Below are 144179 nucleotides of genomic sequence, written 5' to 3' on the forward strand. Positions count from 1 at the left end.
ATGAACCTACTCGGTCACATCCCCGCCATAGATTTGCCTTTCTAGATACGACGGCCATCGCGCGATATGACGTGGATTCCCTTCTAATCGTTATCGGGATGAGGGCACGCAATATGGGCGGTTTCCCCGTGCTACATGTTGGTTAAGGAGGCTAATCGCGGAAAATTCTACAAAACCATTTACGACTTTGAGGGTGCGCGAGATACAACTTACCGCCCTCCAAACTCATTTGTCATTTCTGCACATTTCTTTTTGTACTTCAATCTCCACCGTCAATCTACCCTGCTAGATCTAACGACTGTTGCATCACCCGATCGCTTTATTGCCTTGAACTCTCCATCATAGATCTGTCTCTTGATCCGACGATTGTCGCTTCACACGATCGCCAAATGGCTTGGCTGATCTCTGTTGTTTATCTGTCGATCACCTCTGTGATATAATCCTAGCCGTCCATCCTGTTAGTCTACCATGTCCACCCATTTGCCTATGTACCCTCCTACTTTCCGATCTCAACTATTCATTTTCCCTTCACCCACCTGATCCAACAGTCCTCATGTGATGTTTCTCATTACGTCCTCTTTTCACCATTTTGACCTCTGATCACTTCTTTCGCTTATACACGGACTTAGCTTAGTTCCATTTTTGACCCCTTAGTCTATTTTTGCTACTTTACCACTGCAACTTAGATAGTTAGCATTAGATTAGTAATGTTTAGAGATTATGCCTAGTTTAGTTGTTTTCATGATTAATTAGGTTATGGTGATTGAGGTTTGCATGTTGTTTTCTTCATTTTTGCAGTAGAATAGCTCTCTCGTAGAACAAGTTTGCTCTCCTTCCATCAAAATCAAGCTTCTTCTATCCCTATAGAATTCTGGCTTGGAACCCTTGGCACCTCTTTCCAGATGAGCAATGACAATAGGCGGTACCTTCACTTCTACTTGTGTATATAGCACAATCACCTCCAAGTTTGTACAAACCCTGGGTTGATAAGTAAAGTTGGTAGCCCTGAGAGTTGCAGCATTCTTGCTGCAATACCTAGGCTCATCACATTTTGGCGCTATTGTCGGGGAGGTGTCAGAGTAGTAGTGATTACTTCTCTTTTCTTATATTTTATAGTTTCCAACTTTCTTCCATTAATTTATTTCTGCAAAAGTAATCTAGTTTCTTTCTTTCATTTTGTCATTTATTTGCTTTCCTTTCCATTCTGCAAGTTAATCTAGTTTCATCCAACAATTTCAATTGAGAAAGTAGTTTCCTTTTATTAGTAGTTTTTGTTCAATTAAGCAATTTCATTCTGCAAGTAGTTTCCATTCTGTTGTTGTCTTTCATTTAATAAGCAATTTCCTTTCTGCAATTAATTCCCAACTTTCAAGAAAAATCTCACAAAAACCCAAAAACATTTCCTTTCATGCCCGTAGGATTAGGGATACTTCACGAAAATTCTTGCCAAATACCCCCACCTCATCCAATAGTCAACCTTCTTTCTTCTTCACTGACAGTGAATTGGAAGCCCCTTTAGGTGAGAAACCTGACATATTTGAGGAACCTATAGGGGAAGAAGAAGAAGAGGAAGAACCCATTCCTACTGAACGAATGGCTGAACACTTAAATAATAGAGGAGATAGAGGGAGAATTGAGAGTGCCTTACCCATCAGGGAAACCAATGGTGACACTAAAATTAAGAACATAAGCCCCTCTGCTCTACCTCATTTCCATGGTTTGACCACAGAGGACCCTGACACTTTCCTATTTGAGTTTTCTATTGTCTGCCGAACCTATGACTACACATATGATGATCAGAAGTTGAAACAGTTTCCATCTACCCTCAAGGAGGTAGCCTTGTCCTGGTTCATGGGTTTACCTGGAGATAGCATAACAACTTGGGCTCAGATGCAGCAGGCCTTTAACAAAAAATATAGGGACTACTATAGGTCAAAAGACACTAAGGATGAGATTTTCAGGATGACCATAGGCCATGATGAATCCCTAGAAGACTATGAAGAAAGATTCCAGCTCAGTTACAAAAGGGCTAGGTGCGCACTTTACCCTGAGTCACTAAAGTTGGTCCTACTTAGAGGAGTAAGGGAGGATATCCTAGACACCTTACACATGTTATCAGGAGGAGATATCTACCAACTACCCTATGAGGACGTCAAGACTATCTTTAGAAACCATTCTAGGGCAACCAAAAACAAGGGTAGAAGTAGTCAACCTATGGCCAATAGCTCATCTTCCAACTCATCCATCAAGGGCGAAATTGGAAATATGTTGGAGGACTTCAAAAGTGAGATGATGCAAACCCTTGCCTTGCAATTAGATACCATGAATATCAGAAGGAATCAAGAGGAAGCAGAGAGAGCCTTGGCCATCTTCTATCCTAGGTGCACTAGAAGGCATCCTAGGAATGAATGCCCATTAAAATATATTAAGGTTTACTCAGTCTGTGAAGAAATCCACTCCATAGACAAGTGCCCTTCCTTACCTAGACTCAAAGTTGTATACCAAGGAGCTGGACGGGTCGCTGAGCAGCTCTGATACATTAACCAAAGGAGTCCTCTTGGGCCTAGACCATTCCAGCAAGGTATGCAAGTATCATCCCGTGCTTATTAAAACCCCAATCAAAATATTGCTACACCTTCTTGGGGGCCCCCTACCAATCCTTCTCGGCCTACACCCCCTCCTTGGGCCTATGCATCTCAATATCATTCCCAGCCAACCAACCAATCATTTCAAACCTCCAATCAGCCACAACATCAGTGGAATCCCCCACCCCAGGGGTGGAGGTCCCAATTCAACAATTTTCCAGATCTATTTCCTCCATCACCTACCCAACCGCAACTCCTACACTCTGCTCCACCTAGGCAACCCCAAATGCCTGCCCAGCCAAATCCAAACCCAAACAATAGGCAGGCCCAACAAACATACGGTGGAGAGACATCATACCCAACTTATGCTGTTGAAATTCAGGAGATCAACCTGAGATCTGGGAGAATTCTCCCAGATAACCAACCTCCCTCTCCACATAAGGAGGTTGAGGAAAAAAGAGAGGAAATCAACCTTAAAGCAAATCCACCCTTTCCTGAAAGATTAGCCCAACCACACCAACCTACCCCAGAAGAAACTGAACTTCTAGGAGAATTGGAAAACCTATGTGTAAAGATTCCCCTTCTCCAGGCAATAAAAGATGTGCCTATTTACAATAAATTAATTAAGGAGAAGTGCTTTAAGCATCAAGGAAGAAGAAAAAGGGATGCCCCTACCATTAATGTCATTGGGAAGTTATATGACATAATGTTGGGGTAGGAAATATGTCCAAAATACTTACACCTTAGAAGCTCAGTAGTCGATGTCCACATCAATGGCACCATTGTCCCACACACTTTGATTGATCTTGGGGCTGTTATTAATGTGATGACAAAGGACACCATGTTCAAGCTTAACCTCCAAGGGTCATTAAGGAAGACCACAATAGTGCTGCAACATGCAGACCATTCCACAGTCACCCCTGAGGGAATTTTGGAGGATGTGATGGTCTCCATTGATTCGTGGGAGTACCCTACAGATTTCCTAGTTTTCCAGTCCAAGGCTAAGCTTACTGGTTACCCTCTCATCCTTGGGAGGCCATGGATGGCCACAACTAATGCCTACATTAGCTACAGAGCTAGGAATATGACCATTAAGAATGGGCATATGTCCAAATGATTAATCCTATATGCTTCTGCTCAACCCTCCCTAGAACAGGACTTACCTTTATGGTTGGAGGAGGAAGAAGAAGATGAGCTTTATTCTGCCAAACTATATACTTTGGAAGCCATCATCGGAGGAGGGCAGCAAAATGAGGATGATTTAATTGAACACCTGCTCCAAAGTCCAACTCCTAGTTCATTACCGCTAGAAGAAGAAGTAAAAGAAACACTAAACAGTCATCCAATTGACTTATTCTTGGCTGATTCCAACCTAATCTGAGTCAAAACCATAGAATTTGGCCCAGAAATAACCTTAAAGATTAATCCATTTCTTTCTACTTCAAAGGAGGAACAACTATGCAACTTGTTGAAAGAGAACCTAGAAGCCTTTGCTTGGAGCTACAAGGAAATGAAGGGAGTACACCCCTCGGTGTGTACTCACCACATATACATCAAGGAAGGTTGCAACCCATTTAGGAAACCCCAAAGGAGGATGAATCCAGCCCTCAAAGACATAGTCAAGGAAGAACTGCAGAAACGTTTAGATGCAGGGTTCATTTACCCTATCTCTGACAGTGAGTGGGTCTCCCCTTTGGTGTTAGTTCCCAAGAAAAATGGGAAGTGGAGGATTTGTGTTGATTATAGGGAATTGAACAAAGCCACAAAGAAGGATCACTTTCCCTTACCCTTCATTGACCAAGTGCTAGATGGCCTAGCGGGGAAGAAGTTATTTTCTTTCCTAGATGGATTCAGTGGGTACAACCGAATCCAAATCTACCCAGAAGACCAAGATAAGACCACTTTCACCTATCCATGGGGTAATTTTTCCTATAGAGTCCTTCCTTTCAACCTATGCAATGCTCCTACCACTTTCCAAAGAGCAATCCTAAGCATTTTTGCTGAATTAGTTCATGACGCTGTGGAGATCTACATGGATGATTTTACACCTTATGGATGTGATTTCCAAGAGGCCTTGACTAACTTAGGCAAATTATTACGCAAATGCATTGAGATGAACCTATCCCTCAGTCCAAAAAAATGTGAATTCTTAATGACTGAAGGGACTGTGCTAGGTCACTCAATATCTCAGCAAGGACTGCAAGTGGACCCAAACAAAGTAGCAATCATTCAAAGGGTCTCTCCTCCACAAAAGAAGAGAGATGTTATGAGTTTCTTAGGACTAGCTGGATATTACAGAATATTCATAAAAGACTTTAGCAAGCTAGCCTCTCCTTTGTTTAGATTACTGGCCAAAGATTTTGAATTTATATGGTCAAAGAGCTATCAAGATGCCTTGGAAATTTCAAAGGATAAGGTAACCACTGCACCAATCCTTAGAGGCCCAAAATAGGCCCTCCCTTTTTACATTCATGTTGATTCCTCACATAGAGCCATAGGAGCAGCCTTGGGAAAGGTAGAAGAGAAATTGCCTTATGCCATCTACTTTACCAGTAAAATCCTGTCAAAGGCTGAACTAAACTATACTGTGACAAAATAAGAACTCTTAGCTATTGTGCATTCATTGAACAAGTTTATGCATTACATTATAAAATATCAGACATTTGTGCATACTGATCATGCTGCAATTAAATATTTAATGAACAAACCAGATGTAAATGCTAGAATCATCAAATGGTTACTTTTATTGTAGCAGTTTGATTTAACTATTGTTGATAAGCCTGGTAAATAAAATGTTGTTGCTGACTTTCTATCTAGAATGAATTTGCCTGCAGGTGAAGAAGGAATGGTGGATGATTAGTTCCCAAATGAGGATTTTTTTTCTATTTCAGTGCTCTCCCCATGGTTTGCTAATATAGCAAACTATCTGGTGTCAGCACGGTTCCCACCAAACCTGCCCTCTAGAGAAAAAAACAAGATAATCAGGAAAAGTGCCCCCTTCACTTGGATTGTGGGCAATTTTTTCAAACTTGGCCCAGATCAAATCTTGAGAAGATGTGTAAAGGAAGAGGAGGTCTTTGACATCCTTCTGACATGTCACAATGGGCCTTGTGGAGGTCAATTTGCAGCAGAAAGGACAACATTCAAGGTGTTGCAAGCAGGTTATTATTGGCGTACCCTTAATCAAGATGTGAAGAAATATGTTTGTTAGTGTGATCAGTGCCAGAGGATGGGAAAGCCAACTCCAAGGGATGAATTTCCCCTACAGCCTCAAGTGACTTTCAAGCCATTTGACAAGTGGGGAATTGACTTCATTGGGCCTATCAACCCTCTTTCAAAGAAAAAATAGCACATCATTGTGTGCACTGATTATCTAACTAAGTAGGCAGAAACCAAAGCAATCAAGGCAACAACAAAAGAAAAGGTTGATGAGTTCCTAAGGGAGAACATATTCTACAAATTTGGGTACCTTAGAGAAGTATTCATAGACCAAGACAGCCAGTTCACCTCTAGCATGATCGAAGAATTGCTCAAGCATCACAAGATCAAACATAGGACCTCCACTCCTTATCATCCACGAGCTAATGGGAAAATGGAGGTGACTAACTGAGCACTGGAGAATATCTTGACCAAGGTAGTGAACAATAGCAAAAAGGATTGGGCTGAGAGACTAGTTGAGGCCACCTGCACCTATAATACAACATGGAAGACCACCACTGGGTTTACACCCTATGAACTGGTCTATGGGAAAAATTCTTTATTGTCCATTGAATTTGAATATAAAACATTAAGGATGGTAGCCCAACTAGATCTAGATCTTAGTCATGCACAAAAAGAAAGGTTGTTCCATTTGAATGGCCTAGATGAATTCAAAATGCAGACCCTCCTTCATACAGAGATAATTCAGCTTCAGAGGAAGATCTGGCATGACAAGCACATTAAGGAGAAGCTATTTCAAGTAGGAGATTGGGCCTTATTATATGATTCAAGGTACAAGGACTTCAAGGGCAAGCTAAGAACAAGATGGCTCAGACCATATGTGGTGGAAAGATGCCATTACAATGGTTTAGTGCGAATTAGGACTATAGATGAAGAAGCCATTCCATTGCTAGTTAATGGACACAGATTGAAAGTATAAAAGAGGCCTTCAACTAAACAAGAGTTCATTGATAGAATCAATAAGACAGTGATGATGTTGGAGCAAGTTTCAGCTCCTCCCTCATCAGGTCACTGAAAAAGAAATAAAAAACATAATAAGGATTCAGGTGAAAGCCTCCATGAGGTTCCTAAGTCCCATGTTTGGGTTGAAAACCTCCATGAGGCAGCCAAAGGATGAGAAAAAAAAAGAAATAAAAAGAAGATCCCTAGGTGAAAACCTTCCTTGAGGCACCCAGGTTCGATACCTAGGGTGAAAACCTCTCTGAGGCAACATAGGTATTTTTCAAAAAAATATAATGATAAAAGAAAAAAAAGACATAATTGCTCTTTCAGGAGGATGAGAAAGACAATCAAGGAGCAAAGAGAAGATCCAAAGGGGTCCATGCCTCACATATGTTCATCTCCCCCACTCCTTACCATGCATCCCTCCATAAATTCCATTGTTTTTTTCACTTCACTACTTCAATTCAGGAGAATATTATGTTTTCCATAGCATCACCTCATCCATTACCATCATCCCTACCTTCAAACACACTCCTACTCCCTCTGTACAATAAACAACAGATGAGGCAGAAATATGACCATATAGAAGCAACAACAACATCATATCTACAGTCAAGAAACCATTAGCAGACAACAGAAGAGGTAGAAAGATGACCATACAGCAGCACCTTTGATATTTGACACTTGCAGTGTGGCATTAAGGCCACAGGTAAGTATCCTACTCACTCACTCATCTGCATCATTTGATTAAAAGTTGTAAAGGTTAAGAGGTAGTTGGTTTGTAAGTAAAGAGGTGGCTAGTTTCCTCTAAAAAGGCAATGCCCTCCAAAACCTCAAGATCCCTATCACATGGACATTCTTCAATAACTTACTAGCAAAGGACGACATCAAAACCTTCATCTATGGTGTTAGTCCTTTTGTCAGTAAGGAGGAGACAAAACAAGAAACAATAGATATAGAGCTAGATGGGGATGAGATGGATAAAGAAGATAGTAATACAAAGGAGCATGATGTTGAAACAGAAGAAGAAGAAGGCATTGAAACAAAGAAGAACAAGCAGCAAGAAACAAAAGAGCTAAGCGGCTTCAGGGATAGAGAAGCAACTAAACAATCAAAATCCCATGGCCTTAATTAGCACCCATAATTTAATTACAAATAATTGTTAGCTGGCACTCAGATATCTTGCTGCCCAAGGGCAAGCAAGTACACATTTTGAGGATATGTTTAGGATGATAAGAAATGATAATATACATGCCTGCTAAAAGAGATGAAACACTGCCACGTAGCTTGAAGATCAGAGAATATCAGTGGGAACAAGAATAAAGGAAAGCAGATTGCTATAAACAAGAAGAAAAGACCACAACAGAAGCATGAGATGTCAGAGAGGCTACCAGAGCCACTAAATTGCTCAGAGGATGAGCAACACTCTCATTAGGGGGGTGATGATGAGTCTCATCATTGAGTAATTATATGGGCCTTAATTGGCCTTAATTCACCTCCTAGCGTAGTCAAACCAAATATTCTCACAACTTATTACATACTTTTGATTATATTTTGCTTATGAGTTGAGTTAGAGTTGGATATTTTGCTTTGTGGTCTAATGTGCATGTAATGCAAGAATAAAGGATAAAAGCAAGGGAAATGTAAGGATAAAATGTAAAAACAAGGAACTATGATAAAAGACCTTGGTAAAAACCTGTATGAGACAAGGGAGAGGAATTACAGGAGGTAAATCCTCCTCATTCACTGCCCATCCAATCGAATATCCCTCCATCAGCTAAAAGTACACACAAGCAAATCACGAGTACTAAAAGACAGCCAAGCAAGTGGAAGTACAAGCAACCTCCCTACTAGAAGGCAGTCGAGCTAGTGAAAGTGAAAGGACAAGTTACCATTAAGTTTGGAGCTATACCTCCCTAATTTTGAGGGAAGTCGTTGAGACTTCAAATGTATAAATAAAGAGGCTTAGGACCTCAGTTCTTTTAGCTAGTTACCAGTTAGCTAGATAGTCAGTCAGTCAGTTAGTAAGGATTCAAACTTCTACTTTGTAATAATTTTGATGTAATACAATGTTCTTTGATAATGAAGATGAGTTTTGATTTGAGCCAGCACTGAGTTAACTCAGAGGGCTGAAGCTCTTGGGTTAGGGCCCGACCCTAGCAGCCAAAGCTCCTCTTTATTGTATTGTTAAGTAGCATAGCTTCCTGCTTCTTGTCCATTTGTTTAATCAAATGCATTCTCATTATAGCAACAGTATAGATTCATGCTTTTTGTGCATTTTCTCAAGAAGTTCATTTCCATTACAACAGTAGTATAGATGCATGGTTTGATTGTTCATTTGATTAAGTAGATGAATTTTCATTACAGTGATTCAGCACAGATTCATGGCTTTCCTTCTCATTGACTTAAGTAGTTCCCTGTTTTCTGTTCATTTGCTTGAATAGTTACAGTTTCATTACAGTGATGTAGAGCAGATTAGTTGTGTTCTAGTTTTCTTCATTTGTGCTTTCAATTAGCCTAATAGAAAAGAAAAGATTCACAAGGTTTCTCATAGGCTTCTCAACCTCACCTCCTCCCTCTGGGACCATGATGTGAGGAAGAAACCCTATAGCAACCCCAAAAACACAGGGTTTTGTTTTTCATATAGGGTTTTTCATTTAACATAGTCACATGGTTTGTCACATCGTTACTTGGTTCATTTCATGGTCATTCACGCATTTCCTGGTCATCTGTTCCTTCACCCTCTGCCTAAGACCTCACTCATACTGTCATTCTCCTTCAACCTGAAACACTCAGCAAGAGCTGTTAATTCACGTTCAAATAGTTTCTAACCATCGATCACCTTTCACACACAAAACCAACCAATTGCAGTCCAATCAACTCTTCAGGTTGACTTTTTTCCCTTTAAATCGCCACCGTCAATCTTCCTTGTCAGATCCAACAGTTATCGTGCACCCGCACACTAGCTTGCTAGGTCACATCCCCACCGTAGATGTTCCTTGCTAGATCCGATGGCCATCGCGTGATATTGTGTGGATTTACTTCCGACCATTATTGGGCTGAGGGCACGCGATATGGATGGTTTCCCTATACTACGTGTCAGCAGGGGAGGCTAATTGCATAAAGTTATACAAAACCATTTACGGCTTTGAGGGTGCACGAGATATAGCTTATAGCCCTCCAAAGCCACTCGTCATTTCCACACGTTTCTTTTCACGCTCCAATCTCCACCATTGATCTACCCTACCAGATCTAATGGTTGTTGCATCACTCGATCGCTTTATTGCCTTGAACTCTCCACCGTTAATCTGTCTCTTGATCCAATGGTTGTCGCTTCACCCGATTGCCAACTAGCTTGGCTGATCTCCACTGTTCATCTGCCGATCACCTCCATGATATAATCCTAGTCATCCATCCTATTAGTCCACCATGTCCGCCCATTTGCCTATGTAACCTCCTACTGTTTGATCTCAACCATGCATTTACCCTTCACCCACCTAATCCAATGGTCCTCATGTGATGTTGCTCATTATGTCTTCTTTTCACCATTTTGACCTCTGACCGCTTCTTCTGCTTATACACAGACTTAGCCTAGTTCCATTTTTTACCCCTTAGTCTAGTTTTCCTGCTTTGCCCCTACAACTTAGATAGTTAGCATTAGATTAGTGTTGTTTAGAGATTCTGCCTAGTTTAGCTATTTTCATGATTAATTAGGCTATGCTGATTCAGGTTTGCATGTTGTCTTCTTCATTTCTGTAATAGAATAGCTCTCCCCTAGAAGAGGTTTGCTCTCCTTCCATCAAAATCAAGCTTCTTCTGACCCTATAGAAGTCTGGCTTGGAACCCCTGGGGTCTCTTTCCAGATGAGCGATGACAACAGGTAGTACCTTCACTTCTACTTGTGTATATAGCACAGTCACCTTCAAGTTTGTATGAACCCCAGGTTGATAAGTAAATTTGGTAGCCCTAGGAGTTGCAACATTCTTGCTACAATACCTAGGCTCATCAGCGGCTATGGCCTAAGAGGTTGAGAACAACAGTGGGACCTAGGGATAGACTGTCTGAGTGGCTTGTTTTTCTCCTGAGGATTTCGTTGATGATGTTGGATGACTATGTGTGATTTTCCATTGATTCCACTTCCTTAAGGTCACATAGGAGGTTGAATCTAATCATAATATCATGTCGTATCATGTTTACCTCATTTGGCATGGTTACTTGGGTGGATGTGGGATGAGGGTATTATAGAGTCATATCAGAGCATGGTTGTGGTCTCCTTGGGCTATGTGCTGATCATGCTTTCATGTTGGTTGCATATGTGTTCCTTATGCATGTAGTCCATTTATTTGTTGCATTGCTTGATGCTTGAGTATGGTTGTAGTATGGTTATCATGAAGAATTTGATATTGATTTCTTGAAATTAATTTTCATAAGTATGTGACTGATTGTGTATGGATTATATGTCACTTACATGTTTATTTTATGGCACCTACTTACATCCTTGTATGTTAGGTTACATTCTTGAATATTTTGATTAGATGTATCAGTCTTGTAGGTCGATTACAAGATTTGATCGCTTATGTTCGACTACATGCATTTATGCATAGGTGTAGTTGATTTGGCATTGCATATGCATATTGTTGGTTGCATGTGGAAATATGTACAATGTATTAATGGTTGTTTTCATGCATGAGGTCATTGTTTGTGTACTTGATATGGTCATTCATTGATGACTGGACTCTAGCTAGAATAATGTGTGTATGGTTTGGTACTAATTTTTTATATGTATATATGCAGTTGTTGTGCATGTATGGTCTTGATGATAGTTTGAAGAGTAGGTAAAACATGCCTTCTCAAGTAATTGTATGCAATTTAGGTGATCGTGGTGCTATTAGTATCTTATAATACTAATTTTTTGAATGAGGTAAAGCAGAAGATGCATACCATCAAAGTGAATTTGCAGCATTGGACCTCGACGTGAGAGCATGTCGTCATACAAGTTTGTATGTTTGGCGTGCAGGTATGTAAGTTAAGGATTTTTATACGCATTAGGGTTATATACATTAGGTTGTGTACATGTCTTTTCATGTTATGGTTATGTACTTGATAGATGATAATTTATTAGCATAGTCATATGCACATGAGTTGGATAGTCAAGAATGATAGTAACATGTGGTTGTAAGCATTGCTATTGTTGGTTAGGTTAGATAACTTGATGATTATGTTATATGATATGTTGTTGATGAGTATGTTATAGGTTAACTTCTTGTTTCTATATGACAATTAGCTTGACAATTAGGTTTTATGTTGTTGATGAACATGATATATAACTTATTGCTATTATATGTTAGTTAACTTGATAATTAGGGTTATTCCATTGAGATCTTGACGTTGTAATTTGGGTTGGTCATATGAGTGATGGTTATGTTCATTGCATTGAAGATATTGATGTTATATGTATTTTTTTAACCTCGTTTGACCTATGCAGATGGTTATGGTTGCGATATTCAGGTATGAGCTGACATATTTGTGATATGGTGTCGTACTAATCTATATTGATCGTACATATGTGATTGTTATGCATGAATGAAAAATGCTTATGAGCTTATGATGTGAAAATGTTCGTTAGTTACTACTATGGATATCACGATTTAGGTTTGAGTTGATATGTTGTGAAGTTTTATCGTGCTAACCTAGATTGATTGTGTAGACAAGATAGCCTCCCTTGAAATACACTAAGGTATGAGTTTTCTTATGTTGCATATTTGGTTCTTTATTGTTTGAATATGTCATCTATTTGGTGTTCGAATATTTGGTGTCTATTATGTCATCAGGTTGATTCATTTAACATGGTATGTTTGTAAGTTGGGTGAATGTTTGATGAATTTCATAATATGAGTATGCATTCCTATGATCTTGTTTTAACATGATTGTGGCAATACATATGTGTTGAGACAATTGATAGGTAATTGAGTGTAGTAGGTGATATTTGTAGCATTATGTCTAATGACTGTGAGTTGACTATGAATTATGACATGTTTGTTAGTCTTGGTAAAGGTTGATTTCAATTGATAGATATGTTTGTCTTGATATTTGGAACACGTGGTTGACATGTGTGGGAAGTTGCAGGAAGCATGTTGGTATTAACCTAACAAGGTAATAGTTGATGTGTTTATATCACTAATAGTTGGGCGATGTGACAATGCATAGTAAGCCTGTAATTTTAGCAACGTAAAAAGGTAAAAAGAAGGAGTTGGACAAGAATTCCTTTGCCTATGTCAAGAAACCCTAATTCCAAACAAATGAGTTCTTTTCCTACAGGAAGTATTCTTAGCCTTAATCATGTTTGAGATTATGTGGATACATTCTATATTCATGAACATGTAGTTGGAAAGTATATTAGTTAGTCTTTAGTTATAGGTGGATCTGTCAAAGGATTGGAGTCCCTTGGGAGATGAATTGGATGTGTTCAGTTGCAAGCAACATGCTTGGCACAACCAAATGAGGTAATTGGTGTATTGTTATGTTTATTTATGCACCAAGAGTATGTGTTTATGGCAGTATGATATAGGGAGTTTCATGGCAAGAGAGGTTTCCATGAAACCTTGAAGAAAGCTTGGGTTGAGCTTTCCATGTGAACCATGGGGATTGAGTCATGGTGTCTATTGTTAGTCTTGTGATTTAGTATTGTGCAATTGTTGTGATTGATTTGCGATTTTGATTGTCTTTGTTGCATATCTATGGCACTTTGTTGTGGTGTCGTATTTATTTTGGTTTTCATGGTCTTCTTGTTGTTATTTTCGTTCTTTCCTTTTATTGTTTTAAGTCTTGGGAATTGGTTGGGAAAGAGGAAAGTTATTGGAGCTCAGGGAGAGTTATGTGGTACCCAACAAGCAATAAGACATGGATGAAGCTCGGTGCATGAGTAAGTGCAATGAAAGGAAAGACTATGACATTTGGTTGGAATGGTTGGGTCCATAGTTGTAAATAGACGGTTGCAATACAAACATGTGAAAGGTAAAGTAAATGGACCTGAGGTGTCGGATGCCTTAGCTATACTAGGAACTAATGTTCTCAATGTTTTGCATGTTGTGCATGAATAAAGGGAGTTCTCTTAACCTTGATGTTGATATCTGGTAATTATTTTATGATCATGATTATGTGGATGTTTATATATGCATACATGTACGTGTATGCATGTCATGTCTGTCAGGGTGATCATGGCTCATGATTATTTTATGCTAATGTTTATATCTACATATGTATGTATGTACGAAGTTAACTTACGAGAAAATTATTACTTTATAATGTATGTATTTTTACATGTATATATATCATTGTCTGACAGGGTCATCATAAATCATTCGTTTGGAGGAATGATTTCTTCCATAGGAAAACGACATGAAGAGGATCCTGGTCTATGAGGAATCAAGTGGGAAGAGTAGTCATGACATATGAGGTATGTATCATGTGAATATGAATTTATATTGTATGATTGTGTTATGCCTATGCTTATGTTATGGACAAGTTATACGAAGGGATACATAAGCAAAGTGAAAGAGGTGTGGTCTATGGCATGCTAGGACAAGCATGTATAAGACACTAGAAGCAAGGTTGCTTGCTAAAGAGTCAGTGTTGTTTCAGATGTGTGGCACGAGTGTTGTGCATATGTCATATATGTTGTACTTGTTGCACCTATGATGTTATGTGCATGCGGTGTAGTGTATATCTAGTTCGTGTACATGTTGATTATGTAATATTATGTACATGGTGTGGTACAGATAGTGTTGTATGAATGTTTCATATTCAGTGTTGGGTATAGATGGTGCTATGTACACGATGGATATGCGATATTATGTACATATTGTATTGTGTGAATGATGGATATGAGGTGTTGTGTGCATATGGTGCTATGTACATGTTGGAAATGCAGTGCTATGTACAAGTGGTGTTGTGTGGATGTTGTACATGTGGTGCTATGTACATATGGTGTTGTGTGCATGGTTGTACAAGTGGTTCTATGTGCTTCTGGTGTTGTGCACATGTTGTAAAAATAGTGTTGTGTGCAGCTGGTGATGTGTACATGTCTTACATGTGGTACTGTGTACATGTGGTGTTCCATACATGTCATGCATGTGGTACTGTGTACATGTGGTATTTTGTACACGTTGTATAGTGGTGCAGTGTACATATGGTGGTGTGTACATGTTGTACATGTGGTGCTGTGTATATGTGATGCTGTGCACACGTTATATAGGTGGTGATTTGTACATGTGGTATTGGTGTACATTTGGGATTGAGTGCATGTCATACATGCTTTGTTGCGGGCATGCAGTACTATGCATGTGCATTGCATAGTCATGGTATTGTGACATGTGTATTCATTGTGTTGTACTCTATTTGGGTACACGTATTATGTGGCGTTGTACATCAGGTATATATGTGTGATTTGTGTTGTATGCCAGGGGTACATGTATACATTTTGTGGTGTCACACATTGTGTGTGGATGAATGTACATTGTGCACATATACGTACATATGGGCATCGTATCCTTGTTGATTGATATGGGCATCGTATCCTGTATTTTCTGGTTTAGCATATGTGTATATGTGATTATTGTAAATATTGTAATGATCTATGTTATAAAGCTCCACTATGTGGTATGTTGTCATGTTGTCACGATGTTTTGTTTTAGCAGATGGTCATTCTAAATAGTGGAACGATTTATGTTATAAAGCTCCATCGACAATATGTTTTGTTTTTAGTGGTTTTGTTGGTTATATGTTGTGTTGAACACCGAGGACAGTGTTCCCCTAAGGGGGATGGTTTTGTAATAGCCCTAGTGAAAATTCCATGTAAAGTTATATAAATACCATCGATGAAGGGATACGTATTCCAAGATGAATGTTAGGAAAGACATCCTAGGGGGTGTTCATTTGGTTGTTTATAGCTAAGGAATTTCGCAAAGGAAATGGCTAAGGCTTGGGAAAGGCAAAATGGCATTTTTGGCACATTTATTTATGAAAATAATGGAAATTAGCATAAAAGAAAGGTGAAAGGTCACAGCTTGCATGTCAGGAGGAAATTGAAGGAAAATAATGGAAATGAAGAAAATAGAGGCCTCATTAATAAAAGGGCTTCTAAGAATCAGTGGGAAAGACATGGTTAGTTCAGTGTTGGATGTCTATCTTATTATTCTCTCTCCCTGTCATACTCCTGGATACTTAAAAATTTTCTTGGATCACTCTTGGAGGGTGTGGCATATTTGGATTCTTCGATCAAGAAGGAAAAGGAAGAGAAGGAAAGCACAAGAGGGTATTGGGATTGGCAACGACATCATATTTTCTTACAGGTACCAAGTTGAATGCATGTTTCCTTCACTAGTTTTGGCATGCATGAAATATGCAAGTGGATTTTAGGATGCGATCTGTCATTTTCATGGGGGATGGTGGGGATTGACATGGGATTTCCTACCCTTGCCATTTTCTCGATAGCCATGGTGATTGTGGGTTTACTTTCATTGTTTTCTTTTGGTTGGTTCTCATGTTTCCTTGGCTTGGGTTGAGTTACTAGTCCTAGAAGCCCTGGTTGGATAAACACTATGGAAGCCTTGTAATAGCTTGGGTTGAGTTACTAGTTGTTATAGAAATATTTGGGAAACGCAACCCCAATCTTATACGTCGATAAACCAAGCAGTATTTAACCCCTAAAAGTCTTGTTTCAAACCCTAAAGGATCATGGTCAACTGGTTACATCATTCCCCAAAGGTTCCACCTAAAAAACCACTCAGAATTGGCCAAAACTAGACCATACTGACTGCTCCACTGTTAAGGTATGATGCATACTGACTCCTACACTAGCCAGGTGCGATGCATACTGAAGAAACCTTCTGTGGGGTGTGATGAGCGAGAATGGACAAATGTCTGAGATAGTTTGCTAAGTGGATGCTCATGGAATCTTCTAGAAACTTCTCCTATGACACTTGCCTCTCTGAATTCGCCTAGGGATGAGTAAGAGATCCAAGAAATCTCCAAGTGGAACCAAGAACAACAAGTGGAATGACACTAATCAAAAACCTAGAGATGACTCACACCCTTGCATACATCTATAAATGGATCCCTCATCTGAGAGATCTGGGGGCTGGAATTTTGTAATTTGTAAGGAAGTGCTGATAGTTTGTATATGAGAAAGAGCATTGTATTGTTGGGTGATCTTGCTTTTCATGAGGTGAAGAGGGCTTTGATGCTGGGAGGATGAGGCTAGATCAGACAACTGGGTTGTAATTCTCCCTTCTATTTTAATGAAGTTCCTTGAGTTTTCCTCCATACAATCATGTATCTGTGAATGTTGTTATTTGTGAATGCCATTGTATGTTCAATGTATTTCTGATTCTGCATTGCTTATGATATAATATATCAAGATGCTTTGATGGTGTTTTGTTACTTTGTTTCTACAGGTATTCTCTAAGCGGGATAAGTAGGAGAGGAGTTGCAAGCTCTATCAAGGGGGAGAGAAATCAAGCAAGGAGTCAAGCAGAAGATCTAGGTTGGTTCCTTTGCTTCTCTCTTATCTATCATACATAGAGGAAATCCCAAATTGCTTTGATTGTTTGTTTGCTAGGATAGCTGCCAATCCTAGAGGGCTAGCAGATTGAAAAGACACTAGTTTTCCTAGAAACAAAATGGCGACTCCACTGGGGATCGAATAGTTTGTTTGTTTGTTGTTGATTGTTTGTTTTATAAGCTATAGATGGAGCCTAAAGTTAGCTAGATAGCCTTCGAACTGCTCTTTCTCTGCACTTGCAAAGTACATGAATGCTGCTTCAGTCAATATCTGGTTTAGTTTATGATTTGAACATCTAGCTTACAAGAATTTTAGATGCCCTTTTGGTAGCTCAGTAACCTCTCAAGATCATTCCTCTATACTTTCTCTTTACTATCCATAATAGCTCAGCTTAAGTAATTGAATTCAGCTGCAAATTTGAACCAAAACCCACCTTAATTGTGCTCCCTGGCCCATCGCATTGTCTGTCACTTTCAACCAGTATGCATCGCACTTCTCGAGTGTAGAAGGTGTGATTCGTACTTGTTTCCATGAACCATAGGTGCGATGACTGACTGAACCTATTTCTATCCTTGAAATTTGGGGTTTTTGTCCTTGTTTTCAGCTCTGTTTAGTTGTTTTGCTGCTCATGAAAAGTGTCCCGTTACTGAAGCTTACTTGCATTACATAGACCAACCTCCATTGATTAGGATTAGTAAATGTTTTTATGTATTTTTCCATCATTTACGATCCTTTGTCAAAAAGTTGTTTAAATCGATCTGTCGTTTTGGTAAAAAAAGTGTCGTAACTGTCGTTTTGTGTCAAAAAGAGAAGTGTCGTTGAGTCTTCCTTCCCTGAATAAGTCGATTGAACTTTTCTTCATGTATTTGATTTGATTTGTTGATATTTGAAGTGTTGAAAGAATTTTCTATTCGAGATTGAAAAGTGTCGTTTAGTCTTCCTTTCTATTTTGAAAAAGAAATTGTCGAAATGTCACTTTGAGTAAAAATATTTCAGATCTTTACTACATTCAGTTTTTTTTTTTTGGCATTTTCACATTAAAGAGAATGAAAACAAATACATGCATTTGCATTTGCATTTAGAATATGTGTGAAAAATGATTTAGGAAAAGTGCATTTAGTGTGTGATGTTTGCTCTTTGTTTGAAAGAATCGTAGTCTTCTTTCCTTAGTAGCTAGGATTTTCATTGCTCAAAATAAACAACGATTGTTTATCATTGTAGATTGCATATTTAGGAATTTTAAATCTACATCATGTGGTGAACCATTGAAAGGAAAATTTTTAAACAAGATCAACTCTAAAATAAATTTCAATGAACTTAGCAATGCTTTGTAACCTAATGCAACACATTTAGAGGTCTAGGCTAAAGACGTGTTCCGGTGTCGTAAAATCTAGTAACTATCATTTTCATCGAAGGTTGGGTGATTTCTCCTCTTTGATACGACAAGTGCTAGCACGAGCTTGTGCTCCCCGTACCATCACGTATATATTGGGAGACCACAATAGGCTTATATCCTTTATCTATAGGAAACCGTGTATGCCGCCCTATCGATCACAATGCACTGAACACAACATTCAGGAAGATTGACTGTCGTACATAAGTCCTTGGTAATTTATCTTTAATTTATTACCAAGGTGTATTTTATAGTTTTGCAATTGGTTTGCTAATCCCTCTGTCTAGATTTCCAGAGTAGTCACTTTCGTTCCTTTTTGACTCCTTAAAAGAAAAGGTCCATCTGAGCACTTGTCACTTCAGGCTCATTAAAAATCGAAGGGGACTAGAGTCATCTTTAGCTTTTTCTCGACTCTTAAAAATTGAAAAAGCAAAGTTGTGTGAAAGCGTCATTAAAATTTATTAAAATTTAGAATAACATTATCATCCCCTTAATTTTGAGTTGATCAAGTAATCCACAATCATGGAAGAAAGTCAATCAAAACCCCGTCGTTCATGGAGACTAGCGAGTCAACCGTCTTTGAATCCAGAAATGAAACCATTCCAGGCAAAATGGTCTCATTTAACTTAGTCCAATTCACCTGATTTATTTGAAACTTGTGTTTCAACGTCGTCAGAGACTACAGTTACTCTGATCATTTATGGTACATTTGCCTTTAGAGAAGAAATTCCACAGTTGCAAGAGGACATTAGAACTAATCCTAGTGTAACGGTAGACACTTCTATACCTGAAACAACTCCATCTAGAGTTGATCCAGAGACTGAAGTTCACTTACCTGAACATCTGGAAGTTGAGTTCCAGAATTTAGAAGGTGTCACCCCTCTGGTGTCTGTCACTACAGAAGCAATACCTTCTTCGGCTCTAGAAATATTTTACGGAACTGACGGTCTACCTCTTCCACTTGGACTGATTGCTATAGAGGAGATAGTAGAGGATCTTCCATCCAGTACCCCATTACATTTTGGAACTGGGATCCACTTATATCCTTCTACTCCTGAAGTTAGTTCTTTTAATCATCCTTCATCGCAAGTTCCTGTCGAATCGCTAGAAAATCTTTTGGATAGACTAAATATGTCTGAGCAACCATCAACATCTAGGACTGTATCATTTGATACAACTACAGTAGAGCTTCCTGCTGCCATTCCTACAATGTTTGCTGGTATACCATCTATCCCGGCTAGTTACCAATCACTAGCTGGAGTCCATTCAGGGGTTGTTTCGATGACATGGTCTGTTCCTATTTGTTCATCCGGAGTCCCATCTGGTATTTCTTATGTTGAAACTCAGCAAGTTGATCCAGCATGCCAGTATCAATTTGGGTAGACTAGTCTTCAAAGACCGATATATCCTTTGAACACTGGACTGCTGCCATATGGAGGGTAGTATGCTTTTTCATTGTTCGCTCCTCGAGAACAACCATATGAGAGTTCACAACAAAATTCAAGTCAAACTAGAATTACATCCAATGGTTGGGTAACAATGCTGCCTCAACAACCAAGGGTTGTATATTAAATGAAACTGACCCAACCTGTGTCGAATATTCCCACTACACCTGCTATTGTGACTGTGTCACAAGTACAAGCACTGCCTGTTGTGTGTCAACCTCAAGTCTCTCAGGTTGCAATACAATAGCCTCTTGTCTCTATGGCTCAATCACAACCTCAGGTTAGTGTTTCCTTATCTGAAACGACTCAGGCTCAAACGGGTATAATCACTCCGCATCTTGGTCAAACTTCCAGTATTGGGCAATAGCAAATGGTCCAATAACCATGGCTGGTACAATATCAAAAACTGCAATTCCAGCAAACCTACCGAGGACCTGAGCAACAAGGCTTTGTAGGCAATGAACAACTGTATTTTCAAAATGGTTATCAACAACCATACTATAATGGTTATGTCTAGCAACCTTATCATAGTTACCAGCATCAAATACATTATGCCGGTATGCAAAGACCTACTGCTCAGGCGATTCCATATTATCCTGGGTATGCTTCACCTAACCTGAATCAATAATTGCCTTTTGTAGTGATTCTAAAATTACCGGATTTGAACCGACTGACTAATGATCCAATTGCATACACCCCTTTGTGGCCAGCGATTCCTTATAAACTTCCCTCCAATATTCCTAAATTCAATGGAAATCTAGGTGAAGATCCATCAAATCACGTAATGAATTTCCATTTGTGGTGCTCATCTAACACTCTTAATGATGATTTGATTAGGCTTCGCCTTTTTCAGAGAATGCTTACTGGTTCGGCATTGAAATGGTATATTAAATTGCCTAAAGCTTCGTTTGATAACTTCAACACCCTTGCCACAACGTTTCTAACCCACTTTTAGTTACCCATAAGGTACGAAACAGGAACAGAACTCCTTACCAACTTTAAACAGACCACGGCCACTCACATATCTGATCATATTCATGAGTGGCAACATCGTCGTCGAATGGTAAAGACATATGTTCCTGATCATATTTTAGTTAAGTGGTTTATTAAGTCCTTATTGCCTTCTATAACTGAGGATGTGGCAAAAGGAGGAGTTGTCAGTGAAGAGCAAGTCATTGCTCGTGCCCAATATTTAGACTTGATCTATACTCAGTCTAGCACACTCTACGACAAAATTCCTGACGCTCCTAGACCAGAATTTTCTATTCCACCCCCTCCTAAATCAAACAGAGACTCTTGCACCGGTGTTGGTGTCGTCGGTGTCTCAAGGACACAAACCACAGAGGCTCCATCAAAAAAAGCCCTTGCAGTTTCTAGTCAAAAATCAAATGACAAACCTCTTGCCTTGGAGATTAATGTCATGTCATCTGACAAGGGAAAGAATCCAAAGCAACCAGGGGGAAAGAAGAAAGGGAAAAATAATAAGAAGAAACAGGAGAATGCAACTCCTGAAAAATCTTCTCAAAACCCTACTGGGCAAAAGAAACCTCGTTATCCATGTTTCATATGCAACGACGAGCATTTCACGAAATATTGTCCACATCGAGTTGAGGTTGCAAAATTTTTAAAGACTTCAAATACCTCAGCAGTGTTGATTGATCCATTTCTGAGCCCAGAAACCAATCTGGTTGCTACCAATCAAGCTTCCCCATCCCAAGTGCTAATGCTATCCATCTCAAATTAACAAAATGATGTGTTGATATCAACAAGGAATAAATATTATGGGAATCCACCATCATCGAACAACAAGGCTACAGATCAACCCAGTAGTTCGACAATGACTTTGCCTGAAGTTGTTACACCCATCATTCCTAAATTAACAATAAAGCCAACAAATGGAGTCATACATAAATCAACATTTAATCCTTGTGCACGAGCTGCACAGAATTATAATATAGTGGAGGATTTGGCTCAATCGCCATCCGCTATGTCGACACTTGAAGTACTACAAAATTGCCAATCCCAAAAGAAGGCTTTGTTATCAACAATATGTGGGATTGACCTAGTGGATTCCAATCTTGTGGCCTTTAACCATAAAGGATATACACCTCAGTTACCAGCCCAACTCGCTTTCCTTATATAGGTAAAATCCCTCAATAAAACTGTTCATCGAACAATCATTGATGAGGGGGCATCTACCTGTATTATGTCAATGAGTTGCTGGAAAACTTTAGGTTCACCACCCTTGTCGTGATCATCAATGACATTAAAGGCATTCGATGGAAGAACATACACACCGTATGGGATTTTAAGTAACTTGCAAGTTGAACTGGGGGGCAAGACAGTAGAAATTGAAGTCAAGGTCATTGATGGAAACCTTGATTACAATATCTTACAAGGAAGGCCTTGGATTTATGCTATGGTTGCCATTGTGTCTAGATATTTTAGAAAGATTGCATTTCCCTTCCAAGGTGGAATTACAATCATTGATCAACTAGCCTTTTTTCCCAACAGTTCACAAGCTACTAGAAGCATTCCATTGATCCATGGAAACTCTCAATCACTTCAAAATGTCGGAGTAGGTCTCCTAAAAGACCCTTCATTAATGGGTACTTTTGCCCTCCTGCCTCCACCTGGACTTGCGAAAGTGGCCATAGTGGAAACCTATCATATGATCTCTTCTACATCATCTAAGATTAAGAAGAAATTTGACCATTTTGATAGTGTGGATCACTGCGAGGTTTTTCCCCCAAGCCCCATAGAATCTTTGTAGCAATCAATATTCTGGGCCTGGGCAACGAACCCAAAATAGCACTCAATGAGTGTTTGGATAGATAGGTCTCTAGAGTATGGTACCTCTTTCGATCCTTGGTCTCGTGTACATTCTACAGATAAAGAAATCATCCGTTCAATGATGATAGGAGAGATTTTGTGGGATGATTACCACCATCGTTCCCACCTTCAAGATAACAATGAAGATTATTCAAGCGACCTTAACCATCTGTCAGTTTTTTATTTTCTATCAAATACTGTAGATACAGTGGATTTCGAGCGAAATCTGTCCAATATTGAAGAAAATATCACCATTAATATCTCGACCAAAACTAATGTTGTAGAGAATATTCATGTTGGCAATCATGTTCTTCATCAAAACTAGAAATTTACTGCGCTCTCTTTCGCGAATTCAGATATGTCTTTGTATGGTCATATGAAGAAATGCCAGGCATTGACTCGAGAATCGTTGAACATGAAATCAAGATGTATCCAGATGTCAAACCGGTATGACAACGGCTTCGACCTATTCACCCGAAGAAAGCTACTGACATTAAGGCAGAAGTTGAAAAACTTTTGCATGGTGGTTTCATTTACCCTATTCCTCTCACTGATTGGGTATCGAACATTTTTCCTGTAACGAAAAAAAAAGGAACAATTAGAGTGTGCGTCGATTATAGGGATGTAAATAAAGCTTTTCCAAAGGACAACTATCCTACACCCTTCATCGACCAGATAATTGATGAATGTGCCAGATGCGAAATTTTTTCATTTATGGATGGATTTTCCAGATACAATCAAATCAATATCCACCCACAAGACCAGTCAAAGACTGCATTTATATTTCTGTGGGGTACGTTCACATATCGTAAATTACCTTTCAGTTTGGAGAACATAGGGGCAACTTTTCAGAGGGCAATGAACTATGCCTTCCATGACATCAAGCACATCATTCAACCGTATCTCGACGATTTACCGGCTCATTTGCGAAAGCGGACTGATCATCTGCAGCATTTGAGAGCCATATTTCTACGTTGCCGACACTACAAGATATGACTCAATCCACACAAGTGTGTGTTTTGTGTTGGTTTTGGTCGACTACTTGGTTTTGTAGTTTCTAAGGACGGAATTCGACTCGATCCATTTAAGGTTCAGGCAATCCTTGATATTCCTCCACCTTCAAATTTGCTTCAGATTCAGAAACTCCAAGGGAAATCTAACTTTCTGAGGAGGTTCATTCCACATTATGCCGAACTTGCTAAAGGTTATATGCATCTTTTGAAAGAAGAAGTACCCTTCAAGTAGGATCAGGTTGCGCAAGCTTCCTTTGATGCTTTAAAAGGTTCCTTGATAAAAGCATGATTAATGTATGCTCATGACTATCCAAAAGACTTTAACCTGTATCTCGCCACTGCAGATACAACCATCACTATGGTTTTAGTGCAAGAAAATGATGGAATAGAACATCCTATATATTATTTAAGTCGAAACTTAAATGATATAGAAAGCAAATACTCCTACGTTGAAAAGCTAGCTTTAGCAGTTGTTCAAGCAGTATAGAGATTTCGACACTATATACTCTTTCACAAAACTACCATTGTGTCAGATTGCAACCCTATGACCTACACTCTGTCGCGTCAATTACTGGGGGGCAAATATTCCAAATGGATAGCCATTTTGCAAGAATTTGATTTGGAATTCACTAAATCCAAATCAAAGAAGTCTTTCATCTTTGCATAGTTACTTTGTGACCTTCCATCATCATCCAACGATTTAACATCTAAAGCATCAATCATGGATGAAACTCTATTTTTGATATCGTCAAGCGATTTGTGGTATAGAGATATACTGATCTATCTCCAAACCCAAAATTTTAGGCCAAACACCTCTCACTCGGAACGACAGAGTATTTGATACCAAGCCAAAGACTACATGATCGTTGGTGTTACACTTTACCATCATGGTATCGATACAGTTCTGCGAAGGTGCCTCACGCATGAGGAGGCCGAAAAGGTTTTGAATGACTGTCATTCAGGTGCATGTTGAAGGCATCTATCTGGTTACGCTACTACACAAAAGATCTTACGAGCTGGTTACTTCTAGCCCATTATATTCAAAGATTGCATAATTGCAGTCAGAAGTTGCCATGCTTGTCAAATTTTTGATCACAAAACTAGATTACAACATGCACCACTGCATCTAGTAGCTACTGTTGGGCCCTTCGCTAAATGGGGCATTAATTTCATGACATGTAACCCCACCTCAGCCAGGGGGCATGGGTATATTATAGTCGTTGTCGACTATTTTACAAAATGGGCCGAGGTGATGCCTACATTAAACAACAGTGGTGAAACGACTGCTCTTTTCTTTTTTAATCATGTAGTCTCTAGATTTGGTGTTCCACAGGCTATAGTCACAGATCATGGGTCGCATTTTTGCAATCACATGATGGTTGAATTGACTGCCAAATTAGGACTGTCCCATGATAGTTCTACTCCATATTATCCACAGGCTAATGGACAGGTTGAGGTGATCAACAAAGTCCTTAAGTGCATGCTGCAGAGAATGATTGGAGTCCACAAACGGAATTGGCATTTAATCCTGTACTCAGCTCTGTGGGCATATAGGACTTCGGTGAGAAATGTGATCGGATTTACGCCTTTTCAGTTGGTGTATGGTCTAGAAGCTGTCTTGCCAATTCAATGTGAAATTTCGTCTCTTAAGCTCGCAATTGATCTGCTTCCTGAAACTTTGGAGGAAGAGGCTTGTTTCTTTGAACTAATCCACTTGTATGAAACCCATAATGATGTCGTGCTGGCTAACGAAGCTCATAAGAAATGTGTCAAGGCAAAATTTGACCAAAGTGTCAAACCTCGTGTCTTCTCAGAAGGTGACCTGGTCTTGCTTTACGATCAGGACTCTGACAAATTGGGAGCAGGAAAATTTGAACCATTATGGATGGGCCCCTACATTGTTAAATGAGTATTGACAAAAGGAGCCTACGAGCTGTCGATTATGATGGAATTCCACTGGCACAGCCCCAAAACGGGTTGTATCTTAAGCGTTACTATGCTTGATTAAGTGTAGTACACTCTTTGTATATATACTTTTGTTACATTTTTTTTTTCTTTTAGAGTTGTCATTTTGGTTAGGTAATCCACTTTGCATTTGTTGCAGATGTTAGACTTTTTGGAACAATTTTTTGGGTATGCCGACAGAGCTGGTCGTAGTATGCGGAATCTATCTTTTGCAGCCTGGGCCATTTTCACTCCAAGCGGTGAGTTAGTGAGTTTCAGGGGGATATGTATTGGTCAGTCGACGAACAACATAGTTGAGTATAGTGCATTGATTGAAATTCTCTCTGATGCCATTTCACATGGCATATGCCGACTCGTTGTCAGGCTAGATTCACAACTCATCATTCTACAACTTACTGGCGTTTATTCCGTTCGGAACCCGGCTATTTATCGTATGTTCCTAAGAGTCAGGATTTTGGAAAGATAGTTTGATTCCATTCAATATCAACACATTTCCATAAACTTAAACACATTAACTGATTCATTAGCAAACTATGTGTTAGATAGACATTTGCAGCATTTGTAAAGAAAGCATTTTACATTAACATTTGCATTAGGATTGCATAACTTAACCAAAATAAAACTCTGAAAATCAAAAATATATAACTGTTTATATTTTTTACAAAATGTTTTGTGTCCAAGACAAAATCGGTCACATGACCAAGAAACTCAAAAATGAATGCAGAAAAGCATCCTAGACTAATGATGTTGGTGATAACATGTCACCGCCTATGCGATCATGCGCAAGAGTCAGGTCCATCAACTCGGCACACCAGTAGTGTGGCGCTGTAACCTCAAGGGTAACTCATTAGTCCTGACATCTTGAATATAGAGATTGAGGCCCTCGATCTGATCCTGCATCACCTCCAGGGTCTTTGATGTCCAGATCTCGAAGGACGACCCTCCCTACAACCTCTCCTACTAGAGCGTTAGCTGCCGCCCGTGGGCGTGCCACTGGTCGCACTGGCCCAATATCTGCACACATGTATGAGTTCGATTAGTCTTTATAACATTTAAAAAACACAAAAACATTATAAAACTGATAAACAAAGATGTGGTCGAATCATTTTACCTATCACACTCCACTGCTCGCCAGCTGGTAACGCCAAATCCGGGTCACCTCGGAAATCCGTCCTGACGTATGGATATTCCGTGAAGACCATCTCCTGATGGTCAAACCACTCAAATAAGGCATTAGAGAAGGAAATCTATGATTGACCAGCATGTCTGGCCATAAGATCGACCCATCTCAGCATCCGTGGGTCCCTCGGTGCTCGCAACCCCAGTGAAATGTTCTGAGGCTGCATCAGTGGAATCCTCTCCAAGGCAAAAGCAGTCACTATGGAACCATAGCCAAAATTCATGGATCTCCAAGTCTTTACTTTGGAGAGTTGTTCTTTTATGACAGGAAGCACCGCTTCGCACCAGTTGAACACCTTTTGTTCCAGGAATTCCACGGCATACAGCATGTAAGATCTGTTCGCTAAATGAAGAGCCGCGCTGCAAACTAATCTAGCAAAGGTAAATAAAATGGTACTCAACGGCCGATCAGTGACATCCTAGATATTGATCTTGCCATCTCTACTAGGCTGAGATCCATCTCTATAGAATTGATGAATATAATCTCTCATGGATTCACCTCCACGGGCGGATCCTGATAGTGAAAGAGGGGCACCACGCCTTGATAACCCCGTCAGAAAGTAAATATCCTTGACTGTCAATGGAATAGATTTTCCTCTGATCTGGAATACCTGGTCGATTGAATCCCAAGCATCAAGAAAATACTGCAACAAACTAATTTGTTGCCTCATGCTGGATATGTGGAAGAACTTTAGCAAACCACAGTTACGTAATGCAGCAACTGTACCCTGGTCATGTAAGGCAATCATGTCCTCTTCTTCATGTTCGTGTTCATGCCATGTGACGACCATCTTGATCCAACAAATATCTGAAACACAAACAAAAGATGAGTTAGGATCCAAATTTGAGCAAAAACAGGCAAAAATTACATGAAAAATCATTGTATAAAGTTTCCCTTCTACGCCCATCGCACCCTGCCTTTGAGCAAGGTGAGATGCATACTGACTGGCCAGTGTACAGCTCAATATGCATCGCTCCTTTCGATATAGGCTAGGTGCAATGGATGGAGAATGAATTCTTCAAACCCCAGGGGCCCAGAAAAATGGGAAAACTTGCTCAAAATCAAGAAAAGATGGAACGAAAATGAAGAACTCAGGGTTAGCTCCTACCTAGTTCTAATGGTGCAGAGAATAGTCCACCAAATCTCTTGAAATCAACTGATGAAATTTGAGGGGGAAAACCACTCCAGAGCTCCAAAATCCCAAATTTGAAATGAAATAATGAAAATGAAAGGTGAAGCTACATTTTATGTTTGTTGTTCATGTACTTCAAGTAAAATGTTAGTTTTCATTCATTTTTCATACATTTATATGTATTTCTAATCAATTTGATGGAGTGATTGAGCAGGTTAAACAACCGTCGAAATAATCTCATGTGCTAAACAATAAATTGACCATCTTTGACCACTTCACTGAGCATAGTTTTCGTAAGGTTCAAGCTCATTAAAAAATGAACCCACATCCCACTAAGCATATGTTCCCCCAAATTTCAAGCTCATTAAAAAAATGAACCCACCTTCGGTAAATAACCTCTATGATTGCCATGCCATCAGCCTTTTGAACCTTGGTTTTGTTCCTTCTATTACCTCCATCCTTTTGGCCGATCATACGCTTCCACTTGATTGTTTACCATTTTGAGGAACAGCTACAATGAGTGGTCCTATTAGCCAACCTCTTCACATCACCATGTTTTGAGAAGTTCCAAGCTCACCCGGAACCAGTTGCTACCCTAAACACCACTCGTTCCTCAAAAACGAGTCCTCTTTAAACCCCTTTTGGACTCTCTAAATATGAAAAGATTGTCGAGCTATTGGCCTTTCCAGCTCGCTAAAGTAATCAAAAGTGCCATCCCTCCTATATATTTTAATCTTTTTCAGACGTGAGGGATTATCTCATGAAAAAGTTCGAGCGTTTGTCTTTTTTGGCTTGCTAAAGTGATCGAAAACTCATCCCTTTCGTATTATTTTATCCATTTTCGGACTTAAGGGATTCTGCTATGAAAAAGAACTACTGGAGTTTCCTTTTCATCCATTTTCAAACTCTCTAAACATGAAAAGGACCGAGTTATCCTTGTCATTAAACTCATTAAAACAATAGCGACAAACTTGTCCACCCAGACAAGAACGAGTTTCACTGTGGCTAGGCTCACTAAAACATAGTGATAGGTTTTCCCGAAGGGAAAATTTTACAACAAGCATATGCTATCCTCCTGAAGCTTGAAAAAATAAAGAGGTACTGATCAGCAATGACTGGGGAAAAAGGGAAGAAAACTTGAAGAATTTTATTGGTAGCAGGTCGCTCTTGAACATGACACTTTCAATCCATCGCCATGATTGAGTCAGGTTGGGTTATTCCGTTCACCGGTCATATCACCATTGGTCCTCCACACCATCCATTTTTGGGCTTAATGCTACCAATCCATCTCAGTTTCACCGATATGTTCAAGAGAAGTCATTCAGAGAATTCACCATCCAACTAATGCCTCATCCACTCCAATACCTTCACACTCCATTTTTCATGACCGCCTTGTCGTCAGATCGTTTTCACCTCCAGAAAATCATTTGCTTCATTTCGTGTCGTAGATGTGGGACACATTAAGGCCCTCTTATGATGGGTCACTTCTTGCCAACATTAGCTCATTATCCAAGAATTTGACTTAGAAACAACCCTTTCAATACTTTGAAGCTTGCATGCCTTAATGGCAAGTTTCTCACTTCTAGTGACAGGTTGACATCAATAGCCTTCCACCGAAAGAATTTGCGTGGTGTTCGACATCAGATCATATATTCACACCACGTGAATTGTACTATAGTACCTTGAGGGTCATCATCATTGTCGGTGATTCCTCTTGCCCCTGTTAATAGCTTACATTATTGGTTGGTAATCAGACGATTTCTTTCCATGTTCGACTTCAGGACATGTTTTCACATGGATAGGCTTGTACATCAGGTGAAGATTGAATGAGTTTGAAGACCCCAGATCTAGTTTCATCCATCTAGGCTGCGATATATTCAGCAATATAAAGACATCAAATGTACACAGAAGTTGCACAGATAATCATCCAAGCTAGGGATGATGACTCTACATATAAAGAATCACTAGTCTACAACTGCAGACGATTATTTGTCCTATGTACAAGAAAATGAATTTATAAAGCTGAGCATGGGAATGCCTGCCTCAGATAGATCATGAAAATAATATGATGATGATGTGTTGTATTTTATCTTATACAGGTCACCTTCCAGTTCGAATACCTTGGATCCTCATGATAAAGCATTTCACCCAACATCAAAAGATTTACGACTTCATGCTTTAAGGGGCAACTGTTATATACATATTTGGGAACTGTAACCCCAATCTTATATGTCAATAAACCAAGGGCTCTTTAACCCCTAAAAGTGTTGTTTCATAGCCTAAAGGATCATAGTCAACTGATTACATCATTCCCCAAAGGTTCCACCTGAAAAACCACTCAGAACTTGCCAAAACTGGACCATACTGACTGCTCCACTGTCAAGGTGCGATGCATACTGACTCCTACACTAGCTAGGTGTGATGCATACTGAAGAATCCTTCTGTGGGGTGCGATGAGTGAGAATGGACAAATGTCCGAGACAGTTTGCTAAGTGGATGCTCATGGAATCTTCTAGAAACTTCTCCTATGACACTTGCCTCTCTGAATTCGCCCATGGATGAGTAAGAGACCCAAGAAATCTCCAAGTAGAACCAAGAACAACAAGTGGAATGACACTAATAAAAAACCCAGAGATGACTCACATCCTTGCATACATCTATAAATGGATCCCTCATCTGAGAGATCTGGGGGATGGAATTTTGTAATTTGTAAGGAAGTGCTGATAGTTTGTATCTAAGAAAGAGCATTGTATTGTTAGGTGATCTTGCTTTCCATGAGGAGAAGAGGGCTTTGATGCTGGGAGGATGATGCTGGATCAGACAGCTGGGTGGTATTTCTCCCTTCTGTTTTAATGAAGTTCTTTGAGTATTCCTCCATAAAATCGTGTATTTGTGAATGTTGTTATTTGTGAATGCCATTGTATGTTCAATGTATTTCTGATTCTGCATTGCTTATGATATAATAGATTGAGATGCTTTGATGGTGTTTTGTTACTTTGTTTCTACAGGTATTCTCTAAGCGGGACAAGTAGGAGAGGAGTTGCAAGATCTATCAAGGGGGGAGAGAAATCAAGCAAGGAGTCAAGCAGAAGATCCAGGTTGGTTCCTTTGCTTCTCTCTTATCTATCATACATAGAGGAAATCCAAAATTTCTTTGATTTTTTGTTTGCTAGGATAGCTGCCAATCCTAGAGGGCTAGCAGATCGAAAAGACACTAGTTTTCCCAGAAGCACTAGTCCTGGAAGCCTTGGTTGGACAAACACTCTGGAAGTACTAGGTGGGTTGCGTTACAAGCCCTGGAATCCCTAGCTAGACAAATGCTCTTGAAGCCCTATATATGTTGTGGGTTGAGTTACAAGTCCTATAACCCTTGATTGGAAAAATTCTCTGGAAGCCTTGGAAGGCCTTGATGGAGACCAATTTGATGATGGTTTTGTGATTTCCATCCGTGAGGTGGATTCATTGTTTGATGGGTGAACATGGATGGCCTATTGAATACCTGGATGAGTTTTGATTGATGTAAAGTCCCTATAACACCATTGTATTCCCTTATTATTATTAGTGTAGCTCCCTTATTGTTATTTTTGTGCCCATGTAGTCCCCATATTGTTACTGTTTTGCCTCATAAAATCCCACTATTGTTATTATTGCGCCCTTACATTATTATTATTATGTTGCCTCTGATTATATTGTGACCCCTCTGAATCCTATATATAAAAATGAGGTTTTGTCATTTGAATCATCAGAGAATTGTTCATTTGTGTAATGTAGAGAAGGTTTCCCCCTTGAAGAGGCTTATTTTGAAGTCATTTATCTATCTCTTCTTCTATTTTTTGAGTTGGTTTCATAACAATTGATGTGTTATATGATATCCCACATTCATGCTTGGAATATGGCATGGGGGTGAATGGCTGAAGAGAGATTTGGCTCAAGAATTCTACAGTCTAGTGGAATGTGGAAGTCCCATCCTGGGTTTGATTTTGCATCAGTAATGAAAAGTTATTTCTCCTTGTATCTCTATGATAAATAAGATGGATTATATGTGGTTTATATAGCTATGATTTCATTGGTATTTATGTCACTACTTTGTTGGTTATATATGTATTTTATGACAATAGTTATGTATGGCTCTCACCATGTTATTACTTTTGATTGGATGATCAATGTATCTATGAACTAATGGATGAAATGATAACTAATGTGATAAGGAGACAATAATTCATACTGAATCTCAGATAAGTAAGAGACCCCTATGCTCAAATATGTTATTTACACCTGTAGGTTACATGTTCACGATATGTTTGATGAAATTATTGTCATGGCTCGTAGAGTATGGTTAAGGTCTTGATAAAATGATTTATTTTTCATAATTTTTTCCTTGTACATCTCTTGATTCTAAGCCATCATTCCATTTTGTGTGGTTGCCTAGGCTCTGAGCCTGAAAAAGTGGCTTAAATCCTAGAGTTGTTGGCACAGAACTGGCAATTCTGGTCCACATTCACTGGCAGGTAGGCCTATAGGAGTGACTTTGGGTTTCTACTCACTCCCTTTCCCATAGCATGAGAGAAACTATGGCCTAGGAGGTCCAGAACAAAAGTTGAACCCAGGGACGGACTGCCTAAGTGGCTCATTTTTCCCTTGAGGGTTCTGTTGATGATGTTAGATGATTGTGTGGGATGTTCCATCGATTCCACTTCCTTGATATCACATAGGAGGTTGAATTTGATCATAGTAGCCTAGCGTCTCATGTTTACCACGGTCGGCATGGTTACTTGGGTGGATGTGGGAGGAGTCTATTACAAAGGCAATGGCTAAGGTTTTGGAAAGCCAAGAGCCATTAATTGGCATTTTTATTTATGAAAATACTGGAAATAAGGAGAAAAGTAAGGTGAAAGGTCACAAGTTTCATGTGAGGAGGAAAATGAAGGAAAATAATGGAAATTGAAGAAAATAGAGGCTTCATTCATAAAAAGGCTTATGAGGATCAGTTGGTAAGATTTTGACAGGTTTTAGTGGAGCTCTCTTCTACTCTATTCTCTCTCTCATACTCTTGGATACTCAGAGTTTTCTTGGAGCACTCTTGGAGGGTGTGCCATGCTTAGATTTTTGGAGCAAGAAGGCAAAGGAAGAGTAGGAAAGTGCAAGAGGTCATCAGTATCAACAGTTGCAATATATTTTTTTTGCAGGTATCAGGTTGCATGTATGTTTTCCTCACTACTTTTGGCATGCACGACACATGCATGTGGTTTCTTGGTCACGATCTATCACTAGCATGGAGGATTGCTTGGATTGACAATGGATTTTCCTAACCTTGACATTTTCTAGATAGCCATGGTGTTGTGGGTGTTGGCTTGAGGGGCCTGAACCAAGTCCAGCGTTAATTAGCCAAACAAATCCATACACTACTGGCCCTTTTGGCATCAACACGTGGAGCGCGGACCGAAGTCTCACCCAAAGCAGTATGGGGGGATGCTAGAACCAAGTTTCCACACCCTGAGATGGTAGTGATGTCAGTTTATTCCATCTATTCTTGTCTTCGCACAAGTCACTTCTTTCTATGGGTTTCCAGATGAGCCCTCTATTTTGTCCTTCAATACCTTTGCGAAAGGGTTCGGTTGTCCTTCGCACAACCCTAACCCTTGATCTAAACACTTTTTCATTGCCAAGTCAGTGTACTGTGAAGATTCCTAAACTAGTCTAAGTGTCTTACTTATCTTATTAGTTACTCACAATTAGCATCACGTAACAGGTATTCTTATATGCGTTTAGTTATCCAACATAATCATACACATTCACGCATCATATAAGCATTACAAAAGAAATTCATACATAAAATGATAAGATGCATTAATTGAAACAAAGACACAAAAATTGCAGAATACTTCTCTTTATTGATATCTTCTAAGCGATTAGAGACTCTAGTCACCCTGTGCACACAGCTGCAGGGGTCCACGCACTCAGTTGTGGACTTCTACCCTAGGCCTTTGTGCACTCAGTTATAGAGCCTCTACCTACGCTACGACCCAAAACTTAGCCTTCTTACTTCAAAGCTATCACTCTCTTCTCTTTTGTGTGTCTAAAACTACTTAGAGCTTATCTCTTTTTATACAATCCCATGGTCTGCGGACCATGGGTACATCTCTTACAGCCAATTTTTCTTTACAAAACTAAGGGTGGACAACCCTTTATGACTTATAACACCTATGCGCTCCGCGAACGCAAAATGCAGAGTCTTTACAATTTTCTTACAAAATTTGACCAAAATTTTGGCTTTTATCCCCAAAACTATCCTTTCGGGGATCTCGTTCTGAACAAGCCCCCAACACAAACATCGTGACTCACCCTTGAGTCACTCGGTAGGTGTGGAGATCTTTGTGCGAAGCCCTTCCAGCTCAACTTGTATGACCGCAACCTCAGCCGTGCACTGAGCTGCCACCTGCTTCACGTCTTCCACTGTCTTCATGATCACTACTCCTGCGCTGTCAGCCTGAAGCTTTTGTTGCTTTGCCTTTAGAGTTGCATGATTGCCTTCAATATTTCCTTCCACTACGTAAGACTCATCCAGCCAGGGCTTTTATCTCACCTTAAGCACTGCTTCCTTGTGCAGGGCTGCATCCACCTCTTCCTTCATCTGCTTGGCCTCCTGCAGCTTGGCTAGTCTCTATGTTAGCGCAAAAATTCACGTTGTGCCCTTAACCTCATCGTAGCGCTGTTGTAGCTCGTGCACTTCCATCTCTACCCTCTGTACATTGGGGTCCTCATGCAAGCTTGTCAAGACCTCAAATGATTGTTCAAACTGCTACGTGCAATCTACTACTACACTGTCCACTGCTGCTATTGCTTCTGTGACAGTGGTCGCCTACTGTTCCTTCACTTCTGGCAGAGTTGAAGGCTGGGCCCTCAACTATAACTCTGTAATTTGTAGGTTCAACTCCAACTGAACCCGCACCATCTCAATTTGGGTGTTGCGCACCCCTGTGGCCAACTTGCAGATGCATACCTCGACTGGCTCTTCCTCCAGAATGGCCAATTCTGGGACCATTCGGCAGGCCTCCTCAACGACCTGCAGAATCCATTTTCTTTGATTGGTCACCTCGGTCTCAGCGGCGATGGCAACATTTCTCTGTAGGCCCATCTGCTCATTGTTGATCCATTGTTCACTAATGACTTGGAGGGTGTTGTGATCTCGGGCCCTTAGCTCTGCAATTACTCCATCCTGCAAGAGGTGGAGTGCTTCTCGCGGGAGCACTGCCAGGTTCAATCTGACTCCCTTTAAGGCATTGACAGTGGGCCTATCAGCCTCATTCTCTATGGTCAATGCTCCATCTGGTAGCACTATCACACTGGAAGTCTTCATGCGTAGCATATCGATAGCCTCTAAAGTGTCAATAGCCAGGCTGGTAGACATAGTACCAGCTTGCAACGTGCGGGTCTATAGCTCATGCAACCCTGTCTGGATGGCCCCTAAGATGATCTGCTTCTCCTGTTCAAATTGTTGCAACGCCTCTGCGGTGACATCCCTTACTGTGTCACTGATATCATGTAGATCACCCTCTGTTAGTGTGATGGGGTCCAACGAGGTCTTGGTCGCCTTTGATTTCTTCCCGGGCCCTCCTTTCTCCAACTCTCTTGGGTGCTTAATGCACGCAGACGTCTCCTGAGGGTCTGTGTCGTGCTATTCATCTGTTTCTTCCTCAATCTTAGATGAAGGTGACCTCGCACCTTTGTCAGAGCGTCACTCTATGCATCTTGTCTGCTTCCCTATCTTCTCCATGGCCTCGCGCTCCGCCTGAGCCTTATCAGCAGCCTCCTTCTTCCTCTTTTCAACCAGCTGTGTTATCTTCAACTTGACCTCCTCCTTTTTCTTCTACGTAAGGGATTTTCTTTCACCCACTGCCAAATCTATTTTAGAGTGCCACTCTGCTGACCATTGAGCAAGCACCGCATCAATGGCATCATCCGTTGCCAGATATGACAAGTCGTACCATTTCTGCGCAAGGTCCTTCCTTGACCTGATGGATACTCGATGGAAGTTTGCCTTAAATTCAGCGTAGCCCTGCAGGTTGGTGTACACCATAGGTGAAAATCATGGCTTGCGATTGATAGCCATCTAAATGTTCATTTCCATCAATATCCAAAATATCTTACTGCCCCTGAATCGCTGCGTGTCCTTCATCTCCCACAGCGAAGCGTACTTTGCTGCTTCAGGGAGGTCTGGTGCGACTGAAGGGAATTGGTTGTCCTTTGGTAGCTCCCATGCTACAACACAATTGAAAATAAGAACCATGCATAGTGGAACATCTTGCTGATCTCTTGTGCTTCGTGGGAGTTTTCCAGGAAGTCTCCACATAGGTAGTACAGCCAATTGAACTGGACTCCTTCAGCGCATTATGCTACGAGCACAATGAGAGGCGCTGACACCTCATCGGCATGAAACTTCCTCATCACCTTCCTTGCTAGTATTTGTGTAGCTACCTTCACAGCAGGATCGCAGATACTAGATATAGAGTATCTGCGCAGCTTCTTCACTAGTTTAAACTTTTCCTTCATTGATTCTGTGAGACCCTGTTTGCCACCTTTTTCGCCAAAGATGTTGGTCGAACTCTCTCCTGTATATGGCAGTCGCGTTATCCAGTGAATCAACCTATCTGTGATGGGTATCAACTCCTCTAGCCATAGACATCCATCATGCAACAAGCACAGTAGTTGGTTGATGACCAAAACTCTCACCGGGGTGCAGTTGTAGTGCGGCACCCAGAGCAAGTTGAGAATCCCTGACTTTTCTACTCCCTTGAGCCACCGTCGTGGTTCCAATGCGGTCATTCCCAAAATCATACCAATGATGCGGCACATCAGCTGCTTGGTCTCAAGGTGTGGGAACTTCTCGTGGTCTGCCAAGTCCCATTCTTCAAGTTTCAGTAGTGGCACTCGTGCCAAGCGCGGACTGTCGAAAATAATTTCGTCCGACAGTAAAGGGGTTTGCAGGGGAGTCTTACTCTCATAAATGTCCTTCAACACCTTGGACTTAGGCTTGCACACAGCGACATTCTCCGACAACCGAGTAATAGGGTCTACGCCCTGGGTCTCAACTTCCTCTACTTTGACTCCCACATCCTCATCATCCATCGGGATGTCTTCAATGTCATCCTCCTCTAGTTCCAAATTTATGGCCTTGCCTTCCTCTTGTGCGGTGGGTTTTGGTGGGTTTCTCCTTGGCGATGCGTGCACTGGTATGGTAGGTTTCTTTCCCTTCTTGTCCTTCATGGCTTCCTTGGTTGGGGTTAGCTTTGGTCTTAGCATCCTTGGTGATTTAGGGATATCCGCAAACACTTCGACCACTTCCGAAGCAGCTACTTCTACCTCTATTTCCATTTCCTGTGCCAGCTCCTCTACTACTTCCTTGGTATTTATAATTTTTGCACGTGCTGACATATCGCTTTCTAACAGTTCTCGCGTCATCTCTGGAAAGTTTGCAAATGCGGGGGTCTCTTTGAAAGTCTCAAAGAATTCTTGGTTCATGGGTGCCTTAGAGCTCAACAACTCAATTCTCAAAATTCCAAGTGTTTTTCGCTAGACAACCACTTGTAATTTAGAGGGCATTCTGAATTCAAATCTGAACGTTCCCCTCAAATTCATTCCATTAATGCCGGATTGGCATAAGATTTTCAAGGATATGAGCCATAAATTTCATCTTAAATGTCAGACGCCCGCTCCATTTGGCTGTATTTCAACCGTAAAATCATTAACCCCCCGATCTGCGTGATTTCTCCCTAGGTAGCGCAGCTCCCTCTGTGTTGCCGCGGACCCTGTGACACTTCCTTGCTTCGCACAATCCTCCAATCGCGCAGCTCCCCAACATGGGTAGTGTAGTTTATAGTCCTGCACCTCCTTTTAGCTGCCTAGAGCATTAAGATTGTGCTACCTTCATCTAGTCACATGGTCAAACCGATGGTGTATGGCTTCAATCAACTGCCATTCACCTTTCCTGGGAAGGGATCTCCATTCAATTTGACCAGTTATACCACTCCTCCATCGGTAATCTCCTTAATGACATAAGGCCCTAACCAGTGCATCCTGAACTTCCCTAGAAATTTATCAAACTTACTATCATATAACAAAACTAGGTTATTTACCTTAAAGTTGCACAGCTTAATATGTTGATCATGCCATGCCTTTTCACGCTGCTTTTGGACCTGTTGGTGAAATCCAACTAGAAATATCTCTTCCTTAAGCTCATCCAACTATGCGAGCCTCTCCTCCAAGGCTCCACGATCTGTCATACCTGTGAGCACTGCTATGTGCACACTAGGCATAATATATTCCATAGGCATTACCACTTCAACACCATAGACAAGCCTAAAGGGGGTTTGTCTAGTCAACTTCTTGCATGTCGTTCGATAAGCCCATAGTACTTTAGGTATGCGTAGGTCTGAATCACTTCACTAAGCATTGAAGACCTTGTTCATCACGTTTTCGAGCACTTTATTGAACACTTCCACCGTCTCATTAGCCTGCAGGAAATAAGGTGTGCTCTTATGGTGATATACCTAAAATTCCTCTATTAGTGCACTAATCATCTCATTTAGAAAGTGCGTATTGTGATCACTCATTAAGATCTTTGGATAGACAAATCGTGTTAGTACATGCTCAAAGAGGAACTTTGCAGTGGTTGCACCTGTGAAATCCTTCATAGGCTATGCCTCCACCCAACGAGTCAAATACTTCGTCCCGGTGATAATGTATCTTTCTCCTGTCTTTCCTTGGGGCTGAATGGATCCCATAAAATATATTACCCATTTCTCAAAGTGTTGCAATGTCATCTATGGAATCAAAGGCATCTCATCCCTCCGCGATGGCCTTCTAGTCCTTTGACACACATCACATGCTTTGCAATACACTTTTGAGTCCTGATGGAGGGTTGGCCACCACAACCCTCAGCGTAGAATCTTCTGTGTGGTCGCTCTCCCTGCATAATGTCTCCCACGATGCACCCATGAGCATCCACGAGGATGTTTCTTCTTTCAAAGTAAGGTACATATCATCATAATATCTCATCAGACCCCATTTTATACAGATGCCTAGCAATGACCAAAAAATCTGCCACGCGTAATACCATCATCAGGATATGTATTATATCTTAAAAATTACCATCGACGATGCGCACTGCAAATAGCTATGCATCAGGCAATCCTTCCTCCAAATTAGTGGGCTCTTCCCCTATTTTGATGCGCGATAGGTGGTCTGGTCCTGCGTTCAGTTGTCCAGGCTTCATAATAACTTTGAAATCATGCTCCTGGAACAACAACATGCATCTACAAATTCTCCCCCCCAACACAGGCTTATTGACCAGGTACATCAGTGCGGAATGATCTGTATACATCTAAAAATGACCTCCCAACAAATAATGTCTAAACTTCTGGAGCACATATACCATGGCTAACCCTTCACGCTTGGTAGTGGAATAATTCTTCTCTACTTTAGATAACCTTCTACTTGCAAACGCGATAAGTTGGTCTAGGGATTCTCCACCGGCCTGTGTCAGTACTGCTCCCAACGCTATACATGATGCACCGACATGTACGTGAAACTCCTTCTTCCAATCTGGGAAGACTAGGATTGGTGCAGTGACCATATTTTCTTTCAATACATCCAGGCTCTTCTTACACTCTTCATTCCAGTAGAACGTGACATCCTTCTTCAACAATTTCTCCATAGGCACGGTGATCTAGGCATAGCCTTTCATAAAATTTCTATAATGTCTCGTATGTCCTAGGGAAGCACGCAGTTGTTTCACACTCCTTGGCACTTCCAAGTTCAGTATCACCACGATCTTCATGAGATCTACCATCAGTCCTTGTCTACAAACCACATGACCCAGCAAGGTCCCAAAGGGAACACAAAACAAACATTTCTTTAGGTTGAGCGCAATTTGGTGTCTTCAACAGGTATCCAACATCAGGCATAGGCTTCCTACATGGCATTTCACCAGCTCGAACATAATCCAATCATCAAAGTACACTTCCAGGAACTTATGAATAAATTCCTTGAATGTTGCAACAACTACGCGCGAGAATATTGCAGGCGCATTATTCAATCCAAATAGAATTACAGTGTTTTGAAAACAACTCCACTTAGTTCTGAAGGTTGTCTTTCTCCTATCCTCCAGTGCGATTTTGATCTGGTGGTATCTCAACAACTCATTAGTGAAGGAATATGCTTCCTGGCCACCTACATTGTCCAACACTTCATCAGTGAACAGAGTTGGGAAAGGATCATGTACACAAGCGTCATTCATCTTCCTAAGATCCATGCATATCCTTATTTCACCCTTCTTCCTCTTCTCTTGTACCACCATAGGGCTTACCCAATCAGATTCTTCCATAAGCTCAATGATATCTTCTACGAGCATATTTTCTAGCTCTAAGCGTACCTTTTCCTTATATTTTGGATTGAGATGGTAAGGACATTGCTTGACCGCACTTTGCGTTGGGCTTCAACATGATTTTCATAATGCCTAGGTCCCCGATTATCCCTTTTAGATCCGTAAACTTGGTAGGGAATAAATCTTGGTATTCATGGAGAAATTCAGTGACCTTATCCATCGTCACGTCATCCCATTAATCTCCAATCTTCTCGAATTTGGTCTTTGCCTCCATACCAATGTTCACTTGTTTCATTTTCAGTGGCATGGTTATATTTGGATTCTCAACCTACGGTCCTTCAACCTCACAATGACCTTCTGTTTCAGGGATGTTAATGTTTCGTCTATCCTCGTCCTCTTCTTCAACAGTTACTTTATAACATTCTAGCACATGACTCAGCTGAGTAGCCCATTCAAGCTGAATCAATTCTAAATGATCCTGCGGTATCCTAAAGAATGTTGCTTTTACCTCTTGTAGTGCTTCATCAATACTGTCAAACCTGTCTTCAAAACTGAATGTCATCATGAATCCTTCACGCAGAATATCCCATTCACCTGTCCCATGGCAGAGCTCTGTTTCTGCATACAAGTTCATTGGGAAAATATCCAGTGTGTGACAGAACAAGTGCACCCATTCAGGTTGGGGCTTCTCTCCATAAGCCTAGACCCATTCAGCCAAGTGTGCATGTTGATCATCCTGCTTGTCGTACTTTCCTGTCATTCGCATCTTTGGCTTCCTAAAGCAAGTTATCACCATTCTCCTACATTCACGCTAATCTTCAAATCTTCCCTTATGCATACCCTACCACCTTGTGGGCATAGCGCACATTGCCGAGTCCATCACCTGGAAGTGCTGCTTTTCTGGTACTTCCCTCTCAAATGCATCCAGAAAAATATCTACATCATTCAGGCTATCATAAGTAGGAAGATTTCTAACCTCTGATGACACACAGTGCAGCGACTGGGTCATCATGTTACAACTCAGCGTAGTTACTTCATGTAACTAATTTTTCCAGCACTCTAGTTCTTCATTAGAGTCTGAAGTGCATGAACTCTCGCAATCCCATGTAATTCATCCATCCACTATTGGATTCACCAAGTCTTGGTCTCGCATTGTTATCTTATAGATACAGTCCAGATCGTCATTTCTCTCATAATCGCAGACGGGTTCAGTATAACTCGATCCCTTAGCAGGGTGTAGGGGTACTATTACGCATAGAGATTTCTTCTCAAATATCATCTTTCGCTTCTTTAGGTTGATTACCCCATTCATATCAGTAACCCAATCAATTCCAAGGAGCGCAGGATAGGGGTTGTTATCATCCACTATCTCTATCACTTCAAAGTTAGCTAGTGCGCTCGTACCCTCAATATCTATAGTCACCCCCTGCAGCCACCCCATGGGGATGATCTTCTGTTGATTCACCATAGTTAGCTTAATCGGAAACCACTGTAGTGTGGGTCTCGCCATCTTCTCCCACATCTGTTTAGGTAGGATGTTCGCATCTGACCCTAGGTCCAAAATAACCCGATCCATTTCATACTCTCCTAGCTGGATAGTCAGTCTCATCTCTCATCCTGTCCATTTTTTATGCTTACCTATCTTCTACACTTTGTGCGGCTCAGCAGGAGTGTTTCCAGTGCATCTATTTATGAGCTCCTGCAGCCCCTTCACAATCTTGCTATCGTGTAGTAGCTTCATGCAAGTCTCCAGGAATGTTGTTAGCATAGAAGGATCCACCTCTTGATCAGGCTTATGCTTGCTTCTTGAGGTGGAGGCCTCAGCAAAGCTCTTGTTCGCTTCCATGAAGGTTTCACATGCGCGCTCCAAATCAAACTCAGTTTTCTTTGCTGGAGCTTTGTGAACCAATGTACCATCTTCTGGATGTTTCCCCTTGTCATCTCCTATTTTGATTCTGCTTCAGAGCACTATATTCATGTTTGTATCCTCTTCATGCGGCTCAAACCTCATCACCTACAGGTTCTAACTTGGCAGAGGTGGTAGCACCCCTTTGCCACATATCCTAGCTATCAGTGTACGATAGTCTTTTGTTTCATGATCAAACAGAGTGCAAAACTTGCATGACGAATGTGTTGGGTTAGTGCAATCGTGGGCATAGTGTCCGATCCCTCCGCAATTGTAGCAGATCAACTGTCCCTAACCTCTGCTAGGTCCTCCTCTGCCTCGGCCTCGTCCGCGCCACTGAAACCCTGTCTGCGTCATCCCTGCGCTATAGTCATGGGGCCTCTTTTCGACCTAAACCCTATAGGTGGGAGTTCTATCCATCATCAACTCATAGCTTCTACAGTTGTGCTCATCATGCCCTACCAATCTACAAAAATTGTAGAACAGTTGTTGCGATGTCTCTAAAAAATTCTGCAACAAATGACAGTTATTCACGACATGTTTTCCTACTACCTGACATATAGTGCACCACAATGCAGGCCCTGTGCTTGGTCTTGATTGAGCTTACGGCCTTAAAGGAATCGGTCCTCCTCTTATAAGGTAATTCACAAAGACCGGACAATGGTCTTTGTCATGCCCCTAACCCTTGCATTTTAGACACCATACCTCTTCTCACACCTCTGGTTGAATTGTCCTATCCTGCTTCAAGATTTGCATCTCAACACAAATATTTTTCAACTGCACATGGATTTGTTGAACCCCTAGATTTGGATCTTGCATCGGTGTTTCATGCAGCCTCATTGCTATCTCGAAGGCCTCTACCTAAGTCATTATATTCTGTTATGACAGTGCAACCCTCAAGTGTGGTAGGAGTGAAGCCACAAACCATTCTCGATGTTGTCCCTTTGTCAGGTTCATGTTAGCTTCACGGATTGTAAATTTCAATCTCTGATCAAGTTCCCAAGGTGTCTCACCTGGTTGCATTGTGATTTCTTTGAACCCTATAATAGATTGTGCTTCAGATTTAGGCCTAGTGAATTTAGTGTTGTCTAGATGGTTGCCAACCCAACATTTGGGTTATCATTAGCGTACTTGATATACCAGGATAGTGCATGATCCTGCAGAGCACTAACCAATGTTTCCTTCTTCATGTTATCATCTGTAACGCCCTGAGCTTCCCATACAACTTTTACAATGAACCAGAATTGGCCTAGGTCCTCATTCCCCAAGCCTTTGAGCAAGGGCAACTTCAATGAATTTTCCATACTGAACTGCGGTGGAGGTGGAGGTGGTATGGGTGAAGTCGTAGGTGATGGTGGTGAAGTTGGAGGTGGTGTGGGTGGAGGTGGTATTCGTGGGAATCCTTGCCTTATTAACTGAATATCACTTCGTAGAGAAACCTGCTTTGTTCCCTCTTCATCACCTCACGGAGGTGAAATCAACGGATTATATTCAGGTCCCTTTTTTCCTTCATTTCTGTAAGATTTTCCTCTTCGTGTAGCCCTGAACATCAAGGTAGTTGCATAAACTATTTTTTGTACAATAGCATTTTAATCCAGGTATTCAAAGATTTCACGTACTTACCTCGCAGTCCTTTGAAAAAGCGTCGCTCCACGTCACTATAGTTGACCGAGGTGTCAACTGAAAATTCAGTTACAAATCCTCCCATGACACAATTGAGACATTGATTGACACCACGGTGATCTTATCCTCCGATGCTTCGTACCTTCGCACTAGCTCCGAGGTCCACATAATAGGATCATCAAGTTTCCACCTTCCTTGGCTATCTGCTAGCTTCGCGATCCACTCGTATAGCTCAATAGGAAAGGAGTAGAAAAAGATCTCATGGATCTCTATATACAGGTACCTCTCCAGCCATTGTTCCTTTGTCAGCCGTGGGTTTCTGTTCTCTTGCACTGTAAATTTGTGGATCTTCCTATCTAACCAGTCTCCAATCTCTTTCTTGGTCAGATTCCAGTGATATGACATCACACATATCTTATGCATATTTTGGTCTCGGCAACGGAAAAAATTGTTGGCTTGAGGGGGTGTGAGCTAGGTTCAATGTTAATTATCCAAAGAAATCCCTACACTACTGGCCCTTTTGGCATCAGCCCGTGGAGCGCAGGTCGAAGTCTCAACTGAAGCAGTATGGGGGGAATCTAGAACCAAGTTTTTGCACCCTAAGATAGTAGTGATGTCGGTTTATTCCGTCTATTCATGCCTTTGGGAAGCTCACTTCATTCTATGGGTTGCCAAATGAGCTCTTTATTCCATCCTTCAATACCTCTGTGAAAGGGTTCGGCTGTCCTTCGCGTAGCCCTAACCCTTGATCTAGACCCTTTCACACTGCAAAGGCAACGTACCGTGCAGATTCCTAAACTAGTCTAAGTGTCATACTTATCTTATTAGTTACTCACAGTTAGCACCGTGTAATAGATATTCTTATATGTGTTCAGTTATCTGACATAGTCATACACATTCGCGTATCACATAAGCATTACAAAGGAAATTCATACATAAAATGATAAGATGCATTAATTGGAACAAAGACACAGAAATTGTTGAATACTTCTCTTTATTGATATCTTCCAAGTAATTACAAACTCTATTCACCCTGCGCACACAGTTGCAGGGGTCCATGCACTTAGCTATGGACTTCTGCCCTAGGCCTCTGCACATTAAGCTGCAGAGCCTCTACCTACGCTACAACTCAAAACTTAGACTTCTTACTTCGTAGCTATCACTCTCTTCTCTTCTGTGTGTCTAAAACTACTTAGAGCTTAGCTCTTTTTATACAATCCCATGGTCCGCGGACCATGGGTAGATCTCTTACAGCCGACTTTTCTTTACAAAACTAAGGGTGAACAACCCTTTATGACTTATAAAACCTACATGCTCCGCGACCACAAAATGCACAGTCTTTACATGTTTCTTACAAAATTTGACCAAAATATGGGCTTTTAGCTCTAAAACTGTCCTTTGATGGATCACGTTCCCAAAAGTGGGTTTATTTTCTTTATTTTATAGTTGGTTCTCAGGTTTCCTTATCTTGAGTTGAGCTACTAGTTCCTGGAAGCCTTGGTTGGACAAATGCTCTGGAGCCCTGTAAAGACTTGGGTTGAGTTACTAGTCTTGTAGCCTTGGTTAGAAAAACATTCTAGAGCTCTGTAACATCTTGCGTTGAGTTACTAGTCCTGTAGCCTTGGTTGGAAAAATAATCTGGAGCCCTTCGTGGGTTGATTTAGTAGTCTCGTAGCCCTAGTTGGACAAACTCTCTGGAGCCCGGTAAAAATTATGGGTTGAGTTACTAGTCCTGGAGCCTTGGTTGGAAAAACACTCTAGAGCCCGGTGTAAGTTGTGGTTGAGTTATGTTGTGGCCAGCAACAACCCCCCCCCTTTTTTTATTTAGTATCAGCCGTGATACTGAATGAATGGGGACCCTTAGATAAATTTTTAGGAAAAGCTAGACTTTCTTTTTTTTGAAGTTACAAATCATAATTTAGAAAAAGCGTCTTAGATATTTTAAAAAGCCTAAGTCTATGGTAGAGGATAAGTCTTTAAGGTCGCGTTTGCAAAAAAGATAGGAAACATCTCGATTACTCTTCTAAAAAATCAATATGTACGCGCCATCCTCATGATTAATAATGGCATTGCATTGCAGCATACTAATGACCGTAGCGAAAAGCTAAGAAATACGCCGATCTGCGATATTTCGATCGTTAGATCGCATATCGCAAAAGCAAGCCAAGCAAGGTTTGACAGACACTAAGTTTTGCGATCTGCGATATTGCGATCGCTGCGACGCCACATCTTTGCGATTTTTCATTCATAGGATTTGCGATGGTGCGATCTTGCGATTATGCGACATGTGAGAGTACGTCAGCAAATCACAAATCACCTTAGTACGAATCCTTCGGGCACGCCATTCAAAGAAAAAACCACTTACTATAACCTGACCTGAAATCATGCGCTTTTAATGATAGTTAATGAATTAGTTGTTAGTTATTAAATGGATTAAAGACGCGTGCCTTGCTGGATACTTGCTTCATGTAAGGTGGCATATTTGATGTATCTCTTGCATTTAAAACTCTCCCATCACCTTTCTGATCAGTCATTTCTATTTTGCTCGTAATCTACAGATACAAAGTGCCAAGACGACTCAGACAGAAACGCAAAGCAAATATGGGAAAGAAGAACAAAGCTCAAAGCTCTGAAGCAAGAGAGAAGACCAAGGAGATGGCGCCCCTATACACAGATACAGCCTGCAACCGAGATGCAGGGATCTCAACATGGGAAGGCATGTACAGGCTATTAGAAGAAGAGAAGCCGAGAATAATGAAGGTGACTGCTGTTGCGGGTGCACCACGTTCTTCGGAGGCGTCCCTAGAGGACTTAGCATGTTCATTCCTTCATAGAATAGTGGCAAGGCCTAAGATTATACCATACACAGATATGATCAAGTGGATTCTTGATGATGCGGAATTAAACAACAGACAATTCAAAATTCAGGGACATGGGCTCGTGGGATCTTTCGCCGCCCAAGATCTGAAGCTGATGTACCATCTTCCCGAACCGCAAGCGACCTATAATGCTCAATTTGTTAAGAAGTTTGCGGTGGAAAATCCAGATCTATCGGACACCACTAAGGAATGGTCTAGAAGAGACGAGCCGTTAAAAAAGGATAAGAACGGTATGTACAGCACTGGTTCCCTTACTTCTCCATATTGTTTTACTGCAGCCATGCTATGTAGGTTATTTGGTATGCCCGATATCAACAAGTTTTCATCTAAATGGCTGCCATTAATTGACACTGCCACAAACGCCAATATAGTAGATTGGGCCAAAATTCTTTCCGATACTCTATACACGGCTGTGGTTAGTTACAGGTCCAAAAGATCCTTTTCTCAAAGGGTCTATCCTCCTTTTTATTTGGCTGCCTATGTTATGGATTCTGTTTGCCTTGTATCTAATTTCCCCACTATGGGATGGAAATGGACTACCCAAGACCCGTTGCCCATCCACGTCTATCACAAAGTCTTGTGGGATTCCCAATTTGCCCCTCATTTTTACTAGATTTGCCATGGGCTTATATTGCCCATATATAGAATGATATATGATAAGGACCCCCCAAGGTGCTCTCCCGAGGCCCAAATGGACATCATCCCCATCGCAAGATGGTTTGGGGAAGAATGGTTTACTTACATTCAAGTTTTTGGAAGCACTGTACCTCCACATGTCCTACCCTTGTATGTCCCTGATAAGCTTTTGGCTCGAGAAATCGCTTATCAAACCTGTTCTGAAGGCAGCCTAACCAAGGAATTAAAAGATAAGAAAAAGGCCATTTAGCCTCAATTTCCTGTCAATTGTGGGGCCTTCTCTTTGTTCGATGTAGGACACGCTTTTGGTGAGGTGGAAAATGTGACGTGCCTTCAATTATATAAGTTCCCAGCGAGGCCATTCGACCCAAATAAAGTGGCCCAACAGTTCACTATGAATGTCAAGATAAGAATATTCTTTGGACACAAAGATTTGTTTGATGATCTCTTTCAGAGTAAGAGCTCGCTCAAAGAAATTTTGTGAGAAGCTCAGTCGAGGTTATCTCCAAGTGACCTCCAGAAATTCACGTCATACAGAGATAGAAGGCTGGCCAGCATTCCACTAGAAAGGCTGCGAATACCTACTAGAGAGCCAACTCCGAGCATCAGCCTCAGTGAAAACTCCATCACTTCTAGATCTAAGTCCAATGCCGCGCAAGAAGTATCTGAACATCCTGAAGAGTCTGTGCATGACAAAGGAAATAACGAAGAAACAGTCAAAGATACAGCTCAGTCAACTGTAATGTCTCAGCAGCAAGTTATCACCTCACCACCAAGAGATGTCCCCCCTCCGGTTATCGAAGCCCCCCTTGTCACAACAGAGCTAGATAAAGAGTGGGAGACCTTCAATGAACTAATCAACCTCGAAGGGCAAGTCCCAAAGACGCCTGTGAACAATACACAGGTGGTGCAAGAGGTCGCTTCAACCATAGTCAGCGTTGCCACAGAAGCAGAAAATCTCTCCATTGCCCCATCCTCAGAACTTCTACTTAACATAGAGGAAATTCCCCCACTGGATGTGTTCTACAGTCCTCAGCACAAAGCAGTTGTGAGAAGACAGAGAAAGAAAAGAAAGCTCGAAAATACACTGTCTCAAGACGCTGAACATTTGGACGTCTTGTGGAAAGACCCAAATAATAATCCGACAGAAAATCTTATGAAGTTGTCTCAAATTGCGGGAGCGTATGCTTCTGCAACTATCGACAAGGCCTCTGAAGTTCAACAACTCTTAAAGGAACAAGAGAATCACATACAAATGCTACAACAACAGTTGCAACAAGCCAATGCAAACAATGAAGCTTCCAGACAGCTCGATAATCTTAAGGAAGACTTTCAACAGATGCAGATAGGCTACCAAAAGAGTCTTGAAGAAAAAGAAAAACAACTGCAGACGGTGCAAGAAATGCACAAAGATGAGCCTAAGCTGGCAGAGTTTATTTCAGAGTCTATCGGCTTGAACGAGCAACTGCTGCAGCAACAGGAAGAGTTGGAGCGTAAAATATCATAGTGGAGGCACTTCTGTGAGCTAAGCGACAAAATCACCAGTCAGGTGGTGGAATTGCGAAGCGAATATGATCAGAGCGACAAGAGGGTGACAGGATATCTGACTTGGCAAAATAATGAGGAGGGAAAAAGAGCAGGAGAACCCAGAATAAATGAAAGTCATAAAGAGCTGCTCTTTAATAAATGGGATGAGCAAATCACACGGGCAGAGCAAGCAGCAGAGACAGCGGAAACACAGGCAAGTATTCTCATCGACTGTGTAAATGAAAATTTACACAGGGCCAATTTGATCTCAGAGACCACCCCGGGATACCTACCAAACAAGTTGCAACTGGAGACAGAATGGAGGCAGAAGGCGCAGGAAAAAGGGAAAGTTATCCAAGCACTTGCTAGGCTGAATTGGGAAAGTTACTGGATGTACCTGTTCAAACCACACAGCCAATGGATGACGGTAAAGTGTATCATGAACGCAGCCGAGAAGGTAGCGCCAGCTCTCATAGATGTCATTTTCGCAGCCCAGCTCAGAACAGAAATAAGCCAACCGACTCTTCTCAAGCCTATGTTGGACACTTGCAACTTCAAAGACCAAGTCCACAAGTAGTTTCATTTAGAATGTTGTCTTTTTGTTTTAACTAGATTAGAAAAAGGACGGTCATTTGAAAACCGAATCCTTAATTTTGTAATAATACTATTATTAGAATTAGGACATAGTATTTTAACCCTTCTCATGCATTTGGAGAAGGGTCCAGAAATTTGTCAAAAACCTGTCCTCGGAACATGCACTTCTGCACCTCAGAGGAGGTTTTGATGAATGGAAGGATCGGATTTATTTATGTTTGCATCTTAATGTCTGCTACTGATGTTGCACTTCTGTACTCTTAGTAGGCGTTAGAAGTAAGTAGAGGTAAATCGTTATTACTTGAAGTTTGTGAGTAAAAATTAGTCATAAATGGTACTTTTATCTCTTGATGAATTTCTGCTCATATGCTTAGAGTGATATACAGCTGATGTTATTTATATTGTAATGTATAAATGTGTGGTTACCATTTGGCACTTTTGTACGGTGGAGTCATTTATTCATGCTTGACATATGAATGATTTATTATGCGATATGCAGTTCACAACTGTTCTGTTTAACTTCTTATGCAGAATGGTTCATCTTAAATGGTTTATATTCTTATGGTAGCTGAATAATCTATATTACCAGTTATTATATGAAATCTTTTTAGATCGCATAATGGAAAAGATATACCCCAGGTTAGCGTAGATTGTATATGTTGTTTTCATTAGATTACAACAGTTTAGAGTCGGTTCATGGATTAGATTTAAATTAGCTCTCAAATGTTCTCTAGAATCAGCATAATCAAACCCTACACACATACATACCCCTTGCATTGGGAAACTGGTCCCGTTATCCCCAGTCGGACCCGCTACTCCAAACGGGCAAGGAGCCGCCAACCAGGTTCCGGACCGGGTGGGTATCCCCCTTGTTGTTGACCCGATTTCAGGGCCCTCAACATATTTGGCGCTAGAAGGAGGGCCTGAGCATAGTGTCTGTTGGAATGTTTTTCAAATTATAAATCTTGAAACAGGATGGCTACTCATGAAATTCCTATTTGGAGTTGCGTCTATGTTCATACCTCTTCCAACATTCCACCGGATGTGGTAAGGCTCTTGTCTCAGGTAAAATTCAACGGTAAGAATAACTCTTCCGCATTCAATCACGCCCTTCAGTTCATACAAAAAGTTTCAAGTTCTGATATTCAGAGAATTGATGAAGGCGTTTTGTGCAGGATTTTTACTCTTACCTTCACAGCAGAAGCTAGAAAATGGTGCAGAACCCTCCCAGTTGCATCAATTCACAACTGGGACCAATTCGTCAAGATTTTCATCTTGGAATTTGATTGTTATGACTACGACCAGATATATGATGAAATTGATTATCTAAGAAAACAAGATGAACCCGTAAGGGATTTCAATATGCAATTTCATCTTAAATGTCTACAGTATGATCTCGAGAATGAGCTCACAGACGAAGAATCTTCAGATTATGATGAGTATTTCCTACCTCCTATGTCTGACCAGGCAGAAATTAGTTCGAACTTTACTTCATTTTCTTCTAATACGAATGACCATTTCAAGTCAAATACACAAAGCATCCATAATGAAGAAAATCTACAAAGCCTGGGAGTCATGCATGCTCTAATACCAGAAAATAGAGATGAAGATGCTAAAAGGAAAATTACCTTGGAACCAGGAGATGACTCTGACACAAATCCAGACAATATCATTTCAAGTCAACGAATGCAGATGCCAAGGTTAGATCAATCAACTGTTTCTCTTTCAAAAAGTATCAGCGCACAAAGGTATGATCTAAAGCCCGACGTTTATGATGGATCTGATGAACAAAGTTTTTTTCATGATGTTTTTAAATGCATTGTTCCAGATTCACATTTTTCTCTTTATCCCGATGTTTTTAGTAATGACAATCTTTCCCCTCTTAATATTCGAGATATCTCAAAAAACACAGAGGGTTACTTAAATGACTCATCATTAGGTTGTCAAGTTAAAGAGATCACTTTAACACAGCTTTCGATCAATGACAAAAAAGAATTGCCTGACCTCCCTTGTCAGAAAACATACAATGAAAAGGAGGAACCTAGGGAAATCTGTAGAGTCTTTTGTGATAGTTACTTTGACAATGATGATGTTGTTGAGTTTTCTCAAATAACTCAACTAGGGTCAGATGATAAAGGACATCTTAAATCAGAAATCATATCAGTCCACCCACATCTCGAAGTAGAAGATCACTTGAATGATTTTACTATCCCAGGCAATACCCCGATCTATGATTCATATCATGAGGAAAGCTCCATCCCTGTTTGTAATCATGACCTAGTTCCCGATTCACAAAACCTGGCCAGTTCTTGTGAGGAGCAAGATGTTACAAGTAAATCCCAGTCGTGCTGTAACGCTATTTGTATAGATTCCCAATCATTTCTTTCTCACTTACACTCATTGTGTACAAAATCGGATTTCTTTTCAAATTTTCAAACTTTTGATAGATTATGTTTTAGCGATTTACATATGAGAATTTTCCTTTCAAACAAAATCACAAAAAACTCGAATTTAACAAATAAAAGGTTACAAGCCATTGAAATCAAAAAATCTTGTCCACAACTTGACTTGTTATCCTTCCTATTGCGAGATCATCAATTCATAACTGAAATTCATTCTGATTTTTATGATCCAATAGGTACCCAGTTGGAAACAACTTCGCGTAAGAAAGGAAAATCAGACAGAATTCCAATTGAGGTTATATGTTTTTATTTCTTAGCCAACAATTACGATCCAAGAAAAATTCGATTCTTTTTACTAATGCTTGGAAGATTCATACGGCTAGAGATAAAAATGAATAGATGGTTCCATTGGAAATATCATTTCACATAGTTATTTCCTGTATATAGTAGGAGTAGGAGTAGGAGTAATTTAGTTAGGTTTTTGTTTTTAATAACTGATAGGCAAAGCTATACATATTCTCTTCATAAACTCAGAAAATATTTGCCTATCATTCCGAGAAAATTCTTCTCCATAATAATGTTTGTTCTGGTTCAACAACATTTGACATTTACTAAAGATACCTTGTCTCTGTTGAAAATTTTGAACTTCTGCTACTATGAACAACGAATCTTTTAAATTTTTGATCTTTATTATCATTAGAACTTTAACTCAGATATGATGATAGTTTCAAACTCCAAAAAATTAAAAGAAAGCTATCTCAGTATAGGATTTGTTTTAAATCAGTCCAATGAAAAGTATCAATTTTAAAATAAATATTCTCTGTCAAAACAGCCTTTATCAAAAAACGGCCCCATCATTGTCGTCCAGAACTTTCTTAAGGAAAGAAAATTTGACTTCCTCCCTGCCAAAGGAAAACGCAGCATTCAGAGGAATAACCTAAAAGGCACTATATCTCAAAGAATAAGAGGTCTCATCACGAGCCGACTTATCATGATCACAGATCTTATAGATTGCTGACTTTGCCAAAACTGTCTACCAAAACAGGGCAATGACTCAAGATTGTTGCAATCAAAAGACAAGGGGTCTCATCACGAGCCAGCTTGTTCAGCAAAATGTAAATCAAGTGAATGACTGTGTCATAATTTGGCCACCAAACCAAGACATTGTTCTTTAAGAGAATAAAAAAGGAAAAAAGTGTCAAAAAAGGGATTTCCTCTGAAAAAGTTGTTAACAGCCTTAAGCAGGATAAAGGATCATTGCTGGATAATAGGTAACCCTGTCGAGGCTATGGACGCCTGCTGGCAGCAGAGGCTCTACCTGCGACTAAGGAGCATATTTAAAAAAGGACTGATACACAGAGAAGACTTTATTTTATGTTTTACAAAGACCAAGTAATAGCTGATTTAGATGCAAAGACGAACTGAGTGTGCAAGTAATTAAAACGGAAAGAGGTTGAAACGAAACATCATAGACAGTTCGAAGTCTCATTTGTTTTATCTTTTTATAATAAAGTTCAAATTTTTTTTAAATTTTTTCAGAAGTTTTGAAAGCGTCAATAGAAATACAGAGATAACTGGTTCTCCCAAGTGAATCGCCAATTGTTGTGGCCAGCAACAACCCCCCCCCTTTTTTTTATTTAGTATCAGCCGTGATACTGAATGAATGGGGACCCTTAGATAAATTTTTAGGAAAAGCTAGACTTTCTTTTTTTTGAAGTTACAAATCATAATTTAGAAAAAGCGTCTTAGATATTTTAAAAAGCCTAAGTCTATGGTAGAGGATAAGTCTTTAAGGTCGCGTTTGCAAAAAAGATAGGAAACATCTCCATTACTCTTCTAAAAAATCAATATGTACGCGCCATCCTCATGATTAATAATGGCATCGCATCGCAGCATACTAATGACCGTAGCGAAAAGCTAAGAAATTCGCCGATCTGCGATATTGCGATCGTTAGATCGCATATCGCAAAAGCAAGCCAAGCAAGGTTTGACAAACACTAAGTTTTGCGATCTGCGATATTGCGATCGCTGCGATGCCACATCTTTGCGATTTTGCATTCATAGGATTTGCGATGGTGCGATCTTGCGATTATGCGACATGCGAGAGTACGTCAGCAAATCACAAATCACCTTAGTACGAATCCTTCGGGCACGCCATTCAAAGAAAAAACCACTTACTATAACCTGACCTGAAATCATGCGCTTTTAATGATAGTTAATGAATTAGTTGTCAGTTATTAAATGGATTAAAGACGCGTGCCTTGCTGGATACTTGCTTCACGTAAGGTGGCATATTTGATGTATCTCTTGCATTTAAAACTCTCCCATCACCTTTCTGATCAGTCATTTCTATTTTGCTCGTAATCTACAGATACAAAGTGCCAAGACGACTCAGATAGAAACACAAAGAAAATATGGGAAAGAAGAACAAAGCTCAAAGCTCTGAAGCAAGAGAGAAGACGAAGGAGATGGCGACCCTATACACAGATACAGCCTACAACCGAGATGCAGGGATCTCAACATGGGAAGGCATGTACAGGCTATTAGAAGAAGAGAAGCCGAGAATAATGAAGGTGACTGCTGTTGCGGGTGCACCACGTTCTTCGGAGGCGTCCCTAGAGGACCTAGCATGTTCATTCCTTCATAGAATAGCGGCAAGGCCTAAGATTCTACCATACACAGATATGATCAAGTGGATTCTGGATGATGCGGAATTAAACAACAGACAATTCAAAATTCAAGGACATGGGCTCGTGGGATCTTTCGCCGCCCAAGATCTGAAGCTGATGTACCATCTTCCCGAACCGCAAGCGACCTATAATGCTCAATTTGTTAAGAAGTTCGCGGTGGAAAATCCAGATCTATCGGACACCACTAAGGAATGGTCTAGAAGAGACGAGCCGTTAAAAAAGGATAAGAACGGTATGTACAGCACTGGTTCCCTTACTTCTCCATATTGTTTTGCTGCAGCCATGCTATGTAGGTTATTTGGTATGCCCGATATCAACAAGTTTTCATCTGAATGGCTGCCATTAATTGACGCTGCCACAAACGCCGATATAGTAGATTGGGCCAAAATTCTTTCCGATACTCTATACACGGCTGTGGTTAGTTACAGGTCCAAAAGATCCTTTTCTCAAAGGGTCTATCCTCCTTTTTATTTGGCTGCCTATGTTATGGATTCTGTTTGCCTTGTATCTAATTTCCCCACTATGGGATGGAAATGGACTACCCAAGACCCGTTGCCCATCCACGTCTATCACAAAGTCTTGTGGGATTCCCAATTTGCCCCTCATTTTTACCAGATTTGCCATGGGCTTATATTGCCCATATATAGAATGATATATGATAAGGACCCCCCAAGGTGCTCTCCCAAGCCCCAAATGGACATCATCCCCATCGCAAGATGGTTTGGGGAAGAATGGTTTACTTACATTCGAGTTTTTGGAAGCACTGTACCTCCACATGTCCTACCCTTGTATGTCCCTGATAAGCTTTTGGCTCGAGAAATCGCTTATCAAACTTGTTCTGAAGGCGGCCTAACCAAGGAATTAAAAGATAAGAAAAAGGCCATTTGGCCTCAATTTCCCATCAATTGTGGGGCCTTCTCTTTGTTCGATGTAGGACATGCTTTTGGTGAGGTGGAAAATGTGATGTGCCTTCAATTATATAAGTTCCCAGCGAGGCCATTCGACCCAAATAAAGTGGCCCAAGAGTTCACTACGAATGTCAAGATAAGAATATTCTTTGGACACAAAGATTTGTTTGATGATCTCTTTCAGAGTAAGAGCTCGCTCAAAGAAATTTTGCGAGAAGCTCAGTCGAGGTTATCTCCAGGTGACCTCCAGAAATTCACGTCATACAGAGATAGAAGGCTGGCCAGCATTCCACTAGAAAGGCTGCGAATACCTACTAGAGAGCCAACTCCGAGCATCAGCCTCAGTGAAAACTCCAGCACTTCCAGATCTAAGTCCAACGCCGCGCAAGAAGTATCCGAACATCCTGAAGAGTCTGTGCATGACAAAGGAAATAACGAAGAAACAGTCAAAGATACAGCTCAGTCAAGTGTAATGTCTCAGCAACAAGTTATCACCTCACCACCAAGAGATGTCCCCCCTCCGGTTATCGAAGCCTCCCTTGTCACAACAGAGCTAGATAAAGAGTGGGAGACCTTCAATGAACTAATCAACCTCGAAGGGAAAGTCCCAAAGACGCCTGTGAACAATACACAGGTGGTGCAAGAGGTCACTTCGACCATAGTCAGCGTTGCCGCAGAAGCAGAAAATCTCTCCATCGCCCCATCCTCAGAACTTCTACTTAACGTAGAGGAAATTCCCCCACTGGATGTGTTCTACAGTCCTCAGCACAAAGCAGTTGTGAGAAGACAGAGAAAGAAAAGAAAGCTCGAAAATACACTGTCTCAAGACGCTGAACATTTGGACGTCTTGTGGAAAGACCCAAATAATAATCCGACAGAAAATCTTACGAAGTTGTCTCAAATTGCGGGAGCGTATGCTTCTGCAACTATCGACAAGGCCTCTGAAGTTCAGCAACTCTTAAAGGAACAAGAGAATCACATACAACTTCTACAACAACAGTTGCAACAAGCCAACGCAAACAATGAAGCTTCCAGACAGCTCGATAAGCTTCAGGAAGACTTTCAACAGATGCAGATCGGCTACCAAAAGAGTCTTGAAGAAAAAGAAAAACAACTACAGACGGTGCAAGAAATGCACAAAGATGAGCCTAAGTTGGCAGAGTTTATTTCAGAGTCTATCGGCTTGAACGAGCAAATGCTGCAGCAACAGGAAGAGTTGGAGCGTAAAATATCACAGTGGAGGCACTTCTGTGAGCTAAGCGACAAAATCACCAGTCAGGTGGTGGAATTGCGAAGCGAATATGATCAGAGCGACAAGAGGGTGACAGGATATCTGACTTGGCAAAATAATGAGGAGGGAAAAAGAGCAGGAGCACCCAGAATTAATGAAAGTCATAAAGAGCTGCTCTTTAATAAATGGGATGAGCAAATCACATGGGCAGAGCAAGCAGCAGAGACAGCGGCAACACAGGCAAGTATTCTCATCGACTGTGTAAATGAAAATTTACACAGGGCCAATTTGATCTCAGAGACCACCCCGGGATACCTACCAAACAAGTTGCAATTGGAGACAGAATGGAGGCAGAAGGCGCAGGCAAAAGGGAAAGCTATCCAAGCACTTGCTAGGCTGAATTGGGAAAGTTACTGGATGTACCTGGTCAAACCACACAGCCAATGGATGACGGTAAAGTGTATCATGAACGCAGCCGAGAAGGTAGCGCCAGCTCTCATAGATGCCGTTTTCGCAGCCCAGCTCAGAACAGAAATAAGCCAGCCGACTCTTCTCAAGCCTTTGTTGGACACTTGCAACTTCAAAGACCAAGTCCACAAGTAGTTTCATTTAGAATGTTGTCTTTTTGTTTTAGCTAGATTAGAAAAAGGACGGTCATTTGAAAACCGAATCCTTAATTTTGTAATAATACTATTATTAGAATTAGGACATAGTATTTTAACCCTTCTCATGCATTTGGAGAAGGGTCCAGAAATTTGTCAAAAACCTGTCCTCGGAACATGCACTTCTGCACCTCAGAGGAGGTTTTGATGAATGGAAGGATCATATTTATTTATGTTTGCATCTTAATGTCTGCTACTGATGTTGCACTTCTGTACTCTTAGTAGGCGTTAGAAGTAAGTAGAGGTAAATCGTTATTACTTGAAGTTTGTGAGTAAAAATTAGTCATAAATGGTACTTTTATCTCTTGATGAATTTCTGCTCATATGCTTAGAGTGATATACAGCTGATGTTATTTATATGTTAATGTATAAATGTGTGGTTACCATTTGGCACTTTTGTACGGTGGAGTCATTTATTCATGCTTGACATATGAATGATTTATTATGCGATATGCAGTTCACAACTGTTCTGTTTAACTTCTTATGCAGAATGGTTCATCTTAAATGGTTTATATTCTTATGGTAGCTGAATAATCTATATTACCAGTTATTATATGAAATATTTTTAGATCGCATAATGGAAAAGATATACCCCGGGTTAGCGTAGATTGTATATGTTGTTTTCATTAGACTACAACAGTTTAGAGTTGGTTCATGGATTAGATTTAAATTAGCTCTCAAATGTTCTCTAGAATCAGCATAATCAAACCCTACACACATACATACCCCTTGCATTGGGAAACTAGTCCCGTTATCCCCAGTCGGACCCGCTACTCCAAATGGGCAAGGAGCCGCCAACCAGGTTCCGGACCGCGTGGGTATCCCCCTTGTTGTTGACCCGATTTCAGGGCCCTCAACAAGTTACTAGTCTTGGAAACCAAGTTGAGACAAACACTCTTTAACCCTATAAGGCTGGGATAGAGACTGATCTGATGTTGTTTTTGTGATGTCTGACTGTGAGGTGGAATCATCGTTTGATGGGTTGAGATGGATGGCCTCTGGAAGCCCTGGATGAGTTTTGATTGATGTGTTCTATGAGATCCAACATTCATGCTTGGAATATGGCACGAGGGTGAATGGTTGAAGACAGATTTGGCTGAGCCATTCTACATTCAAGTGGAATGTGGATGTCCCATCCTGTGTTTGGATTTTGCATCATTAATGAAAGGTTATTTCTCCTTGTATCTCTATGAGCATTATGATCAGTTATCTGTGGTTTATATGGATGTGATTTATTTGGTATTTATGTCCCTATTATGCTAGTTATTTACATGTTTTATGAGAGCATACATGTGTGGCTTTTATCATGTTTTTACTTATAATTGAATAATCAATGTACCTATGACCTAATGGATGGAATGGAAGTTAAAGTGATACGGAAATAATGATTCATGGTGAATCTCATATAAGTATGAGACCCCTATGCTCAGATCTATTATTTACACCTGTAGGTTGCATATTTACTAAGTGTCTCACTAAATGTCTATTATGGATAGTAGGGTCCAGTCAAGGTCTTGAACACGCTTTTTCTCTAACACTATCATTTCCATGTTCTTTTACTGATTTGAAGAGATGGTTCAATTATGGGTAGTGACCTTGGCTTTGGGCCTGAAAAGTGGCTCAAATCCTAGAGTCGTTGGCATAACACTAACAAATTGGGTCTCTGGTCACTGGAAGGCAAGTCTATGAGAGAGACTATAGGGTTACAGTCACATGCATGTCTTGTCATGGAAGCGACTTTTGGTTTAATTCATTTAAATGATAGGTTAACTCAGGGGTTGGGCACATGGAGTGGTGGATTAGTTCTAGGGGGTCCTGAAGCACCTGACTGAGGTCTATGTCTTTTATTTCTGTCGATTCCATTTCGTTAAGGTTACATAGGAGGTTGAATCATATCATAGTAGTCTCTCATCGCATGTTTACCCCAGCGGGACAGTTTCTTGGGTAGATGTTGTAGGAGGGTGTTACATCTTTGTCGAAGATAATATGGTTAACATTTCAAAAAATATTTTGGTGAACATTTCCAAGAATCCCAACATCCTCGAAAATGTCTTCATTGGAGCTAATTGTTCATCTAAAGAGATTAAGATTTATACCATCCTCTTCAAAGAGTTTAGATATGTATTTTCTTGGTTTTATGAAAAAATGCCTGGGATTGATCCTAGTGTAGTTTAGCATGGGATCAAGACTTATGAGAATGCAAAGCCTGTGCATCAAAATATTTAGCAAATCAACCCTAGGAAAGTTGCGGTTATCAAGGTAGAAGTGGAGAAACTGGTTAAAATAGGCTTCATCTACCTAACTCCTCTTACTAAAAGGGTTTTGAATCATGTCCCTGTGGAAACAAAATAAGGAACAATTAGTGTATGCATTGATTTAGGGGATTTAAATAAATCATGTCCAAAGGGAAATATCCCCACTCCATTTATAGATCAAATTATCAATGAGTGTGTTCGAAATGAGATTTTTTCTTTCATGGATAGATTCTCTAGATATAATCAAATAATAGTTTGCCAACGAAACATCGTTTATTTGTCCCTGGGGTAAATTTGTGTATAGGAAAATTATTTTTGGCAATAAAAATGTTGGAGCTACTCTCCAATGGGCTACGTCATATGATTTCCATGAAATCAAGCACAAAGTCGAGGCTTATTTGGATGATTTCGTTGCTCTCTCTCACACAAGAATGGAACATCCAAAGCATATTCGTTTAGTTTTTGAAATATGTTGTCACTATAAAATCTGGTTGAACCCTAATAAGTGTGTTTTCGCTTTTACATCTAGTTGATTGTTGGGATTCATTATTTCTATTGAAGCGGTTCAAGTTGATCCCATGAAGGTTTAGGGAATAGTTCAGTTGCCTCCCCTATATAATAATTTTCAACTTCAAAATCTCCAAGGAAAATCAAACTTTTTAAGGAGGTTTATCGTGAACTATGTTGATATTACAAAAGACATTACGCATTTACTTAAGAAAGGTGTTCCATATATTTGGGATAAATTAACCCAAAGCTCATTTGATGCTTTGAAAAAAGCATTGAACTATACTCCCCTATTGAGTCCACTTGAATATAGCAGAGATTTCCTTTTGTATCTCATGATGGTCGAATCCACCATAGGCATAGTTCTGATCAAGAAGATGTTTCCCTTAGAGAACACCTAATTTGTTATCTAAGTCATGTTTTATTTGGTCTTCAACTATGATACTACCATATTGAGAAATGGGCTTTAGCAATAATGCAACACTAAACTACCCATCATTACATGTAATTATATCATGATTATTACTTGATAAATCCATAAATATGTCTAAATAAGCCATAATAAAGCAATAAAGAAAAAGGAAAATATGGGAGGTTGAAAAAACAAAGGTGAGGGATGGTAACTCAAGCAGTTAAGTCTTCCCTCTATAAATATGGTCATATACAATGGTTTGCATAACCTAGTATAATAATATGACACATTTCATGAAGTAAACCCCAAGCCATAGCACTTATCACTTGTACCTATCATTTGATGATGCATTCCTTGATGATGTAAGACACTTGATGATGGATGTTGGAGCCTTTTGAACTATATTGAGATTACAAAAGGATTTATGTGTTTACTTAAGAAATGAGTTCCATTTATTTGGGACAAATTCACCCAACTCTCATTTGGTGCTTTGAAAAAGGCATTGACCTCTGCTCCCCAATTCAGTCCACCTAAATATAGCAGAGATTTCCTTTTGTATCTCATGACAGTCTAATCCACCATAGGTATGGTCTTGGTTCAAGAAGATGATTCCCTTAGAGAACACATAATTTATTATCTAAGTCGTGCCTTATCTGGTCTTCAACTGTGATACTCCAATGTTGAGAAATCGGCTTTAGCAGCAATGCATATTATGCAACTACTCTGTCATTATATTATGTTGAGAAAAGAAACAATAGTTGCTGACATCAATCCATTTCAATTTGTCCTAAGGATGCGATTGATTTGGGGAAAATACAACAAATGGATTGTAATTTTACAGGAGTTCGATCTCAAGTTCATGTCAACCAAATCAAAGAAATCTTTGGCTTTTGCAGAATTAATTTTGGAATTGCCTTGTGAGAGTGATTTCACTTAGGAATATCATTTCTAGATGAACATCGTTTTCTTATCTCCTTTCAATATCCTTGGTATGGGGAGATCATTGTATACCTCCATACTTTGAAGTTCCATTAGTATTTTTCTAAGGATGAAGGCTAAAAATTATGCCATCTTGCTAAGAGTTATTTGATCATTGGTGATACTTTATATCGTCGTGGGCTTGATTCAATCCTTAGACATTGTTTGACATTAAAATAATTTGAGTCTATTTTAAATGACTGTCACAATGGGGCTTGTGGTGGTTATTTGTTTAGGCTTGCAATTGCTCAAAATATTTTACATGCAGGCCATTTTTGGCCTTCGATTTTCAAAGATTGCATTGAAGGGGTCAAAAAATGCCACCCTTGTCAAATCTATACTCTGAAAATGTACGCTCGTCCAACTCCACTCTTTCTTGTTATCACCGTCGATCCATTTACAACGTGGGAAATTGATTTTATTACTTCTCACTTGACTTTGTCTAAGGGACACAAGTACATTATCATACCTTTAGAACACTTTACGAAGTGGGTTCAAGCTATGCCAACTTTCAATAATGATGGTGAGACAACATCACTTTTCCTTTTTAATAAATTTATCTCATGTTTCGGTGTCCATAAATAGATTATCATTGACCATGGTAGTCACTTCCATAATAAAATTATGTTTGAGTTGGCTTCAAAATTGGGATTTTAGAAGGATAATTTGTCTCCTTATTATCCTTGAGCTAATAGAAAAGTTGAACTCATTAACAAATCCATTAACACCATCCTGTAAAGGACAATTAATCAAGCCAAGTCCAATTGGCACATCATTCTCTATCCTAATTTATGGTCATATCTAATGTTTAAAAAGACTGTCACGAGGTTCACTCCCTTTCAGTTAGTCTACAATTTGGAATCAACCTTTGCCATAGAATGTGAGATTCCATCGCTTAAGTTGGGAGTCCAATTATTTCTAGATACCTCAATTTTGTAAGAATGCCTTATTTTTCTTGGAACATCTTGATGAGCAGCATCGAGATGCTGCCAAAATGAATGAGGTTAATAAGAAAAGAGTTAAAGCTCAATATGATAAGCCTGTTAGACCTAGGGTCTTCTCTGAATGTTACCTTGTCTTGGTCTATGACCAAGATAAAGAAACCTTGGGCATAGGAAAGTTCAAACCTATGTGGTACGGTCCTTTCATTGTGAAACAGTTCTTGAAGAAGGATGCCTATGATTTAGTTTATTTTTGAAGGGAATGTGCTGTCGGAGCCTAGAAATTGGCTTTATCTCAAGAAGTATTATGCTTAGGATCTTTCCTAAGATTTTTCTTTATTTTGATGATGGTGTTTTCCATCTTCTTTGGCTAGTATCGATGGGCGATAAAATGTATTTAGGACTCACAGATGGTGCCAATAAGCACACCAACAATATAACTTCTGCAGCATGGGTAATTCATTATCCATCTAGTTAGTTGTTGGTTGAAAGAGGCATATGTATTGGTTCTACTTCTAATAATATGGTTGAATACAATGTCGTTATCAATTTAATTTCTGAGGGAATATCTTATGATTTGAATCATTACTAGTGCACGTGGACTCACAATTGGTGGTGTCTTAGTTAAATAACATTTATCATGTGATATATCCTTCATTACATCGTCAATTTATGAGAGTGAGATTATTCCAAAGATTAGTTAATTTTATCACATTTATTCACATTCCATGATCAAATAATTCATTTGATGATTCTATAGCTAACCAAGCAACATGTCGAATCAAAACATCAAACAATAATTTGTATATATGATAAAGTCATCCCAAAGTCTTTGTATATATAGATAGATAAGTTGCAAAAATATTACAAAATGAGGACAAATGTCCTGCAAAATTAGGGCTTATGCTCTATCATGTCCCTTTTAAAATATCAGTCTAATCTAAAAATCTAATGCTTAGGGCCCTACCCTGTATAAGCCTCTCAGTAGAAGATGATGGCATTTGCCACTCATCACAAGAGTCATACTCACTCACATGGTACTCCAACCACCCATCTCTATATGTCCTCTGGAATGTCCTCTATTGTTTCCATTGGAACCTGGTGATTCAAACTCTCCAGGTTCCTCTATACCACTCATAGGATCCTCTAAGACTCAACAATTGTGACTTTCGTGTCTTTATCGTGATGCATATGCCTCAATAGACCTTTAAGTGTCATTGGTCCCACATCTGCATCATGATCATTATAATCTTGTTATGATTTTTGTTTCACGAAAAAATATTTCAAATTTCTTGAGATTATCTTTACAAAACAAAAAAATCAATTATTTAAAAAAAAAAAAAACTTACCAATGTCACCCAATCTAACCCCCTCAGGAAGTGCTAACTTTGGGTCCCCTTATAAATCCATGCCTACATAGGGGTATTCCTAAATGGCTATGACTTGTTCCTCCCACCACTAGAAGAACTCGTCATCAAATGTTGCCTAGGTGACTTGGCCTCCACCAAGTCTCCTCATCAAGTCTCACTATTTGGTCATCCTAGCATCTCTGGGACTACTAATGGAAGATTCCACTCTGGGTTGCAACACAGTGATTCGCTCAAAAAAAATGAGCAAATAATAGTTTCATAGTTAAAATTATTTTTCCCCTATTAGCAAGATGAGATTTGGCTCTTCATATTTCCCAAGAGTGTTGTGTGCCAATCATATACTACTAGTTTCAAGCACTCTACTGCTAGAACCATCGCAGCTCGTGAACCCTGACACAAAGAAGTTGATCTAGATATGCTGGAAATTGTGAAAAGGATGAACTTTATAGCTGGATTTTTGATATTCTTGATCAATATTTGTGACCCAACCTTTTCAGTACCTGGTGCACAGTATACAAAAATTTAATCATCAATGTTTAGGCCCTCACAAGCCTTTCCCTTCAAATTGACTGCTTCTCTGCTCCTGGAGAGACCTATAATGAATTAAATGTCTTCAAATTCAATTTGTAGTGGCATTGAATCTATGAAAAATGATCCCTACTCTAGGTCCCAATAGTTGATTAACATCTCTAGTAATCTACTTTGGTCTCTCATATTCGACATCATAAAAAGCTTGAGCAAGCCACAATTTTTAATACCATCCAATGTTTCTTGCTCCTCCAATACTTTTCTATCAATTTCATTGAGTTCCATCTCGCCAAATGACCAACTTGCTGAAAAAATTGACAAATTCAACCATTAAAAAATCCATTTTTTAGTTTTTCTCTGCGTATATGCAATTTTTGTAAAGGATAGTCACGTGTATATGCGTGTTTTCTTTTGACATCTCACATATAGGGCTCTATATACATGGCCTAATAGAATCAGACTCACATATATGCAGATAAATTTTGAAAATCAAATTAAAACATCAAAATATTAATCAAATCACTTAAAATTTGATCTAAATGAAAGGGAATATGGCCAAGAACTACCTAGATCTCACCATTTCCGAATCCATTGATAAAATTGGTTGAATTTGCTTGGCAAAATTTGCACCAAATCTCTGTCCTCAACACTTAAATGGTAAAAATGAGTTGGGTAAGTTCTAAAATTTTGTTTTATAATAAAAAATCTCAAACCCGCTTTTATAAAGTCCATTTTCACTTTATTATTTTATTTCCACGAACTTTTGACCTTTCTTGAAGTTTTGGGAAGGGTCATTTTCAGGGTAATGAAGAATTTTCTTATCACTTAGTGATGTTTTCATACTATTTTGATCCATGATCACTGACCCGTCATGGAAGGTATTGTAATCTAAACTTTCATATATGGTTAGATCATTTTCCATTTCATTTTGTATCTTCACCTCATACTGTGATACTTAGCAAGAGGGCCAACCCCACTATGTTGTGATTTTTTAACCTTTCTCACTCATTGTTTCGTAAAATCATAGCATAGTGGTTGAGCCTTTCCTTCGATGGGATTCCTAGTTAGAACCTCACTAGCACATGTTTCCCATGCTGCAAATCTTTTATAGGCTCGGGAGTCCTCTTTAGTCCCAAGATGGCTTTGCGTTGAAGCAACATTCTTCTTCTTCTGTGATTTTATTCTAACTTTATACCCTAAAGGATCTCATGTGTTAAGTTATACTTTTTCATTGCATATTGACCACTTGTACCCCTTTCTGGCCTTAAGCCGGCTTCATTTGATTCATATATAAGCCACTTTTTGACCATGAATTTTCTATAAGATCAAGCCATGTGTTCATTAGCCTTTCTGACTTGACACCCTTTCCCATGGAGGGAACATTCCCTGAGTGTCGATGACTAGTATCCTCCACCTTGCATTGAGAATAGGAATGTTCTAGACCTAGGAACTAGTGCACTTTCCCTTGATACTTGGCCTCTCCACTATACTATGGGCATTCTTTGATTATTATTCAAGCTTTATAATATGAAAAAGACAAAAAAAATTTCCAAAAAAAGAGCAAGAACAGGATAATTTCTTTATCATTTGATGGAAACAAGTGTCAATCATGTCACCCTTGAACAAAGCACTTAAAACTGAGTCTTTCCTTCATTGGGACAGGACTTGGTTTTACTTTAGGGAAGCCAAAACCTTGTCTTTGAGTTAGTCCTCAACCGGTTGGTTAACTCTTCTAGTCATATGGAGAGTTTTTTGATGCCTCCTATATCACAAACTTATACAAAGTTATTTTATGTTGACATAAAGTCATATAAAGTCGTGTTTTGTTTCAAGGGAATTCGAACTTTTATCGGTCATTTTTCGGTGTCCCTTGACACAGTTTTGTCAACCATACTTGGTCTGTCAAGTTATTCCTAGTATCACATCAATTACTTGGTCCTTTACTCATGTCAATTAAGAAGGTCCCCATTGACGTCTTTCTAGAAGGTTTGCTCTTATCGAATTTGAAAAATTTCTCTAAGAGTATAACTAGAGTCATACCTTGGCCCTATTTACATCATTGATAGGTGAACTTTTGTTGAACATCAATCAGTATCATGGGTCTTTGACTGAAAGGTTTCCCTTGTGTTCAATGCCAACTTTCATTATCACACATTGGGATTCATATATCACCTTGGCTTCCATTTAACACTATTAGTGGATTCCTCGCCTTTGTGTCATCTTTCATTATTTGTTGGTTTAGAGGATTGCATGCCAAAAATGTACTTCAGGGTGATTACTTCATCTTTATTTGTCCGAGTCCTTCCAAATTATTTCCCTACGTGTTACGCTCGTGTTGTTTGATGTGGGACACCTTAATGCCTTCCAGTAGAGCTTTTCCCATAAACTCCAACTCATTTTTCTGGGAGAAACGTCTAGATTTTTTTTTAGTAGCTTACGATTTACAATCATCATTGGTAGACTCCTTCATTATCGACGATGAGAATACACCAATGTCTCCTAATTGATAGATTATTTCATGTGTTTGACATCAACAAATCTATTCACACTTGTTATATTGTAATGACACTCATTATTATTATTCGTGAGTTTTCTCACGTTTGTTAATAGTATACGTGAATCACTGGTAATCAAATGGTTTCTCACATGGTCGACTTTAGCTCATTTATTCCCATATTGTGGAAGCGTACCATCGGCAGTTGGTGCAGACCTCGAGTTGTCTCAGCGTGTTAGTTGTGTTAGCATGTTAGTTCTTTTGTGGCTATGATCTGATGATCCACTATGTATTCTTCAACTCATTTTGTACACTTATGTACAAAGGTTGGATCCACATTATACCTAATCAGTAGACATGCTTTATTACTTCTTAGCATGGGAATGCCCTCCTTATAAATTATTTTTGTTTTTGAATCCTTCAATTGGTACTTGATGGGATGGCATCTAGTGATCTACTCTTAGGTTTTCGAATGACCCCTATCTCTATCCTTATATTTTGGCCAACATGGTGACGTATGCTTATTTATTTTATTTATATGGTTTTTATGTTCCATGTGATGTATGTTCTTATACTAAGTTGTTTTATTTGATATTTGATTCATTTTCCATTGTTGAGATGAATCTTTCCTCTAAGTATTTGATGAATAAAGATAGTTGTTTCTTTCCCTTATCTATTGGAAATTAAGACCCTAAATTGTGAACCCTAGGGTAATTTACTCTATTTTCTGTAGTTTTTCCTAGATTAGAATCAATCTAGAAGAAAACCTAAAATAGTTTTTATCCTAGAATCATTTACCCTAGATTAAGAAGGCATTCATCTGTCTCAATTGTGGCAGTTTTAAAACCCTTTTTTTCCAGGGAAAAAAGCAGTATTTATTATAATAATAAAAGTTTTGATCCAGTAGTTCTTAAGCCGCGCAGGGCTTAAAGAAGCAGTCACAGCTCGACCCGCAGGGAGCTTTTTTACTGTTTGAGAAACTGGGAAAGTCTACCTCCCGAGAGGAGGTTGTGAAACCATTTGTTACAATAGTTCAAAAAAAACTGGAGTCTCCATATTGGAAAACAACTCCATTACAGTCAGAAAAAAGTGTCCATCAGCACTGTGTAAGAGCAAAAATTTACAAAATTTGATATACTGAAAGCCGAGAAATAAATAGCCGGAAAAAAACGAGAAGTGCTATGGAGGAATATATACAGAAAGTACAATCAGAGAGAGATATAAAATCTGATATGAGCCAACAAAAACGGGGTGGAGCATATACTGAGAAAGTACTATTGATCATAAGGAGGCAGGGGCAGTTTTAAAACCCTAAAAATGTTTTGATTTATTTTAAATTACATAAACTATTGTATTTTTAGCATGTACTGACCTTTTTTTGTATGCCCTAAGGTTAGGTATTGTTTACAAGTGCATTAGAAAATCTAATGTAATGTTTTTCATGCATTTTTATCTATTCTCTAGGGTTGGCATGAAACTTTATTATTGTTACATGCTTAAGTAACCATAAAAAGTTGTTGTAATTTTTTTCTTAGTTTATTCTAAAATTTATCCTTCATATCATATATATTTACAAAATCTTAATAGCTAAATTTGTTGTTGTTATATACTATTATTTTGTGCCAATTTTCTAGCCTATGATGCTAGTTCATAGTAGCTTTGAGTTTTTTCTTAATTTGGTGTGTTTGAGAAACTTATTTAAGACTCCTTATACTAACACTAACCTTTAGGTTGACCCATACATCCTTTGAACCTTAATATTGAACTCACTGCTCCATCCACTACAACCCCTAGTTTGTCATACCTTTATCTTGTGAATCTTTGTTGTATGATCTTTAGGGGGAACTTAGCTTAATATCCCTGATATATTTGATCCCTAAGCCCAACCAAGGAAGCATCCATTATGTTGGAATGTGTCCTTCACTAAATATATGGGATTATTTTTTTGAGGTGATAGTGGTAACACTCTCGTGTGTTGCACATTGTTGGGGTGATAGTGCTACCACCCTTGCGTGTTGCACATTGTCTAGGCCACCTAGTGGGAATTTGCACAAGGTAATCTATTTTTATATAACTTCTTTGAATTAATCGCTAGGGGGTGAACACACATAGGTCATTTACACATTTTAGCAAGCACACGGGGTGGAAGAAGAAGAAAAGGAGTTCAATCAAGTTCTTTTTAAGTGTTTGATCAAGCAATATTTTAGCCCTTGATTGGGCTATTTGGGGCTTAAATATTACTCGATCAAGATATAAAAAAACCCTCGATTGATATCCTATGTAACATTTTGTTACAGAGGTGCTTGATCTATCTATAAGATTGATTGAGCTATGAGCTTGACCAAATTTTGTTTTTAGAAATCACACCAAAATGAAAAGGGCATAGATTTTTGAAAAAAAAAAAGGTTGAATTGAGCTCATAGGTTGATCGAGTCTATAACTAAATTGAGATATTTTTCATGGTAATCCATGCAAAAAGGATCTTGATCAACCTCACTTAACTTGTTAGAAACCCTTTTCATGGTTTGTGCACATATTTTTTGCACAGATCGTGGCCAAAACAGCTCGACCAAGGAGCACAACTATGAAACGAAGCTCAACAGAGGATAGAGGAAACTGCTAGCCTTCCATCAGCACATGAACCACAATTGTCACCAAAAAATGTCTGATGGTATAGGTTAATTTTCTTCCCATGAATGTTTCTCCTTGCTCGTAAAATGAAAATTGCATTGAGATTTTTTTGTTTACTTCTAAAATGAAAAATGAAATTACGTATATTTTTTTATTTCTTAATAAATGAATTGATTTTAAATAAAAACCACCATTTAAAACCACCACAAGAAAACCACCATAGTTATTTAATTTAAATTGTTTATGCATCATCAATGCTTCTTTTTTGTTGGTAGCTATTGAAGTGGGAAAATGTTCTTGGCATAAAATGTTCCTAACAAGTTTTAACAACTCTATGTTTTATAACAGTTTTTTGAACATGACTTATATGGGGATGTGCATTTGTTTTATTTATATAGAGTAGAAACATGTGTACACTTCTATAGGCTAAAATAAATATACTACCTCTTGTCTTGAGATAAAATTCATGTCCCTTGCCAGTAGCACATTATCCTTCCTTAATTCTACTCTTCCAAGGAAGTAATCTTGGAAAACATCCCTTTCCATGTATGGTGAAAACATTAAAAACTATATCTAACTCAACATGAAAAAATTACATAAAGAGGTAGACCGAAGAAGAGAAACATTCCTTATTTTCATTAATTTGTACCATCCAACCACTATACCTCTAAATTTATGCCACCAAACTTGAAGCTTGAAAACTCTGTCTAAGTAGGGTGTAATTAAAAAATTCATTTACTTTATTTGCCTCTACAATGTACTTCTAGATTAGTAACACCTCAAATTTATTTGTTGAAACCAAACTCTTTATGGATATCCTTCTTTGGGCACTCCCCAAACCCCATTACTTGTAATAGAGAAAAATCATTTGAAACCTCGAATAGTTAATTTCTTACCAAATAATACATACGTATTTTCCTCTTTTACTACACGGTATAGAAAATATTTCACACCAAATCGTCCTAGGCTTACACTCTCTTTGATACCCAAAATAGATTGATTATTGGAGAAGTACATTGTGTTTATACTATATGTCAATTCCACCTCTTTCGTCATTGGAATGGACATTCCTTCTCTCCCCACATACACCATCTAATTATGAAGATTGTATGCATGTGGATTGTTCTTCCCTAGAAACCTTTCTTGTTTAACAAATACTTTAAAGGGATATTTTTACCTCTAAGAAATTATCAACCTCACTTACTTCCATGAAGTAAATGATGGAAGGGAATCGATTGATAATATATATTTTTTTTTTTATGATTACCCTTTATTCTTATCATGTCTAGAAATGAAAGTGGTTTTTTCTTAGTACAGGAAGATGCCCATTCTTGTAAACAACATTTCAACCTCATCTAAATCCAACTCTCCATTTATTCTTTTTTTCACACTAGGAAGAACCCCTTTAACTCTAAATGATTCTTGTAAAATATTATCAACAATATTGGAATTAGGTTTCTTATAAATTAACCTACCTTTGAAGAAGTCTTACTATCCTTTTTTTCTTTTACCACCTTTGCGAGAAAGTCTTCATGTTTGTTATGTACTATCTTCTCTTCCACGATGTCTTCACCAACAAGCAACTCCTTGCGGTGCATTCTCTTAAGGTGGCCATAAATATGGCATATGGAACACCTAAAATGAACTTTGACATATTTAATCAACTAATGGCATCCAACACCCATCAAATGTTATTACCTATCATAACTAAAATGCTCTCTTTTCCTGGCCATAGAGGAAAATGACAATGCATTATGGATAACATGAGAAAATTAGTTCATACATAATGTGCATGTGTGTTTTGAACAAATAAAAACATGCACAATTTATTTATAGCTATAAATGACAATGCTTGATATATGTTTTTGAGGTGAGATTGGCAATGTGGTGTAAATCCATACTAGGTCCAAAATATTAATTATCCTAATGCATGTGAAACCTAATATGTTAATGAGGTAATTAGTTCTATTAGTGGTAAGGAAGTTAATGAAAATATATTTAGTTTCATGGGACCATTAGAGACATGCCTTACTAATAAAATGCCTATTTTTTATTTTCCCTTGGATAAAAACTCCATATTTAGTGAGTTGTAGAAACATTGTCTTCGTTTGCTTGCACCTAGTATTTCATATGTGAGAAAGTATTGAACACTAGCATTAATAACATTAAATATGTTGGATATGACTCGTATGACCTTTTTAGAAAGTAGCACATCTCACACTTCCTTTCTCTCTATTGGGCTTTAAATGGTGTGGTGGAAGAAATATTTATATGTACCTACCAAATTTATTTTAACCATCTCAACTTTATATGGATGGATCCCATTGCACAAAGCATGGTTCAAGGCCAAAATAAAATTAATATTAGTTCTTATTATTTAATTTTAAGGCTCATTGGCCATGTGAATGTCCTTCCATCATTAAAAAAGTCATAAAAAAATAATATTCCAGTTACAAGTGAGAGATGATAATTATTTTTGTTATTGGTCGACCATGTATGGGTTGGCTCAACATTTATGATTTGGTGATGCAAACTAGGCATGTAGGTAATATTTTGATGTTTGACATAGATTTTATGGGTAACATTAGTTAGAACATGCTTTAAGTATGAAAATTAAGGATTTGGATCTTAAGAGGTAATAGTTATTTCTTCTCAAGATATTATCACTTATGTGCATAAGTTAGGGACATGGACCCTAATAGTTTCTACTACAAAAGGTACCCAATATATTGTGGGTTGGTAGAAAATAACCATAAAAGGTACCGAATATATTCGTCTTTTTGATATAATTTAGTTTCTCTAATGCTAATTTTATATGTGCATAAATATTTACTTTATTTTAACCTCTATATAAAATATTATATTTAGGCCAACATATGATGATGCCAATGTCATAGGTGGGATGGGAAACTAGACATTGCAAACTATTTAATATTGCATCATGAATTCCACCTCAATTTTCTTGATAGAATCGCAAGTATCCAAGTAAAGAACCTCACCCACTCAATGTAATTTGAAGTCTATACATACTTATCAAGCTTCTTTAACTCAAGTCAATGTTCTAATAGTCTAGAGTTTGTGAGAGAAAAAATGCATGGATATTGAAACCATATCCATAGATTATGGCATGAAATATGTGAGCCATTTATCCACATGGCATTGTTTTCCACGTGGCATTATATTGTGTAAAGGATGCAATATGACCTTCAAGTTATCGTCCAATCAAATGTTTAAATTTTTTTTTTTTTTAATAATATTGAAAAAAGATTGTTTATTTTCCAAAGTCAAACATTATAAAGTTTATTTGTCAATGCTAAACTAATAATGGTCAATATGCAAATCAATTACTAGAGTCATGCCTTAGCAGGGACTAATAACTCTTAACTTGAAATTTGTTCATAACATTATGATCAATAATTTAATATTGAAATTGAAATAACATATAGGAATTTTAAAATTATAAAAATTATATAGTAAATCAAAAGAGAAGTTTATATTTTGAAATTATAAAAATTACATAATAAACCAAAATACAAGTTTAGATTATGGGGATGGGTTGATGTTCACATTTGCTTTCTTTTCTTTCTTAAAAAAAAGAATTTGCACACCGTAATGTGGGTACTTTGAGACAAACAAGTATTCACCTTTTTAACATGGAAAACAATAATTATATCTGTAAATTGATATTTATTCGCATTCTTAAATATAAGATTAAAATTATCTAATAAAATTAGAAAATATATTATTTTTTTTTAAATAAATTATTAAAATTATAAAAAATGAAAAGACAAGTTTATATTGTGAAACTATAAAAATTATATAATAAACCAAAAGACAATTTTATATTATGGGGATGGGTTGATGTTGACATTTGCTTTCTTTTCTTTCTTAAAAAAAAATAGAATTTGCACATCATAATGTGGGTAACTTTGAGATAAGAAGTATCCACCTTTTAACATAGAAAACAATAATAATATTTATAAATTGATATTTATTCACATTTATAAATATAAATATAAAATTAATTTAATAAAATCATAAAACATATTACAATTTTATAAAATAAAATATAGATTTTTTATTATTTATAAAATAAATATTTAACTAATACTTATAATTTAAGTCAAATAAACTTGTTTTATAATATATTTAAAACTTTTCAAACTTAAAATTAATTCTCATAAATCTCGTTGAAATTAGAGACAAAAGTAATATTAAAATAGCTCTTTTTAATGTTTTCATATTATTAGACCATGAAATTTTGAGCAAATAAGTTCCATAGATCAAGGTATGATCCTCATTATTTATATTTGAAATGCATTTAATTTTTTACATATATTTACATATTTATGCTCTATGAATAAAATGCATTATTTAGAAACGTGAAAAAGTGTAAGACAAATCATTGGGGTATAAATAAATAAATCTATCAATTAGAGATTTGTTTACAATGATTTTTCAAAGTGGGGGAGTAATTAGTAGTGTTGGAGGTGTATTTCAAACTTGTGTATTTATGATGATTCTTCTTTAGTTATTAATTGGATTAGTAGAACTACATCTCTAAAATGTTATTTTTAGGCCTTTGGGTAATAGCCTTAAAGTATTGGTGCTAGATTTGATCACTTCTTTTGATTGTGTTTATAGGAAACTTAATTCTTTGGTTGATAAATTATCAAAAGAGGGACTTTAAATTTTAGGAAGGCTAGATGATTCTACTTGAGTTTAGAAATTGTTTTCTTATCAACATTCTTTAGTCAATTTTTTTTCTTTGATTAATTTATATGTATTATATGTATTAGTTTTTTTTTCAATTCTAGCGGTGTATGATGGAAGCTTATAATCTTCTTGTTGATATAATTTTTTAGTGAAATTTTTATAATTAGAAGAGAAACTTCTTTATTCTCATTTTTATGAGTCCTAGGGGATAATATCTATTATATTTTTATTTTTAAGAACTTTGGGGACAAGTATGACTAGGGGTAAGACCTTTTATTAAGTTCTTTATGCACGTGAAATATGTAATTTTTGTTTTGTATACGAATAAAAAATATATTTCGTTTTTGGAAAAGAAAAGAAGAGGATATAACAATGACCTAAGGTGTGATGATATCTCAATCATCACTATCATCATACTCTCAAAATAACCCTTTTAGTTACCCCTTTTATTATGCTTATAACCACAATCATTATGCTAGATGGTAGATAATCTCAAGAATTCATTTCATCAATTTCAATGTGTAAGGGCACAAGAACATATCTGGAAAAATGTTGATAATGACTATCATATTTAAAGGTGGGCCAGAAAACCTCATGAATCTATTTGCAGGGCACCTGAATGAATTTCTCATATTCATGTTACCTTCATCTCATATATTGGACTATTTTGGTACTTGCATATCTATGTGAAAAACAAAACCCCATTAACTAGTCATCCTTCACAGTGCATTGATTTACCTCTATTAGGTACTTGTTGTAGCAGTTACAACACCCTCCAAAATTTTTCCTTAGCTTTGTTTTGGACCCTCCCTTCCAACCTTCACAACAACTTGTCTTTCTTCATCAAGTTCACAAGCTTTAGTGTTTTTCTTGCACAAAGGCAGCATGCCGATCATAGCTTGATGCATTCCCCTCACAAGCTGTTCACCCAGACTTGGTCTAACTACAGGCTGAGCAGATCCCCCAAGAAAATTGCACATTTTTGGAGGGCAACCAGCCTTCCCTCCAAAAAATGTGCAATCTTGTCTAGTAGCCTACTGGGCTCCAAGATTGCGCAATTATGCCAGTCAACACTCCCAACATGAATTGCGCAATTTTCCCCAGTAGGGCTGCTCAGCTCAGAATTTGCACAAATCTGGGCAGCAGCCAGTTGTTCTGCCTGAAAATTGCACAAATCTCCTGGGCGTCCAACCCAGCCCCCAGCCAAAAATGCACGTTTTCTCCCAGCAGTCAAGCAGTCTCTTGCATGTGCAACTGAGTTGATCGGTTCCCTGTAGGACCGAGAAAAACTGACTTGCATGCATGGGTTGCTTCTCCCAAGGAAGCATGCAAAGGCATCCTTTGTTTCAGGGATATTTTTCTAGCAGTTGGAGGTTACATGCAAGGATCATTTCAAAATCCTCCCACCAAGTGTCGCTTTCCCTAGATTTGTGGTATGCACATCACAACCTCGATGTTATCAAAACTCATCAACTGGAAACGGCAAAGCTCATTCCTCACATCAACCTAGTAGATTTGACATCTCACATCACATCTAGGAGCTGTCGGCACATTCATCTTAGTTATTTTGGGGTAAGCTCGCTTCCCATGCCTTGTGTTGCATTTCTGTCTCATTTTGTGTTTTCACTTGTGTGAATATTGTTTGCTCGATTTCAGTGAGTGCTTACTGTCATTTACAAGTATATTAGCTTTTCCTAGAACTTTTTCATTTTTCATTGCTATCTCACCGTTGTTGCATGCATGAAACTGTTTTTCACAAGTGGTTGCTGATTTGGTGACTCGCCTCGCCCACATGCATGTTATTCCGTTTTCTGAAACGGTCATTCACCGTTTTCATGCATGATCATTCACTTATGCTTACACTCAGTATCACGATGAATTTTCACTCACATTCACTTTAAGTTGCTCGTCGATGAGTCTGGGCAGCCTTATCCTGGACTCTGCCTCACCAAGGGCCTCACCTAGACAATATTGCACAATCATGAGAGGGAAGGCTCTGTCATCCTCTCAGAAAATGCGCATTTATGCCTAGTGACTGTCCCCTAGGACTGTTTTGCACATTTCTGAGGGATAATGATTGTTAATGTAGTCACTGAGCTTGCAGCCATTGCTAGCTGAGATTGAGCATTGCAAAATTCCAGCAGTCAGCAGCCAAACTAAACTGTGCATTTCATGGTTCCAGGTGTCAGTCAGTCTCCCAACATCCTAGACTATGCCTTGCACAGACTTGGCAGTCAGTCTCCTGATCTCTCAGCCGAAATTGCGCAACCTTCATGATCAATCACACAGGTATGTTGCAAGTCAGTTCTCAAGTTCATTTTGGTTTTCGATTGACAGATTCCTTACCATCAGTTTTTCCATGTCTCCAGGTATTGTAGGTGTTCATTTGCCTCTTAGTAGTGCAGGTGCAATGGTTTCCAAGAGGGCAAAGTCGAAGACACCACTCAGAGCACACCTGGAGATGCAGTCAATCAAATGTCTACGAGCTTGTCTACTCAGGAAGACATCAACTTGTTTATAGAAAAGAACATCAAGATATCGCAATGAGAAGCATAATGAACAGTAGTTGAAGGCAGCATACTGAATGCAGCGAACGCAACGAATGCAGTCAACGCCACGAACGCAGCGAATGCAATGAATGTGAGAGGAAGGTTGTTGACAACACAGAGTCAGAACAAAGTTGCAAGATCAAGCAAATCCACTAATGATGAAAGCATCTTGGGAGACTCAGGCTATGAGGTGATGACATGACATGAATATCATGTGAAGACAGATAATGGAACAAAGAAAGAGTTGCATGTGCTAAAGTAGCAACTCAAGGAAGAACATGAAGCTGCATAGACAAACGAATGAGTTGCAAAAGTAACATGAACAGCAGTGGACGCAACATGCACTCATGGATGAAATTGTGTATGTACAAGTTAAAGATCGATCCCAGTAGCTGGCACAGAGCAGACATGGTGAGCAGTGTTGTTGATTGCATGCAAGAGATTCAGTAGCATGCATGCCATTGTGTGCGCGCATGCAATCCAACCCATTCAACACACTCACCAAGGTGAAGAAAAGAAGAAAGTCCAACTGGGGCTGAACATGTACTTTAGAAAGTTGATGCGCATGACCACTAGCACACACTTGAAGATCATCACGGACACTATACATCGGCGTGTGCTAGTTCAACCGCACCCAAGAAGACCATTCACATGTTAGCAGACGAGTTGGATGAAGCAACTAAACCAATGCATCGGATACAACAGAGGCAAGAGTTCACTTTAGCAAGATGTCGCCATGGGGTGCATGCACACCATCATGAATGACCAAGCTTGGCATCCACTCGCCACCTTCACTATCACAAGCATGTCAAAGAGTTGGTCTCATCACAACAGACCGAATGTCAGTGATGTCTTGCATGGATTTCTCAAGCCATTTTATCTCACATGAGTACATGTGCATTGTAATGTTGAGTCATGCCAAGTGTAAGTCAAGTGTCAATAGTTGGATGTAACAGTCATAGAGTAGGTGAAGGGTCATGAGGGTAGTTGAACTATCACAAAGGGGAATGTCAAGGGACACCCCACCCTTTGATATAAATAGTCCCTCATAACTCATTGTAGAGGCTTTTGGTCAGCCAAGCTTCTATTAAGACTAACTTGAAGAAAGCTTAGACAATATTATAATGCGCCTTGGCTTCTCCACTACATGGAGCTATTTCATCTCTTTGGAGGAGCAGGTGGATGTGGTTTTAACATTTCACTGTTGGGGCTAGGAGGTTTGCATTGATGTATTGTATGATTGGAACTTACACTTCTTTATATAATAAGAGCCAGTACACTTTCATGCATATGTTTTTATTGTATTTGGACTGCTCTGGTTGCTTTAATGATGTATGTTGTTTAACTTATGTATTTGTGTATGAATTGCTTTGTATGAAATTATGTGAATCTTGTTGTAGATGTGATGTTGTTTTAACCATAACTTTAGATTATCGATTCATCTTCTTTCCAGCTTGTGATGCATCTTCACTCATGTGTTCCCTTCCCAGCTGAGTACTGATATAGTTTGTCAAGGGGTGCACTCATCCCAACCCACTTGTGTTAGAACCTATCATTCACCTTCCTTGACTCACTGCAGTGGTCACACCCTTGCTACTAACAAAGTTATCTTACTTTCGTCTGTGTGACATCACGGTCAAGGCATTACCTTACGACCCACTACTAGGACTCCTACGCCAAACGGTCTGAGGTCTAACTGGGACTTCTTACTGGGGAGATTCCCTTGACATGTTGGAAGGTCCAGCACTGTCAAAACTACTTTAATTTAGAAGGATTTTACATACTTAAAATGAAATTGTATTGCTTCTATTCCTTTATATTAGTCTTTTCGTATATTCCTTAACTCTATTCCTCTATACATATCCCTATACTAGTCTTAATTTTGAATCATGATGACCTACAAACCTACCTCACCAACTCAATTCAGTTTGAAGTGTCGATTCTTTATTATATCCCTTCATAAACTTAGCATTACATTTTCTCATTTCCGTTTCTAATATTTTTACATTATAATTAAAGTTATATCTTTATGTACAAAGCAATTAGGCTCACCCACTGAATCTAATTTTAGGTGTTGACACTTCCATATATGGTTTCACTCAACCTAACATTATGTTTTTTCATTTCCATTTCAAAGTTTTTTATATTATACAAGTAGTATTATATGATTATATGTTTTTTTTGTATAATTTAAATCAACTCCTAATTTTTATACTTTATCCATCTTACAATTAATTCCCTTCCAACTCAATTTATGCAAAGACATCTCCACTGTCGCCCCCATTAGCAGGTCATTGGAGTGTAGAGGGGTTAGTGGCACATGGTTTTGCTCGGCAAAGATCACGTAGCTCAGCCAGATGCCACGTTTCACTAGTGGATCCTATCTCTAATGCTAATGGGAGTGTGAGAGGAAGTGTATATGTCTCTATCAATGATGTTGCACAGTTTAGCTTCACCTGTCCGAGGTACATCTCCAGTATTTTTAAATTTTATTTAATTTTTGTATTTATGTATTTAAATTATATTTAATTTATGTGTTTAAATTTAATGTATATGTTATTTTTGTTTAGTATGTTATATATTTTAAATTATGTTTATGACTTATAGATTCTAAGCATAGTGAAGCTGAGTGTGATAATGCAACTTTGATCCCTTCATTGGACAATGCCAAAACCACTATCATTCTCCATGATATTAGGGCCTGGCATGACTAAATTACACAAGATCTAGGTACACTCCTTGTTGGCTCCTTCATTAGATGCAACTTGACTCTAATGCTTGAGAGCTTTGACTGGCTTATGGAGGTCTACCAGAGGGCGAGCCTATAGAGTGACCTCCTATATTCCATAAAGAGGATTAGGAGGTGTGATGTTAGAGGCACATATGATTGGGAAGATGTTAAATCCACCACCAAGGACTTTGATTTGAATGGGATTTGTTTGACATCCCTGTGAGCCATGTTGGACATCATGGTCCGATTAAACTCAAATATTTTACTAATGTTAATGTGGCTCCTTTTATTTATGATAAATTAATTGGAGCTTGGGGCTTGTCTCCCCACCATGATGAGTTTAACCTATACTTTTCCCGTCATTTATATGCAAAGTTTATGTTGCATATGAAGTCATATTACGCCATCACCCCATCACATTTTTATGGATCTGGTATGGGACGTAGCTATGATTTTCCTAGGGCTCATAGGGACCCTACCCGTGTACCAGCACCTCTCAGATTGGTGTCACTACCATATCAAAGTGTGGTATTTCCGATTGAGCTAGAAGACCCATCACAGCGCCATGTTGAGACCATGGCTACCATCATGGAGATCATGCAGATCACATTGGTTGATTCACATGTCACATTGCATGGAGAGAGGAGCATACCACCACTATTTCCTCGTTCCATGCCTTTTCAATTTGTTTTTGATGAAGTTTTAGAGATTCTACCTCATTGGTATCTTTTGGTATATGTACGTAGATATCATGATGCGACCCATGACACTTGGAGGATGTATGGACATCATACAAATGAGATACATATATACATAACTTTTGAATCTTATCATCAAATTATACATTATTTATATTAATAAGGTCATATTTGATTGAATTTGTATTAATAAGTTCATGATAACATGTAGACATTGGGTTATATGGATCAACTTAGGAGGTCACCCAAGTTATTGGTTGATCGTCCAGAGCAGGCTCCATCAGTGCATGTGGCCATGGAATCTCCAACACCTCCACATCCACATCATCACACCCACATTGAGGAGATTCATTGTGTAGATCCACATGGAGCAACACTCGAGGTAAAAGTTTTTAGCAACATTTTCATTTTTAAGTTACATGCATGCTAATTAATTCATAGACTACTTATAATTTGTATTTTCCATTGGGTACCCAAGCCCAGATGTAGGGGATGTCTAGGCCACAACAATGTGGGTGTAATATTGGGATGCATTTTACGGAGGTGATCCCGATGCAGGCCCATTAAAGTGGGCCCCAATCATTGAGCCATGGGCCCTGGAGCAATAGACTCTTAGATTGTTCTCATCCCTATCCCAAACACCTTTCATTTGGACTCGACTCAAGTTAGTATATTCATATGTAACTAAAATTAAATCATTTATCTCTATATTTTTTATTTTGTAAATAATGATAATTATTTTCAATTGGTTATATTGCAATACCACGACCTAGACATCGTTTTTTATTAGTATTCATGTTGGGCTAGTGGTACATAGGCCACATACGTTTTATATTTTCAAGCCCATTTCATAAGGTACATTCTCATGTACTATGTATATTTTCATATGGATAGTTTATGGATACACTCATTATTTCAATTTATGAATGTTCATTAAGTTTCAGTTTATGAAAGTTTATGGATGTTAATTATTTCACTAGTTTAAATAAATTTCTATGGTATAACTTTTATTAAAAAAGATAACAATGAAAACAAAATTAATTAAAAGGGTTATCTCATACATTTATTTCATTTGCAAACTGTTATATATTGTTAATAACATTTTCAATATGAGCTAGAATAATTTACACCTTGTGATAATTTTATGCATAATAATAATAATGAATAAGTTGGATTTCATCAAGCTTAACCTTTCCAGGGAAGTGTTCCCATAGCAGCTATAATTATTTCCAAAATGGTTATTCATTCAATGGGTAGAGGTGTTTTAAGTGTCTAAGTATTTCCATGCTTATTTTCTTTGACGTGATGAGGGAAAAGATTTACAATTATTGATAACACTTTTTAATATGAAAGGTGTATTTTACCATATGAGAATACTTATTTATATTTTAAAATATAATTTTACTTTGTATTTAATGTCTTTTATCATCCATATTTTGTAAATATTTTTCAATTATATGCTAGACTGAAATTATAATTTCACGGTATTGAAAAATAAAATGTTATAACAAATCCATATGTAATGTACAAAAGAAAGTGAGTAGCTTATTAAAATCCATATGTAATTTTGACCTTCAATTAACGGGAACATAATAATCCTATGTGTTTCATGGTGTCAAATTTAGTTTGACTATAAACTGTGCATATAATTTAATTATTTATGTATTTTTTTTACATCAAGTTTAAAGTTTAATAATAAAAGTTATAAAAAATGATATTTTTTTATAACTTTATGTTCATTTCATTTTATAAAAAAGAATTACAAACATATAAATGAAGATGCATAAAATTTAACCAAATTTAATATAAGATGTATTCATAAACTAAATACTCCACAACCAACTACGCATAATGAAACTTAACTTTATTATACAATTTAATGATTATACCAACATAAAAAGATTTGAAAAGGGTTTCCCATTAATAAAGATATGGTCAAGATGTACAAAACTATGAATAAAACATTTTATAGTATTTATAGGAACTTTCAGCGTTCAGAATCACGGAAAACATCCTAATCAAATAGAGAAAAAGACAAATTTAAATTAATTTGGAAAATAAAAATCTTTAGACTCATGTCTCCCATGAAAAATAAGTTTTAATTATTCAATTGAAAAAATAAGGTACCTTGAACCATAGAAGAGTGTTCCTTAAGTAGGAAAGTGATCCAAAATCTTTTGCTTATAGATGTGTTAAAGAATTACATGCATAAATTGTAGTTTAACATAGAAAACTTAATGTGCACATGAGAGAAGAGGAGAAACACATAAAGCATGAAAGAAGACAACAAGACTTGATAACGGAGTTCGTCCGACTTGGACTACGTCTCCGAGCCCTGCTCGATCAATGGGGAGGCCTTCATTCATTAAGTGGCATGAGAAAGAAGAGTACAAGCATCAGTTACAAAAAAGGAATTTTATACCTCCATACTGAAAAATGGCTGAAAAATGCAGAACTCTGATGGAGAAACAGACAGTGCCATTGCGTTCGCGGCGTTGAGAAGTGCTGAAACCATATAAAATTTGTCAAATTCTGACAAAGTGAAAATTTAACTCTCCTGCAAAATTCTACCTTAAACTGCGTGCACTGCCTCCTCTGCCTTGGGTGCACTGATAAAATGCGTGTTAAATAGAAAATGTGTTGATGGATTTCACAATAAATCCACTGGCTGAGTTGGTTTGAGATCCAAATATTGGGGAGGAGGTCGGGCAGTCAAACCCTGCCTCCTCCCTTTTTTTACATAACAAAATTTTAAGTGGGAAGGGAGGTTGAGCTAGGCCCACCTTAGCCGGCCCATACACCTCACCTGTCCCCTCCCCTTGTGCATTGTTTTCTTCATTAATGGGTGGTGGATGAAAGGTTGGGCCCGTGCCCCAAGGGCCGGCCCACCGTTGATGGAAACGGTCCTTCATGTGGTGGTTGGGTCCGTGCCCCAAGTGCCGGCCCACCACCTTAACTCCCGGTGCTTAGTTATGGTGAACTGTGGGATGGAGGGAGTTCCATGGTGTGGGGTGGTAGGATCATGACCACCCACCCCAGCATGTTTACACAAATCCGTGGGATGTGGTGCGGATAAGGGGTGGCAAGGTTGGTGACCCGCCACCATTTTTTTTATATTTTTTTGTTATATAAAAAACAAACTATGCATTTTTGGAAATTCAGTTTTGGACTGAAGGAGTCTTTCTAACAAGGCCATGATTTTTCCTTGAAATTGGCTGGAGTTGGCTAGATTCCATCCTCCAGAAAAGTTTAAATTATGCCTTCATTAATCATGCCTAGTCATCAAAAGTCAACCCAACTTTAACTGCCTCTATCTCCTTCATCTGGACTCGGATTGGAGTGTCGTTCGCACCATTGGGGTTAGGGCGATGAGTGCTTCGATCTGATGTCAGGTTCATCACCTTTCCACCACTTTGAATTTTGATCTTTTTTTCCATGCCATTGTGTCTAGAGATCCACCTAGATCAATCCTCCCCATTGAGGAGCTTTTGGACCACCAAAAGCTTTATCAATCAATTGGCAAGTAAGGGAATTGTTCCCTCACTCTTTCTTTTTCCAGCCATTTTTCCTTGCTAGGGTGCATCCCCTTGAAACCAACTCAAAGGTATTCCACATCTCCCTGTCGTGATGTCCTGGTTCTTATGTCAAGGATGATGTCTTCAGGTAACTCATCGAGATACTCTGGTGCAAATTTATCAACTATAGGAACTGTTCCCAACTCCTCGGTGTCCATAATCAATGGTGGCTCATATAGCTTTAAGTTCTCCACATTGACTATGGAGTAAATTTACATATATATCAGAAAATCGAGATGAAAGGCATTGTTTCCAATCTTCTCCAAAATGGTGAATGGACCATACCGGATTGGTCACAAGTTTTTCCCTTCTCCCTTCATCTTGTCCTTGCTGATGTGGAACCACACTTTGTCGCCCATAATGAGCCTCATAAATGGGTAATTATATGGGCTCATTTTACCTCCTAACCTAGTCAAATCAACCATTCACTTAGCTTATTGCATGATTTTCTGATTATATTTATGCTTATAGAGTGAGTTGAGTTAGTTATGATGCCATGTGGTCTAACATGTGTTTAATGCACATTATTAATGAATTTTGAAGTCAAAGTCAAGGATCCAGTGGACAAATGGCAGAAATAACTTGAAGTGGACAAAGGAGAGGAATTATAGGATGGAATCCCCCTCATTTATTACTCCTCACTTCGAATTCCCCTTCATTCAGCTCAAAGTATAAATAGCCAAGTCATACACTAGAAGGCAGTCGAGCAAGTGGAGGATGACTGATGATTATCTCGAGTTTTGGGAGCCAAACCTCCCTGATTTTAAGGAAGATGTTGGTAGCTTCATTTGTATAAGTAGGGAGGCCTAGGGCCTCACTAAGGTCAGATTTTTGTTGGATTTTTGCATATGTAAACTCTGCTCAACTTCTAGCTTGTTATTTTGTGATAGTTTCATGTAATCTTGCTATTGTTTTGGAAATAAAGATGGAATCCTTTTTGAGTTAGCATTGAGTTACCTCAGAGTGCTGAAGCTATTGGGTTAGGGCCCAATCCAAGCAGCCAAGATCCTCTTTACCTGTATTTCTATGTTTTATTTCAGTTTGTAGATTAGGTTGTTGTTAGATGTATTTCTTTTATGGTTAAGAACAGGTTGTTTTTTATTATTTAGTAGTTTACTTCCATTTGTTCTTTCTATAGCAGGTTAAGCAATGGTAAAGAGAAGATTCAAAAGGCTATAAATAATTCTTTGGCCTCTCTTCCTCCCTTTGGGACCATGATTTGAGGCAAAGACCCTCTTGCTGCCCCAAAAACATAGATTTTCCTCATTCATAGGACTTCTAGTGTTTGCAGCTTTTTGGTGGTTAATAGTCTAGTTTTGCTTTGCTTCAGAACTTCTTCATCATGCTCACTTATTTAGTTTACAACAGTCTTCTTTCATGCTTTCCTTTCTTGCAGTAGTTATCATCATTTCCTTTCATAGATCACAGTTTAGACTAGTTTGATGCAAAACTTTGTTTTCCTAGATGCACTTATTTCATTGCTTGCTTGATCTTATTGGTTGACTGTCAGTTGTTTATGCAACAGATCTCTTCTAGCAGCATACCATCCTATCATCCATCCCATCCTCCATCTGATCCATGCCCTACAGGTCGCCCAAGTATCTCCTCAATTCTGCCTTAGTTTCCTGCATTTTCCATAGAATTTCTTCCTCTCTCCTTCAGCAAATCCAATCATATTTCTCTCTCCTAATGATTCTTAGTAGACCCTAGGTTCCCTAACACCTCATTCCAACCTTCATCCACCTTTTCCACCCACTCTCACACCCTCAAAATAGCCAAAACTGCTCTCGGCCTCCTCATGTAGGCCCCCTGTAGAACGTTGTTTTTCCTCTTGTAGATTTCCTGTGTCCTCATGTATATTTTCCTGTAGGCTTCCTTTTGAAGTCCGAGTGTGGGAAAAGCCTCCAGAAGGCCACTTGAGACCTCCTAGGACCCTTCCACACCATCCTACATCCTCTCAAGTCCCGAAACCGCCCTTCAACACCACCTATTCGTTGCCACATTCACACACAGTAAATTACATGCATGTCAAATTCACATAAAAATATATAAAAATCCAAAAATATGTTTTTTACTTATTTACTTCCAGAAATAGCATAGTTAGATGTTGTTTACTTCCTTGAATAGGTAGTGGCATTCCTTTCATGGTTTTCATAGCGCTTTCTGCAAAAGTAGGTTAGTTGGTTAATTAGGCTTTACTTGGTTTCCTTTACATTTCAGTCTTTCTCCTTTCTGCAGTTAGAGTAGTATCTGTAGAGTAGTCTTTCTCTCTTTTCATCACATATAGAGCTTCTTCTGGAATCCATATAAATTGGCTTGAGCTCCTAGTGATCTTGCACCGGTTGACCAAGTGACAACCTGCAGTAAGAACTAGTACTTGTGCATACAGCACCGTCGCTTCCAAGTTTGTTACGAACTACCGGGTTGATAAGAGTAAAGTAGGCAGCCTAGGAGTTGCAGCATTATTGCTGCAATACTGGTGCTCACCACTTTTTGGCGTCGTTGCCGGGGAAGTGTCAGAGTATTCTGTGATTACTGCTTTCTTCTATTTTCTTCTTGCAACATTCTGCTAATAGTTTATTTCAGCAAAAGTAGACTAGTCCTTTCTTTTCCTTCAGTTCTACATTTCCTTGCTTTCCTTTTCAATTCTACAAATTTCATTTTAGCAAGAGTAGACTAGTCATTCTTTTCTTTCAAGTTCTGTATTTCCTTGCTTTCCTCTTCAATTCTGCAAATTTCATTTCAGCAAGTTCACTTCAATTAGTTGCAATTTGTTTTGTTCAAACAATTTTAGTTTTGTAGGTACTATCAGTGTGGGGAAAGAAGAAACAAAAGCCAACCAAAAAGATTTCCTTTCATGCCTCGTAGGAATAGAGATAACTCAAGAAAATGTTTGCCCAACACCCCCACTGCTTCACACAGCCAACCTTATCTCTTCTTCGGTGGCTGCGATCAAGAAGAACCCTTAGGTGAACAACCAGACATATTTGAAGAACCTATAGGGGAAGAAGAAGAAGAAAACATTCCTTTGGAGCCAATGGCTGAACACAGAAATGCTAGGGGGAATGGAGAAAGAATAGAGGGTACCTTTCCCATTCGAGAGACCAATGGGGACACTAAAATGAAGAATATAAGCCCTTCCGCCCTACCTCATTTCCATGGTCTAACTACAGAAGATCCTAACACCTTTTTGTTTGAGTTTGTTGTTATCTGTCAAACCTATGACTATGTAGAAGATGAGAAAAAGTTGAAATTGTTCCCTTCTACTCTCAAGGATGCAACATTGCGCTAGTTCATGGGATAACCTGGAAATAGCATCACAACTTGGGCTCAGATGCAGCAAGCCTTTAACAACAAGTATCGAGACTATTGTATGTCAAAAGATACTAAAAAAGAATTTTTCTGAATGACTATAGGAAGTGATGAGTCCCTAGAAGACTATGAGGAGAGGTTCCAGCTCAGTTACAAAAGGGTCAGGTGTACACTTGACCTTGAGTCTCTGAAGCTGGTCCTACTCAGGGGGATTCGGGAAGATATTTTAGACACCCTCCATCTACTGGCCAAGGTAGACATCTACCAACTATCCTATGAGGACATAAAGACTATTTTTAGAAACCATTCTAGAGCAGCCAGAAAGAAAGGTAGGGGGAGTCAACCCATAGCGAGTACCTCTTCCTCTAACTCATCCATTAAAGGAGAAATTGGAAACACGCTGGAAGACTTCAAGAGTGAGATGTTGCAGACTCTTGCCATGCAAATGGATACCTTGCATATCAGAAGGAAACAAGAGGAAGCAGAGAGGGATTTGGCCATTTTTTAACCTAGGTGCACTAGGGGGCATCCTAGGAACGAATTCCCATTGAACTCTATAAAAGGTTTTTCAGTCTGTGAAGAAAATCATTCTACAGACAAGTGTCCCTCCTTAGCCAGACTTAAAGTTGTATAACAAGGGGTTTAGGGAGTCACTGAATAGCTCTATGACATGAACCAAAGGAGGTTGCATGGACCTAGACCATATCAGTAGGGGAGGAAAGGAACATCTCAGGCATACTACAACCCCAACCAAGTCACTTCCATACCTTTTTGGGGCCCCCCTGCTCATCTTTCCTGGTCCACACCTCCTCCTTGGTCCTTCACATCTCCATATCATGCCCAACCATCCACCCATTAATTTCAATCCTATGCTGAGCCGCAACCTCAGTGGAATGCATCTCATCAGGGGTGGAGGCCCCAATACAACTCTCCTCCCACTCTTTTGCCTCCACCACCTGCCCACCCACAATCGGTACCTCCTACTCCACCAAAGCAACCCCAAATGCCTGTGCAGCCAAATCTAAACCCGAACAATAGACAGACTTAGCAAGTGTATAGTGGGGAACCATTATGCCCAACTTATGCTATTGAGATTCAGGAAATTAACTTGCGATTTGGGAAAGTTCTCCTAGATAGCCAGCCTCCACCCAGGGAGGTTGAGGAAGATAAAGAGGAAAGTGAACCTAAAGCAATCCTACCCTTTCCTAAAAGACTATCTGCAATAGTCCAACCTACTCCAGAAGAAACTGAACTCCTAGGGGAATTGAAACATTTATGTGTGAAGATACCACTTCTCCAAGCCATAAAAGATGTGCCCATCTACAATAGGTTGATGAAAGAGAAATGCTTTAGGCATCTAGGAAGGCGCAAGAGAGATGACCCAAACATCAATGTCATAGGGAAACTATCCAACTTGATGTTGGGGTAGGTAATCTATCCAAAGTATCTAGACCTTGGAAGCCCAGTAGTTGATGTCCACATCAATGGCACCATGATCCCACACACCCTAATTGATCTGGGAGCTGCCATTAATGTGATGACAAAGGACACAATGCTCAAACTCAACCTCTAGGGCTCCTTAAGGAAGACCGCGACTGTGCTACAGTTAGCAGACCGCTCCACCATGACCCTTGAGGGGATTGTGGAAGATGTGATGGTCTCCATTGATTCTTGGGAGTACCCTGCTGATTTCCTAGTTCTCTAGCCAAAGGAAAAGCTCACTGGGTATCCTCTCATTCTGGGAAGACCTTGGTTGGCTACTGCCGATGCCTACATCATCTGTCGAGCTGGGAAAATGACCATAAAGAACGGGCATATGTCCAAGAAGTTAATCCTATATCCTCTTACCCAACCCTTGTTAGAACATGATCTACCTCTCTGGTTGGAGGAGGAAGATGAGGATGAAGTATATTCTGCACCGCTTTGTGCATTAGGAATCGCCATGGGGGGAAAACAATAACATGAGGATTGCAAGCCAATCAGGCACCCTCAAAGGAGCATGAATCTAGCACTTAAAGATATTGTTAAGGAAGAACTATAAAAATTGCTTGATGCGGGATTCATCTATCCCATCTCTGACAGTGAATGGGTCTCTCCTTTGGTGCTAGTGCCAAAGAAAAATGGTAAGTGGAGAATCCATGTTGACTATCAGGAATTGAACAATGCCACTGAAAATGACCATTTTCCTTTACATTTAATAGATCAAATGTTAGACGGTCTGGTAGGGAAAAAGTTATTCTCTTTTCTATATGGGTTTAGTGGGTACAATCAGATTCAAATCAGCCTGGAAGACCAAGATAAGACCATTTTCACTTGCCCTTGGGGTACCTTTGCATACTGGGTCCTTCCTTTTGGCTTGTGTAATGCGCCCGCCACTTTCCAAAGAGCGGTATTGAGTATCTTCTCTGAATTAGTTCATGATGCAGTAGATATATACATGGATGACTTTACTCCTTATGGCTCTGACTTTCAGGAAGCCTTATCTAATCTAGGAAAAGTTCTAGACAAGTGTATTGAGATGAACCTGTCCCTCAGTCCAGAAAAATGTGAGTTTTTTATGACTGAAGGGACCGTGCTAGGTCATGCAATATCTCAAAAAGGACTGCAGGTGGACCCCAACAAAATTGCCATCATCCAAAGGGTCCCACCTCCTCAAAAGGTTAGAGATGTCAGAAGTTTCCTAGGCTTAGCTGGGTATTATCGAAGATTCATTAAAGATTTCAGCAAGCTAGCCTCTTCTTTGTTTGGCCTCTTAGGTAAATAAGTCGAGTTTATATGGTCGGAAAACTATCAAGAAGCCCTAGATACCTTGAAGAGCAAGCTTGTGACTGGCCCGGTTCTAAGAGGCCCAAACTTGGCCCTACCTTTCCACATTCACACAAATGCCTTGAACAAAGCAATAGGAGTAGCCTTGGGACAAATTGATGAAAAGTTGCCATATGCCATATACTTTATAAGCAAAAACTTGTCAAAGGCTGAGTTAAACTATACAGTGATCGAGAAGGAACTCCTAGCTGTCGTGCATTCTTTAAACAAATTCATACATTATATCATAGGCTATCAAACCTTTGTGCACACTGATCATGCTACAATTAGATATTTAATGAACAAACCGGATGTGAATTCTCGCATTATTAGATGGTTTCTTTTACTACATTAGTTTGATTTGATCATTTACTGATAAGCTTGGTAAAGAAAATGTTGTTGCTGACATTTTGTCTAGAGTAAATTTGCCTGTAGGTGAAGAAGGAATGGTGGATGACCAAATGCCAGATGAACACCTGTTTTCTATCTCAGTACTCTCTCCATGGTTTGTTGATATAGCAAACTACTTGGTTTTAGTACAGTTTCCACCACACATGTCCTCAAAAGAGAAGAGCAAGATAGTAAGGAAAGGCACCCCTTTCACCTGGATTGGGGGCAATCTCTTCAAACTTGGCCTAGATCACATCTTGAGAATATGTGTCAGGGAGGAGGAAGTCTTTGACATCCTCCTGACCTGTCATGATGGGCCTTGTGGAGGTCATTTTGCAGAAAAAAGAACCGTCTTCAAGATACTACAAGCAGGCTATTACTGGCCCACTCTTCAACGAGATGTGAGGAGATATACTAGCCAGTGTGATTGGTGTCAGAGGATGGGGAAATCTACTCCAAAGGATGAGATGCCCATGCAACCTCAAGTGACCTTTGAGCCATTTGAGAAGTGGGGCATGGACTTTGTGGGGCCTATCAGCCCTCCTTCAAAGCAGAAACAATACATCATTGTCTGCACCGATTACCTGACAAAGTGGGCAGAGACAAAAGCAATCAAAGTAGCGACAGTGGAAAAAGTAGCTGAAATTTTGAGAGAGAACATATTCTACAAGTTCGGATATCCAAGAGAATTGGTCACAGATCAAGGTAGTTAGTTTACTTCCAATCTGATTGAAGACCTACTCACACATCATAGAATCAAGCACAGGACTTCAACCCCTTACCATCCACAAGCCAATGGGCAGGTGGAGGTCACTAACAGAGCACTGGAAGGGATCCTAACAAAGGTAGTGAGCAGCAGCAGAAAATACTGAGCGGACAGATTAGTTGAGGCCACTTGGGCCTACAAAACAACATGGAGGACCACTACAGGGTTCACACCCTATGAGCTGGTCTATGGGAAGAAGGCTTTGCTATCAATAGAATTTGAATTCAATACCCTGAGGATGGCAACTCAGTTGGACCTAGACCTCAGCCATGCACAGAAAGAAAGATTACTTCAGCTCAATGGATTGGATGAACACAGAATGTAGGCCCTTCTCCATACAGAGGTAGTTCAGCTTCAGAGAATGATATGGCATAACAAAAATATCAAGGAGAAGTAATTCCAAGAGGGAGATTTGGCACTACTCTATGATTCAAGATACAAATATTTCAAGGGCAAGCTAAGGACAAGATGGCTAGGAACCTACACTGTGGAGAAGTGAAATGACAATGGTTCAGTTCTGATCAGAACCATTGATGATGAATCCATCCCCATGCTTGTCAATGGACATCGGTTGAAATTCTACAAGAAACCCCTCTCCAAGTGAGAGTTCATTGAAGATTTGAATAAGACAGTGATGGTAGTGGTGCATGTCTTAGCCTCCACTTCACCTACTCACTAAAGACAAATATATATATATATATATATATATATATATATATATATATATATATATAGATATATATATATATATATATATATATATATATATAAGGACTCAAGTGAAAACCTCCATGAGGCGCTTGAGTCCCATCATTGGGTTGAAAACCTCTTTTGAGGCAGCCCAATGATGTCAAAAAACAAGAGAGAAAAATAATATCCCTGGGTGAAAACCTCCCTTGGAGGCACCTAGGGCAGGAAATTAGGGTGAAAACTTCCCGAGGTGCCCTAGTTGTTTTCAAAAAAAAAAAAAAAATTGAATTTTTAGTTGCATTGCAGGTTTGTAGGAGGACTACATGAAGCAGCAGAAGGTGCCAACAAAGCCCTGAAAATAACACCAGCACCTATCCTACCTTCCCACACCTTTCTCCATCATTCTTGGTATTTTTTTCACTTCACTATGCTTCTTTTTCAAAAACTGTGTTTCCTACAGGAGGCTCCTGTAGGAATTACAAAGAGCCAGAAATGGATATAAAAGGCAGTTGAGGGACACGGAAGCTTCATAAAAAATATATAATTCCTCCTAAAGTCTCCAAACCTCCTTGCCATCATTTTCAAGCCTGCCTCACACCCCAAGCATCATTCTTCTTCCTGTCCAAGAAAAACTCAGAAAAAACAGTTCTTTAGGAAAAGAAAAAAAGAAAAAAAATAAGAAACGGAACAACACCATCAACCTCACCTAAAGCCTACCTATTACCTCTACATCTCTATCTAAACCCTTGGCATCATCCTCATATCTCCAAGCACAGAAAGAAGCTAAAGTTTCAAGGGGAGAAGCAGCTACAAGAGCTCCTGTAGGAATTCTTGTAGCAGTTGATCCCATTAAAATCCAGCATCAGCAGCAAGAGGGTGCAAATATGAAGGTTGAATAAGACACCTAAAGCTTAGATCTAGCCAGAGGAGAATCTACACAAGGTATAGCCACACATCAGCAAGCAGACAACATGCAGCAAAAGAAACAAAGGCATGTAGCAGAGAGGGAGAGCCACAACACCTCACAGCAAATGCATTTGGATCTCAGGTAAGTAACTAACCCGGTCCTCTATTTGCATCTGTGTAATTAGAAGGCATGCAAAAGCAATGAGATGGTTGAGGTTGAATGAGGGATGTTAGGATATTCCGACACATAGGAAATAGTTAAGTACAACTTGGTCTCGTATAGAGTTAGGTATAGAGTTAGGTAAAGTGTGTTTCTTTACCTTGTACATTTTGTAACTTACAATCCGACGGTCACGATATGTAGTGATCCGATGGTTCATTCTCTCCTCGGTATTACCGACACTTGATCTGTGGCTTGACACCCGATTGGTCCATGATTTCTATTTAAAGCGCATGGAGGGTCATTTGTAGGGTAATCCGTCTATGAGAGAAGCATATGTAAATTTTCATTCTTTTATTAATAAATTGCCTGAAGTGGCCGCGTTGGCTCAGGCCGTGGACTGTTTCCCTCTTTGAGGGTTTTAACCACGTCAAAAATACTGGTGTATTGATCTACGATCTGGTTGTGAGCGGTGTCGTGTTTTTGGAAGTGAAGCGTGGGCCCATATTCCAGATGAAAAGCATAAAGCTTTAGAACCTAAGAGTGAAAAATGTACTTTTGTTGGATATTCTGAAGATGTTAAAGGCTATAGACTTATTCCATTTAAGTCCAAAAATGTTATCATTAGAAGAGATGTAAAATTTGATGAAAATATATCGGCCTGCGAGCCTAGTCCGGCGGATGTGCCACCTCTCCCTATCTCTTCTACTTTTGAAAACATTTCTTCTTCAGATGATGAAAGTGAGGATGAAAATCCTCCCCCACCATCTCAGGATCCTCCTTCAGCTCCTCAACTTCCAAAATGGGTTCGTGCTACTCGAGATGCAGCAGGTGATCTTGCCGGTGATCCTACAGATCAGCGACGCACACGTTCTCAGTTTGACAGAGCCTCTTCTTTACTGGCTCAAGCTCCAGTCAATTATGATCCTGACACCTTTGCAGAAGCTTCAGGCCATCCAGATTGGGAAGCAGCTATGAATGAAAAATATCATTCATTATTGGCAAATGATACATGGGATCTTGTTCCTCTACCAAAGGGATGAAAACTTGTTAGATGCAAATGGGTTTACAGAACCAAGTATGGACCAGATGGGAAAGTTGATAAACATAAAGCTCGTCTTGTTGCTAAAGGTTTTTCATAGGTTGAAGGCATTGACTACACTGAAACCTTCTCCCCTGTTGCCAAAATGAACTCTATCCGCCTTGTTCTTTCCCTTGTTGCCTCGTTCAAATGGGAAGTCCATCAGATGGATGTTAAATCTGCCTTCTTGCATGGGGACTTGCATGAAGAAATCTACATGGAACAACCCATTGGCTTCATAAAAACAGACTCCAGCCTTGTATGTCGGCTTAAGAAATCCCTTTATGGTCTCAAGCAAGCTCCTCGAGCTTGGTATGCCAAAATGGATAGCTTTCTTTTAGAATCTGGCTTTTCTAGGTGTCATTCTGACAATACTGTCTACACCAAGAAAGTGGGCAAGTCTCTTATCATTCTTGTTCTTTATGTTGATCATCTTATCCTTACCGGTAGTGATCCCAACCTTATAAACCATGTGAAGTCTAGCCTTAAAAAGAAATTTGAAATGACAGACTTAGGATACTTACATTATTTTCTCGGTCTTCAAGTCTTGCAATCCAAGGAGGGTATTTCCCTTTCCCAGTCCAAGTATGCCTGTGATATTCTACGCCATTTTCACATGGAAGACTGTAAGCCAGCCCCTTCTCCCTTCCAGTCTGGAGTCAAACTTTCAGTCACTTGTACTTCTCCTGAAGTTGATGCTACCTTATACCGTCAACTTGTAGGAAAACTTTTGTATCTAACCCATACTCGTCCTGACCTTTCCTTTGTTGTTGGCCTTGTTGCTCGGTTTATGCAAAACCCACATGAAAGTCATTGGAAAGCAGCTAAAAGAATACTTCGTTATGTTCGAGGTACAGTTCAGTTTGGGATTCATTACAGTGCCGAAGCATCTCCTCTATTGGTTGGTTTCACTGATTCTGATTGGGCTGGTGACCCTGATGATCGGAAGTCTACTGTTGGTTATGTGTTCACTCTTGGTTCAGGACCTATTACATGGGCTTGCAAGAAACAAGGTACCATTTCTCTTTCATCAGTAGAAGCAGAGTATCATGTTGCCGTAGAAGCTAGTAAGGAAGCCTTGTGGCTTCATCAGATCCTGTCAGTGTTTGGCTTTCAGCAGCAGCATCCGACTACACTTTGGTGTGATAATCAAAGTGTCATTCAACTATGCAAAGATCCAATCGAACATCAGCACAGCAAACACATTGAACTGCACATGCACTTCATCAGAAAGCTCATTCACGACCATGTTCTTGAAGTGCAATATTGTTCAACAGATGATCAAGTTGCAGACATCTTCACAAAGGCTCTCACAGAGGCGAAGTTCACTAAACTTCGATTTATGGTTGGAGTTCAGGAAGTTGTCACTAAGGGGGGATAGGCTCTAGTGCCTCCTTCCTTCTCCTATTGTGTCATATTTGTAAATCCTTCAATCCTATCCCAAGTTGTTCTTAAGGGGGGATGTTAGGATATTCCGACACATAGGAAATAGTTAAGTACAACTTGGTCTAGTATAGAGTTAGGTATAGAGTTAGGTAAAGTGTGTTTCTTTACCTTGTACATTTTGTAACTTACAATCCGACGGTCATGATATGTAGTGATCCGACGGTTCATTCTCTCCTCGGTATTACCGACACTTGATCCGTGGCTTGACACCCGATTGGTCCATGATTTCTATTTAAAGCACATGGAGGGTCATTTGTAGGGTAATCCGTCTATGAGAGAAGCATATGTAAATTTTCATTCTTTTATTAATAAATTTCCTGAAGTGGATGCGTTGGCTCAGGCCGTGGACTGTTTCCCTCTTTGAGGGTTTTAACCACGTAAAAAATACTGGTGTATTGATCTGCGATCTGGTTGTGAGTAGTGTCCTTTGGTGTTCTATCTGAGGAACTTACCCTGTAAATTCCTACAAGGGAAAGGTGGCCAGTTAACTTGGACACCTTCATCTAGTTGACTCCACTCACCCGAAGATGTCAACCACACGTGCGCATAGTCAACTCAAGAAAGATGTCAAGGACAGTTAGTGGAGGAAGTGTGAACTCCGGTGCAATCATGAAGGATGATTATGAGGAAAGCGCCATGATGACAAGGCAGGTGGGGACCAATGGTCTGAATATGGCCAATGTACACTTTGCCAACTCACCCTCTATCATTGGAAATATCCATAAAAAGTGATAAATACTCCTCCTCGAGCACTCTCACCACCTTTTCCTTCATTCTCTCCTTGAAACTCCACTCCTGCAAATCTCCTTGTGTGCCCATAGCCTCATAACCATCATTCTCCATTGATCTCTCCCATATTCGTACTCTAGGTATTCTCTATAGGAGCACTTACAGGTTCTACAGGAGCACCTACAGGAATTCTACATGAGGACACAACAGTATTCTACAGGAGGGCCAATGGGTTGTTTTGAAGAGGGAAAGCACGAGTTTGAGCATGATTCTCAGGATGAGGAGGTAGGTTCCATGCATACCCCCATTGAATATCAAAATATGCAAGCAGTGGTTTAAATTCGAGGGTGAAATCAAGCCTTTAGGTGGAGGAAATACATAAAAAGTTTTTGCTATTTCTTAAAAAAAAACACAGTCTCTGTGTTTGTCTGCTTTTCTCCAAAAATTGTTGTCTCCTTCTCCACATTTGGTTTCCCAAAGAAGCATAAACAAAATGATAGAAGGAAATAGAGCAAATAGAGACAGAAAAAGAGGTATAAGGAGGAGAAAAAGAGGCAGAAAAGACAGAGCAAGAAGAAGTGTCCCCTAAGACTCTAGAAAGAGAGGCAGTAGCTGCTCTCACTGCCCTCAGTACCCCCATCAAGCCAAAACAAAAGAGGAAAAGGCAGACCTCCATGTGTTTCAAGGCTAGGAAGAGCACAAGAATCAAAACAGGAAAACCCCAGCCTTCCTCAAAAGTGCCAATTATAATTGAAGAATCACTCTCTGCCCAAGGAAAGCAATCCCCTTCTAAGGCACCTATCACATATGAAAGGGGGACTCCTAGATCTCCCACATGGAAAGAAAAGGTAGAACTCCAGGACCCAAAAATAGTCCTACAGGAGGCACAGATAGTTCTACAAGAGACACTGTCAAAACTATAGGAAACCCAAAAGCTTTAGAAAAGGGTAGAAGGACAGCCATATATAAATGAGGAAGAGATAGAGCTACAAGAACCTGATCCCCAACCTAGTCTTTGTTCCTACTACAATCTTCTTGAGGGAGGAAGGATAATTCCACAAAAATTTGCAATTCCTCTATTCTTTGAATTAGAGAAAGAGAGAATAAGAACACACAGATGGATGAAAATATCCAAATCGAAGGGACGTGAGGATATTGGCCATATGGAGAGAAAACTTAGAGAAATGGGCAGAGAGTTGAGTGCTATCAGACATAGAGAAGCAATTACAAGAAGCCAACTTGAAACAGAAAATGAATTGCTAAGAAGGCAGTTGCAAGAGAAAGAGACCCAACTAGAATGCATGGCCAGCTGGTCCATGGAGGCATTGCAATGTAGAACACCAGCAAAATCCTATAGCCTGTATCTCAACGACCAATGGTTGCAATTTCAGATAAAGACTTTGGCACAAAGAGGCACAATGCCTTTCGAAGATTACAGGCAGTTTATGGACCTATGTGACCAAAGCACATCAGAAGATAAGGCAAAGATGGCAGAATTCTACCTACATAACATGGCCCTCACAGACATGAATGTGTGGGACCCCAATGCCAGGCTAGGGGACCTACAACTAATGGCCATGGCCTCATGGATGAATGATGAAGAGTTAAGCACAGCAGAAATAAGAAGGTTGATGATAAAGGAGAAGAATGAGCCATTAATGATCAGAGCTAAGCCATCAGACCCCATGGCACTCATCAGCACACATAACCTACTTGCCAATAATCCTCAGATTGCCCATATATATATAAGTGATCAGGCATAAGCCATTGCACACTTTGAGGATATGGAAAGGCTACTTGGGGATGACTGTGTGCATACATGTATGAGGAAATGGAACACCTTATCACACAATCTATAGATCAGGGAATATCATTACCCAATGAGAATGAAGGAGGCATTAAGGAGAGTGCCCAAGTATAAGCGCTCCATGCAGAGGCTAAAGGTCAATCGGATTAGCCTCAAATTGAGTCCCCCATGGCTGCTAGGCATGCTGGAAGGCAGAAGAGAAGAAGAAGAGCAGGAGCAGTGAGAAGAGATAGACTAGAAGGCAGGATTCTATGACAAGGAAGAGGAGACCACATCAGAGGCATGGGATGCTAGGGAGGCTACCAGGGCCATAAAAGATGAGGAGATGGACTAAATTGCTCAGAGGATGAGCAACACTTTCAGTAGGGGGTGATGATGAGCCTCATAAATGGGTAATTATATGAGCTCATTTAACCTCTTAAACTAGTCAAATCAACCATTCTCTTAGCTTATTGCATGATTTTCTGATTATATTTATGCTTATAGAGTGAGTTGAGTTAGTTATGATGCCATGTGGTCTAATATGTGTTTAATGCAGATTATTGATGAATTTTGAGGTCAAAGTCAAGGATCCAGTGGACAAATGGCAGCAATAACTCGAAGTGGACAAAGGAGAGGACTTATAGGAGGGAATCCCCCTCATTTATTACTCCTCACTTCGAATTCCCCTTCATTCAGCTCGGAGTACAAGCAGCCAAGTCATGCACTAGAAGGCAACCGAGCAAGTGGAGGATGACTGATGATTATCTCAAGTTTTGGGAGCCAAGCCTCCCTAATTTTAAGGAAGCTATTGGTAGCTTCATTTTTATAAGTATGGAGGCATAGGGCCTCAATAGGGTCGGGTTTTTGTTGTATTTTTGCGTATGTAAACTCTGCTCAACTTCGAGCTTGTTATTTTGTGACAATTTCATGTAATCTTGCTATTGTTTTGGAAATAAAGATGGAATCCTTTTCAACTTAGCACTGAGTTACCTCAAAGGGCTGAAGTTCTTGGGTTAGGGCCCAATCCAAGAAGCCAAGCTCCTTTTTACTCTTATTTGTATGTTTTATTTTAGTTTGTAGATTAGGTTTTTCTTAGATGTATTTCTTTTATGGTTAAGAATAGGTTGTTTTTTATGATTCAGTAGTTTGCTTCCATTTGTGCTTTCTATAGCAGGTTAAGAAGTGGTAAAGAGAGGATTCAAAAGGCTATAAATAGTGCCTTGGCCTCTCTTCCTCATTTTGGGACCATGATTTGAGGCAAAGTCCCTCTTGCTGCCCCAAAAACACAGATTTTCCTCATCCATAGGACTTCTAGTGTTTGAAGTTTTTTGGTTGTTAAAAGTCTAGTTTTTCTTTGCTTCAGAACTTCTTCATCATGCTTATTTATTTATTTTACAATAGTATTCTTTCATGCTTTCCTTTCTTGCAGTAGTTATCAACATTTCCTTTCATAGATCACAGTTTAGACTAGTTTGATGCAAAACTTTGTTTACGTAGATGCACTTATTTCATTGCTTTCTTGATCTTATTGGTTGACTGTCAGTTGTTTATGTAGCAGATCTCTTCTAGTAGTGGGCTAGCCTATCATCCATCCCATCCTCCATATTATCGATGCCCTACAGGTCGCCCAAGTCTCCCCTCAATTCCGCCTTAGTTTCCTGCATTTTCCATAGAATTTCTTCCTCTCTCCTTTAGCAAATCCAATCATATTTCTCTCTGCTAATGATTATTGGTAGACCCTAGGTGACCTAACACCTCATTCCAACCTTCATCCACCTTTTCCACCCACTCTCACACCCTCAAAACAGCGGAAACTACTCTCGGCCTCCTCCTGTAGAATGTTGTTTTTCCTCCTGTAGATTTTCCTCTAGGATTCCTTTTGAAGGCCGAGTGTGGGAAAAGCCTCCAAAAGGAAACTTGAGACCTCCTAGGACCCATCCAAACCATCCTACATTCTCTCAAGTCCCAAAACCGCCCTTCAACACCACCTATTCGCTGCCACATTCACACACAATAAATTACATGCATGTCAAATTCACATAAAAATCCAAAAATATGTTTTTTGCTTATTTACTTCCAGAAATAGCATAGTTAGATATTGTTTACTTCCTTGAATAGGTAATGGCATTCATTTCATGGTTTTCATAGCGCTTTCTGCAAAAGCAAGGTTAGTTGGTTAATTAGGCTTTACTTGGTTTGCTTTACATTTCAGTCTTTCTCCTTTTTGCAATTAGAATAGCATCTATTTTTCTTTCCTTTCATCACATATAGAGCTTCTTCTGGAATCCATAGAGCTCAAGCCAACTTCTATGGATTCCAGAAGAAGCTCTATATGTGATGAAAGGAAAGAAAAATAGATTTTATTCTAATTGCAGAAAGGAGAAAGACTGAAATGTAAAGAAAACCAAGTAAACCCTAATTAACCAACTAACCCTACTTTTGCATAAAGCATTATGAAAACCATGAAAAGAATGCCATTATCTATTCCAAAGAAGTAAAGAATATCTAACTCAACTATCTCTAGAAGTAAATGAGCAAAAAAACATCTTTTTGGATTTTTATGTATTTTTATGTGAATTTGACATGCATGTAATTTATTATTTGTGAATGTGGCAGCGAATAGGTGGCGTTGGAGTGTGGTTTTGGGACTTGAGAGGATGTAGGATGGTGTGGATGGGTCCTAGGAGGTCTCAGGTGGCCTTCTGGAGGCTTTTCACACACTCGGCCTTCAAAATAAAGCCTACAAGAAAATCTACAGGAGGACACAGGAAATCTATAGGAGGAAAAACAACGTTCTACAGGAGGCCTACAGGAAGAGGCCGAGAGCAGTTTTGGCTATTTTTAGGGTGTGAGAGTGGGTGACAAAGGTGTATGAGTGTTGGAATGAAGTGTTAGGGCACCTAAGGTCTACCAAGAATCATTAAGAGAGAGAAATATGATTAGGTTTTCCTGAGGAGATAGGAAGAAGTTCTATGGAAAATGTAGGGAACTAAGGCAGAACTGAGGGGAGACTTGGGTAACATGTAGGGCATGGATCAGATGGAGGATGGGTTTGCTAATAGGTTGGCCTACTGCTAGAAGATATCTGTTGCATAAACAACTGACAGACAACCAATGAGATTAAGCAAGCAATGAAATAAGTGCATCTAGAAAAACAGAGTTTTGCATCAAACTAGTCTAAACTATGATCTATGAAGGGAAATGCTTGAGAAATGCTGCAAGAAAGGAAAGCATCAAAGAAGACTATTTTAAATAAATAAATGAGCATGATGGAGAAGTTTTGAACCAAAGCAAACTAGACTATTAACCAACTAAAAAGCTGCAAACACTAGAAGTCCTATGAATGAGGAAAATCTGTGTTTTCGGGGCAGCAAGAGGGTCTTTGCCTCAAATCATGATCCCAAAGGGAGGAAGAGAGGCCAAGGAATTGTTTATGACCTTTTGAATCTTCTTTTTATCACTACTTAACCTTATATGGAAAGCACAAATGAAACCAACCTACTGAATCATCAAAAGCAACCTGTTCTTAACCATAAAAGAAATACATCTAACAACAATCTAATCTACAACTGAAATAAAACATAAAAATACAAGTAAAGAGGAGCTTGGCTGCTTGGATTGGGCCCTAATCCAAGAGCTTCAGCCCTCTGAAGTAACTCAGTGCTAACTCAAAAAGGATTCCATCTTTATTTCCAAAACAATAGGAAGATTACATGAAACTGTCAAAATAATAAGCTCGAAGTTGAGTAGAGTTTACATAAGAAAAAGTACAACAAAAATCTGACCATAGTGAGGCCCTAGGCCTCTCTACTTATACAAATGAAGCTACCAACAACTTCCTTAAAATTATGGAGGCTTGGCTCCCAAAATTCGAGATAATCATCAATCATCCTTTACTTGCTCGGCTACCTTCTAGTGCATGACTTGGCTGCTTGTGCTCCAAGCTGAATGAAGGGGAATTCGAAGTGAGGAGTAATAAATGAGGAGGATTCCCTCCTATAAGTCCTCTCCTTTGTCCACTTTGATTTATTGCTGTCATTTGTCCACTAGATCCATGATTTTGACCACAAAATTCATCAACAATGTGCATTAAACACATATTAGACCACATGGCATCATAACTAACTCAACTCACTCTATAAGCATAAATATAATCAGAGAATCATACAATAAGCTAAGAGAATGGTTGATTTGACTAGGTTAGGAGGTAGAATGAGCCCATATAATTACCCATTTATGAGGCTCATCATCACCCCCTACTGAAAGTGTTGCTCATTCTCTGAGCAACTTAATCCATCTCCTCATCTTTTATGGCCCTGGTGGCCTCCTTTGCATCCCATGCTTCTGATGTGGTCTCCTCTTCCTTGTCATAGAATCCTGCCTTCCTGTCTATCTCTTCCCACTGCTCCTCTTCTTCTTCTTCTCTTCTGCCTTCCAACATGCCTAGCAGTAGTGGGGGACTCAATTTGAGGCCAATCCAATTGACCTTCATGCCTCCTTCATTCTCATTGGGGAATGATATTCCCTGATCTATAGACTGTGTGGTAAGGTGTTCCATCTCCTCGTACATGCATGCACATAGTCATCCCCAAGTAACCTTTCCATATCCTCAAAATGTGCAATGGCTTGTGTCTAATCACTTATATATCTATGGGCAATCTGAGGATTATTGACAAGCAGGTTATGTGTGTCGATGAGTGCCATGGGGTCTGATGGCTCAACTCTGATCATTAATGGCTCATTCTGCTCCTTTATCATCAACCTTCTTATTTCTGTTGCACTTAGCTCTTCATGGTTCATCCATGAGGCCATGGCCATTAGTTGTAGGTCCCCTAACCTAGCATTAGGATCCCACACATTCATGTTTGTGAGGGCCATGTTATGCAGGTAGAATTCTGCCATCTTTGCCTTATATTATGATGTGCTATGGTCACACAGGTCCATAAAATTCCTGTAATCTTGGAAAGGCATTGTGCCTCTTTGTGCCAAAGTATTTATCTAAAATTGCAACCATTGGTCCTTGAGATATGGGCCATAGGATTTTGCTGGTGTCCTACATGGCAAGGCCTCCATGGACCAACTGGCCATGCATGCCAGTTGGGCCTCTTTCTCTTGCAACTGTCTTCTTAGCAATTCATTTTCAATTTCAAGGTGGCTTCTTGTGATTGCTTCTCTGTGTCTGACAACACTTAACTCTCTGCCCATTTATCTAAGTTTGTTCTCCATATGGCCAATATCCTCAACTCCCTTGGATTTGGTTATTTGCATCCATCTGTGTGTTCTTATTCTCTCTTTCTCTAATTCAAAGAGTAGTGGAATTGCAATTTTTTGTGGAATTATTCTTAGCTCCTCAAGAAGATTGTAGTAGGAGCCAAAACTGGGCTGGGGATCAAATTATTGTAGCTCTTTTTCTTCCTCCTTTCCCTATGGCTATCCTGCTACCCTTTTCTCAAGATTTTGGGTCTCCTGTAGTTTTGACGGGGTCTCCTGTAGAACTGTCTATGCCTCCTGTAGGACTATTTTTGGGTCCTTAGTTCTACCTTTTCTTTCCATGTGGGGGATCTAGGAGTCCCCCATTCATATGTAATAGGTGCCTTAGAAGGGGATTCCTTTCCTTGGGTAGAGGGTGAATCTTCAATTATAATTGGCACTTTTGAAGAAGGCTGGGGTTTCCTTGTTTTGATTCTTGTGCTCTTCCTAGCCCTTAAATACATTGAGGTCTGCCTCTTCCTTTTCTGTTTTGGCTTAATTGGTGTGATGAGGGCAGTGAGAGCAGTTGTTGCCTCTCTTTCTAAAGTCTTAGGGGACACTTCTATCTTTTCTGCCCCTTTTTCTCCTCCTTCTGTCTCTTTCTCTATCTTTGTTTGCTCTGTTTCTTCCTGCTCTATTTCTTTAGCTTTCTCCTCCTCTATCTTGGTTTCTTCCTTCTTCCCTTCTTGTTCTTCTAAATCACCAGTTGCTTCATCTTCTCCACCTTTCTGCTTTTCCTCCTCACTGCCAGTAGGACTAATATCATAGGTCAGGGTCTTTATGTCATCTCCAGCTATCATGTTTCGGAAGATTTCCCATGCTATAGTGTGTAAATGTATGGAGGGCTTCTTCCACTAAAATTTTGATTAACCCATGGTGAGCCAGCTGCTCTAGATTTCTTTCTTGAACTTTAATGCTGGAGTCAATGAGAGACTATAGGAGGAAATAGGGGATGCTGAGCTTCTGAGGGGTTGGAGTGTCCATGCCATACCTTAATTCATGAAGGATTATAAAGTGGTAACCATAGACAATGTTGTACCTCCCCTCACAGGAAATATACTTGATTATTTGGTAGCTAACCTCATCCCAAGGATATGGTATGCTAGCCCTTCTTATGCCATTTTTATCTTCTACAGGGGTTTCATTGTTTTGGAAGAAGTTTTTCTTGGCAGCCTGGCCAATTGGTTTTTCATCCTTACTCCAAGGCAACCCAAGAGGAAGGGTAGTGACCCTACTGATAAATTCAGGGGTTATCTCCATGGAAAGGCCTCTAAAGGTGACAGTGGCATGTGTTCTGGTGTGAGGGACCAAAGAGTGGGAAAATTCTTGAGAAATTTCTTCATCAAACCCTCGGAATTTCTCAAAACAAGTTCATCCAATTTGCTCTTGTGTATATGTCCAGTACTTGGGGATGTGCATGGAGCCTAGAGGAGTTGGTGAGCTCCTTCCTCATAAAACCTCCTGTCATTTTGTTTATGCTTCCTTGGGGAAACCAAATGTCGAGATGGAGACAAATTTTTTTGAAGAAAAATAGAGAAACAGAGAGACTGTGTTTTTTAAGAAGTAAGCAGAAATTATTTTATGTATTTCCTTCACCTAAAGGCTTTATTTACTCCTCAAAATTAAACCACTGCTTGCATATTTTGATATTAAATGGAGGTATGCATAGAACCTACCTCCTCAGCCCGAGAATTGTGCCCAAACCCGTGTTTTCTCCCTTCAAAACAACTCATTGGCCCTCCTATAGAAGACTGTTGTCCCTCTTGTAGAATTCCTGTAGGTTCTCCTGTAGAACCTGTAAGTGCTCCTGTAGAGAATGCCGAGAGTAGGAGTATGGGAGAGATCAATGGAGAACAATGGTTTCAAGGCTGTGGGGGCTCTAGGAGATTTGTAGGAGTGGAGTTTCGAGGAGAGAATGAAGGAAAAACGTTGTGAGAGTGCTCAGGGAGGAGTATTTATTACTTTTTATGGATATTTCCGGTGATGGAGGGTGAGATGGCAAAGTGTATGTTGTCCATATTTGGGCCATTGGTCCCCACCTACCGTTTCATCATGGCCCTTTCCTCGTAATCATCCCTCATGATTGCATCGGAGTTCACACTTCCTCCACTACTTGTCCTTGACATCTTTCTTGAGTTGACTATGTGCACGTGTGGGTGACATCTTCGGATGAGTGGAGTCAAATAGATGAAGGTGGCCAAGTTAACTGGCCACCTTTCCCTTGTTCAACCTCAACCATCTAGTTTCTATTGCATGCCTTCTAATTACACAAATCCAAACAGAGGAGTGGGTTAGTTACTTACCTGGGATCCGAATGCATTTGTTGTGAGGTGTTGTAGCTCTCTCTCTCTGCTGCATGCCTTTGTTTCTTTTGATGCATGTTGTCTGCTTGTTGATGTGTGGTTGTGCTTTGTGCAGGTTCCTCTCTGGCTGGATCTGATCTTCAGGTGTCTTCTTCAACCTTCATATTTGCACCCTCTTGCTGTTGATGCTGTATTTTAATGGGATCAGCTGCTACAGGAATTCCTATAAGAGCTCCTATAGCTGCTTCTCCCTTTGAAACTTCAGCTCCTTTTTATGCTTGGAGCTGTGAGGATGATGCCAGAGATGTAGATAGAGATGAGAGGTAATAGGTAGTCTTTAGGTGATTTGGATGGTGCTGTTTCTTTTCTTATTTTTTTGTTTTTTCTCTTTTTCCTTAAAAACTGTGTTTTCTGTGTTTTTCTTGGGCGGGAAGAAGAATGATGCTTGGGATGTGATGCAAGCTTGGAAATGAAGGCAAGGAGGTTTGAAGACTGTAGGAGGATTTATAGATATTTTATGAAGCTTCCCTGTCCCTCAAACTACCTTTTATATCCATTTCTGGCTCTTTGTAATTCCTACAAGAGCCTCCTGTAGAAAACACAGTTTTTGAAAAAGAAGCACAGTGAGGTGAAAAAAATACTAGGAATGATGGAGAAGGGTGTGGGAAGGTAGGATAAGTGTTGGTATTGGTTTCAGGGCTCCCTTGGCACCTTCTGTTGCTTCCTGTAGTCCTCCTGCAAACCTACAATGCCACTGGAAATTCATTTTTCTCTTCTTTTTTTTTGAAAACAACCAAGGCGCCTTAGAGAGGTTTCCACCCTAATTTTCTGCCATGGGCGCCTCCAAAGGAAGTTTTCACCCAGGGATATTGTTTTCTCTCTCCTCTTTTTTGACATCACTGGGCCGCCTCAAAAGAGGTTTTCAACCCAATGATGGGACTTAAGCGCCTCATGGAGGTTTTCACTTGAGTGCTTATTATTATTATTATTATTTTCTTCAGTGAGTGGGTGAAGTGGAGGCTAAGACATGCTCCACTACCATCACTGTCTTATTCAAATCTTTAATGAACTCTTGCTTGGAGAGGGGTTTCTTGTAGACTTTCAACTGATGTCCATTGACAAGCATGGGGATGGCTTCATCATAAATGGTTCTGATCAGAACTGAACCATTGTCATTGCATTTCTCCACAGTGTAGGGTCCCAGCCATCTTGTCCTTAGCTTTCCCTTGAAATCTTTGTATCTTGAATCATAGAGTAGTGCCCAATCTCCCTCTTGGAATTGCTTCTCCTTGATATTTTTGTCATGCCATATCTTTCTCTGAAGCTGAACTACCTCTGTATGGAGAAGGGCCTACATTCTGTGTTCATCCAATCCATTAAGCTGAAGTAATCTTTCCTTCTATGCATGGCTGAGGTCTAGGTCTAGCTGAGTTGCCATCCTCAAGGTATTGAATTCAAATTCTATTGACAGCAAAGCCTTCTTCCCATAGACCAGCTCATAAGGTGTGAACCCTGTAGTGGTCTTCCATGTTTTGTTTTAGGCCCAAGTAGCCTCAACTAATCTATCTGCCCAGTCTTTTTTGCTGCTACTCACTACCTTTGTCAAGATCCCTTCCAGTGCTCTGTTAGTGACCTCCACTTGCCCATTGGCTTGTGGATGGTAAGGGGTTGAAGTCCTGTGCTTGATTCTATGATGTGTGAGTAGGTCTTCAATCAGATTGAAAGTAAACTGGCTACCTTGATCTGTGACCAATTCTCTTGGGTACCTGAACTTGTAGAAGACGTTCTCCCTCAAAAATTTAGCTACTTTTTCCTCTGTCGCTACTTTGATTGCTTTTGTCTCTGCCCACTTTGTCAGGTAATCAGTGCACACAATGATGTATTGCTTCTGCTTTGAAGGAGGGCTGATAGGCCCCACAAAGTCCATGCCCCACTTCTCAAATGGATCAAAGTTCACTTGAGGTTGCATGGGCATTTCATCCTTTGGAGTAGGTTTCCCCATCTTTTGACACCGATCACACTAGCTGGTATATATCCTCACATCCTGATGAAGAGTGGGCCAATAGTAGTATGCTTGTAATATCTTGAAGGCAGTTCTTTTTGCTGCAAAATGACCTCCACAAGTCCCGTCATGACAGGTCAGGAGGATGTCAAAGACTTCCTCCTCCCTAACACAACTTCTCAAGATCTGATCTGGGCCAATTTTGAAGAGATTGCCCCCAATCCAGGTGAAAGGGGCGCTTTTCCTTACTATCTTGCTCTTCTCTATTGAGGACAGGTGTGGTGGGAACTGTGTTTAAACCAAGTAGTTTGCTATATCAACAAACCATGGAGAGAGTACTGAGATAGCAAACAGGTGTTCATCTGGCATTTGATCATCCATCATTCCTTCTTCACCTGCAGGCAAATTTAATCTAGACAAAAAGTTAGCAACAACATTTTCTTTACTAGACTTATCAACAATGGTCAAATCAAACTATTGTAGTAAAAGAAACCATCTAATAATGCAAGCATTTACATCCGGTTTGTTCATTAAATATCTAATTGTAGCATGATCAGTGTGCACTCTTATCACCAAAACAAGGGTTTACATTTTTATTAGTCATGGTCTTAGATAAGTGTCAAGTCACCCTATGTTTTAATGGGTAGGTGATAGGTTAGGAGTCTCAAAGGTTTAATTTTTCATGTCCAAATAAAGTCTAACATCATTTTTCCATGTTTCATGAGTCCTAGATTCTTTTAGAAACTCATAGCTTAAGCCATTTTCAAAAATTTTGGAATTAGCCCCGAAACCACGTTTTCGTAGCGCGGATAGTGTAAAATTTCTGTTTTGCACTATGAAAACACTGCTCTTTTTGTAGCACTTTTCCCTGCACGCTACGAAAGCGTGAATTCGGAGAACAGTCTTGTCAAACATCAATCCGTTAATATTCCATTATAATTTTCATTATTAGGTGTCAGCTAGGAGTCAGTCCTTAAGCATGTTGCCATCCAAACTCATCATTTCAATTTTAGGGTTCATTATCAAAGATAAGTTCAAATTTGAAAGGGCTAGCTAGTTTCGTCATTTTAGTTTGCATGCAAACCCTCAAACAGAAGTTTTTCGAACAATAAGCTTTGGTAATTTTCCACCAAGGTTTTCCTCATCCACAATTCAGGCGAGGCTGACCACCATTGGCAAGTGAGGCTGATCAACAGAATTTCAAAAGAGGCTAGTTTTGTCACAGGAATTTAGAAGGAACGATGACAGAGGAGAAGAAATGTCACAGGTCTGGTCATTGCTTGAGAACAGATCTTGAAAGCATTGAGGTCTTAATCTAAGACAAAGTAGTTGTAGAAGCCTTCAAGAAAGTAGGATGCTGGAAGTTTTGTAAGAAATTGTAGGGAGGACATACTCGGGTGACAAAGGATTTTGCACTACAGTTCACTGGCTCCAGTACAAAGGTCGGAATGCTGAACTTGAAAATTTCTCCAGAGGTCATAGCGTTGGTGATAGAAATTCCTAGGGGGCAAGAGACATGGTTCAAAAACTTTAGATTCAACATGGAACCATGTAAGGTGTTCCTAAAGCCATATTTTTTAGAAACCGACATAACCAAGGAAGTTCCCAAAGACTGCATCAAGGACAGCTATACCAACTTGCTCTTCAACATTCAAGGTTATTTCACCTGTGAAGGAAGATATCAAAAGGTTTATTCATATCATTTTAAACTGTTGTTACATTTTACTGGTATGATTTCTCTAGATGTGCCTTACTTCTTATTTCTAAGTGTAGCTAAGATGGCAGATAAAGTACATTTGAAATCTCAAGGATGTGAAACTTCCCAGTTTCATCATGGTCTAATTAAACTAATAGTTCTACATGAACTCAAGAGGATCAACAAAGAATGGTCTTCACTTTTGTTTTTATGTGACTTTGGAGTAGAAAAACAAGGTGTAGACATTAGCCCTAGGGTTAAAGGAACTCCATCAGCAGAAACCAGCAAGTTTGTAATGTCCAAGGAAAAAGGTATGTTAAGTTGAAACCTAGGAAGCAGGTGAAAGAACAAGTAATCAAAGCACTAGTAGTCATCCTTGAAACTCCTAAATCTACAAAGGAAAAGATGCATGAGGTTAAGGGAATGACACAAGTACAGTCAACCAGCAAACCAATTCAAAAGAGATTGACTAGAAGTCAAATTGCAAAGGAGAAAGGTAAAACAATGATCTTGGGAGAAGGTTCCAACTTGAAGGGTGATTTAAATGATATTTTAAAAGCCATTGATATTGTAGAATCCCCTTTGGTGCAAGAAGATGTGATAAAATATGATCAAGGAAAGTCAAAGAAAATGAAACCCTTCAAGAAATTGGAATTTGAGGATGATGTCACAGCATTTGTTTTCAAACCCAGAAAACCCTTAACTAGGAAATCCAAGAAGATGCAAGACTCCAATATTGAGCTGGGGAGAACAGAAGAAACATCTTCTTTTCAAGAAGAGTTGATTGATATTCCTTCTCCAAGACCTGAAGGTGACAGAAGCACAGTTCCTGCCACTCAAACAAAAAAGCCAGTGATGAGGTTATGGAAGAAAGGTTAAAAGCTGCCAACAACGAAATTGCTAGACTAAGAGTGAGAGCAAGAGAGCATGCTGCTGAAAGGACAAATTTCAAAAGGATGAAGGCTCTCTAGTAAGTTGAAAAGGTGTCCAAACCAAAAATGGTAAATAGTGAAACTCAATACTTTACCTTGACTGTTCCTACCATCAAAGAAGCCAGATTTGTAAGGAAGATTAATACTTAGCTAAGAGCTACAAACAGGAGATTGAAGAGGCAAATTGGAAACCTGGAAATACAAATAACCAAATATGGAAAAGGGTCTATAGCAATAATGAAACAGGGTGTTGAAAAGGGGCAGTGAAGGAGATATATTAAAACAGCTTTGGCACATAAAAAGAATTTTGGCATATAAAAGGAAGAACAGCTGTGAAGAAGAACATCTATAAGGGTAAGTGATTTTGATTTTTGGTTGATCATATCAGTCTTCATGGAATTTTGAAAAACTCCCAAACTATAGATTTTTGAAGGTCGTGTTGAAAAAGAGCATACACAGTAGTTTCGTAGTGCGCTACAAAATTGTTGAAGATGATCATTTAGCACTTATGGATGCTTTCCGGAGGTAAGGTTTGATTAGTTCAAAATTTTGAAGTTTCTGGTAGACATGGGATCATTTATGAAGTCTCATATGGCAGTGGTATAGAAAGAAAAGTCCCAGGAAGTATTTCATAAATGATATAAAAGTTGTGTTACGAAAACATAGTATTTTCGTAGCACAGTCATGTTTTGTCTTTCCTCCATATTTTCGAGTTTCCTTTTCTTTGCACAGGTGGAAAATGAAATGTTAATGGGTTATTAGTGCATGCCACATGTATACTAGCAAAACTAATCAAAGATAAGTAGAAGGGATTAAGGGCCTTAAAAGGAGGAACTCTATCTCCTAGTTATCAGGATAGTTAGGTCATGACTCAGCAAGTTTTGTAACAACACTGAGGACATCATCAAAGCTCGAAGACATGGGTGGGCAACTAATTAAAGAATGTATTGAAGTGACAGATAAGGTTGTTAAAAGCATGTTTTAGGAGTTTCACTACTATTTGTATTAGGACTCTTAAAGGCAGCTAGCTATCAAGTTGTAATTAAGTAGTTTGTTTTATGAAAAGATAGGTATCTAAGTTAGCAATTCGAATTCCTCTAAAGATGGATCATAGTATCCAAGGTTGTAAAAATCTATATAAAGCTTGAGAATCGAATTCCTTGGGGGAATTTCATTAGCAAAAAAAGTTTTGTTATTCTAAGAAATTGTGGTTTTCATACTTAATACAGAGATTAGTTTGACTACTCAATATTCACAAGGAGTTTATGTGTTTGATGTTCTTATGGCCTTGTTCAATTAATTATTTGTAGTGGTATAAGCTTGTGATACTTAGAATTCATTGGAAAATGCTCTAACTTCCTTCACATGCTTGTAAACTGTGTTGTTTCATTGTGTTACTATTTTATTGATAAACCTAAACTCTAAGTTCCTTGACTTCCATGTTTTGTTGATCATGTTGTTTTGTTGAAGATCATCTTGACTCCATAGCCCAATAGATGTTTGCTAATCTTTAATTCAACTAGTCAGCCGGTTATACATTTGTCCATTTTGTTCCTAGAGTTAGCCATCTAATCATTAATCAAAAATCTTAAACCTATTGAGAGAGCCCTCTCAGGTTGAGGAGGCTAAGCCTCAACCAAAAGATTGGTTTGAAAGAGTTACTCAGAGTCTGCTTGATCAGCAACCTATTCAGGTCAGATTTTATGATAACATGCACAAAGTTTTGATAGCCTGTGATATAATGTCTGAATTTGTTTAAAGAATGCACAACAACTAGGAGTTCCTTCTCGGTCACTGTATAGTTTAACTCGGCCTTTGACAAGTTTTTGCTTATAAAGTATATGGCAAAAGGCAAATTTTCATCAATTTGTCCCAAGGCTGCCCCTATTGCTTTGTTCAAGGCATCTGTGTGAATGTGGACAGGTAGGGCCCAGTTTGGGCCTCTTAGAATTGGAGTAGTCACGAGCTTGCTCTTCAAGGTATCTAGGGATTCTTGACAGTTTTTCGACCATATAAACTCGACATATTTACCTAAGAGGCCAAACAAAGGAGAGGCTAGCTTGTTGAAATATTTAATGAATCTCCAGTAATACCCAGCTAAGCCTAGGAAACTTTTGCCATCTCTCACTTTTTGAGGAGGTGGAACCCCTTGGATGATGGCAATTTTGTTAGGGTCCACCTGCAGTCCTTTTTGATATATTGCATGACCTAGCATGGTCCCTTCAGTCATAAAAAATTCACATTTTTCCAGACTGAGGGATAGGTTCATCTCAATACACTTGTCTAGAACTTTTCCTAGATTAGATAAGGCTTCCTGAAAGTCAGAGCCATAAGGAGTAAAGTCATCCATGTATATCTCTACTGCATCATGAACTAATTTAGAGAATATACTCAATACCGCTCTTTGGAAAGTGGCGGGAGCATTACACAAACCAAAAGGAAGGACTCGATATGCAAAGGTACCCCAAGGGCAAGTGAAAGTGGTCTTATCTTGGTCTTCCGGGCTGATTTGAATCTGATTGTACCCGCTAAACCCATCTAGGAAAGAGAAAAACTTTTTCCCTGCCAGACCGTTTAACACTTGATCTATGAAAGGTAAAGGAAAATGGTCCTTTTTAGTGGCTTTGTTCAATTCCCGATAGTCAACATAGATTCTCCACTTACCATTTTTCTTTGGCACTAGCACTAAAGGAGAGACCCATTCACTATCAGAAATGGGATAGATGAATCCTGCATCAAGCAATTTACAATATCTTTGAGTGCTGGATTCATCCTCCTTTGAGGTTGCCTGACTTGCTTGCAATCCTCCTTGATGTATATATGATGAGTACACATTGAAGGGTGTACTCCCTTCATCTCCTTATAACTCCAGTTGAAGGCATCTAGGTGTTTTCTTAGCAAGCTACACAGTTCCTTCTCCTGGGAAGTGGATAGGGATGGATTGATTTTCAAGGTTCTTTCTGGGCCGAACTCTATATTATTAACATGGAGAGAGGTGGAGTCGGCCGCACAGAGATCAGTTGAGGGGTTGTTTTGGGTTTCTCTTACTATGTCCTCTAATGGTGATACACTGGGAGGTGGATTCTGAATTAGATTTTCAATCATATCATCCTCATCTTGCTTTTTTCCCCCCATGGCGATTCCTAATGCACAAACTAGTGCAGAATAAACTTCATCCTCATCTTCCTCCTCCAACCAGAGAGGTAGATCATGTTCTAACAAGGGTTGGGTAGGAGGATATAGGACTAATTGCTTGAACATATGCCCATTCTTTATGGTCATGTTCCCAGCTTGACAGCTGATGTAGACATCGACAGTAGCCAACCAGGCTCTTCCCAGAATGAGAGGATACCCAGTGAGCTTCGCCTTTGGCTAGAGAACTAAGAAATCAGCAGGGTACCCCTAAGAATCAATGGAGACCATCACATCTTCCACAATCCCCTTAGGGGTCACGGTGGAGCGGTCTGCTAACTATAGCATGGTCATGGTCTTCCTCAAGGAGCCCTGGAGGTTGAGTTTGAGCATTGTGTCCTTTGTCATCACATTAATGGCAGCTCCCAGATCAATCAGGGTGTGTGGGATCATGGTGCCATTGATGTGGAAATCAACTACTGGGCTTCCAGGGTCCAAATACTTTGGACAAATTACCTACCCAAACATCAGGTCAGATAGTTGCCCTATGACATTGATGGTTGGGGCATCTCTCATTCACCTTACTGGATGCCTAAAGCACTTCTCTTTGATCAACCTATTGTAGATAGGCACATCTTTGATGGCTTGGAGAAGTGGTATCTTCACAAATAAATGTTTCAATTCCCCCAGGAGTTCAGTTTCTGCTGGGTAGGCTGAACTGTCACGAATAGTATCTCAGGAAAGGGTGGAATTGCTTTAGGTTCACTTTCCTCTTTATCTTCCTCAACCTCCCTGGGTGGAGGCTGGCTATCTGGGAGAAATTTCCTAGATCGCAAGTTAATTTCCTGAATCTCCACAGCATAAGTTGGGCATGATGGTTCCCCACTATACACTTGTTGAGCTTGTCTGTTGTTCGGGTTCGGATTTGGCTGGGCAGGCATTTGGGGTTGCTTTGGTGGAGCAGGAGGTAACGGTTGTGGTTGGATAGGTGGTGGAGGCAAAAGAGCGGGAGGAGAATTGTATTGGGGCCTCCACCCCTGATGAGATGCATTCCACTTAAGCTGTGGCTGAGCATAGGATTGAAATGAATGGGTGGCTATTTGGGCATGATATGGAGATGTGAAGGACCAAGGAGGAGCTGTGGACCAGGAAGGATGAGTAGGCGCGCCCCAAGAAGGTATGGAAGCGACTTGCTTGGGGTTGTAGTATGCCTGAGACGTCCCTTGCATCCCCTGGTGATATGGTCTAGGTCCATGCGGCCTTCTTTGGATTATGTAATAGAGTTGTTCAGTGACTCTCTCAGCCCCTTGATATACAACTTTAAGTCCGGGTAAGGAAGGACACTTGTCTGTAGAATGATTTTCTTCACAGACTGAACAAACTTCTATAGAGTTCAATGGGCATTCATTCCTAGGATGCCTCCTAGTGTACTTAGGGCAGAAAAAGGCCAAAGCCCTCTCTACTTCCTCTTGTTTCCTTCTGATATGTAGGGTATCCATTTGCATGGCAAGATTTTACAACATCTCACTCTTGAAGTATTACAGCATGTTTCCAATTTCTCCTTTAATGGATGAGTTAGAGGAAGAGGTACTGGCTATGGGTTGACTCCCCCTACCTTTCTTTCTGGCTGTTCTAGAATGGTTTCTAAAAATAATCTTTATGTCCTCATAGGATAGCTGGTAGACGTCTCCCTCAGCCAGTAGATGGAGGGTGTCTTAAAGATCTTCCTGAATTCCCCTTGTTATCACTCAGGTTGTTCCCAAAACTTGTAACAAAGGGAATATGGCCGAGGTAACCACAGACCAATCTTTTAGATACAGATTCTAACCAATTTGCATTTAGAGAGGGCTCTCTCTTTATGATTTAGCTTTGTTTTGAAATGTGTTAGGCTAGTTATGAAGTTCAAGGGTTTTGTTTTGGGTTTGGATGGTGAGATTCAATAGAATAGTGAAGCAAACGGAATAGTTCAGTCCATTTGGCATGATGGAGTCAAAGAAGGATGGCTTTCTGGATTTGGTTTCTTAACAGAGGATGACATCACAGAGCAAGGTAGTCAAACATGGAAAAAATTAAGGTTGAAATCAGATGGAATGGACTCAAATGGGTGAAGGGCAGTTAAGAATCCTTCAACATATTGAAAGAGGGAAAATGGATGATTATTGTTAAGGAGCAGTTAAGAATTCCTTAGCAAATAGTCAATATGTGAGAATCAGGAAACATGAGCAATTAAGAATTCACTGTTATACAAATTCTGAAGAAAACACAGAGAATAATAAAGACTGAAAACAGAGTGCAGTTTAAGCAAATTCTGAATTAATCCTTTTCTTTACCATTCAGATTATGAAACACAGATGATATAGCAAACAAGAAAAACAGTGAAACATGAGATATAGGGGACTTATTGATTCGGAGTTTGATTCAAGAATTCAGTGACAAGTCCTATGCATCAATTCCTCATCTAATGAGCTCGACAACAGTTGATTCCAACCGCTCTCTATTCCGAAAAACTTAATATTACAACAAAATCTAGGAATGCCCACCAATCCCAAGTACTTCGTTTGGGGGGGTATTTATACAAAATATTTCATGGAGATGATATCTAGTGATGAATAATCAATATCTAGTGATGACTAATCCCTTTTTTACAAAAGATAGAGACAAACAGTCTCGAAAACAGGGAAAAGATAAATTGTTGTTGTGCTGGCTGCTCCATCTTTGTCGGATGTGCTAGAGGTAGGTTCTGTGAGTCGGTTTACAACTGTCTTCCACTGATACTCTGTGTTGGCTACTCCATCTTTGTCGGACATTCTTTGACCCTGATCAGATACATTTCGACCTGCTTGACCCTCATTTATCTCTGTTTATCTTATCATGGAAAAATAGGCCGAAATCTACGTTTTACCAAAGAGAAATTTACAAAATTTCTAACATATCTTGCCACCATTTCTACTCTAGCAATTTATGCCTCTGAAGTTTTCTGAGAGTTTCATCAGTCTCTGTATATCTGAAGAAATTAGGCTGAATGGTGAATAGATGCTTCACCTCGTGCTCGATGTAGAAGAAATTCTCTAAGTTGTCATAGAGAACTCGGCTAGATGGCAGGGCTTTCACTCTCGATGCACTTGATGATGCGCTAGCTTGATTACTAACATACTTATTTAATTTATCAACATAATCAATGTGTTTCATTAACTTATCATTGATGACCAAACGGCTTGGTAGCCCTTTACTTAGCAAAATTGTGAACTTCTCCATAAAGGCATTAATTTCTACTTGCATATCTTGGCACTTTCTCTCTAAGTTCTGCATTAAAATTCTCTTGGTTAGAACTCTTTTGATTTCTAGAATGGTGTCTGTCCTGTCTAGAATGCCAAGTTGCTCCAGCTGTTCTACATTGTGGGTGTTCAAAAAATGTATAAGCCGACTAGCTTCCTCTAGCATTTTGCCCAACTATACTCTTGTCTGCTGGATTACCTCATGGGCTGTGTTTATTAAGTCGATCTGCTCATAGATCACTTGGATAGATGGCCATATTTCATTTATAGACTAGGTGATATTTGCCCAGAGGATTTTTCTGATCTCTACTAAGGGCTTATCAAAGGTGAGCTCCTGTTCTAATGCTTTAACTTTACCTTCTATTGCTTTAATCTCCTTGTTTTTTTCCACAACATTGATTTTGGAAATATCATAATTTCTCTCTGCCTTAGCCAATTGGTCTTTTACCAGTTTCAACTCTGACACCTGTAGCTTTAGTTCTTCCATGGCCTTTATCAACTCTTTTGTGCTCATATTAGTACTGCTACCTGGTGCTGCTCCTGCTGATGATGTACTTGTGATTAACTCTGTTGTGACTATTGGGACATTTGGGACCAAATCTGACCCAATTGTCAAGGGGACTGTAGTTGTGACTATAGGGATTACCTCAGGTGGCTAGGAGGTCGACTCTCCCTGATTCTCTTTTAGTGCTTTTTCCAGTGCCTGCTCTGTATCTATTAATCTTTCATTGAGTTTCATGAGCAGGTCCATCATATCCTCCTCTGATTTCTGCTCTATAAATTCTGCAGTCTGAGGGTGCCTTGAAGGAGGTAGCTTCAGCTGTTTCCTCAGCGCAGCAATGTCCTCTTCTTTCTTCTTGATCAGTGCCTTTATGCATTTAGCATCTTTGGGGTCATGTCCTAGTTCCATAATGATCTCTTCCAACGATTTGATTCTGTTATCCTTGGCCAGAGAAGAGGATTTTTCCGAATGTAGTTGAGCTACTGTATTATCTAGGGAGTTTTGCAACTGGTGGGCCAACATTACTTTGTCAGCCAGTGTAGAATAAACCATTTCTCCAGTCTGCTTGTGAAGTTCAATTTGGTCCATTGGATGAATGTCTTTGGCTAGGACCTCCAAGTTTGTTCTGATGTAATCTGCTGCCGACTGGGGTTGTTGTACCTTTGGCTTAAAATAACTCATTAACATTTTTCCTTCTTTAATGTCATAGGCAGACATTAATCTTTGCTGGTTTGAGGGGGCCATCTTCAAATATTGATTGTACATTTGAATCTTCACAGGATCATTTTTAGCCTTAATTTCTATGAAATTCCGTTTAATGTCAGAGGCATGTTTGCTTTGTTGCCTGGTAGATGATACTTCAATACTGTGTTGTTTTTCTAGCTCCTGCCTATGTGAGTGAGTTGATGTTTGTACCACTGGGGAAGTCTGTTGGCTGACTACCCTTTCTGTCCTCTGGCTGTCTATGGTTTCTTGAATAATTTCATCTTCTGATGGAGGATTCAGTCTTTGCCTCTTTGTACCTGGTTGTTCTGCAGGTCCACCTGTGGGGGCAGTGGCTTGTCTGTCTCTCTTCCTATTTCTTTCCTCATTTAGACGTGTTTGCAATGCTGGAATTCCTGCTGCTTTAGTTTGGGCTGGAGGAATGTGTTCTTGTTGATCTGTCATTGCAGACTACTCTGTGTTTGCCACTTCTTTGCCCTTTGAAGTTCCTATAACTAGTGTATTGGTTTCCTGTACAGGCTGCTGAGAAGTTCCAACAGAGGATGTACCAACTCTTGATTGTTGAGGTAGTTTGAAAGATACCTGTCCAAAAGAGTCCAGGTCAAGGGTTTTTTCAAGATCTTTCATGGCATTTTCCATGTTTTCTTGCTCACTAAATTCTTCTATTAAAGTCCCTTCTACCCATTCATCTTGATTTGCAAACTGTTCAATTTCTAGGATCTTATGATGTATATAAACTGACAGCCTGTTTCTTACCCTTCTATCACTTATGAAACTATATGGGTCATATGGCACCCACCAAAAACTCTTCTTCAATCTAAGGTGTTCTTCTAATATCTTCTCAGCATCTTTCCATGCATCCCTAGAATTGATGACATAAGGGCCTAACTGGTTTTTGATTCTCAGCTGAGTCTTTTTCTTTGCATTACAAAAGTGGGTTAAGTCTGCATTGATGATCTACCTGAAATATTCTAATGCAAATAACCTCATGGGCACATATCTAGGCAACTTGAAAGGGCAAAGTTCACATCCATACATTCTGATTTCTATGTGATTCTGGTAGAGGTACCAGTCACCTATCCTGTACTGTTTAAAAAGCTGCAAAATCTTCCTCATGTCACCAGTGATCCTAGGAGGAGGAGCTCCTATCAACAGAGTGGAGGCTGGGTGTACAAACAAGTCAATGAATTCACTATAGGTATAATGGGAGTCACAGGTATTATGGAAGATTGAGCTCCAAAAGATCACAGACCTCTGATTTCCTTTTGAGTCTAATTTCCTGATGGGAAATGGAAAGCTGTTTGGTTGATAATATAACAACAGATGGTATATAAAAGATGTGTATTTGAAGACTCCTTCTCTATCCAAATTTATAAATTGGTCATGAATTTTGTTGGCAATAAAAGTGGCATAGTCATACTTGACAGCAGGGGGTTGTCCTGGAGTAAAGATTGATAATAGAACTAGGGTGATATCATCCACATATTCACTGGACATAAATCCCAAGATAAAAGATATCATGTCAACAATAAGTCTACCAGTTTTAGTGAAAAGGCGTGTAGATAAGAAGGAGGACCTTCAGATTGATGCGTTGGTATCATGAACATCTGAGCAATGCGGGTTATCTCTGACTTTGGTAATTGAGATGCTTGTTCAAGTAAAATTCCCATGGAAAGACAAGCAAGGGGCTCAGCGGAATCGAAATGTATCATCTCATTGATGGATTCAGAAGTTATGGAAAAAAGGATAGTTTGGGAAGGAGACATAACTGCTTTATGGACAGGGTCATAGTTGGCACAGCATTGGTGAATGATGTCTGGGAAAACATGGACTGAGGGAAGGAAGTACATGGGAAGGTTTGATTCCCACAGTCCAAAAATATCAGAGTTGCTTAGATAACTATCCCTAATTTGGCAAAAGGTCTGAAGATGATTCCTGTCACCAGATAAATATTTTATTTGGAAATCTCTGTCGGCCAAGGGTAGATAATTTAAGTCTTTATGAGGTGCATTTATGGGCGCGACATTCAGGGCTATGGGGGCTTCCATGTTTGGTTCTTGTGTATTCAACCTGGAATTCAGGCTTCTATGGAAACAATGGACTAAACAGCAGGTTTGGGGGTCTTCTTATGGTAGCTTCGGAATGATTTTAACTTGAATTCGGCTCTTTGAGGTAAAATTCTTAGTGGAAAAACTAAAATTACAGGTTTACGAAGTGAATTGGGTAAATATCTGTGTTCAAGAGGCAAATTGTGTAATTCGCAGGTTGAACGACGAACTTCAGAGCACGACGCTAGAATTTCTTGGCCAGGTGGTGGACTGGACGTATTTTGCATGGAGCACAGTCTGCAGGGAATAAGGGTGAAAATGACATTTTCTCGTCAATTTAACGAAATTTGGTTTGGCGGGGATTTTTTGGCATTTATTGGGCGGATGACGTCAGAGCGATGGGACATCTTGTCGTTTAGCGGAGGGTGGTAAATGGTTTACCCCGCACCGCTTTTGGGGTCAGGCGGTTTTGGACGAGGAGCAAGCGATCAACGCAGGAGCACGACGCGTGTCCATGGTACGGGAGTAATACCACTGTTTCCCCGGGATTTAAACGGCGGTAGATGGGGGGGTCACAAAATAATTTTGGACCGTCAGATGGTGGAGCAGAGATCGGATGGCGGGCGCTGCACGGAGATGGCGGAAGTTAATGCGCGGGCCCGCAACAAAATAAACCAAGGTTTTAATGGTATTGGGCGGGTTTGGATTGGTCAGCGGCTTGGCTTTAATTAACCCGGGTGGCTAATTAACCCACGGTTTGCGCGCGGAGGTTATTAAAAGGTTTCAAATGAACCTATTAATCCCTTTTTAATTAGTGCTATGGTCGTAATCGACCAGGGTGGGGATATTAATATTTTGGGGATTTTTTATTTATATATACATAATACGGGATATGGTAAATGATTTTTATACGGGATTTATGTAATAAAGGTTAATTGTTAATATGAACAAATAAATGAAGGTGACAGCGCTAAGTCATATGGTCAAAAACTTAGGCTAGAAGGGAAAAAAGGGGTTTTATGGAGAATTTTGTTATTTTCCTAAGTAAGAAATGGGGTTTCCACTTAGGCACTTTATGAAATGAGATGGAGTGGCTTTAGTGATATTAAGCAGATCTCAATACCATTGGGAAAATTAGTAAATGTTTTGGGGGAAAAGTGTGAAGGGGAGTTAGTCATGCCTCGCTTGAGCTGCTCCAAGAGTAATGTCTGCCATGGCACTTGTGATGGGAGTGTAAGTTAACACATTTCTTAAGAGACAAAACCTATCACAAGTCTCATTTTGCAATGGAAATCTACCTACCCAGCCTACTTTGCCTAGCATTTTTTCTTCTTTCTTGGGTGCACTTGGACTGGCAAACCCTTTTCAACTTATCTTTTCTTTTCAGTGTAAGCCTACCTAAGTCTACACTTATTTCTTCCAAGGGCTCAGATTAAACAGTTGAGCTCCTTTGCTTCTCTACCTATCTACATATCTGTCAATTTTAAACAGTTTGGTTAGATTTTATTCTCTATCTCTAAAACAGGAAATTCAAACATGAACTAGCCAAGATTAAGCTGTTTGGCCATTCATCAATTGTGGCATAAAGTTCAACAAGCTGCACACAATGTTTTATTTACAGAAAATGAAAAAGTAGTGGCTTTTTGGATTTGCACACTTTCCTGGTCTTTCTTTGTTTGGGGTTCATTTCTTTCATTTTTTCTTTTGACCATTTTATTCTTTTTACCCTTTGATTTTTCTTTTAGGGCATACCCTCTTTACATTTTTTCAATTTTTTTGATTCTTTTACAATATGGAAAACCTTTGCAACCAGAAAAGGTATGAACATATTACAGAGCTCATCAATGTCAATCATGAAATATGATACCTATTGATATAGGAGCATAACAGTGGCTCCACTTGGGGATGGCTTTCCCTGGTGGAAAGTCAAGAACAGCAGGTCAGATGGCCTTCTCCATAACTTTGACTGTGCTCTGAAATCTCCTTCTGCTGGTTGCTTTATTTTATATATGACAGTTACACTTATGAGGCTCAGGGCCTTCTCTTCAAGCTTCACCTTCATCAAGAGGTTGGATCAAAGTAATGTTTCAGCATCCAACCATTAACTGGCCCTTCTTCTGTTTCTGAACCATCCATGTTCTTCAAAATGTAAGTATTGTTCCATTATGAGGCCTGGATAATAAAAGGTCCCTTCCATAGGAAGTCAAACTTCCCATGTTTTCCTTTGTCTTCTCTCCTAGAATCCCATTTTAAAACTTTGTCCCCTAGGTAAAAATATTATGCCTTGGTCCTCTTATCAAATATCTTCTTGATTTTTTCTTGTAACACTTGGGATCTTTGGTATACCTCTTCTCTGGTTTGCTGCAAATGGATGGTCTGATTTATTCTTCTTTGAATGTCACTGGGCTCCACCTGAGCTTCTTGCAGTAATTTCATTACAGGGACCCCTAACGATGAAGGAAATACAGGCTCCATGCCGTAAACTAATTCATAGGGGCTAGTTCCAATGGATATCTTAGTAGCTAATCTGTCTGCCCATAGTGCATTGGTAAGTTTCTTGTGCCATTTTTTCTTGTTCTCTTCCAACACTTTCTTAATAATTTTAATCAGGCTTTTATTGGAGGACTCAACTAGACCACTACCTTGAGGGTAATAGGCTGTGGAATGGCCTAAGGTGATGTGGTACTTGTTACAGAAACTTATCATTTTCTTGGATTTGAAAGCGGCAACATTGTCAGTTATGATCTTTTCAGGACAGCCAAATCGAGACAGTATGTTGGTTTCTAAGAATTCTATAATCACTGTATCATTGGCTTGTCTGGAAGGAATGGCTTCTATCCATTTGGTGAAATAATCTGTGGTAGTGAGGATCCATTTATGTTGGCCAGAAGAGGGAGGATGGATTTCCCCAATGAAGTCCAAACCCCATTGCTGGAAGGGCTTTTCAGTGGAAATTGGTCTAAGGGGTAGAGGTAAAAGTTTCCTCTTGCCTTCAAAAATTATGGCAAGTGGTGACAAATTTCTTTACAATGGTGAACAAGGTGGGCCAATAAAATCAAACCCTTAGGATTTTGTCTGCAGTTGATTTCCAGTAAAGATGTCCACCACAGTCCCCTGCATGAAATTCTATGAGAATTTTGTCAGCTTCATCTTTTATTAAACAATTCAATAGAATACCTTCATGATTTTTCCAAAAAAGAGCATTATCTAAAATACAAAATTTTGAAGCTTTCATTTTTAAAAACCTTTTCTTTGTTCTGGATAACCCTAGAGGAGCCTGCAGGTTTAATAATACATGAGTTATATCAGCATACCAAGGTGATTCTAAGAAGGCCTGGCTGATTTGTGGAGTCGCCATCTCCTGTTCGTTATCCAGGGCTTGCAAGTTTGTTTTAGTCATGAGTTTAGCCAATCCTTGTCCTTTTATAAGCTTTGTAGGTTTTATTTCAATATCATACTCCAATATATTAGCTATCCATTTGCCTCGTTTGCCTTCAATTCCATCCTGAGTCAGGATGTCTTTGACAACAGCACTTGGTACATAAGCTATTACATGGGAGTACAATATGTAGACTCTGAAGTCTTTAATAGCTTTCACAAGTGCAAAAGCCTGTTTTTCCATGATTGGGTATTTTAGCGATGCATCTCTAAGTGCTTTACTAAAAAAGGCTATGGGTTTTTCACATCCTTGATCATCTTTTTGTAGTAAAACAACAGCAATGGTGTGTTCTGATGCAAATGAAAATATTATAAAGTCTCTATCAAACTTTGGACTTGTAAGGACTAGTGTTCTGGTCAAGGCCATTTTAATTTCTTCAAATGCTTGTTTAGCTTCTAATGTCCATTTAACCTTGGAATCTTTTTTCAACATATTGTTCAGCAATCTAATTAATTCAGCCAAATTAGATATGAATCTTCTTAAAAAGTTAATCTTCCCTAGGAAAGCTTGAAGTTCTTTGATATTTCTGGGGTGGGGTATTTGTAGAATGGCTTCTATTCTATCAGGATCAATTATGATGCCATCTTTGGAGATTATATGGCCTAATAATTTGCCTTCCTCTAGATCGAACAACGACTTCTTAGGATTTAATGAAATAACATACTTTCTGCATTTTAAAAACACTTGTCTCAAATGATCTAAATGTTGCTGATCTGATTTAGAAAATACAGTAAGATCATCTAGATATATGACCAGAAAATCGTGAATTTCTTTTGCAAAAGCTATGTCCATTGCTTGTTGGAAGGTTGCCCCTGCATTCTTAAGTCCAAATGGCATTTTAACATATTTGAAAGTTCCCCATGGTGTTGTAAAAGCAGTCTTTTCCTGGTCATCAAGATGGACTAGAATCTGGTTAAAGCCTGAGAACCCATCCAAAAGTGAAATCCTAGAGGCACCTACTACCCTTTGTAAAATGTGGTCCATCTTAGGTAATAGGTAGTGGTCTTTCAAAGAAACCTTATTTACATTCCTTAAATCGACACACAATCTGATTTCTCCTGTTTTCTTCCTAGTGGGTACTAAATTAGACACCCACTCTAAAAACCTGATAGGAGAAATTATCCCTGCTTCATACATTCGTTTGATTTCTTCATTGCTCCAGGCAAAAACATCCTGGAATTATTTGATCAGTTCAACATATTTAATTTTTTGATCAAGGGGAAAAGTTTTGGATAATTTTAACATTTTCGGATTTTCTTCAGTTCCTATGTTATAGTCTTCAGTGTCTGCTTTTGGAGGTTGCATTTTGGGTTTCTTTGGGATATCATTAAAATCAAAGAAATCTTCCAAAGGAGTTAATCCTTTGGGAAAATGATTGTCTTTTAAATTAATAACTTCAGATTCTCCTCTAATGATCTCATCGATGTCTACTTCTTTAAGATCTTGCATTTTTTTATTGGTAAATTTTGTTGGGTGGAGCATTTGAGTTGCACTTTCTGTTGAAATGTTTGTTTCAATTTTATCTATTTGATCAAACTCACTAACAGTGTCTGTGTCTATATTAGTGCTAGAAAACTCTTCTTCTAGGGTCAAGAAATTGTTAATCTGAATATCATTGTCAAACACTTGCCAGTTCTTTACATTGTCAGGTATGGCTGGCCTGTGTCTAATCTCAGCTGTAAACTGATGATTGGGTTCAAATGGTAATTTACAAGTGCTGGCAAATGTTGCCAAGCTGTGAGCATGCAAATTATGTTTTCTTGGAATTTTGGCAAGCTGTGTTTCCAGAAATGTATTGAGGATCTCAATCGTTGTTCCTCTGTAAGATCTTAATCTGGGATCATTTGTGAGGAAGTTCCCTTTTATCTGTTGAATGACTAAATCAGAGTCTCCCAAAACTGATACCTTGATTGCCCCTAAACTTTTGATCAATTTAAGTCCTAGCAACAGGGCTTCATATTCAGCCATATTATTGGTGCATCTAAAGTTTAATCTGTAAGCATGTCCTTCAGCATGATCATTTTCTAGATTGTGTACCCAAATCCCTGCTCCTACCCCTAATTTATTAATTGAACCATCAAATTCTAAGTACCAGAGAATTTCATGTTCATAATTGGTATCAGGAGTTTCAGTAATCTGCTTGATAGGAAGATATGTTTCTTTAGTTTCATCTAGTTTCTCTCGAGTGTCTGATATATCATTGTTCTCAGAAATTTCTTGAATTTGAACACTAGACTTTTCGTTTATAATTTCTTCTTGTTCAAGTGCTAAAACCTTGACATCAGTTGGAGGATCAATTTCAGCATTGTAGAGAATGAAGGAGTCCATGTCAGAGTGCATGGAGTAGATGGGAAAATTCTGGGGTTTCTCCTGGCTACTTACCACATATTTCATTAAAGTTTCTCGATACAATTTCTTTGGTTGACCAAATACTGAAATAGTAGCATAGGACATGTCCAACTGTAAAGATCCTTGGAGCTTTGCACCCCAAGATCTAGACAACAACATGCCATATTTTGGTGGAATATCAGCTACCACTATGTCCATTAAAATGGTCTTGGCAGGGTATTGAACTAATGATACACATAAATCTTTGATCAATCCTAGACATCTGACCTGGCTTGAATCAAAAGAGAATAAGTCTTTGTATGGCCTGGTAATATCTAGGTCCAACTTCTCCATTACAGATTTAGGCATTAAGTTATGAGAAGCACCAGAATCAAACATGGCATTATGAAGTATTTTATCATGTATGTTCAGACTTACATAGAAAGGAGGGACCCCTCCATCTACTGATTTTCCATTTACCTCAGGGCCAAAAATTAATTTAGGCTAGTCATCAAAGACATTTACTGAATCTTTGTTCACCGAAATTTGGAGTGATCTGCTAATTTGACCTCTATAGACATCATGTTTAGCCAATTCTGACAATGGAATGGCTATATTTAATTTGTGTATTTCAGTCTCAAGATTGAAAGGTATTTTAGTTTGAGTTTTTGTATTTCAGACAGTGAGATTCTCTTTTTCTACTGTAATTTTAGTGTTTTTCTATTTTTCAGCAGTGGTGTTATGAAGTTGCTTCCAAGTCAATTTCTGGAGGTTCTTTCACATCTCCTTTGGGAGGAATGGAAGTGGAAGGTTTTCTATTAGGTCGTTGATTGTCTGATATATCTTCAACTATTAGATTATTTGGGTTAGGAGTTGTTCTAAGAAGGGCTTGTACAGGGGGGTTATTGATCTTAGCTTTGTTAGGTTGCTTGGTATCTTTCTGTTTATTGGCCTCAGGGACATCTATTCTTCTGCTCCTTAGATTGTATTGCTTGTGGAATTCATAAATGGTTGTATCATATCCCTCCCTAAAATCAAATGATTCACTTGGTTGAGTTTGGAATTGTTTAAGAGTGTGAGCTTCTTGGTCCTCTTGAGTCAAGAAAACTTGTTGTTCATTATTGAGGCCCATTAAGTTAATTTGAGTGTCTTCTGTTGGTTCATCAGAAGTTGAGGCTTTAGCATAATTTTCCTGGAATGGGGGCCTAATGTTTTGGTCAGGTCCAGTCTTTCCAGTATTAGGGTTTTGGTTTTTCCTGAAATTTGGATTTCTCCCAGTATTACTCGGTTGACCATCCCAAGGGGATTTCCTCTCAATTGTTTCTACTCTATCACCAAGTCTATCCATTCCTTTAATAATAGTGTCTAATTTCTGTTCAAAGGCAGAAGGTTCTTCTTTGAAAGGTATCCTTCTTTCAGCTTTGGCTCGAGCTCGTTTAGAAATTAGGTTGGCCTCAACGCTGACAGCTATACTCTGCATCTCTTCTAAGTCTCGAGGAGCTCTTTCCCTAAGTTGGTATGCCATATCAGAATCGAATGCATCAGGGAATTTGATCAAGGCCAAATCTGGAGGAGGTCTGAGATTTTGAGGAATAGCATTGTAAACATTATTGAATCTGGTACAGTAATCTTGGACAGTTTCTTGGGTACCTCTCTTTAAGCCTTCATATTCTGATAAAATGTGGAGAGGATCTTTCTTCTTTTCCCATCTGTTCAAGAAAGTCTGATAAAGCACTTATGGGTCATTTATACTGTTTGTGGAGAGGGCTCTAAACCATGTTCTAACATCTCCGGTCAAACTTTGAACAAATACTTTCATTCTAACATCATCAGCATCAACTTCATATATTTCAAAGTAATCTGTCATTTTTTTAGTATGCTGTTGAGCTGTATATGTGCCTGTGCCATCAAAAGGAGTGATTTTACTTTGATAGTCTTGGGGCATAGCCCCTGGATTGGCAGGTAAGTTCAGAGGAGCATACCTGTTTGCCATGGTAGCAGGGATATATGTGACAACTGGTGCAGTAGGGATGACAATGGGAATATGGATCGTAGATGGAGGAGTGGAAGGGGTAGCTTGAGGTTGGGAGGTGTGAGGTGCTGATGGTGAACTTGGAGAAGCGGTAGTAATCACAGAAAAATTTGGTACTTTTTCAGAGGTAAGCTCAGATGGGATGGAGTTCTGCAGATATCTATCAAGATGTGAGGTAACAACTTCAAGCTGCAAATTTTCAATGAATATTGGATCTTGAACTGTGTGGGTTAACCCAGATTCTGAGAAGGTCACAAATGAAGAGCTTTCAAAATAGCTAGCAAAAGGTTCGTCCTCACGGTGGACCCACCTCACAGGACAGGATTTTGATCTGAATAGAGGCCGAGAAATAGTAAAATTTTCTTGGCTCTCTTGTCTTCTAAAAATCCTAGGAATCAGGTTAGGATTTTCAAACACAGGTGGTGGGTTTGGGTCAGGATTTGATCTAGTGTAACAAATCCTTTCTGAAGCCAGGCTTCTAGGTGTATTATTGGTTTCCTGTAAATGGTTTTGACCCTACAACTTTTACAGTTTCTTTAAGAGACTTTGGATATGGGAAATGTGAATTTTCTTAAAGACTTATAAGAGAGGAACTGATCAAGTATTTGAAACCAACTATCCAATCTATAAGCTAGACCGAAGATGAACTAAAGTAGCATTCATTTACTTCTGCCATTACAAAGAAAAAGCATTTCAAAGGCTACCTGGCTAACTTCAGTAAAGTAGATAGCAGTAACAAACAAATTATTCAGGTCCCCAATGGAGTCGCCAATATGTTATCACTCAGGTTGTTCCCAAAAGTTGTAAGAAATGGAATACGGCCGAGGTAACCATAGACCAATCTTTTAGATACAGATTCTAGCCAATCTGCATCCAGAGAGGGCTCTCTCTTTATGATTTAGCTTTGTTTTGAAATGTGTTAGGCTAGTTATGAAGTTCAAGGGTTTTGTTTTGGGTTTGGATGGTGAGATTCAATAGAACAGTGAGGCAAACTGAATAGTTCAATCCATTGGGCATGATGGAGTCAAAGAAGGATGGCTTTCTGGATTTGGTTTCTTAACAGAGGATGACATCATAGAGCAAGGTGGTCAAACATGGAACAAATTAAGGCTAAAATCAGATGGAATGGACTCAAATGGGTGAATGGCAGTTAAGAATCCTTCAACATATTGAAAGAGGGAAAAGGGATGATTACTGTTAAGGAGCAGTTAAGAATTATTTAGCAAATAGTCAATATGCAAGAATTAGGAAATAGGAGCAATTAAGAATTCACTGTTATAAAAATTCTGAAGAAAACATAGAGAATAATAAAGACCAAAAACTAAATGCAGTTTAAGCAAATTCTGAATTAATCCTTTTCTTTACCATTCAAATTATGAAACACAGATGATATAGCAAACAAGAAAAACTGTAAAACATGAGATATAGGGGACTTATTGATTCGGAGTTTGATTCAATAATTCTGTGACAAGTCCTCTGCATCAATTCCTCATCCAGTGAGCCCAACAACAGTCGATTCCAACCGCTCTCTATTCCAAAAAACTTAATATTACAGCAAAATGTAGGAATGCCCACCAACCCCAAGTACTTCGTTTGGGGAGGTATTTATAAAAAATATCTTACAAAATATCTCATGGAGATAATATCTAGTGATGACTAATCAATATCTAGTGATGACTAATCCCTTTTCTACAAAAGATAGAGACAAACAGTCTCGAAAACAGGGAAAAGGTAAACTGTTGTTGTGTTGGCTGCTCCATCTTTGTCGGATGTGTTGGAGGTAGGTTTTGCGAGTCGGTTTACAATTGTCTTCCACTGATACTCTGTGTTGGCTACTCCATCTTTGTCGGACATTTTTTGACCCTGATCAGATACATTTCGACCCGCTTGACCCTCATTTATCTCTATTTATCTTATCATGGAAAAATAGGCCGAAATCTACGTTTTACCCAAGAGAAATTTACAAAATTTCTAACATATCTTGCCACCATTTATGCTCTGGAAATTTATGCCTCTGAAGTTTTCTGAGAGTTTCATCAGTCTCTGTATATCTGAAGAAATTAGGCTGAATGGCAAATAGATGCCTCACTTCGTGCTCGATGTAGAATAAATTCTCTAAGTTGTCATAGAGAACTCGGCCAGATGGAAGGGCTTTCACTCCCGATGCACTTGATGATGTGCTAGCTTGATTGCTAACATACTTATTTAATTTATCAACATAATCAATGTGTTTCATTAACTTATCATTGATGACCAAAGGGCTTAGTAGCCCTTTACTCAGAAAAACTGTGAACTTCTCCATAAAAGCATTAATTTCTACTTGCATATATTGGCACCTTCTCTCTAAGTTCTGCATTAAAGTTCTCTTGGTTAGAACTCTTTTGATTTCCAAAATGGTGTTTGCCCTGTCTGGAATGCCAAGTTGCTCCAACTGTTCTACATTGTGGGTGTTCAAAATATGTATAAGCCGACTAGCTTCCTCTGGCATTTTGCCCAACTGTACTCTTGTCTGCTGAATTACCTCATGGGCTGTGTTTATTAAGCCGATCTGCTCATAGATCACTTGGATATATGGCCATATTTCATTTATCGACTGGGTGATATTTGCCCAAAGGATCTTTCTGATCTCTGCTAAGGGCTTATCAAAGGTGAGCTCCTGTTCTAATGCTTTGAATTTACTTTCTAAGGCTTTAATCTCCTTGGTTTTTTCCACAACATTGATTTTGGAAATATCATAATTTCTCTCTGCCTTAGCCAATTGGTCTTTTACCAGTTTCAACTTTGACACTTGTAGCTTTAGTTCTTCCATGGCCTTTATCAATTCTTCTGTGTTCATATTAGTACTGCTGCCTGGTGCTGCTCCTGCTGATGATGTACCTGTGACTACCTCTGTTGTGACTGCTGGGACATTTGGGGCCAAAGCTGACCCAATTGTCAAGGGGACTGCAGTTGTGACTATAGGGATTACCTCAGGTGGCTGGGAGGTCGACTCTCCCTGCTTCTCTTTTAGTGCTTTTTCCAGTGCCTGCTCTGTATCAGTTAATCTTTCATTGAGTTTCATGAGAAGGTCCATCATGTCTTCCTCTAATTTCTGCTCAATAATTTCTGTAGTCTGAGGGTGCCTTGAAGGAGGTAGCTTTAGCTGTTTCCTCAGGGTAGAAATGTCCTCTTCTTTCTTCTTGATTAGTGCCTTTATGCCTTTAGCATCTTTGGGGTCATGTCCTAGTTCCATAATGATCTCTTCCAACGATTTGATTATGTTATCCTTGGCCAGAGAAGAGGATTTTTCCAAATGTAGTTGAGCTACTGTATTGTCCAAGGAGTTTTGCAACTGGTGGGCCAACATTGCTTTGTCAGCCAGTGTAGAATAAACCATTTCTCCAGTGTGCTTGTGAAGTTCAATTTGGTCCATTGGATGAATGTCTTTGTCTAGGACCTCCAAGTTTGTTCTGATGTAATCCGCTACCGATTGGGGTTGCTGTACCTTTGGCTTAAAATAACTCATTAAAATTTTGCCCTCTTTAATGTCATAGGGATACATTAATCTTTGTTGGTTTGAGGGGGCCATCTTCAAATATTGATTGTACATTTGAATCCTCACAGGATCATTTTTAGCCTTAATTTCTATGAAAGTTCATTTAATGTCAGAGGCTTGTTTTCTTTATGGCCTGGTAGATGATACTTCAACACTGTGTTGTTTTTCTAGCTCCTGCCTATGTGAGTGAGTTGATGTTTCTACCACTGGGGAAGTCTGCTGGCTGACTACCCTTTCTGTCCTCTGGCCGTCTGTGGTTTCTTCAATAATTTCATCTTTTGATGGAGGATTCAATCTTTGCCTCTTTGCACCTAGTTGTTCTACAGGTCCACCTGTGGGGGGAGTGGCTTGTCTGTCTCTCTTCCTGTTTCTTTCCTCATTTAGAGGAGTTTGCAATGCTGGAATTCCTGCTGCTTTAGTTTGGGCTGGAGGAATTTGTTCTTGTTGATTTGTCATTGCAGACTGCTCTGTGTTTGCCACTTCTTTGCCCTTTGAAGTTCCTGTAACTGGTGTACTGGTTTCCTATACAGGCCGCTAAAAAGTTCCAGCAGAGGATGTACCAACTCCTGATTGTTGAGGCAGTTTGAAAGATAGTTGTCCAAAAGAGTCCAGGTCAAGGGTTTTTTCAAGATCTTTCATGGCATTTTCCATATTTTCTTACTCACTAACTTCTTCTATTAAAGTCCCTTCTACCCATTCATCCTGATTTGCAAACTATTCAATTTCTGGGATCTTATGATGTATATAAACTGACAGCCTGTTTCTTACCCTTCTATCACTTATGAAACTATATGGGTCATATGGCACCCACCAAAAACTCTTCTTCAATCTAAGGTGTTCTTCTAATATCTTCTCAGCATCTTTCCATGCATCCCTAGAATTGATGACATAAGGGCCTAACTGGTTTTTGATTCTCAGTTGAGCCTTTTTCTTTGCATTACAAAAGTGGGTTAAGTCTGCATTGATGATCTGCCTGAAATATTCTAATGCAAATAACCTCATGGGCACATATCTAGGCAACTTGAAAGGGCAAAGTTCACATCCATACATTCTGATTTCTGTGTGATTCTGGTAGAGGTACTAGTCACCTATCTTGTATTGTTTAGAATGCTGCAAAATCTTCCTCATGTCACCAGTGATCCTAGGAGGAGGAGCTCCTATCAACAAAGTGGAGGCTGGGTGTACAAACAAGTCAATGAATTCACTATAGGTATAAGGGGAGTCATAGGTATTATGGAAGACTGAGCTCCAAAATATCACAGACCTCCGATTTCCTTTTGAGTCTAATTTCCTGATGGGAAATGGAAAGCTATCTGGCTGATAATATAACAACAAATGGTATATAAAAGATGTGTATTTGAAGACTCCTTCTCTATCCAAATTTATAAATTGGTCATGGATTTTGTTGGCAATAAAAGTGGCATAGTCATACTTGACAGCAGGGGGCTGTCCTAGAGTAAATATTGATAATAGAACCAGGATGATATCATGCACATATTCATTGGACCTAAATCCCAAGATCAAGGATATCATGTCAACAATAAGTCTACCAGTTTCAGTGAAAAAGGTGTGCAGATAAGGAGGAGGACCTTTAGGTTGGTGCGTTGGTATCATGAACATCTGAGCAATGCGGGTTATCTCTGACTTGGGTAATTGAGATGCTTGTTCAAGTAAAAATCCCATGGAAAGACGAGCAAGGGGCTCAGTGGAATGGAAATGTATCATCTCATTGATGGATTGAGCAGTTATGGAAAAAGGGACAGTTTGGGAAGGAGACATAACTGCTTTATGGACAGGGTCATAGTTGGCACAGCATTGGTGAATGATGTCTGGGAAAACATGGACTGAGGGAAAGAAGTACATGGGAAGGTTTGATTCCCACAGTCCAAAAATATCAGAGTTTCTTAGATAACTATCCCTAATTTGGCAGAAGGTCTGAAGATGATTCCTGTCACCAGATAAATCTTTTATTTGGAAATCTCTGTCGGCCAAGGGTAGATAATTTAAGTCTTTATGAGGTGCGTTTATGGGTGCGACATTCAGGGCTATGGGGGCTTCCATGTTTGGTTCTTGTGTATTCAACCTGGAATTCGGGCTTCTATGGAAACAATGGACTAAACAGCAGGTTTGGGGGTCTTCTTATGGTAGCTTTGGAATGATTTCAACTTGAATTCAGCTCTTTGAGGTAAAATTCTTAGTGGAAAAACTGAAATTACAGGTTTGTGAAGTGAATTGGGTAAATACCTGTGTTTAAGAGGCAAATCGTGTAATTCGCAGGTTGAACAATGAACTTCAGAGCACGACGTTGGAATTTCTTGGCCGGGTGGTGGACTGGACATATTTTGCATGGAGCACAGTCTGCAGGGAATAAGGGTGAAAATGACATTTTCTCGTCAATTTAACGAAATTTGGTTTGGCGGGGCTTTTTTGGCATTTATTGGGCGGATGATGTCAGAGCGATGGGACATCTTGTCATTTAGCGAAGGGTGGTAAACAGTTTACCCCACACTGCTTTTGGGGTCGGGCGGTTTTGGACGGGGGGCAAGCGATCAACGCGGGAGCACGACGCGTGTCCATGGTACGGGAGTAATACCACTGTTTCCCCGGGATTTAAACGGCGGTAGATGGGGGGGTTGCGAAATAATTTTGGACCATCAGATGGGGGAGCAGAGATCGGACGGCGGGCACTACACGGATATGGCGAAAGTTAATGCACGGGCCCGCAACAAAATAAACCAAGGTTTTAATGGTATTGGGCGGGTTTGGATTGGTCAATGGCTTGGCTTTAATTAACCCACAGTTTGCACGCGGAGGTTATTAAAAGGTTTCAAATGAACCTATTAATCCCTTTTTAATCAGTGCTATGGTTGTAATCAACCGGGGTGGGGATATTAATATTTTGGGGATTTTTTATTTATATATACATAATACGGGATATGGTAAATGATTTTTATACGGGATTTATGTAATAAAGGTTAATTGTTAATATGAACAAATAAATGAAGGCAACAACGCTAAGTCATATGGTCAAAAACTTAGGCTAGAAGGGAAAAAAGGGGTTTTATGGAGAATTTTGTTATTTTCCTAGGTAAGAAATGGGGTTTCCACTTAGGCACTTTATGGAATGAGATGGAGGTGACTTTAGTGATATTAAGGAGATCTCAATACCATTGGGAAAATTAGTAAATGTTTTGGGGGAAAAGTGTGAAGGGGAGTTAGTCATGCCTCACTTGAGCTGCTCCAAGAGTAATGTCTGTCATGGCACTTGTGATGGGAGTGTAAGTTAACACATTGCTTAAGAGACAAAAACCTATCACAAGTCTCATTTTGCAATGGCAATCTACCTACCCAGCCTACTTTGCCTAGCATTTTTTCTTCTTTTTTGGGTGCACTTGGACTGGCAAACACTTTTCAACTTATCTTTTCTTTTCAGTGTAAGCCTACCTAAGTCTACACTTATTTCTTCCAAGGGCTCAGATTAAACAGTTGATTTGACTAGGTTAGGAGGTAAAATGAGCCCATATAATTACCTATTTATGGGGCTTATCAAAGAGTAAAGTAGGCAGCCCAAGAGTTGCAGCATTATTGCTGCCATACTGGTTCTCACCTTCCCACTTGAAATTGATGGTTGACTCGGTTTTTGTCATGTCGATTCTTGTACCGGGCTTGAATTTTCTCCAACTACTCCTATAGTTCTTGGTGAATCAACTAGATCCGTTGAATGAACTGTTGTGCTTTGTCCCTGTCATCACGTCCACTGGAGCCATCTTCCCTTCCAAAGACCATATCAAAAGGGTCTTTTGGCAAGTAGCCAAAACACACCTCAAATGGTGAATGATACGTAGATGAGTGCACTTCTCGGTTGTAGGAATGCTGCACATATGGAAGATGCTCATCCCACAACTTAGGATGTTTCTCACAATAACCTTGCAATAAGTGCACCACGGTGCGGTTTACAACCTATGTCTATCCGTCAGTCTATGGATGGAATGTCGTGCTTCTTTTCAAGTTGGTGTCCATCATCTTCCACAAGATGGTCGAAAACTCTCTGAGAAAGCGAGAGTCCTGATCTGACACAATCGATGTGGGCAACCCAAATTGGACCCAAACATGCTGAAAGAAAAGATAAGCAGTCTGCTCTACAGTGATCTTCTTTTTACAAGGCATTAAAATACACATCTTACTAAAGCAGTCAACAATGACATACAAATAGTCGTGACTTTTTCTAGAAAAAGGCAAACCTCCTACAAAATCCATCGACACACTTTCCCATGGATGACTCGGAATAGGGAGTGGTGTGTAGAACCTGAATTTTCTATTAGAGGGCTTTAAAATAGAACACATCACACATCCCTTTACATAGTGAGTCACAATGTTCTTCATATGAGGCCAAAAACAAAATCTTTGTACGTGACACAAAGTTTTTTCAATGCCAAAATGACCAGACACAAGGGAGGTGTGGCCCTCCCAGATTACATGTACCCCTTCTCCTATGGGTATGCATAATTTGCTAAGGTGATACATTAGTTTCCCCTGCAAGTGATAGTTGTCCACCTGTGAACCATGGGTTAGTTTTGCATAAATCTCCTTAAAGTCATCGTCATTAGCATATTGTTCAGCATAACTTTCAAAATATAACGAAGCATTATGCAAAATAACAGAAGCAAAAATAGGAGGGCGAGATAGCATATTGGCCACTTTGTTGCTAGTGCCATTCTTATAATTTATTACCAGATGAAACTACATCAGAAAACCCATCCACCTGAAATGATGAGATTGTTGCAACTTGGTCTGTGACTAAAGATACTACAAGGGCTGATGATCCGTATGGATGATGGTCTCCTTGCCGATCAGCTAGTGTTTCCACCTTTTCACACTTTGGACCAAGGCATATAATTCCTTGTCATAAGTGGGATAGTTTATCACAGCCTGAGAGAACTTCTCTGAATGGTAACATATCGGCTTCTTTTTCTACATCAGTACATCTCCCATGGCATCTCCGCTGGCATCTGTCTCGATCTCGAATGGTTGTTGGAGATTTGGTAAGGCCATGACTAGTGCGGTGCTGATCTTCTCTTTCAATGTTTGGAAGGACTTTTGATGCTTTTCTCCCTATTGAAAGACTTGCTTTACACTTTTCAATGCGTGTAAAGGTGCTGCAATAATAGAGAAATCGGCAATAAATCTCCTCCAATACTATACTGCACCCAAAAAGCTATGAACCTTGGTTACACTAGTAGGTTTAGGCTTATTTACAATTGCTTCAAGTTTAGAAGGATCAACTTTTAGCTGACCATGACCAACAATATGACCTAGGTAAACCAAAGAGGTTTTCCCAAACTCACACTTTGACAATTTTACATAGAGTTTTTCCTTTTTCAATACATCAAGCACTTTCTTCACATGACATACATGTTCATTCCAACTTTTACTGAAGATAAGAATATCATCTAGATAGACAAATTCATCAATGAAAGGCCTAAAGAGATCATTCATGACCCTCATGAAAGTGGCTGGAGCGTTGCAAAGTCCGAATGGCATCACCATCCATTCGAACAACCCCTATTTGGTCTTGAAGGCAGTTTTCCACACATCCTGCTCTGCAATTTGGACCTAGTGATAACCACTACGCAAATCCAATTTGGTGAAATAGATAGCATTCTTTAACTGATCTAATAAGTCATCAATGCGGGGAAGAGGGTAACAATTTTTCACCGTGATTTTGTTTAGTGCTTGGTAATCCACACACATCCTCCATGTGCCATATTTCTTCGGAACTAAGACAATTGGTGAGCCGCATGGAGAAGTACTTGGTTTGATGACCCCTTGGTTCAATAGTTCCTGTAACTTCTTTTTGATCTCCACCATCTCAATGGTCAACATCTTGTACATTCCAATATTTGATAAAGGAGCGTCATGCTACAAATGGATCTCATGTTGGATTTCCCTCTTTGAAGGTAATCCCCTTGGTTCTTGAAACATCTCATCATAGTTAGAAATTAATTCACATAATTCCTTTTTATGCACATGATCACAACCCTAGAAAGCATCGGATAATTCTGCATCTTTTCCCCTTACAATCATAAGCATGCAACCCTTACTGGAATTCACCAACCTCTTCATTTGTCCTGCACTTACAAGGCTGGCATTGATTTTAGTTTGATGAGCCCTTACAATATATTCTACCCCATCTTTTGTGATTTGGTATTTGTTTTCATGACAGAAGAAGATTTCCTTTCTATCATATAGATATGGACTCCCTAACACCATGCCATAGATATCCAATGGTATCACATCAAGTTTTACCTCATCCACTAACTTAGAAGCGATCACAAATTTAACCTTACACTGCTTAGTTACATTCAGTTTTTCTTTATCATGTATCCATCCAAGTGGGTAAGGTTTTGGATGTGGTTTGGTTTCCAAGCCTAGCTTCTTTACCAAGGACTCTAAAATTAAGTTTGCTTGGGATCTATTATCAAATAGGGTTTCCACTTTTGTATGATTTATGATAACTCTAATATGAAATAGCTCAATTCTCTTTCGTTCATTAGGAAGAGACTCATCTATTGAACTAGTACCTTCATGTGATTCAGAATTAACATGAGGTGTAAGAGTACCTTTTGTTCCTGCTGCTGTGATCAACACTTCATCTCCCAAATCGGATCCAAGGTCTTGCTGCACAGTTGCCACTGTCTTTTGCTTGCCTTTTCCTCCATACTTCTTTAGTCTCTTTTCCAGGTATTGTTTCCAACAATGATCGTCATCATGACCTTCCTTTTTGCAGTGATTGCAATAAGGTCTTTCTCCTTCATATTTCTTGGTTGATGCCATCCTCTTCTCCTTTCCTTTTCCTTTCACTTTGGGTTTTCCATTTGGAGATTTGAAAGGTGGTTTCTTGAAATGATCATCTCTTTCATTTTTTCCCCTGTTCTCAAGATGAATTGCCTTCACACTGGCAGAGTCAATAGTAGTTGGTTCAAACAATAATAATGAATGTCTAAGGTAACTATGTAATGATCCAATATACTTAGTTACTACTTCAGGTGAGTCAACTACAATGCCCAAATTAAGCGCTTTTTTTGTAAATTCCTCATTAAATCTTTGAACTTCCTCACCTATACCTTGCCTTAAGTATTGCCAGTCCATTAAGGATTTTTGTTTATAACCCAAGGGATAGAATTGTTCCTTTAATGCTTAAATGAAATTAGGTCATGAGGAAAGAAGATTACCCACACTCTTACTGCTTCACAATTTTCTCTCCCACCAAACGAGAGCGGTGCTACTCAGCCAAAGAGAAGTCAGTTGAATCTTTGCCTCGTTCTCTTCGATCTGTTGAATCCTACAATAGATTTCAATCTGTCTAATCCAAGCACTAAGCTTTTATGCATTACTTTCACCGTTAAACATGGGAAGATCAAATTTTACATCTAATTTAAAGAAAGGTTTCTTAGATGCATCCCTTGAATTTCTATGATGATGGTGATGAGAAGAAGAAGAACTTTCACTCGTGGAAGGAGAAGGAGGGAGTTCTCCTTCACCATTTCCATGCACTGAACCTTGTTCTTCTGGATTTCTTTCTTCTTCTTTCTCCAACCTTGAAAGCAACTGACCAACATTCTCTGCCATTGTATAGAAGTTTTTTTCAGAAATTGCGCTCCTCTTCATGACGAGCCTCTTCATCTGCCATGTTTCTCCTTCGATGTGCACACCTCACTTCAGGATTGAAAGACTTTAGTTTCCCTTTGCCTCTTCAAAGCCTATTTCTTGTTAGCATACAATCATGCAATTCACATATAAAAAGACCTACTCTGATACCATTTGATCCAAAATCTTTTTCTTATAGATGTGTTAAAGAATTACATGCATAAATTGTAGCTTAACATAGAAAACTTAATGTGCACATGAGAGAAGATGAGAAACACATAAAGAATGAAAGAAGACAACAATACTTGATAACAGAGTTCGTCTAACTTGGACTACGTCTCCGGGCCCTACTCGATCAATGGGGAGGCCTTCCTTCATTAAGTGGCATGAGAAAGAAGAGTACAAGCATCAGTTACAAATGGATTTTTATACCTCCATACTGAAAAATGGCCGAAAACTGTAGAAATATTATGGATAAATGGATAGCACCATTGCGTTCGTGGCATCGAGAAGTGCTGAAACCATATAAAATTTGTCAAATTCTGACAAAGTGAAAATTCAGCCCTCCTGCAAAATTATGCCTCGAACCATGTGCACTGCCTCCTTTGCCTTGGGTGCACTGATAAACTGCGTGTTAAATAGAAAATGTGTTGATGGATTTCACAAGAAATCCATTGGCTGAGTTGGTTTGAGATCCAAATATTGGGGAGGAGGTCGGGCGGTCAAACCCCGCCTCCTCCCTTTTTTAACATAACAAAATTTTAAGTGGGAAGGGAGGTTGGGCTGGGCCCGCCTTGGGTGGCCCGCCCACCTCACCTGTCCCCTCCCCTTCCATGTTGTTTTCTTCATTAATGTCTGGTGGATGGAAGGTCGGGTCCGCACCCCAAGGGCCGGCCCACCTTTGATGGCAACGGTCCTTCATGTGGTGGTTGGGTCCGTGCCCCAAGGGTCGGCCCACCGCCTTAACTCTTGGTGCTTAGTTATGGTGGCTCATAGAATGGAGGAAGTTCTGTGGTGTGGGGTGGCGGGGTCATGGCCACTACCACAATTTTTTTACACAAATCCATGGGATGTAGTGCGGAACCCCGCCACCCTTTTTTTTATATTTTTTTTGTTATATAAAAAAAAACTATGCATTTTTAGAAATTCAGTTTTGGACCAAAGGAGTCATTTAACGAGGCCACGATTTTTCCAGGAAAATGGTTGGAGTTCGCCGGATTCCATCCAATGGAAAGGTTCAAATTATGCCTTCGTTAATCTTTCCCAATCATCAAAAGTCAACCCAACTTTGACTGCCTCTATCTCCTTCATCCATACTCGGATTGGAGTGTTGTTCACACCATTAGAATCAGGGCGACGAGAACTTCGATCTGATGTCAATTTCATCGCCTTTCCACCACTCTAAATTTTGATATTTGTTTCCATGCCATTGTGTCTAGAGATCCACCTAGATTAGAAAGGGCCTTTTATGTAAGTATTTTGCCTTAAACTGAATTCACCTTTTGGTGCAACTACATCTTGAATTTTAATTTTCATTAATGATGATTGTAGGTAATTGGTAATATCATGTGAATTTTTAATCTTTATTTGTGGGAATCTAGAGACAACTATATTATATCACAATGATGAATTTTGATTATATTTATTTATATTTGTCCACTATTGTGACAAAAAGTTCCATTATATTTAATAGTATAGGAGAATGTATGTATAAGTTTGAATATTTTCATGTGAAGTAATATACCAACATATGTTTATGTACAAAATCCTCCTGCCATCTCTCATATGTTTAAAGTTAATTTCAGTTTTCCACATTATTACATTTAGGATATGGTCTTAAGCTTTAATTTATTGATAATATTGATATAAATCATGAAATTTTTAATTATTTAGAGTTTATTATTTATGGTAATAACTAGAAGATTAATTTGTTTTATGAATTAAATTCATGAATTTGTTGTTATCTATACTTTTTTATTTTTAGTAGTGTGTACTATTGTAATGATGAAATGAATTCTAAAAAGGTGATAATGTTAAACTATTAGATCTATATGATAATTTTATTATGAATGTTAGATGAGAGTAATATTAAGTTCTAAACATATTGAGTCATAAATATTTGAATGCCAGTATTTTTAAAGTTAAAGTTAAGATTCATATTTTTTCTAAAAACCTAAGTAACACATGGGGGGGAAATGCAATTTATATAAAGCTCTTAGTTTATATACTAAATTTCTAACAAAAAATATATTTCCTTTATAGTTCCATGTATTATTGGACAAATTGTAGCTTGATTATCTTCCTAATTTAAACTCTTCTTTCTAGCTCCATTTGGACCATAGTTCCTACTAGGGGTGTAGGGGATTTCCCCATACTATTGTTTCATGTGGTTCTAAAGGGTGATGCCAACAATTCCTTGGAGCCCCTCCTTGGTGGGGATTTAAAGGCAACACCCCCAAATAGATTTTTTTTGTAAAAATTGCTCTATAGAAGATATGTTATATTTTCTCCCTACAAGGAAAAGTCAATTTGAAGCATTCATCATTGGTTCATAATATTATGCTAAAAGATATGTTATGCTTTTTTCCCTTGAGGGCAACCCTCCATTTATGAGGATATTATATTTCAGCCATGTATTATTGAAAGAACATTGCAGTTGAGAGAGGAGACTATGGAAGAGGGAAGAAGAGGTTGTAGTGGATGAATTATAGGTTGCATCCCTTCATTTTGCTAGATGGAATAAAAGGAAGGACTGGTTGTTTCTTTGTGCATGTAGCCCAAGTCAGGGGAACTAAATATATAATTGGTGTCTATTTTATACAGATTCATTATCTGCTTCATTTCTCCATTCATTTTAATTTTATTCCTCTATTATTTTATTCCTAATAGATAATATTAAAGGGGAAATTTTCTCTATGACTTTCATTCACATTCAAAATTACAAAATAATTCAATTAACACATTCTAAATTACAAAAGTCATATGTGGATCTCTTGTTTAATATTATATTACACTTGACTTCTATAGACTCGGCTTCATGTCTTAGCCATATGCATCATCTACTCATATAGGAAATGGGTGATAGGAATGCAAGTCTCCATAATACGTTTATGGTCATGTTCCATCATATTTAGTCTCCTTGCTTCATCTTCCTTCACTTTGATTGATGTGAGACTGATCCGAGCAACTATGAATAAATGACAATATTGGAAAGATATATATTTAGGCTTAAAATATCTATAAATAATGTGACCACTATATTTTTTCCTTTTCAAAAAAATGAGCTATCACAACCATGTCACCAATATGGTATGTGAACTATCCATCTTCATAGAGTTGCACCAACCTTATTTTTACCTGTGTGCATTGCATCAAATAGTAAGCCACATTCTCTTCATTTCCTACATGGGCAATGATAAAAAGTAAAGCACATGTAGGAAAAATAAAACATATGTATTATTTATACGCTTGATATTTCAATTTATAGTTGAAACCATTAATGATGGATGCCACATACCATCGCTTACAATGTCAACGTGCATCTCCTCCCATGTCAAAATTGGATGAGGTCCCTTCGTATTAAGAAATACATATTTCTATCCTTTCACATACCTTTGTTCTTCACATTCATCATGTCTACATTCATCTGCACCATTGCAAAACTCACAAAACCATGTGAATTTTCTTATCTTGATGGAAACTATTTCCCTCATGTCTTTACATTACAATGAGTGGAATTACCTTCTGCATTATATACGATTACAATACCAAGGAATTGATATATTCACATCATCAAGTTCAAAATTTGAGAATAATGTAGGCACTGGAATAATTTGTTCATGGCCTTCATATCCTAAATGGGATCTGCACTAGTTGATCAACTTTACTGATGATTTGAGCTGATCTGCATCATGGCTCATTTGGTACCTCCTAAGTGATCATTTCACACAAGAACCTACACCATCATGTTCACCCTTTCGATGTTGCATTTCAAAGATATAAGTATGTGGAATATTTATCTCCTTGTGTATCTAACTCAACGAATAAAATTTGTGTGTTGACTTGAACTACCTTGCACAACCATCTAACCATATCGAATGATTTCCAAATGATATGTCATTATTTTTTAATGATTCATAAATTAGGCCAAAGTAATGGTGCACGAACAATGTGTATGATGCTCACGATCATCATTGATGTAGAAGTGATGCTACTTAATCACATCACATGAATCATTAGTGTCATCTTTATCATCAACATTTAATTGTACATTTTGTATAGAACATGTATGAATATGGACACTTTGTATGAGTGATAGTACTCACACTATATCTTTGTTTGAGGAGAAAATGATTAATTCTCAACAAAATATACCACTGATAAGATATTTCCTAGATATAATACCTCCCAACAATACTTCAATTCAAAATCTTTCCACCTAGGCCTGTGCGAATATTTGGCATATTTATAGATATTGTTCTAAAACTTCCCCATGAATTATGAAATAGGAATCTCATCCTGAACATAGTTGATCCTCCTAACTGCTAGAGTTGAAGAAAATGGTTGATTTACTATGACATACTCATACTCCTTCCATGTGACCATGACATCTGACATCATAGACAAGTTGGGATCAATAAAAAAGTTCTTATGGAACAATTCCAAATTACCACATTTTGTGCATCTTATCCCATCGATACATATTTTTTTGTAAAACAACTCTATTGACTCCCTTATACACAATATTAATGAAACAAATAGTGCATTGTGGAAGGAGGGTCGTTGTGCCAATTCTTCTTGTAAATTTCCTAGAATGTGTCATAATAAAGTTGGAATTCAATGTCATATTGGAAACAACATGTGCCATGGTTTGTATTAGGCTTAATAAACTATGGTTTGAATTTATGAAACATGCTTAAGGATATCTTGACATGGGGATTTCTTTCCTGAAATTCCTCAAACAGTGAAGCATCTATCATTTCTCCAAGGTGCTTAGATTGATTTACATACTCACCTTTTGATAGGTGATTTCACATGACATGTTTTCTATCTGGTATAGAATGAGAATGGCTCTCCCAAAACTCTACCACAAGTGGTATCATTCTTGTTATAAGCATGTCTTTGTAGGGTTGTATTTTGATTAGATCCCAACAGGAACATTCATCATTT

This window comes from Pinus tabuliformis, chromosome 5_2 (assembly GCF_031772625.1).
Source record: "Pinus tabuliformis cultivar Carrire ecotype Pingquan chromosome 5_2, CPIR1, whole genome shotgun sequence".
Taxonomy (NCBI): Eukaryota; Viridiplantae; Streptophyta; class Pinopsida; order Pinales; family Pinaceae; genus Pinus; species Pinus tabuliformis.